Source organism: Setaria viridis, chromosome 2 (genome assembly GCF_005286985.2).
Source record: "Setaria viridis chromosome 2, Setaria_viridis_v4.0, whole genome shotgun sequence".
Classification (NCBI taxonomy): domain Eukaryota; kingdom Viridiplantae; phylum Streptophyta; class Magnoliopsida; order Poales; family Poaceae; genus Setaria; species Setaria viridis.
The window spans coordinates 16,140,257-16,270,721 of NC_048264.2; the positions used below are offsets into that span (position 1 = coordinate 16,140,257).

General features: G+C 45.4%; 8 protein-coding genes, 2 long non-coding RNA genes and 1 other non-coding gene across 20 annotated transcripts; 6 read left to right on the forward strand and 5 right to left on the reverse strand.

Annotated features, from left to right (window-relative positions):
* The first annotated feature begins 1,063 nt into the window (after positions 1-1,063).
* On the forward strand, positions 1,064-2,960 carry LOC117844146 (F-box protein At1g47056). Its single transcript, XM_034724910.2, has one exon. It carries the CDS (start codon positions 1,079-1,081, stop codon positions 2,666-2,668), a length of 1,590 nt encoding a protein of 529 aa, XP_034580801.1. The 5' UTR covers positions 1,064-1,078; the 3' UTR covers positions 2,669-2,960.
* Positions 2,961-10,067: 7,107 nt separating this feature from the next.
* Positions 10,068-13,046, forward strand: LOC140221840 (uncharacterized). The gene is made up of 3 exons (XM_072291814.1): positions 10,068-11,489; positions 12,062-12,455; positions 12,982-13,046. The coding sequence occupies exons 1-3, from the start codon at positions 10,068-10,070 to the stop codon at positions 13,044-13,046; spliced, it is 1,881 nt and encodes a 626-aa protein (XP_072147915.1).
* Positions 13,047-15,255: 2,209 nt separating this feature from the next.
* LOC117842403 (uncharacterized) lies at positions 15,256-17,207 on the forward strand. The gene is made up of 3 exons (XM_034722853.2): positions 15,256-15,457; positions 15,724-15,909; positions 16,589-17,207. Exons 1-3 carry the CDS (start codon positions 15,326-15,328, stop codon positions 16,889-16,891), a joined length of 621 nt encoding a protein of 206 aa, XP_034578744.1. The 5' UTR covers positions 15,256-15,325; the 3' UTR covers positions 16,892-17,207.
* A 1,110-nt stretch (positions 17,208-18,317) lies between these two features.
* On the reverse strand, positions 18,318-18,390 carry TRNAE-CUC (transfer RNA glutamic acid (anticodon CUC)). The gene has a single exon. It is a non-coding gene; the product is annotated as a tRNA-Glu (tRNA).
* Positions 18,391-18,474: 84 nt separating this feature from the next.
* Positions 18,475-25,786, forward strand: LOC117843697 (type I inositol polyphosphate 5-phosphatase 2). 9 transcript variants are annotated; one of them, XM_034724361.2, is made up of 13 exons: positions 18,475-18,601; positions 18,675-19,387; positions 20,962-21,076; positions 21,182-21,298; positions 21,377-21,476; positions 21,620-21,691; positions 22,866-22,953; positions 23,037-23,141; positions 23,325-24,102; positions 24,206-24,390; positions 24,685-24,811; positions 24,922-25,070; positions 25,336-25,786. In XM_034724361.2, exons 4-13 carry the CDS (start codon positions 21,269-21,271, stop codon positions 25,523-25,525), a joined length of 1,824 nt encoding a protein of 607 aa, XP_034580252.1. In that variant the 5' UTR covers positions 18,475-18,601; positions 18,675-19,387; positions 20,962-21,076; positions 21,182-21,268; the 3' UTR covers positions 25,526-25,786. The 9 variants fall into 9 exon arrangements, with proteins under 9 accessions (XP_034580252.1, XP_034580253.1, XP_034580254.1 ...); XM_034724362.2 differs by having other exon boundaries at positions 18,675-19,375; XM_034724363.2 differs by lacking the exons at positions 18,475-18,601; positions 18,675-19,387 and adding an exon at positions 20,252-20,830.
* An 898-nt stretch (positions 25,787-26,684) lies between these two features.
* LOC117843699 (uncharacterized) lies at positions 26,685-35,767 on the reverse strand. The gene is made up of 8 exons (XM_034724373.2): positions 35,469-35,767; positions 34,615-35,041; positions 34,392-34,524; positions 34,190-34,275; positions 34,012-34,090; positions 33,818-33,927; positions 33,471-33,535; positions 26,685-26,976 (listed from the first exon to the last, which is right to left on the reverse strand). The coding sequence occupies exons 2-8, from the start codon at positions 34,711-34,713 to the stop codon at positions 26,883-26,885; spliced, it is 666 nt and encodes a 221-aa protein (XP_034580264.1). The 5' UTR covers positions 34,714-35,041; positions 35,469-35,767; the 3' UTR covers positions 26,685-26,882.
* A 16,948-nt stretch (positions 35,768-52,715) lies between these two features.
* LOC117845524 (cysteine-rich receptor-like protein kinase 44) lies at positions 52,716-56,911 on the forward strand. Its single transcript, XM_034726584.2, has 7 exons — positions 52,716-53,229; positions 53,369-53,472; positions 53,576-53,837; positions 54,010-54,247; positions 54,364-54,514; positions 54,628-54,837; positions 55,950-56,911. The coding sequence occupies exons 1-7, from the start codon at positions 53,100-53,102 to the stop codon at positions 56,517-56,519; spliced, it is 1,665 nt and encodes a 554-aa protein (XP_034582475.1). The 5' UTR covers positions 52,716-53,099; the 3' UTR covers positions 56,520-56,911.
* LOC117845525 (uncharacterized) lies at positions 54,478-58,221 on the reverse strand. The gene is made up of 2 exons (XR_004638081.2): positions 57,676-58,221; positions 54,478-57,498 (listed from the first exon to the last, which is right to left on the reverse strand). It is a non-coding gene; the product is annotated as an uncharacterized lncRNA (long non-coding RNA).
* Positions 58,222-66,664: 8,443 nt separating this feature from the next.
* LOC117843176 (wall-associated receptor kinase 17) lies at positions 66,665-74,950 on the forward strand. Of its 2 annotated transcripts, none has more exons than XM_034723737.2 (5): positions 66,665-67,777; positions 69,883-70,038; positions 72,357-72,380; positions 72,693-72,869; positions 73,254-74,950. In XM_034723737.2, exons 1-5 carry the CDS (start codon positions 66,790-66,792, stop codon positions 74,483-74,485), a joined length of 2,577 nt encoding a protein of 858 aa, XP_034579628.1. In that variant the 5' UTR covers positions 66,665-66,789; the 3' UTR covers positions 74,486-74,950. The 2 variants fall into 2 exon arrangements, with proteins under 2 accessions (XP_034579628.1, XP_034579629.1); XM_034723738.2 differs by having other exon boundaries at positions 72,693-72,815.
* Positions 74,951-76,354: 1,404 nt separating this feature from the next.
* Positions 76,355-78,181, reverse strand: LOC140221987 (uncharacterized). Its single transcript, XR_011897486.1, has 2 exons — positions 77,661-78,181; positions 76,355-76,737 (listed from the first exon to the last, which is right to left on the reverse strand). It is a non-coding gene; the product is annotated as an uncharacterized lncRNA (long non-coding RNA).
* Positions 78,182-82,210: 4,029 nt separating this feature from the next.
* Positions 82,211-84,427, reverse strand: LOC117845573 (large ribosomal subunit protein uL2m). The gene is made up of 2 exons (XM_034726639.2): positions 84,267-84,427; positions 82,211-83,777 (listed from the first exon to the last, which is right to left on the reverse strand). Exon 2 carries the CDS (start codon positions 83,700-83,702, stop codon positions 82,371-82,373), a length of 1,332 nt encoding a protein of 443 aa, XP_034582530.1. The 5' UTR covers positions 83,703-83,777; positions 84,267-84,427; the 3' UTR covers positions 82,211-82,370.
* Between the last annotated feature and the right edge of the window lie 46,038 nt (positions 84,428-130,465).

A 130,465-nucleotide genomic window follows, 5' to 3' on the forward strand; every position in this document is an offset into this window, starting at 1 on the left:
CGCACACATGACCTTAGGTATGAGCTTAGGAAGTAGGTGGCTCTGCTAGCAGAAGAAGATATAAGAAATACAGGGTCTGAATGGCTACTTACTATATTGGATAGGTATGATGACGTTTCTGGTTCGAATTTTCTTTTGATAATATGGAGATGTTGGAATGTCAGGAACAGGGTATTGCAAGTCGGGGAGCAGATTTCTATCGCCGGCTCAATGCTCTTTTTGACACGCTACATAGAGGCACTGTTCCAGATCCAACATCAGCAAGTGGGAGGCGATACTCGCGAGAAGAAGAAGCTGGACCGAGGAAGGAATGCCCATCCTGTCGTGGGGAAACCGGCCGATGATGGACGATGGGTACCGCCGTCGGGAGAGACGTTGAAGATAAATGTTGATGGAGCCTTCATCAAGAAAATAGAAGGGGCGGTTGTGGGAGTTATTATGAGAACTAATTTGGACTAACCACTCTTGGTTTCCTAGCGCCTTCTAAGATATTGAAGAGACGCAGAGCAGGCGGAGGCACAAGCTTGCCTGGAGGGAATCAGGATGGCCGGCCAAATCCAGAGGCGATCTTGGAGTCTGACTGTTCAGGAGTGGTGGAGAAGCTTTAAAGCTGGAGGCATAGATAGGTCGTTGGTGGCGCCTATAATATGTGACACTCTCTAGGATGCTGAGGTTCTACGTAGTGTGAGGTTCGTCAAGATCAGTAGAGAACGGAATAAAGTTGTGCATGAGTTAGCTCATCTAGTATTCGCAAGAGGGAGTGCAGGGTGTCCTTTTCGAATGCCCCGAGTTGTATTGAGCCTTTTGTGTGTACCGATTCCTGTTCTCTTTCTCGAAAAAAATAATATTATAATTATAATATAACAATAGTAATAATAATTCGGTCATAAACAATATTAATAATAAAGAAGAGGAAAAGGAAAATGGCGTGCGCGCAGGCCGCGGGCGGCAGCACAGCATTTAATCGGGTTGAATCCCTTGTTGGCGTCCGCGGCATCCTGAATTCCTCCCCCCTCCGCCCCACCCAACCACTCCCCATTCCCCTCCCCCTTCCTCGGCAGATCCGCCGCCGCCCCCCATGGGCCAGTGCCCCTCCGCCCCGCGCCGCCGCAAGCCCCCGCCCCCGCCGCCGTCCCCGTCTCTAGCCCTCCCCTCGCCGCCGCCGCCGCAGCTCCTCGCCTCCATCGCCGAGGCCGCCGGGGAGGACCGCACCGCCGACCTCCCCGAGGATCTCCTCGCCCTCATCTTCGGCCTCCTCGGCTCCCGCGAACGCAAGCGCTGCTCCCTCGTCTGCCGCCGCTGGCTCGCCGCCGAGGCCGCCTCCCGCCTCCGCCTCGCGCTCGACGCCAGGGCGCCGCTCCTCGCCGACTCCGCGCTGCCCCGCCTCCTCGCGCGCTTCCCGGCCGTCTCCAAGCTCGCGCTCAAGTGCGACCGCCGCGCCGAGAGCGTCGGCGACCCGGCCCTCGCGCTCGTCGCCGACCGCCTCGGCCCGGGCCTGCGGCGCCTCAAGCTCCGCTCCCTGCGCGCGGTCACAGACGATGGGGTCGCCGCGCTCGCCGCCGCGGCCGCCAACCTCCGCAAGCTCTCCGTCGGCTCCTGCGCCTTCGGGGCCAAGGGAATCGAGGCTGTTCTCCGCTGCTGCCTACAGCTCGAGGAGCTCTCCATCAAGCGCCTCCGTGGCCTCGCTGACTCGGAGCCTATTGCCGTCTCCGGTCCACGCCTCCAGTCCTTGTCGCTCAAGGATCTCTACAATGGCCAGTGCTTCTCCTGTTTAATCACCCAGTCGCCCAACCTCAAAACCCTCAAGATTATCCGATGCTCCGGCGACTGGGACCTCGTGCTCCAGGACGTCCCAAAGGATTCCATCCTATCCGAGCTCCACCTCGAGAAGCTGCAGGTCAGCGACCGTGGTGTAGCCGCCTTGTATGGGCTTGAGGTCCTCTACCTTGCAAAGGCACCTGAGGTCACGGATGTTGGGTTAGCCGCGCTTGCTGCCAAGTCACCACGTCTCCGCAAGCTGCATGTTGATGGATGGAAGGCGAACAGGATTGGTGACCGTGGACTCGCTGCCGTGGCACAGAAATGCACCAGCTTGCAGGAATTGGTCCTTATTGGTGTGAATTTGACATATTCCAGTCTTGAATTGATTGCTGCCAACTGTCCCACCCTGGAGCGGCTTGCGCTGTGCGGTTCCGACACATTTGGAGATGCGGAGATATCATGTGTTGCGGCTAAATGTGCTGCCTTGCGTAAGCTGTGCATCAAGGCATGTCCTGTGTCTGATGTGGGGATGGATAAGCTTGCCGAAGGCTGCCCACGCCTCGTCAAGGTTAAGGTGAAGAAATGCCGCCGGGTGACATCTGAGTGTGCTGAGCGTCTCCGGGCTAGCAGGAATGGGGCACTTGCTGTCAATTTTGACACTCCAGGCGGTGCTGGTGAGTTGCAGGATGCTCGGAGCATTGACGAGAGTGGCGTTCTGGACAATGCTGGGAGTGATGTGCCACCAGAGGATTTGGATGATCGGATAGGACCGGACATCTCAAGTGGGAGCAGTGGCAGGCCTTCAAGATGGAAAGCACGGATGGGTGCTTTGATGCCAAGGAGCTTGTCTGTTTCGATATTCCGAAGGCAATCGCATGGAGCCAGCTATACAAGTCATGAGTCATGAAATTGGATGCCATGGTTGCTCCTTTAGCCCTTCAATTCTTTTATGTTTGTATGTTAAATTAATTGGTGATGTTATTTGTTGTATTTCTGTTTCGTTCTGGATGGTACCATGCTGTTCTTTCTGATAAAGAATTTAGTTTAAATTGGTAGCTTTGAAGTTGGAGGATACTTATTATTTGATTTTCGTCCTAGTAGCAGGGGTTCATGCAATTGCATGCTGTAATCTTCTTAGAAAAAATTGTTTGAACTGAAAAATATGATGTGGAAACAAGGCCACCAGTCGGCATTTCAAAGTTCTGATTTTGTTTGGAAATGGTTGAAAATGTTGATGTGCCTTCGATATCAACCGCACTACGTAGCAAAGAAGCTCCAAACAGGAAATTTGTGGGTAAGATATTTTTGTGTTGCTGTTTTTTTTTGTTTGTGTTAAAAAGTCGGATGGATGCCTCTTTTCAATCGATTCATAAACTTATTACGGAAACACCTAGCCTGGATAAAGTCAAATTGTCTTGCCCTTTCATTCTTTGTGCAAGTACAAGTATTGGAGGCTTGTTGCTTCAATGGAGAGGATGTGGTGCATTGGCTCTTTGTTTGTGATGTTATCAGGGCACAATGGGAGCTAATTTGTCATCTTTAATCCACAAAAGAGGATTGTCTTATGTTCATGTGATCATGACATATGATATTGATCTTGATTATGGGACGTCTATTTTTAGTATAATTAGAACAGGGCCATAGTATCGCAGTAAGATACAAACATGGGAAACAAGAGTAAACGTAGAAATTCAATCTGCAGATACTGAAGTGTGCATCCCCGTGTATGCATTTTTACAGATTTGGTTGCATTCTCCTGTTCCTATTTCAGGGAGTATTCTGATGTGGAATATCAACAGTATCTGTTGCATATTATAAATTTATCAGATGCTGTCTTCAATTCATTGTCTTGACAGGTGGATTCAACTGTTAGGTTTTAATCGTCTATTCGTTCTGTTGCATGCTACTTTGTTGGTTGTGAACAACTTTCAGCAGATCTTCTTTCTATCTGAAATCCTAACATGGTCTGGTGTTGGCTGGGATCTGAATTGAACCATTAATCACTGATGCTAGTTTTCTGTCACTCTGTCATACGGTATTTTATAACATTTATTAGGTTAGCCTTAACTAAGGGAAGGGGTGTTTGGTTCCTTGAGTTAAAGTTTAGTCCGTGTCACATCGAATCTTCGGAGACTAATTAGGAGGACTAAATATGAGTTAATTATAAAACTAATTACATATATGGAGGCTAATTCGCGAGACGAATCTATTAAGCCTAATTAATCCATCATTAGTATATGGTTACTGTAGCAGCACATTGTCAAATCATGGACCAATTAGGCTTAATAGATTCGTCTCGCGAATTAGCCTCCATTGCACACATCCGTGCAATGGATTTTGTAAATAGTCTATGTTTAATACTTCTAATTAGTATCTAAACATTCGATGGGATAGGAACAGGGGTGGGAACCAAACGGGCCTTAAGATGACCTGCAAAATATCAAGGTGGTGTTACAGTCTGTCTGTTTAACATTACTGTCAGACTAATTTGTTTTCCCAATTGTTCCTGAGGTTTGATTGCTTTTCCCCCCCTAGATACCGTGTTCTCGTCACTTTGTAAATGTTTCTATGTAGGACTATTCTGCTCCACTGACTCGTTGACACGGACCTGAATGGTTTTCCGAAGCTGCTCCCATTTCATTTGTGCTTGTGCTCCTTTTGGTCATGACGTCTTACACACGGTGTTGGAACGAAAGGACCTTCACAATCTTGCATGTAGAATGTTCAATGAGGTGGAGCACAGACACCAGTTTTCCGTTCTTTGAAAGTTTGGCCATTTCCCAGGCCACTTACCGGTGGTTGACTTTGAAGCTGACCAGTAGGAGACACCAGTTCCCTACTGGTTCAACTAAGATTCTTCCTTCTGGAAGATGCAAGGCTGTTGGTCAAGGAATTTGGTGAGTACTGGTGGTGCTTGATTACTTGCAAGTTGTGGACATGGTGGTTTTGAGAATGTGGTTAAGGCTGTTGCTGCAGTACTACGTCTTTGTGCCTGCCACTGCTTCCAGTTTAACAATGTGTCACTATAGGCTTGCAGTCCCAATAATTATCAGGGTGGCGCTGAGTCCCTCTGTTTAGCATCCCTGAGAAATTTGATACTTTTGCTTTTGCTTCTGTTCTTTCTTGAAGTCAGATGTGTGATACTGTGTGAATCGTATCGTTTGAACGAAACCTTCATTTTTTTGGTTGAAGCTGGGCATGCGTGATGTGTCCAAAAGAGAGTCCTTTCCGCGTTCAAGTTTTCTCGTCAGAGCTATAAACTTCAATTGACTCCCTCTTGTGCGAGTAGGCATTATGCATGAGGTAGTGCCGGCCATGATGAAGCAAATAATTACACATGGCTGCTGGGCGATGGGCGTGGTCAGACACACATTGTTGATGGAATCGCATGCTGGCAGCCTGTTGTGGCTGACCTCGTAAACCAAAATAATGTACGACGGGCAAAGAAGCGTATAAATAAGACCTTGTACAGTATACAAAATCTTTCTAGGACATATTAAGCACCTGCTCTACATGGTTTGAAAAACTTACTGTTAGCTTCTCCGCAGTCATCGCACTATGTATCTTACTAATGGATTTACATATCCAACATCCATATACAATTTTAAGTCTTGTTTATTAGATGCATAGTATTTTTCTAGTTTCGGTTATATGGACGTAACAAAACTTTATTTTGAAAGCATGGTACCGCTAATGTTGTACTCTGTTTCTTTCTATTGGGTGTATCGAGATTCGAAAACTCAAACTTTGCAATTACTAAAATTACGTACTCCAACTTTAACGCATCAAAATTATGTCCGTATATTTGCATTTCATAAGTATTTTTAGATAAAGAAAGTTTTATTTCATAACTATTTTAATGGAGCGTTAATTTTGCATAAGTATTTTAATGCGATGTTGATTTTTGTAGTTACTGATAATATATTGTAAGAAAAATACATGGTTATAACATACTTATAAGGGCCTTTTCAATTTTTCATATCATAGTACACCCTATAAAAGGGAATAAACAGCAGTTTTTATACAAGAACTCCATGTGACTCTCTTTACTCACATGAAAGGTGCCATGGCGTTGCTAGCAGTATTATTTGGATAAGCTACGGATAGTGATAGTAGAAATTGCATGGTTTCTTCGATGCTTGCATCTAAATTTTATCATCAGATACACAGCCGTGGGTCATTTTCTTAGTAGGCAGATGGTCGTTGGTCAATACATGGCTAAGCAGCCCTAAAATTGTAGAGATGGCATGCAGGGCATGTGATCTAATGTTGCCGTCATGAATAGTATCACATCCTTAGCCCACTAGTAATCTGGTCCGTCAAAAAGGTGCAAGTGGAGGAGCAGCCTTGGTGACCTGACGTGAGACCTGAGTGGCTCAATTAACCGCATCAAAAGGAGGAGGAAGCATGATTAGGGTGTTGATGAAAACAACCCTTGGTCATAACTTTTGGATCATGCGCTGCTTTCATTTCTGTTTGGCCATATGAGCTTTCTTCTGTCCCCATCATACAATATCCGTGCTATTTTCATAAGCTAGCAACACACCAAATGAGTGTTCATTCAACTTCATTTGGTGGTCTGAAGATGAAGTGGAGAATTTTACTGCACTTACCAAGTTATCCTAAGCTAAAACAGTCAAGAATAATCGAGACTTCAAAAGTAGTATAATTATTTGACATGCTCGCACCACGACCATCCCTCGCGCCCTGATTGTTTATGTGAGCAAGAAGCTAGTTTCAGCATGTGCCTGCTTATATCTGAAGAAGGCATTAGAGACAGAAAGACAGAATGCCGGCAGTGCCATGTTGTGAAGTTGTTCTGGTGTAGCGGCAGTTGTGGCAATCCCTTCCTTGCTCGGCTCAGCACGACAGCTGTTAGACAGACATCAGAAACAATGTTTCCTTGCTCCAAACAAAATGTATCTTCAATTGTTTCCTGAAATTTCGTTCCAATGAGACAAAATAAAGGTGCTCTGTTCTGTTACAGACAGACAGGGATGTGGATGCATGCTCTTCCAATTCTTGCCTCTCTTTTGCTCAGTATTTTATTGAACTAATGGCCAGCAAATTTATTTCAACCTTTTTGTCAGTTACATACAGCAGTCTGATGTAAAATAGTGCTACTACTACTTACTGCTGTCTTTAATTTGATTACTGGATCATTAGCTGCAGAGCTCTATCTAATGTGCGGCCAGGCCATCATCAGCAACACTGCACTCTTCTTCCTCTGTTACATTGCCAAGGTCCACCTAGCTTGTATTGGATTCAATGGGAGCCTTTTTTCCTGGTCAACAACAACAAAGCAAGCGTAAGATGGTGATTTTCTGTGTGATTTTAAGATAAAAGAGTTTTGCATCTGCGTCATTTGAATTTTCAGGGGGCGCGTTTCAGTCACCGCACGTCATGGAAAACAATGGTGATGCTGGACATGAGGTAGGCTTGCATCTTGAGACTGCTGATTATTCTAGTTTGGAGGATGAGAATTCATAATCAAATCCAAACTCTGCATCAAAGGAAACTCTGGATTTGAACTATGTGTTCTGGCTTTCAAAACTCTTTGGCTCGATTACAGGATAAATAAATTTGAAAGAGAAATGTTGACTTTTAGTTTACTTCTGGATCACAGAATCGGCATTCTAGATGAGGATACTCAGTCTGAGAAGACATGATGCTGGATAAGTCTTGCTACTGGTCCTTGTGGGGTTGCTGGTTGCTGTACTCTTGCTGCTGGTCCTTGGTAGTTAAGGATAGTGGGTACTGCTGGTCCTTGGCAGTTAAGGATAGTGGGGTTGCAGCTGCTGGTTGTTGACTGGAGGACAGTGGGGCTGCAGCATATGCTTGCTGCAGCACTACTTTTGTTGACTACTTTTAGGGTAGGATAGTTCTAGGCATCTTAGACTAGCATATGCCTTGATGCTTGGCTGGTTGGCTGCTTGGCTTGATGTTATGGTATTGTGGAAAGAAAACTTAGAAAATTACCCCAACTCTTCGTAGTGCCATCCTCTTGATGAGAGTTACAGTTCAGATCCTAACAACTGGTATCAGACCCGTAACATCTCCTGTTCACATCCCTCCCTAGCCACCCTTCGTCCCCAGCCGGTAGCAGAAACATCGGCTGTCCATGCTCACTCCTCTCCCTCTACGCAGACAAGCGGCAGCTCGTCGGAAGCAGCCTCTTCCCCACGCAGCCCCTCGGTGGCGCGCTATGTCCGCAGGACAGTCTCAGCACTCGGTCGCCTCGAGCGAGCGGTGTCGGCAGGAGGCCGAGCTCGCTACGGCAGAGGAGCATACCCGAGTGGCAGCAGAGACCGCTGCGGCGGCGGCAAGGGTGTCGAGGCTGGCGGCGGCGGAGCTGGCTGCAGTGTGGGCGAAAGCGGAAGCGGCGGCGGCGGCAGCGGAGCTCGAGACTCTACGTGGCGGTAGCATCAGCAGCGCTACCTCTGCCGATGGCGGTACCGACATAGAGCTCGTGCTAGCAAGCGAGGCGGCATAGGAACGGGCGGCGCAATAGGCAGCCGTGCACTCCCGTGGGCGCGGCGGCGGCAGCCCAGACAGGCGTGCACGCGCCGACGGCGCTCCCAGCAGGGGCGCGCGTGACGACCGTGTTCCTGGCGGACATGGGGACCGCGACTCCCAGGGCGACCCGCACATCGACCTCGCACTGGAGGTCCAACGATTGTGGGAGAGGGCTGCCCAACTGGAGGCGGAGATGGAGTTCGATCGGCGGCACGGCGGCCGGGTCGACGGAGAGCGTGGCCCTTACAGGCAGCGTGGCTCTCCCTTCCCGGACCGCCATCATGGTCGCCACAGGGCCCATGCTGTTGTCAGGGAAGTTGGCCCCGGTGGTGGGTGGCCTACCCTCACCAAGACCAACTACGTTGAGTGGGCCGCGGTGTGAGGCTCCAGGTGCAACACATGTGGGAGGCAGTCCGGTACGGTGACGTCGACTACGATGAGGATCGACGGGCGCTGGACGCCCTCATCGCTACAGTCCCGCCCGAGATGCAGTTCTCGCTTTCCTAGAAGCGGACTGCCAAGGAGGCTTGGGACGCCATCTCTGCGGCACGCATCGGCAGCGACCGCGCCCGCAAGTCCTCACTGCAGGCACTTCGCAAGGAGTGGGAGAACCTGGCCTTCAAGCCGGGTGAGGACGTTGATGACTTTGCTCTCCATCTCAACACTCTGTTGCAGAAGATGGTGCAGTACGGCGACGACACCTACGGTGAGGAGAGAGCTGTCGAGAAGCTCCTCCGCGCGTACCCGTGAAGTACAAGCAGATCGCTCGCTCGATCGAGTCCCTGCTGGACCTCTCCAGGATGTCGATTGAGGAGGCGATACGTCGCCTCAAGGTCGTCGACAGCGACGAGTCACAGCCTCCCTCAGGGCCTGTCATCATTGGCGGGAAGCTCCATTTCACTCAGGAGCAGCGGGAGGCCCGCAAGGGTGATTAGAAGAAGGGGGAGCCTTCTTCCTCGACAGGCGGCCGCAGGCGCGGCAAGCCACACAAGGTGCCCAAGGCACGACGAGGCGCCGAGGGCGGCGCGGGAGGAGGTGCCCAGAGTGGTGCTAGCAGCGCACGAGGAGGCGCCCAGGGTGGTGCCGCCGGCGAGCACAGGCCGCCACGAGATGACACGTGCCGCAACTGTGGCAGGCTTGGCCATTGGGCCAAGGACTGTCAACAGCCAAGACGCGGCCAGGCTCACATTGCACTAGCGGAGGAGGAGGAGTCGGCTCTGCTCCTGGCACATGCAAGCATCGAGCTAACTCCAGCGGCATCGGCCGCAGCGGTTCTCTTCCACCTTGACAAGCCGAGGGCACACGCCTTCCTCGGCGATGGCTCCAGCAACGATAAGACTGAGGGGTGGTGCCTCGACACTAGCGCTACCCAGCACATGACCTTTCGGCGGGAGTTCTTCACCAAGCTTGACTCTAGCGTCCGAGGCACCATCAAGTTTGGGGATGCCTTCGGCGTAGAGATCAAGGGCGTCGGCTCTGTCATCTTCACCACCGAGAGCACAGGCTACTCACCGGAGTGTACTACATCCCCGCGCTGAGGAACTCTATCATCAGTTTGGAACAGCTGGAAGAGAACGGTTCGTGCGTGGTGATCGACGAAAGAGTCATGAGGATTTAGGACCGCCGTCGTCGCCTTCTTGCCAAGGTAACCCGAGGCGCAACGACTCTACATCCTTAATGTGCAGGTGGCACAACCCTTCTGCCTCGCTGCTCGTCGGGACGACAAGGCGTGGTAGTGGCACGAGCGCTTCGGGCACCTTCACTTCGAGGCCCTAAAGCGGCTCAAGGAGATGGTGCGAGGCCTACCATGTCTCGATCACGTGGAGCAGTTCTGCGATGTTTGTGTGTTGACAAAGCAGAGGCGGCTCCCCTTTCCCCAGCAGGCGAGCTTCCGAGCCAAGGAGCGGCTCGAGCTCGTGCACGGGGACTTGTGTGGCCTGATGACACCGGCCATACCCGGAGGACGACGCTACTTCTTGCTGCTCGTCGACGACCTCTCCCGCTACATGTGGGTGATGGTCCTCGGCAGCAAGGGGGAGGCTGCGGACGCCATCAGGCGCACGCAGGCTGCTGTGGAGGCGGAGTGCGGCCGCAAGCTGCGCGTGCTGCGCACCGACAATGGTGGCGAATTCACGACGGCTGAGTTCGCGTCGTACTGCGCTGTTGAGGGCATTCAACGCCACTACTCCGCGCCTTACAGCTCGCGGCAGAACGACATCGTCGAGCGGCGCAACCAGATGGTTGTGGGGATGACTCGGGCCCTCCTCAAGCAGAGGGGGATGCCGGCTATTCTCTGGGGAGAGGCAGTGGTGGCGGCTGTCTATATCCTCAACCGCTCGCCTACCAAGGCGCTTGACGACAAGACGCCATACGAGGCTTGGCATGGGCGCAAGCTGGCGGTATCCCACCTGCGGGTCTTCGGCTGCCTCGCGTTTGCCAAGGAGCTTGGCCACATCGGCAAGCTTGACAACAGGAGTACTCCAGGAGTGTTCATCGGCTACACGGAGGGTTTGAACGCCTACCGCATTCTCGACCCAGAGACGCAGTGTGTGCGCACAGCGCGCGATGTTGTGTTCGACGAAGGGCGAGGATGGGTGTGGGACAAGGCGGTGGATGACGGTTCGACTCCGACGTACGACGACTTCACTATCGAGTACGTCCACTTCGAGGGAGCTGGGGGAGTAGGCAGCTCTTCTTCGCCGAGCGTGCCTACCCCAGTCCCCGAACCTCCACCGACTCCGACGCCTGCTACTCCGACAGCGCCACGCTCTCCAGCCGTGACTTCGGCTGCGACGAGATTCTCGCCGACACCACCACAGCCGGCGACGCCACGTACTCCAGCACCGACGGCCACCCCTCCGGGCACGTCTACTCCGACACCAGCTCTTATCGAGCACAGCCCGGTGGAGTTCGCTACTCCGCTCTCTCACGATGAGGAGCACATCGACGCGTACCACGACGGTGAGCAGTTGCGGTACCATACGATGGAAGACCTCCCCGGCAACCAGCCAGTGCTGGGACTGGTGCCTCACGACCTGGAGGCACAGTTGCACCTTGCGTGCGACGACGGCGAGCCTCGGTCATTCGTGGAGGCCGAGAGACACGAGGCATGGCGCGTCACGATGCAGTCGGAGATGGACGCGGTTGAGAAGAACCGCACCTGGGAGCTTGCTGACCTCCCTCGTGGTCACCGCGTGATCACCCTTAAGTGGGTGTTCAAGCTGAAGAGGGATGAAGCCGGTGCCATCATCAAGCACAAGGCTCGCTTGGTGGCACGCGGGTTCGTGCAGCAAGAGGGGATCGACTTCGACGATGCTTTCGCCCTCGTGGCACGGCTGGAGTCCGTGTGACTCCTCCTTGCGCTGGCCGCCCAGGAAGGCTGGCGCGTTCATCACATGGACATCAAGTTGGCGTTTCTTAACGGCGATTTGAAGGAGGAGGTCTACGTGCACCAGCCGCCGGGTTTTGCGATCCCGGCAAGGAGGGCAAGGTGTTGCGCTTGCGCAAGGCTCTCTATGGCCTGCGGCAGGCACCGAGGGGGTGGAATGCCAAGTTGGATTCCACGCTCAAAGGGATGGGCTTCGAGCAAAGCCCGCACGAGGCGGCCATCTACCGGCGGGGCAATGGAGAAATTGCCCTGCTGGTGGGTGTCTACGTCGACGACTTGGTGATCACCGGCACCAAGGATGTGGAGGTGGCGGCGTTCAAGGAAGAAATGAAGGCCACCTTCCAGATGAGTGACCTGGGGCCTCTCTCCTTCTACCTGGGGATCGAGGTGCACTAGGATAACTCCGGGATCACGCTTCGACAGACCGCCTACGCCAAGCGCGTCGTGGAGCTAGCCGGGCTCACCGACTGCAACCTAGCTCTCACTCCGATGGAGGAGAGGTTGAAGCTGAGCCGAGACAGCACGACGGAGGAGGTAGACGCTACGCAGCACCGGCGTCTTGTGGGGAGCCTTCGCTACCTTGCCCACACACGACCGGACTTGGCATTCTCCGTCGGCTACGTCAGTCGGTTCATGCAGCGACCGACGATGGAGCACCAGCAGACCGTGATGAGGATCGTCCGCTACGTTGCGAGGACCCTCGATCATGGTCTCTTCTACCCGAGGTGTCCCAGGGTGGCACACTTCATCGGGTACAGCGACAACGACCACACCGGCGACATCGACACCAGCAAGAGCACGAGCGGGATTCTCTTCTTCCTCAGCAAGTGCCTCGTTAGCTGGCAGTCGGTCAAGCAGCAGGTGGTGGCGCTGTCCAGCTGCGAGGCCGAGTACATAGCGGCCTCCACTGCTTTGACTCAGGCGCTTTGGCTTGCCCGACTGCTCGGTGATCTCCTTAGCAGAGACACTAGAGCGGTGGAGCTCAGGGTGGACAGCAAGTCCGCTCTGGCCCTGGCAAAGAACCCCATTTTCCATGAGCGGAGCAAGCACATCCGGGTGAGGTACCACTTCATCCGAGGCTGCTTGGAGGAAGGAAGTATCAAGGCGAGCTACATCAACACCAAGGATCAGCTTGCGGACCTACTCACCAAGCCCCTTGGGAGGATCAAGTTCCTTGAGCTATGTTCCAGGACCGGGATGGTCCAACGCTCCCCCAAGACGACGCACAAGGCTTAGGGGGAGAATGCTGGATAAGTCTTGCTGCTGGTCCTTGTGGGGTTGCTGGTTGCTGTACTCTTGCTGCTGGTCCTTGGCAGTTAAGGACAGTGGGTACTGCTGGTCCTTGGCAGTTAAGGACAGTGGGGTTGCAGCTGCTGTTTGACAGTGGGGTTGCAGCTGCTGATTTGTTGACGGGAGGACAGTGGGGCTGCAGCATATGCTTGCTGCAGTACCACTTTTGTTGACTACTTTTAGGGTAGGACAGTCCTAGGTATCTTAGACTAGCATATGCCTTGATGCTTGGCTGGTTGGCTGCTTGGCCAGCTATAAATATGTATCCCCAACCCTTGGTTGGATATGGTATTGTGGAAAGAAAACACAGAAAATTACCTCAACTCTTCCTAGTGCCATCCTCTCGATGAGAGTTACAGTTCAGATCCTAATTGCATTATATCTTCGTAAAAATAGGAGCTTTGCATGTGTGAACGAAGAATAAGGTTTGATGGAATATCGGTTACCATAAACTCATCGACATCCTAGTTTCTTATTTTCAAATAAAGCAAGCAGCATATTGTTAAGTAAATATGGCTGGAACCTAAGCATCAGATTATATGCAGCATAGAAACTTCAGGTGTGCATTAGTGCGATTCTGAACCTATGTTTTCTCTTATGACCTGGAGTATGTGTTTTACTTACAATTTTCCCATCCTTATTTGCCTCTTCAAATTTTTTGATCCCAGTCTTCTTTGCTTGTAACGACTTGAACATAGTCGTCTTCGTCATCAGTGTGCTGCAGTCCGGGTAGAGAGACAGACAGCAGAGGCAAGCAGCAAAAATCAATTGTGTATTTGAAAACATACAAAATATGCTGTTATATCTTTGTATATATAATTTTTTTTGCTAATCTGTATATAAAAAATTTAATTGTCGCCGTACTAACAAAGATGGTTTTATGCGCAAACATGGTGGGAAAATTTGGGAATATCCCATGTTTCGCTGAAAAAAAATTGCAGATAGTATTCGTCTGTTGGTACTCACTGTGAAAACAAACACCGTTGAACTCGGTTTTAGGTGCCTTCTTGATATATAAAGAGGTAAAACGTGAAAACTTTGCTGAAGTGTTTAATTGACAATTATGATTTTACAATTCTACAGATGAATTTTCAGATTAGCTTTGGGACAAAGCTTTGCAATTTGTTCATACGATGTTGAAGTCATCGTGGGTCTTAGAGGTAGCGACACTTATGGAACCAAATGATCTATAACAACCACAAATGTAGCTTAAAAGTTTAGAGTCATGTGGTAACTATTATGTGGGAGCAATGCTATATATCCTAAATAGTTCCATGTCCTCGATGAATGAGGCATCACTGTTGTAGTTCTTAAACTCCTTAGCTATATCTTATAGAGTCATGTGGTTCTACAATTGTACTACTATCTTTAAGCCACATATCAATAAATTTCATCTATAAAATAAAGTCATAATTATCAAGTAAACACTTGAGTAAAAAGATTTGCGCATTTCAACCTCCTTTTATGTCAAAATGCACCCAAAGCCGAGTTTAGCAATCTTGTTTAAGGGATTAAACCCAATGAACGAATATGATGCACAAATTTTATCACGGAACATGAGATATTTCCAAAATTGTCCGACTCGATACTACACAGAAAATATTATTTTTCGTACAACAACAGTTAATTTTATAAGATACAAAGAAATAACAACATAGTATAGAATATAAAAAAGAGAACCACATCATAACAAAGTAAAAATAAAAAGCTAAACTCCGCTCCGCCCCATTGTTCTTCCTCCTTAAATAGCTTGTCTCCCCTTTAATCCTTTGTATGTGGGTGTCCTTTACTACTTTGCAGTTGGTAGCACCATCAGCTTCCATCTAAAATCGAATCTCCGTGAAATTCCCGGTTCAATTTCTACTGCAATATTTATTATTTTTAAGCAATTGATGAAAAAATATGTGAAATAATCTGTAAAACTTTATTCTTAGTAAGGTAATGTTAGAAAAGTTTACACATAATATTAGCACTAGCATTTAGCGTGTTTTTTTATTGGCGTTTAGCGTGTGGGAGGGCAATCTCAGGGGGTGTTTGGATCCATGGACTAATTTTTAGTTCGGGTCCGTTTGGATACTGACTAGAAGGACTAAACGTGAACTAATTATAAAATTAATTACATAAACCACGGCTAATTCGCGAGACGAATCTATTAAATCTAATTAATTTATGATTAGCACATATTTAATGTAACAACACATGATTAAATCATAACTAATTGGATTTAATAGATTCATCTCACGAATTAGCCTCGTTTATACAGTTAAGTTTTGTAACCACCGGAACCCGGGAGCCCGAGTCGGAGTCGCGTGCCATTCCGACCCAGAACCCCAACCAGCCGACAGCCGTGCCGTAAACCCCACCAAGGCGATGCCGGCGCCGCGGGGGCGGGGCCGGGGCCGGGGCCGGGGCGACCGCCGGATCGACGCGGCCATCGACCACTTCGCCGCCATGGGCTACGCCGCGCGCGACATCCGCGACGCCATCGCTGATCTTCTCAAGGTGACTGTGACTCTCAATAATTTTATTTTCTTTCATGCGGCAGCATTGGGCTGCGTGTCGTCGTAGGGTTTAGGTTCTTGATTTCTCCGCAGGTCGATTGGGGATTCAAAATTCCTTTTCCTTTTGTTCCCGTGTGGATGGATTACAAGGCGTTCCCTTGTGTTTGCGGGATTTGCGCTTCGATTTGGTGTGAATCAATGGATGCGCTAGCTGATCGATCAATCTCATCAATTCTTTGCTTTGCTGTGGGCGTGGGGAATTGTTAGGTATACGGCGGCCCTTCCGCGTGGCCCTTGCTGGAGGAAGGCTCCTACCAAGTCGTCCAAGACAAGCTCTTTGAGAAGGAGGACGAGGAGAAGCAGAAGCAGGAGCAGGAGCAGGAGCAGGAGCAGGACCAGACCCTGCTGCTGGAGGGCCAGCAAGTGGAGGAGGAGGAGGAGGAGCCTCCTCAGGTGCCGTGATTCCTCATTTTTTTATTGCCACTGTCTGTCTCACATTCTCACTTTGTCATCAGAGCATTGCCAACATGGACTTATTATCATTCATTCTTTAAAAATCACCTGGCCTCCTTATTTAAAGACCTGAACCCGTTCCTGGTTTGCCAACATGTGTACTCAATGACCTATCATCCACGGTCTCTCAGATTTACCTCACTGCTCCAATGCCATCAGTTTCCACTGTGAATTATATGCTTACCATGTTTGACAACATGGATTATGTTTTGGTAAAAATGGGAATGGTCGGGAATGATATCATAATGCAGGATTTATCCCGACTGTTTTCACCCCCTACATCAGACCAGATATAAGTTGGGACTTAAGTAAGACAACATATTTATGTTATCGAGAATACACAGGACAGCAGCATATATTAAAAAGAATTCTGAATACAGGAAGGGGAAAGAGGCTATACTGTAGCTCGCATGGCCAAACAAAATGGACATCTAAGTCTTAAAAAAATCAATAGCTTGAAGAATCCAGCAACTAAAAAAAGGCACAATCTGATGGTGTGCTCCAAACAAAGACCAGTCATTGTATATGATTATGGTTTCTGTCTCCATCTATTTGATTATGCACATGAAAGTGGTGAAATTGCTTAAATGTGGCCCTGATATGCTCTGTACTTTTGTAGCACCAAGAACCAGCAGTAGACGAGGCACCACCAGAAAACAACAAGTTAATCTTACTACATGATGAGGTACCAGTTGAGACTGAGTCTGCAGACGAAGTGGAAGATCCTATGTTCATTGAACCATCCCCCCTTGAAGCCATAGTGCCACTTACTGCGGCTGTAGGGATTGGTTGCAAAAGGAAACCATGCTATGGATGGCTTACTGAGTCTGATGATGAGGAACAGCCCACCATTCAACATCATGAGGTGCATATTCCAACTTCAGGAGGAGGCTTGCTTTGTAAAAGAAATCAAGTCCAGTAGATGGTATGTGCATCCTATTAACTGGTCATGTGGCTCTGATCTCCCTTACTATGTTATCATTGAGTAGTGACTAAAACCAAATTGCTATGAATAATCAATAGCTCCAGTTCTATTGTCATCGTGTATCCGTTGGAAGATGCTTACTATGGCTTATGATTTCCTTCGGTATGAGCACAGATGTTGTTACGTCCGAATAGTGAATGAAAGGCTTGTGTGGTCATGGCTACATTCAATCATGTATAACACTGCTGTAAGAATGTTCTTTAGTTTTCCTTGAACCAAACACAATTACAATGGAAAAGAAATATAGATATTACATATTCCTCTGTCACCATAAACAAGGTACTAAGCCCATAAATCTCATATGTTTGCGTGCATTATCAAAACTTCCTTGTAATTCAAGAAGTAACGAAGCTACAAGCCTACAAGATAGCACTGTTCTTCTGACAAGCAAATTTGCCAGTATATTCCCCAGAGGCTGGAAGATGGTGGTGCTATGGTGAGGATAAGTAGTGAGATGGAAGCATTGGATAGAGACAATTCCTCTCTGATTGGTTGGGTTCCAATTCTTGCCAAGCCAAAATCAAGGCATGCCAAAATCAAGGCTTGCCAAAATCAGGGCATGCCAAAGTTAGGGCAAGAAATTTAGGTATTCATTTGGTTTGGTGCTAAAATATGACAAACAATACATTTTCCCTTTGTGAGCTTCATGAAATTTCTAGTGACTTGTCATGATTTTTACTATAAATATTGGTATGCCAAATTTGTAGTAGTGAACCAATTGATAGCCAAATTTTCTTGGCATGCCCTGATTTTTGCTTGGCAAGAATTGGAACCCAACTAAGCAAGCTCAGTAGCGGCAGTTCAGAGTGGAGATTGCGATGATTCTTTTTCTTTCATTCTATGCTATACTTGTGCAGGACACATTCATAATGTTGCATTCTGAGTTTTATCATAAAATTGCATTTGCCTTTTCTAATAGCTGATTCTAGTTTCTGATTTTTTGACAGCGGCAGATTTCAACCTGACAAAGCCAGTGATGTGCTGCCTGAAGAAGTGACTTACTGAAGCCTTGCACCTGAGCTTAGTATAGTCTAGTAGTAGTAGTAGTATATCGATATAGAAGAGAGGTAACTGTGATAAGCGCTACCTTCAATTGGGAGACTAACGGAGCTTCGCCGATTGAATAAGCACCAACTTAGATTGTAGTATCATGATTTTAGAAGCAAGAGGTGATGTTTAAACTAGGTGGTGGAATGCTCGTGTTTTTGAACACTTCCATGATCAGAGAACGAATGCAGTGCTGGTAGTGTGGTCTCCCTGGATGCTTCAAATGCTGGTTTCCAGTTTTTGTCAGGCTAAACGTGTTTTTCCCCCCTTTCAAGAGTAAAGTGGAAAAAAAGAAGAAATTTGCAAAAAAAAAAAATTCCGTTGCCGGGACTCGAACCCGGGTCTCTCGGGTGAGAGCCGAGTATCCTAACCAGCTAGACTACAACGGATGGTGCAATCAGCCTGTTTTGTTGGTGATTTGTAAGCAAGTTCTAGTCATTCACCACAGCACATTCCATCACGCATTTGCCAAACGGCGAGCGAGTTGTATCAAATATTTCAAATTGCACAGGGTTCCGATCAGCCGCTGCGAGTTCCCAAGAATACAGCAAATGCACAAGATTTCTTCTTCCCAGGAATTCGCCAGGAGGGTGATGAAAGGTATACCTCCAAGAGTCTAATGCATTTTCTTTCTTTCTTTCAGCAGATTCACAGATTTCTTCTTCATGTGAAGGCTGTAAACATTCCCGTTGCTCAGTGCCCTGCACGAGACAAATCCCAAGCCCCACCTCCACTACCGCCTCCGTCCCCCTCGCCGCCGACGGCGCCAGCCCACTCCATTATTCTCCTACTCGCTTCGGAGTTCGGAGGCCTCTCCCTCCCGGCGCCGCCTCCTGTTCCCTCGAGGCCTCGACAGCTTGGCGCTTGCGTCTTCTGGGCGCTGCGGGGTAACCTCTCGCGCCCGCCGCACGCCAGGTGTTCGACCTCAGCCCAGCGAGCAAATACCCTCTCCCGCCGGCAGGGACACGATGCTCGCGCTCTCGTCTCCGCCAAGATGGTCCTGTACGCAATGCCTCTCGATTGGTATCCGCAATGGCAGTATGGCACATCCCAGCACGGAGGCCGAGCAGAGCACGACCACGCAGCTGAAGGAGGCACTGGCCCGTCCGCCTCTCATCGGGACCGTCCGGGTGGAAGGCCACATGCTCAATGAGGTTGGCAAGGCCTCTTTGAGCCTCACAACGCACGATCCTGCCAACCAAGGAGTTAATCAGTCAAACCATCGAGTTTGCACCTCACAGCACAGCGACAAGCTGGCAGTGTTCTTTTCTTGGGATTGCTGATTAACACGAGGAGAGGGGCTACTGTTATCCACCAAACAGGGCAGAACTCGACAATCTGCAAGGATTTCCACTCTCTCATGAATTGCCCAAGGTAGTACCCGAGGTATATTCTACTGTTCGAATTTTCTCATGAACTGGTTGATTTTCCACTTATGAACTTGACGGCTCATTCTTCAAGTATACTAAACTAGCTAGGTGTGTAGTTGTTAAGAGCATCACGAATATGCTCGGCAGCATACACAAAACTGATGAACCTAGAAAAGCTAACAAAATGACACTCTTGTTATTGTACAAAAATGTTCTCTTAACTGCAGGCTCGAGAAATGTATCTTGTGCATATAGTGGGTTACCTTTTCCAAAGGATGATGCTGGATAAAGTCTTGTTGCTAGTCCTTGTGGTCCTTGTGGGGCTGCAGCTGGTCCTTGTGGTCTTTGTGGGGCTGCAGTCCTTGTGGGGCTGTAGTTGCTTTGTTGACTGGAGGACGGTGGGGCTGCAGCATATGCTTGCTGCAGCACCACCTTTGTTGACTACTTTTAGGGTAGGACAGTCCTAGGCATCTTAGACTAAATAGAACAGCATCAAAAAAGGCATCTTAGACTAGCATATGCCTTGATGCTTGGCTGGTTGGTTGCTTGGCCAGCTATAAATATGTATCCCCGACCCTTGGTTGGATATGGTATTGTGGAAAGAAAACCCAGAAAATTGCCCCAACTCTTCCTAGTGCCATCCTCTCGATGAGAGTTACAGTTCAGATCCTAACAAAGGATTCTTCGTCATCCATACAGGATTAAGTGATATTGTAGATAACATAATCCCCCTTGTTTTGTCTTTTCACCTTTATCTTACAGAGCAAACCAACCAATTATTCCTTTTATACTGATAAACTCACTAGCCCTGATGTCCCTGGATCTTGATTTTCCGTACTTTTGTCTACTCTGGGTGCCATGTTCTTGTTAGGAGTGAATGGTTGATTGTGCTTGTGTTTGACCTTGTGGCAAACAGTAGGTGCTAAGTCGCAGTCAGCAATCTGGAAGCCTTTTTTCTTAAAGAAAAATATTCGAGGCCAACTTGTCACTCCTGATGTGTCCTGTGTCCATCAAATACTAGATAACATTAGATCCTACCACTAGTCGATGGTATTCAAGTTCCCTTCCAAAAGCCTAGCTTCCTATATGCTCCATCGCCTTCTTTTCCACTCTGACATCAATATTTCACTCTGATATAGCTCTTCCTTAACTCCTTATCTCTCAGCCGTCCCACTCTGTTTCACTTTCAGAACTATTCTTGCTGTCCTAGCCTCCTAGGTGGTTATTTGAGGTTCTCTTATTCTTTGATTCAGAACCAGGAGCCTAGTGTCTTTCTATTTGCTATAGTAAAGCGAACAGGCCCAAGGACCACAGATGGTGCCCATGTTCACCAAGGCTTTGCTTCTACGTAATTTTTCCTGAAGCAGTGAACGTACTGATGAGTAATGGTCCGTCCATATGTGGACCTGTCCATCTCTTTCAAACAGTATGCCGGTGCTGTGCTGGTCCCAGTCCTTAGGTAATGTCTTGTTTGGACCATATGCACTTGGTAAAAGTTCATGCAGGACAAACTCTGGATCTTGTCCACCAATTGTGATCAAATGTTCGCATCTACTCTTTTCTTGATTTTCTTCTTCTGGAAAACGACAGGTTCTTATATTGATGTCTACTTCACATATTCTCCATGACCAAATGGACAGCCGTGGAAGTATTCAATATGGATCTTACTGCTGCAAAAGTTATTCTGCAATTTGTTGGACAAGAGGTAATAGTGAACTCGCTAGAAACTTAATACCGACTTCCACCTTGACTAGTTGCATCTTTCCTGTATGTACTTATCTTTCATCCATTGGTGCTTCGCTCCTAGTAGCTGGCTGGAACATATAAGCCTTCCTTTTTTTGAAGTCGAGGGAGATTTGGGGCTTTGTTCTTAGCGTTTGTTCTAGCATTGCAGATCATGAGAGGCCAAAGAGGAAAACAATCAGAGGTAATTTGTAGATTGGACTACTTTTTCTCTTTACTATTCTTGATAACGCTGAGTTATCTGACCTGGTGTAAATTATAGTCATTTTGGCCTTCAATTGTGATGAAAAAATGGCTAAACATCAGGCCAAAATTAAATGATTTCAGTGAAGACGAGTTTGATACAGGGAGCGAAGATAATGGTATGGCAAACTGCATGAGTATTCTCTTGAAATTTCTTTGCTTGCATTCTCAGTTCCTTTTCCTTTGGAATTAGAATTTGCATATTTTTTCTCAGATTCTTGATACCTTCATTTGGAATAAGATTTTTCATATCTTTACTCAGATGGTAGTGACTTTGGAGATGATAGCTTCTTCGAGATACATGGCAACAAATACTTGATTAGCAAATCATCTGGTACTGCAAAATTATATCCATAATGACCCGTAATGATGTCTATATCTTCATGCCCATTTAAGCTTGACATAACTACATTACTATGGCATGTATTAGTTGCATTCATTATAATTAGTTGACAACTAGTGCTTGTGGAGCTACAGTTTCCTTCTTGTTTGTTATATACCTTTTTAGGGTAAACCGTTCTTATCGTTCCTAGTGGTGGCAGAACAATGGTTCTCTAGCAACTTGGATTTGCCAAATAATATCCTAACTTCAACCTGCAAAGCTCATATTATGCTAACACCAGTGGCACTTTATAAATAGAGTTTAGAAACAAGAATGAAATCGTTCTGTGTTTTCATAATATCTTGTTTAGAAATCTGGTTAGTGTTGATTTGAATAGTTATATCTGACCTTTTAAGACTCAAACGTTGGCTTAAGCCCACCTTGATCACACGTTGCTCCAAAACCTGAACAGTTATATATGATTTTAATATGCTGTCAGCACTTTTAGCAAGAAATCTGTGAGTACACTTTTTCATGGCCAATGTATACAACAACAAAAACAAAGCCTTATTAGTTGAACTGCTAGGAAGAAGGAAAAAAAGAGAACTTGTTGGCAGCTCATGTTGGGTTTCATGAGCCAATCTAAAAAAAACTCGGCCGGTGGGGGAAAGACCGCCCCCACGGTATTTTACTCAACCGGAGCCCGGCCGAGAAAAGTCATGAAAGCTGGCCCCCTCATACATGGGGATGCCGCCCCCTATGGTTCGGGCCATGACCTGTGCTTTGAGGCCCAACCCACACGACCAGCCCACCACAGGTCAGTTCACCCATGCTGACCAAGAGAACCATCAAGTGACTTTTTTTTACCCAGCCTGAAATTCACTCCCACAGGGATTCGAACCCTGGACCTGGGGTGCTACTAAGGTCATTGCAACCACTAGGATACATGCCCCTTTGCTTCATGAGCCAATCTAGACACCATTTTTCAGTGATCAAATTTTAAGAAAGCCTCAATTGCAAATATCCCAAACACATAATCCTGAAGGGTCAGGATACAGTTGATATTCATGATTTTAAGTACAATGCAAATTCATGTCATGTCTATTGTTGTTCAAATCTTTTCCGGTGTTGAAATTTGCTTGACATTTTTGTGTGCTATATTTTAAGTTGTTCACTCTCTTGCTAGGAGAAAAGGCAATTCCTCCTGTACGAAGGCTTCAGAGAAGAAAATCAGAGAGTTTACGTGTTAACTACATCAGTAACAAAGATGTGAGGTTTGGCTATGATTTCATCTGTATTATTTGATGTGTTATGTATCAAGCATCTGGTGCCTTTAGATAATAGTAGTTGCCACCAGGGTGATGACAGGAACATGGAATGTTGCTGGAATAGCGCCTAGTGATGACCTTGATCTTGATCAGTGGCTTTGTACCCAGGAGCCAGCAGATTTGTATGTTTTAGGGTATGTACCTTTGCAAAATATGAAAAATGTATCATTTGATTTGGATAAACATAAGATGATATTCAATGCTGTCTTGTTTTTGTATGGCATAATGTGTGGTCCTTTTGCCCATTGACCATGACACTAAACAAGGTTAGTTACTGTTTAGGATATACTATTTAAAATGCTTCACTTGTGTTTCAGTTTCCAGGAAGTGGTCCCATTAAGTGCTGGTAATGTCTTGGGAGCAGAGGACAGTAGACCAGTACGGAAATGGGAGGCTCTTATCCGCCAAACACTTAACAGGTCTCAGCAACCCAAGACAATCTGCAAAAGCTACAGTGCTCCCCTGTCACCATTACTAAGACCTGTTGCTTCAGGCGATGGACATGAATATATGAAATCCAAACTTGAAGATGAAGCGTTAGGAAGTTTAACTCAGTTTAGAGATTGGCAAACTAGTACAACTGAGCTTCGCTGCAACTGGTTGTATGGCACCAGCTCATTGGACTGGCCAGAATATCCGCTTGATACTCCATCAAAGGTTTTGGTACCAGGTACAGGGTTGAGGCGAGTGACGAGCTTAGGACTATTTAGCACCAACTTTATGGAACACCCTCAAGGTCTTGAGCTACAGAGTGTAGATTTGCAAGTTGGGATCAGAAGGCAGTATCATAGCTCGGGAAACCTTAGCATGCTATGGTCTGAACAGCAGGAGAAGCTTGATTTATTAAATTCGCTTGATTGCATATCTGATTTGACATCAGAAGAAGACTCACCTTCTGTTGGTACTGACGAGGGATGTGCTACTCTTGGGAAAAGAGAATCTTCAAAGCATCGTACAAACTATGTGCGCATTGTTAGTAAACAAATGGTTGGTATATATGTTTCTGTATGGGTTTCTCGAAAACTGAGGCGACATGTTAACAACTTGGAGGTATCACCAGTTGGGGTTGGACTCCTGGGCTACATGGGCAACAAGGTCATCCTTAGTCCTACAGGATGTGCATTTCTATCATCTGTCGATGTGCAGAGTCAAATGAAGATGCTGATTTTAGTTCGTCATCTTGTTTTTCCTTGTGCAGGGATCGATTTCCATCAGCATGTCTCTTTTCCAGACTCGATTGTGCTTTGTCTGCTCCCATCTCGCATCTGGTCATAAATCAGGGGATCAACAGAAAAGGAATGCTGATGTATATGAAATTTTACAAAGAACAAGGTTTTCTTCCTTGTGTGCTGCTGGTCGGCCACAAAAGATTCCTTCACATGAGTATGTATAGGCCACTTTGGCCCCATGATGTTGTGTTCCTTGAAAATTAGTTACTCCTAAGGTCAGAAATATGCCTTTAGCAAACTGAATAACTCAGAGAAGCTATTAAGTTCCTTAAAATTATATTGCACATAAAATTGAAATATAAAGGTTTATTGTTGGCATAGGTATAACTTTCAGTGACTTTCATTTCGCAGACTCTCTTTTGACAATATAGAATACATTTCGATAGTTGCATCTAGCATGATTTTGTTAGATGAATGTTTTGATTTTGAGGGGTTAATCAGATTTCAGAATTTCATTTTGGAGCAGTCGAATTTTCTGGTTTGGGGATCTTAACTATCGCATTGACCTGCTGGATGCTGAAGTACGACATCTGGTGGCTATGAAGAGGTGGGATGATCTCTTGAAGTCTGATCAGGTTTGAAGATAACCTTTTACATTTTCAAGATTGGATAATACTATATCTATTACACAAACAGGGTAGTTTTTGCTAATTCTGAAAATTAATTAACAGCCATTATATTTCAGCTAACAAAGGAGCTAATAAGTGGGAGTACTTTTGTTGGTTGGAAGGAAGGTTTGATTAACTTTCCACCAACTTACAAGTATGAAAGAAATTCAAGCAGATATGTTGGTGAGATTCATAATGAAGTGGAGAAAAGAAGAACTCCAGCATGGTTACGTCTCTTTCTGATCATACTATATTTTTATTTGCAAGTGCCCATGTTTTAGAATTTTAAATAGACCAGCCATGCATATGTCGTTCAAGCATGCATACCATGACCGCATCCTTCAAGTATCCTTAATAGATCAGAGTCTATTTTGCTGTGTTTCTGAGCTTGAGATTTGTTCTGTCACAATTATAGCTACTATCTATTCCAGTAATTGGATGAACCACGTTTTGAAGGTGCTCAACTGTTCAGTGTATTGCAAATGAATCAGGTGCGATCGCATACTGTGGCTGGGGAAGGGTACCAAGCAGCTCTCGTATTGGAGCTCGGATTTGAGCTTTTCAGATCATCGGCCAGTCAGCGCCATCTTCTTGGTTGAAGTCGAGGTGTTCAATCAGCAAAAACTTGAAAGGGTCTTGAACTTCAATCCTGGATCGTTTCAAAGGGGTAACATAACATGATGGCGGATTCCTGGACTTTTTTTCAGTCAGTGGCACTGAGCTGAGCATTGAACTCTTCAGCAGTTATTCTGTTGGATTTAGTCTTGGATTTAGTTTTCTAGGAACACCTAGATGTTGGGGTAAAGATTTTGGTATATGTTGGGAGCATGAGTCGTATGTAACTGAAGTACTGCCCACTAGATTGCACATGGGAATATTTCAGACTGAAATGAATTTAGAGTGAAATGCATTGTAGGTCTCTAAACTATTCCTACATTCTCATTTGGGTCCATGAACTCTCGAAGTGACATCTGGATCCATGTTTATTCCAAGTGTGAATCTAGGTTCATGATTGGAACTCGAGTGAATTTAGAATGAACTAGTTGAAAAGTTAAAGGACCTACATGATCATTTTAGAATGCGGAATTGTTTAGGGACCTGCAATGCATTTCACTCATGAATTTAAGTGAAGAGAAAATCATTTTGCCATATCTATGCGCTCCTGTATCACAATCGAACTAGCTTGAACTATCAGTGCATTATTCACTTCTTTTCGCCATCCTATATCTGATTTTATGCATCGTTTTAAGTTGCTCAGGAAATGTCCATGCTCATGTTTGTCCTGTCTAGTCTTGAGCTCCCACGCTTCGAAAGTAACGAGCTTGAAAGGGCAAGAACCTCTGTACCAGACATAAATTTGTTGAATTAACGTATTGCCACTATGTAGAATGTACTTGCGAGTATTCCTCGTTGGTTGTGAGTGAATTGAAAAAAATTGCTTTCATATAATTCGGTCAAAGTAGCTCAAACTATTAGTGGATTATTCCATCCTTTCCGCTGTCCTATAAATATACTCCCTCCATCCCAAATTACTATTTATTTTGACTTTTCTAAATACGTAACTTTTACTATGTATCTAGATATAATATATACCTAGGTACATATCAAATGCCATGTGCCAAAACAAATAGTAATTTGAGATGGAGGGAATGTGATTTTGCGCAAAGGTCTGAGTAGGTCATGTTTGTAGTGATCTTAAGCTCTGTAAGGCAATAACCTCTGTACCGGTGTCAACTTAAATAAAACTCTCATACATATAAGTAAAGTATGTAAGGGTTTATAAGAGCAGGGCTGCCAGTCTTACGACGACTCAGCTCTTTTGGGTTGGCAAATTCAGACATCTCCAAAGTGTGCTAGTAATTTCCCTTCGTCAACATGCAACGCTCATTCACTTTACAGGTAAGAAACACATTGGGCCTTAGAAGGGCACTATCTTGATCCAGAAAATGTTTTCTTCCAGGCATTAACAAAGACAATGCCCACTATGCTTCTGTACAAAGTTCAGCATACCATGGTTGCTATTCACCCATATAAGGGCTCAAAATTGACCTGCTCGGATATCTCTATCTATGCGATCTGCATTAAGTGTTCCTGGTAGCTCCCTGAAGTCTTCATTGAATATAGAGTATGCACTGCATGGAAGGTAGAACAAATGGAAATTTGAGACTCAGAAAAGTATAACCTGCAACCACCCAACATTCTCTTCATAAACATAATTTTCATCAGCTATTACAACTAAATTTAACACTATAAGAACTTTGCATCTTAATGGCCCTCTTCTTTTTTTTATTCAGGTGCAAGCACTGGCATTGGCAAAAAAATGATTCCCTGCGTCTTAGTAGAGAAACATCATTATGGCTGATCAGCATGACAAGCCCAGAGAAAGTAGAACTGAACAGAATAAACATATAACTAGCACTAACGAAAAAAATGATTAACACTGACAAAAAAGAAAAGTAAATCTCTAGTGTGACAATAAAGAAACATCGATTTGGTTTACCATCGTGACAAGCCAGGGCATACCAGAAGTGAGTTACAGCTATTCTAGCAAAAATACACCCATAGTTTGATAGATCACAGTACGACTGCCTTGGCACCAGCTTTTGGCCAAAAGAAAAAAAAAGTCTGATACCCATAGTCTGATGCAGGCCAAACAGTTTTTTAGCTACTATTACTATTAGAAAACTTTGCCTTTTCACATAGAAAATATATCTTTTTGTTGGAGTATGTGTGTATTATGGCCCAATAAGGCCCATGTATGACTACTATATAGCTACCCTTCTAGGGTTAGCCCAATAGACAAGGAATTACATCTCTATCATGGTATTAGACTAGGTTTTCTCCTCACCTCCCTCTCCCAGCCGCCAGTGCCAGGGCGCCGCCGCCGGCAGCCGTGGGCGCCATGGCCGGCGGCCCTCTTCCCCCTCCTCCCTCCTACTTCCATGCCTTCCCATCCCTTCCTTCCACATGGGCCCAGGTCGCCTCGGGAAGGCCTCCCGCGGGCGCGGCCGCCGCTTCCACGGCGCTGGCCGCCGCCGCCGGGATCCTTGGCGCGGGCGCGGATCCAGCCCCCGACGATGACGCGGGCCACGATGGGGCTCTGGACGCCGCTGCGGTCCTACGCGCGGGCGCGGGATGCGACCCTGACGGCGCCGCTGCAGCCGCCGTTGCGGCCCTCCGCGCAGGCGTAGGCGGGCGCGCGGGCGTCGATCCAGCCGGCGTGGATCCAGCCGCGGCCGCGGCTCTCCGCCAGGGCGCGGGCGGCCCTGCGGGTGCGGATCCCGCCGCTGCTGGCTTCGTACCACACCTTCCCTTCCCCGCCCCGCCTCCTCTGCCACCTCCTCACCAACACGCAGCAGGCCCTCCCGATTCAGCCCTCGTTGCGGCCCTCGTCGCCGCCCGGGCTGCTGCCGCAGAGGACCAGGCACGCCTGCGCGCAGCGGCCCTGACCTGGGAGCACGAGCGTGATGCGGCCGACGTCTTGGCCCGTCAGATCGCTGAGGCGGAGCAGCTCCTCGTCCACCCGGTGTACCACGACAGCACTGCCACCTCCTCCGGCTCCGGGGCTCCCCGTCCGCCTGTGGTTGTCTGGACCGACCCGGCCGATCCACTCGTTGCGCAGCTACATTACCAGGCCGGGGGCGTTCAGAACATCAAGAGCTTGGTCCCAGTCGTCCTCGACCCTGAGTCGCCCTCCTACGCCCGCTGGCGGGACATGGTGCTGCTCATTCTCCGCCGCTACGCCCTCGACGACCATGTCCTCACCGACACCTTCCCTGCGGCTCGGACAGCTGCGTGGCTTCGCCTCGACAGCATCGTCCTGTCGTGGATCCTGGGAACCATCTCCCTCGACCTCCACGACCTCGTCCGCGGCACCCCCGACACCACCGCTCACCAGGCCAGTTCCTGGGCAACGCCGAAGCCCGGGCCCTTCGTCTCGACGCGAGCTTCCGCACCTTCGTCCAGGGCGACCTCTCCGTTGGCGAGTTCTGCCGGAAGATGAAGACCATGGCGGACTCCCTCGGTGACCTTGGCTGGGCCGTGGAGGACCGGATCTTGGTTCTCAACGTTCTTCGCGGCCTCAACGAGCGCTACGCCCACCTCCGCACCTGGATCACCCGGCAGCGGCCCTTCCCCACTTTCCTGCAGGTCCGTGATGACCTTGTCATGGAGGAGCTTACTCAAGGCATCCAGCCTGGGTCCCTTCCCGCGCCGGGCTCCTCGTCTTCCTCGACCGCTCTTGCCGTGACTCCTACGCCACGTCCTTCCGCTTCGCCACCGTCGTCCCTTCTTGGTCCTCCTCCTCCTGGGCCGAGCGGGAGTGGGGGGGGCCGTGGCGGCCGCCGTCGCCGCGGCGGGGGGCGTGGTGCGGGCACTGGTCGTGGGGGCACACCGGCATCTCCACGGGGTTCTTCCTGGCCATCCTTGGCCAACCCATGGTCAGGGCGCATCTCCATGTGGCCCTTCCAGGCCACCGGCGGCGAGCCTCGTCCACCGGCCGCCATGCTCGCTGGCGCTGTACCGGTTGCTCCGTTTTCATCGCCGTGGGCTCCACCTCCCGGGGCCTCGCCTGGGCCTGTCGGGTGGGACCCGACAGCCTTGGCCCGCTCTTTCGGCACCATGACCCTGACTCCTCCAGTCGGCCAGGACTGGATCGCCGACTTGGGTGCCACTTTCTATACTACACCCAACCCTGGTATACTCTCTTCTGTTCACCCTCCTTCTTCCTCCCACCCTTCGTCCATCATGGTCGCAAATGGCTCTTGTCTTCCTATCACTTCCGTGGGTACCGCTCACACTCACGGTTCTTTTCGGATTCCTGATGTTCTTGTTGCTCCCTCCATGGTTCACAACCTTCTTTCTATTCGCCGTTTTACAGCTGACAATTCTTGTTCTGTTGAATTTGACTCCTCTGGTCTTGCTGTGAAGGATTTGGCTACCTGGCGACCTCTTCTCCGATGTGACAGCACCGGGCCCCTTTACTCCCTTCGGTTTCCTGCGTCCACTCCTTCCGCTTCGCCCTCCGCTTCTTCAGCTGCTTTTGCCGCCACCACTTCTTCCACTACATGGCACCGGCGTCTTGGGCATCCTGGCCGTGATGCCCTGACACAGCTTAGTCGTAGTTCCGACATACCATGTACTCGGGCTCACGATGAGCACCTGTGTCAGGCGTGCCAACTGGGTCGTCATGTTCGCCTTCCGTTTCCTACCTCCTCTTCACATGCGACCCATATTTTTGATCTTGTACATTGCGACCTAGGGACATCGCCTGTTTTGAGCATTTCTGGCTATAAGTATTATCTTGTTGTGGTTGATGATTTCTCTCATTATTCTTGGACTTTTCCCTTGCGTGCCAAGTCTGATGCTTTCCCCACGCTTGCCTACTTCTTCGCCTGGGTGTCCACTCAGTTCGGCCTCACCATCAAGGCCGTCCAATGTGACAACGGCCGCGAGTTCGATAACACCACCTCCCGTGCCTTCTTCCTCTCTCACGGTGTGCAACTACGCATGTCATGTCCCTATACCTCCTCCCAGAACGGTAAGGCTGAACGCATGATTCGTACCACGAACGACACCATGCGCTCTCTTCTGTTCCAGTCTTCTCTCCCTGCCCACTTCTGGGCTGAGAGTCTTCACACCTCCACCTATCTCCTTAATCGCCTACCTACCGTTGCCTGCCCCGCTCCCACTCCACACCACGCTCTTTTCGGTACCTCCCCCCGCTACGATCACCTTCGTGTCTTCGGGTGTGCGTGTTATCCTAACACCACTGCCACCGCTCCTCATAAGCTGGCTCCCCGTTCGACTCAGTGCGTCTTCCTCGGGTACTCCCCGGATCACAAGGGGTACCGTTGCTTTGACCTCTCCTCTCGGCGGGTCCTCATCTCTCGCCACGTGGTGTTTGACGAGTCCGTCTTCCCTTTCTCCACCACCTCCCCACCCCCTTCCACCTCCGACCCTGATCTCTCCTCCCTGTTTCCCACTGACCCGGTGGACCAGCCACCGTTGACGTTGTGTCCTGCAGGTACTGCTCCACCGTGGTTTTCGCCGGGCTCGACGTCCACCGGTGCTGCCCCTGACCCTGTGCCCAGCGAGGGTCCGACGGCGCCAGACTCTGGTGCTGCCCCTACCCCTCCGCCCTGCGCGGGGCCGGAGGCACCGCCCTCAGCAACTGCTGCGCGGTTCGCGCAGCCAGTGCGCGTCTACCAGCGCCGCGCGCGGCCGGCTCCACTACACCTGGAGCCGGCCACGCCACCGCCGTCGCCGCCTCGGTCACCGCCTATGGACTCTTCTCCGCCGACGACGCCTACACCACCACCTCCGCCGGCCCCGACTGCCCGTGTCGCGCCGTCGGTGTACCACCCGCCTCTCCTACACCGGCACTCGCGTCATGTTCACCCTATGGTGACGCGACACGCGGCTGGTACCCTGCAGCCCCAGGCTCTTACAGCGATGCCCGGCGAGCCGCAGGTCTCTCCTGTACCCTCCTCCGTCCGCGGCGCCCTGTCGGACCCTCACTGGCGCCGCGCGATGGAAGAGGAGTACGCGGCGCTCCTCGCCAACCAGACTTGGGATCTGGTGCCCCGTCCGCCTGGCTCCAACGTCGTCACCGGCAAGTGGCTCTGGACACACAAGCGGCGAGCTGATGGTACCCTCGATCGGTACAAGGCCCGCTGGGTTCTCCGGGGTTTCACTCAGCGCCCTGGTGTCGACTACGACGAGACGTTCAGTCCGGTGGTCAAGCCAGCTACCGTCCGGACTGTTCTCTCACTGGCTCTCTCCCGCTCCTGGCCCGTGCATCAGCTCGACGTCAAGACACCTTCCTGCACGGTACTCTGACTGAGACAGTTTACTGCAGCCAGCCAGCGGGTTTCGTTGATTCTTCTCGGCCTGATATGGTCTGCCGGCTCAACAAGTCACTCTATGGCCTCAAGCAAGCCCCTCGAGCTTGGTATTCGCGGTTTGCTGCCTACCTACTGACGCTGGGTTTTGTGGAGGCCAAGTCCGATACTTCTCTGTTTATCTATCACCATGGTGTTGAGACTGCTTATCTGCTGCTCTATGTTGATGACATTGTCCTCACTGCCTCGAGTCCATCCCTCCTACGGCGGATCATCACCTCACTTCAGCAGGAGTTCGCTATGAAGGATCTGGGTGTGCTCCATCACTTTCTCGGGGTCACCGTTGAGCCTCGTCAGGCCGGCCTCTTTCTTCACCAGCGGCAGTACACTCTTGATATCCTGGAGCGAGCTGGGATGACTGACTGCAAGCCCTGCTCCACTCCAGTTGACACTCAGGCCAAGTTGTCAGAGGCCGACGGCACTCCTGTGACAGATGCTACTGCGTACCGGAGTCTGGCTGGGGCCCTTCAGTACCTCACCTTCACCAGGCCGGATATCACTTATGCGGTTCAGCAGATTTGCCTACACATGCATGATCCCAGGGAGCCCCATCTCACTGCTCTCAAGCGCCTACTCCGTTACCTCCGGGGCACTGTGGACTACGGCCTCCTCCTTCACAGGTCTCCCTCCACTGAGCTCGTTGTCTACACCGACGCTGACTGGGCCGGGTGTCCGGACACTCAGCGCTCCACCTCCGGCTACGCCGTCTTTCTGGGCGGCAACCTGGTGTCCTGGTCGTCCAAGCGTCAGCCGGTGGTCTCCCGCTCCAGTGCCGAGGCGGAGTACCGCGTTGTCGCTAACGGCGTGGCAGAGGCATCGTGGCTTTGACAGCTCCTTGCCGAGCTCCACACTCCTCTCTCCCGGAGCACTCTTGTCTACTGCGACAACGTCAGTGCGGTGTACCTCTCCACCAACCCTGTTCAGCACCAGCGGACCAAACATGTGGAGATCGACCTTCACTTCGTCCGGGATCGGGTCGCCATCGGCAATGTTCGGGTCCTCCACGTCCCGACCACCTCTCAGTTTGCCGACATCTTCACCAAGGGCCTCCCGTCATCTGCCTTCACCGAGTTTCGCTCCAGCCTCAACATCACCAGTGACTAGTTGCGTCTGTGGGGGGGCTCGTGTGTGTGTCCTTCTTCTTTTCATGTCTAGTCTGCAACTCCGCTGCGTCGGTAGTTCAGACTGCGGGGGAGTGTTGGAGTATGTGTGTATTATGGCCCAATAAGGCCCATGTATGACTACTATATAGCTACCCTTCTAGGGTTAGCCCAATAGACAAGGAATTACATCTCTATCACTTTTTCTCCAAGGAGTGGAGCAGATCAGGATCCTCTGCAGTTCTATCAATAGAGAGTGAATAGTGATGTGCATTAGGAGGTCTTCTCAACCATCAGATCAGATTTAGATGGTGTAGATCCACTGCCACACAAGCTGAAGCGCTGCCTCAACAAACAACATTCCATGCTAAACTACTACAGCAGGCTGTAGCACAAGGAACAAATCACTGTGCATCTGTACATTATTGCAGAGGGTCTGTCTGGAGGGGAAAAAGTATGCAATGCATCATAACACATCATACCTAGTTGCCAAACAGTTGAGTAGAATAAGCTATTTCATGGTACAGTACACAATATTGGTGAGGTTTATTCTTTCCAAATGGAAGCCAAATTTTCACTGTCAACAACTCAGAAATAACAGATTTAAGGTACCAGAAAACATACCTAACATCACCTTGTTGTCGTCTTCCAAGATTAAGAAGTATGATCAAGAAACCGGTACCAAGTATCTGGGTAGACAGCAAACAGTAGCATTTGTCCATGAATTGAAACGTATCAACAGATTCAACAATTTGGTCATTGCAAACCCTTACTACAGAGATTTTAGCATCAAGGTTAATCACAGTATCAGTATCCCCTGGCTGGAGCTAGAGACTGATATTTTCAATTCTTCGGTAACTGATTCTAAATGTGTTTTGAATGCTTAGATGCACCTCATTGTCAGGATGAGCATAATATATACCACTGATAATTATCGGTTAGAGACACTAAATACTGAATGAGTCACTTACATATAGAGGTCCAAGGTTATAGTGTTGAGCTATAGGTGCAAATAGGAACCACATTGCAATAATAATCCATGCCTTCATACTGAGCGAAAACAGCCCCATCAAAATGATATCTGAAGAAGCAGAATGCGCGTTAAATTCATCATGCTACCATTTCATTTCACCAGACAATAGAGGTTCACCATGATTGTACATACCAGGTAATCTCAATTTGTCTCGTAGGAACATGAAGATTTTCCTCTTCCACAAGGTTGTCGTTTGTGGTATTTTGAACTTCTATACAAATGGCCAGATGGGTGATTGTTATGAGGGGCACCAAAACATCATAAAAACTACAAGCCTCTCAGAAATACTGTGAGAACAGAATACGCTTACCAGTTCTTCCTCTTCCTCCTCATCATCGTCATTGTCAAGGAGATGCTTAGCAGGCGGCTTAGGGGCCACGGCTACTATTAGTGTATCTACAGAAATCACGAAGACTAAAATTCAGAAGAGACAAGTAGGAACTCAATTTGCATCATCAATCTCGCAAATGTTGACCAGGAGGGGGATAGGGATTCAGGTTTAGGTTACCCACCCCCATCGCGGAAGTTGACATGGGCGTCGTCTTGGTGCGGGAGCGGCCTCCCCCGCAGGACCAGGCGGAGGCGGCCCTCTTCTGTGGCTTCGAGACGGCGGTCGCGCGCGACGCGGCGGCGAAGCTCGGAGACCTAGAAGGAGACAAGACAAACATCAGGGAGGGAGGCAGACTAACCTAGGGGAGACGAGGGAGGGTTTGGGGGGTTGGAGGTGTTACCGACCGAGAGAAGAGGAGGGAGGCGGATGGTGGTGGGGCGGGACGGACCGACGGCGCGCAGCGTCACCTCCACTGTCTCCGGCTCGTCGCCGGCGGCAGCCATCGCCGGGCTCTCGTCACTCGTCAGGAAGAGAGAGGACTGCGACTCTGCGAGATTCGTTTTCTTTTTTTTGAGGGGGGACTCTCCGAGATTCGTGGTCGATTCTTGTGCGGCTCTGGGCCTTGGACCATTGGACAACTAGTCTCGGTCGCACACGGCAAGGCCACGACTGATTAGGCCCATCCCATTTGGCAGGTCTGGAACTGATAACAGGCCCAGCCCAGAGCACAATTGAATGGTCGGCCGGTTCGGCAATTGCATTTTTTTTTGAACAAATAACTGCAGAATCGCAGCACTGCAGTCTGAATTCCCTAGATAATCTGACTACAAACTGAATTGATTAGAAGCATTAATATGGTCCATAATAGATTTCCCTTCAGACGATCCATTGCAATATAAAAGAAGAGAGGCTGCAACATCAAAATTAACTTTTTGCAACATAAAAAACAATAGCTTACTAGCATCAATCCTATAGATCTTAAGAAAAAAATTCCTTCCGCAACAAATGTGGATGTTTCCCTATTTTTAGTAAAAAAAATGGCAACTCTACAAATTAGCTAATGAAACATCAAAAAACACCTTATGCAACATACAGTCTGTTGCAATGTCAATAAAAAGTCTAGCATTCCAAATCGATTTTTGCAACGTACAATAACCTCAACATCTCAAACTATCCATTGCAATATTGAACTTTCTAGCTTGTTAAAGTGCTCGCTAGGTGTGAAGCGCAGCAACCCTGAGGGCCAACTTGAGCTCACCTATGGCTTGCACTTCAATTCGTCGATGGAGTTGTCGGTAGGCACAACCGCACGAGCTCCCGCTGCTCCGCTTCGCCATGGCGTCGAGCAGCATGATCTCGTTGAGGGAAGCACCCACCGCACGCTGGCTCAACCTCCACAGGCTGCTTGCTGTGGCCCCGCGATGCGCCGCCGCGCAACCTTTGTATGACACCACATTTGGTATTTGCCAAGTCCACCAAACTGCCCATTGAAAAAGAATGGAGCAAAAGAGAGAATGGTTGGGGAAGAAGGAGGGAAGAGATAAGGTTCTCTGGTGGTCCCGTTCACATGGGAAAAGGAGGGGTCCCGTTCACATGGGAAAAGGAGGGGGTGTTAGAGCGCGCGTGAGCGTGCGGTGCGTCCAATTTTTATTGACCGTGTCGGAGACATATGCAATAGCATTATCGTTAACAAAAATTAGAACTAACCTTATTTTGTTTTGAGTTAGAAAGAACCAACCAAATACTCATTTGGGTAGGGTCTCCCCTGCCGGTTCCTTAAAAAAAAACTAAATACTCATTTTTTTACTTCCAAAGCATGTATTTGGGGAATCCAACCAATTTCATGAGGGATGGGCCAACGCCGCGCAGCGTCACCATTCACCTCCACAATCTCCTGCTACCGGCGGTAGCCACGGCCAGTCTCTTGCAGCCTACCCCTCTCTGTGAAGAGGGCTTGATACTTTGTGCGGCTCCGGGCCTTGGACCGTTGGATAACTGGCCTGGTCGCACAGCAAAGACTACGGGTAGTCAGCGGTCAGCCAGGTGACCTACCAGTGGTCTTTCCGAGATAAGTTGACTAAAAAAATCTGAAACAAACTTACAAACAAATATAATTAATTATTAATATTTCTATAGTTTATGTCATCCAACCTGAAAGGACCAACAACATACTCTTATGTCTTTAGAGTGAAAGTTAAGAACAACTCAGGTAGGGATCTGCTTAGGCTCAGCAAACCCTCTACTTGATCCCCGAAAATGTGTGTGTGGGGGGGAGGGTGGGGGTAGGGGGGTTCACGATAAGAAGGTGCCGCACAGGGTTCACAAAATAAAATGAGGAAAAAAAAGAAAATAAGGAAGATTATAGGACTAATTCTATCCATAAAGATATGGCTTGTTGGAGTAGCACCTTTGCTCCTAGGATAACTAGAGAACCGATCGAAGACATAGCTGAATTTGTTTGAAGATTGAGTCAATTCCCTTAGTGCCACAAAAATTTACATGAGTTCCTTTACTGTTATAGATTTTCTCAAAATTCCTTCAGTGCTATTAAAATTTAGATTTATCCCCTCAGTATCATTTCGTAAGGAAGATTATAGGACTAATCTTTATGCAAGATATGGCTCGTTGGAGTAGCACCTTTGCTCCTAGGATAACTAGAGAACCGATCAAAGACATAGCTGAATTTGCTTGAAGATTGAGTCAATTTCCTCGGTGCCACAAAAATTTACATGAGTTCCTTTACTGTTATAGATTTTCACAAAATTCCTTCAGCAGTACCATTCCGTGTAGTTGAAAAAAATCATTTTATCCCTCATGAATAAGGAGCCAACCTGTTTCTTTCCTTGTGTAAACTTGTCCTCCGTGGATTTAGCATTCTATCGGCCTGGGTTCACGAGAGGTTATTGAGCAGGACACGGGCGAATACGATTCTGTAACCGAGCCGCATCGGGAGCTGCACATACGTTTGCGGCACAAAGCATATACATATCGCTGCACATGACGCGCAGCCTGTTGTATTCGCAACTTGCTTCAAGCTCACAATTTTTCAACTTTCTGGTAGCAGCACCAGGTACCATTCTTGCGTTCTTCTTCCACTCGATCCGCATCTACGCAGAATGTTCCTTATTGGAGCTGTTCCAACCCACGTATATTTCCAACTAAACATGGGTTCAACTGGGTTCAACTAGGTTCAACCCATCCTAACCCACTTCAACCCTCTATCCAAACACATGCTAAGGCGAAGACAATGCAAGAAGCTGTGAGGTGAGCGAGTGTCATGGCGCAAATCCTCACACTCCTCCTGTACCACCAACACCACATCCACCGTAGCCTGCGGCGACGGTGGCGGTGCCAACTCGGGCGCAGCCTTCGTCAGCCTTGCTGTTAAAGTGCGCAGTGGATTCCGACCCAACTCGATATACCCACAAGCCGGCACCCCACTAGCTCCAAGTCCACCGGAGCCCACAACAATAAGATCTCGGGCCTAACTCAACCCAAAAGACTAGCCTGATGGGTGAGGGTTGCTCCTACCTATATGTTGTGCTCCCCCACCATCAATTTTCAATGTGGGACTAAACCTAACACTTTGCCACGGTAAAATGGTACTTTCAACTACACTTAACACTAATGGATAGAACCGGAATGGTAATCTAAATTTCAGTGGCACTGCAGGAATTTTAAGAAAATCTATGGCAGTGAAGGAACTCACGTAAATTTCTGTGGCACCGAGGGATCCTTTCCATCCATATGGACAACCTCATCATTCTTTTCTGAACCTGTCCTTGACCTTTGAAGTTCATGGTCTCATCTATTGCGCGGCAGAGCCGGTTGCCGGTCCATGGCGCCGTGAGGAACTTCCATCCATCCCGGCATTAGGCTTCTCTCCCACGCCCTTAGTCTTTACTCGCGAATCCCTGTGTTGCTTACGCAGGTTCGTAGGAAGTCGCGATTCAGCAGCAATTCCAACGATTCCATGAGCCATATCGCGATCCTGTAGCGATACTACTGAAAAATGATCCATGTTGCGACTCGGATCGCTTAGCCCAGATGGGGTCGTAGGATCGTCCGATCCTACGATCCGGATCGCGATCCTAACAACCATGTACTTACTACTCTGTGCTCCTTAATCTTCAATTAAGAAGCTCCAAGATCACTCCTAGTGCAATGCTTGCTCTTGACATCCAAATATTGCTATGAACTTCACTGAGTGCTAAGAGTGCTAAAATGTTTGAACACATCAAGTATTTATAGGCGAAGGAAAAGAACTAGCCGTTTGCGCTCACTTGCTGTAGAAAAATCGAAATCATCGACTGATTTCGTGATGCCAGGGTGCCATCACTGATCAGTCTGTGATGCTTTTCTCTTGATCCTCAACGGTCACGACAAAAAACTCGACTTAAACGTTGATCTAGAAGCACTATTCATTGGATCACATCACCGATCTATCCGGTGAACGCTGCAGCCTACCACTGTTGACACCAACACTAACGATGTATTATGTCGGCAATCACCGATTAAGTCGATGATATTCTATAAGTCTTAAAACTCATTCAATTAAAAAATCTTTAATTTTTGACTTTTCTTCTTCACTTCTTTAGGCTTCATCTGATCTACCTAGTGCCAAATTTCACAAGTATGCACCGTGCATGTACTCTAAATCTCATCTAGATCAAGCTACTAATCATTGCCCCATTATTAGTACGACCAAAGAGAAAATAAAGATCTAAACTATTCCAAGTGTCTCTCAACACCAAAAAAAATTCGGAACTAGCTCATCCATAGTCTTCGCGCATATCGTTTGACCCAATACAATGAAATCCAATGATGGGGAAAAATAATATCATGAAACCAATCATTGTACTAACTTTTTAATTATCGTTGCAAAATACATGTTCGTTAATTGTCAAAACCAAATTAGAGGCCATATGCTCTTTTATGGGAACTCGGCACTAAAGTGGAAGAAAAGGGCAAAATGTGCAAGAGGATAATGCTCAATCATGGCAATAACTACAAGACATAAAGCAATGCTTTACAATAAATAAAACTAGCTTTTGTACCATTATGCTTAAGGTTAGTCTCAGTGTACATTTTCAATGCACTGTCACTAAAACTGTCATGCCAGCTTTATAATGAAATAAAATTATCTCTCTCAGTGCACAATTTCATACCACTGTTTTATAGACAAGTTGTAGTTTTTAATTCTTGCATGGTGTTGTGATCAAATATACCATGCTACGTAGCCTTTTGTAATTTTATAAAATTTTGGTAGCATAAACATGATTACATTGGAAAATAAGCATGGGTTATATGTGGCAATCTATCATATTTGAAAATTCACATAGGTAAGTAAATAAAGTCACGAAAATGTATCAATTAACTTCATGAAAATGTATCAATTAATTTCAATATTTGTACGGAACTGATTACATCTCAAACTTTAAATATTTGGACGATGCCCAAACTTGTTCCAAATATGCTCCATCAAGTCCTTCTTAAGTTGTAAATCATTTTGTGGAAACAAATGAACTATCATTCTAATGTGAACAATTAACATATATAGTTTTGTTTAAATGCGGGAGCGGGAGAAGGGTTGAGAGCAGGCGACATAAAAAAGCACAATGGATCTATGATGAAACGATATGCTCCTCGGTACGGGCTACATGAGGTTTCATGGGACTTAGTAACTATGCCTAGGTGTCATAGGCATGCAACTCCCCTTTCCTCTCTCCTCATAATTAGCTTGCCAAGTTAGCAAAACTGCTGTTATGATATAGAATTTAATATTCATGAAACCTCCATGACACCCTAATATTAGCCTAAGAAATTCCACGATTAAGTAGCCCCCAAGTAATATTGAAAATATTTTGGCCAAGGGAGAAGACCATCTCCTTTAATTAAATATGGGAATATACCATAGGGAAGAAAAACCAATGGCTCATCCACACTACACACATGCTACTGCAATTCATACAAGTAACAGAGCAGCAACATAGTTGGGAGCAAAAAAAATATATGTATGGTGATCAATATTTTAAATAATAGACTATAACATTTGGCAGAGAGCTAAGCTCAGCCGCTATATACTGTGGTATCTGACACTGACGGCGATATGTGGGTAGGAGCTGAAAAAGGTGCGCATACATGATGATTATCCGATCCATATATGTCTTATCAACTTATCGCTTATACATATACATATACATATACATATACATATACATATACATATACATATACATATACATATACATATACATATACATATACATATACATATACATATACATATACATATACATATACATATACATATACATATACATATACATATACTACTCTATCTATCCAAAAATAAATGTTATTTTAGTGTTGAAAATTTATCTAAAAAATAATGCATTTATAGGTTTTAAACAAGCTTAAGTGGACATTAACTTTATCACCCTGACAAGTCACAAATTTATTAGCAAGCCTCCCTCTGATTTAGGGTATTTATGTAATCGTGTGCAACAATTAAATGGCTCAGCTCGGCTATCAAATCCAAATCAAATTGATTAGGAGCATATATGATATTTTGGAATTTTCAAAAAGAGCATTTATTTGGGAGGGAGGAAGTACCTGCTAAAATACATTTAATCTTTTTTTAAAAAAAGTTGCCATGAGCACTGGGCCATCATTTAAGAGGAGGAAGGCGAGGTCGAATTGGGGGGTGAGGTTTGCTCGTACACCTAGGAAGCGAGTAAACCCTACTTAATTTGCAAAGATATCGTTCGCTTAAAGGGGGTGTTTGGTAGGCATGTGCTAAATTTTAGCACCTGTCACATCGGATGTTTGGACACTAATTAGAAGTATTAAACATAGCCTAATTACAAAACTAATTGCACAACCCCTAGGCTAAATCGCGAGACGAATCTATTAAGCCTAATTAGTCCATGATTGACAATGTGGTGCTACAGTAACCATTCGCTAATGATGGATTAATTAGGCTTAATAGATTCGTCTCGCGATTTAGCCTAGGGGTTGTGCAATTAGTTTTATAATTAGGCTATGTTTAATACTTCTAATTAGTGTCCAAACATCCGATGTGACAGGTGCTAAAATTTAGCACCTGCTATCCAAACACCCCCTAAGAGGTTTTAGTATTTGGTTTAATACGCTCTTATTATTCTTTTATAAGAGAAATTTTATTAATCTTAGACAGTTACATCAAGATATCAAGATGATACTAATGCACAAGGATCATTCCAGACCTCTGAATAGTTAGGATGCATACAACCTAAAAAAATAAACGAAAAAGAAAAAAGACATGACATCTTATACCATGTTGCAACAAGTTACAACCTACAGCTTGATTTTCAGTTCCACGCACCATCATTGGAGCATCTGGACCACGAGAAGGACTGTCTAAAAGCAACACCTCCAAAAAGGAAATGACATGTGTACCATCGTTGCTATAGTCCAATCATTCAAGATCAGACCATCAGTTTTCACCTTAAAGAGTAATTTCTCGAACTCTAAATAATGCGTTCAACAAGGCCATTGCCTGGGAGATTCTTAGGTGCTACCTTTCTTTTCTTTCCGAGCCAATACTAATATACTACCATATCACACAGTCTTGCCCAACTTGATCCCACGAGCTTTCGTAGTCCCACGATAATCTTATCATGCGCAAACCAAACCAAGGAAAGCAATGCCACCAGTAGAAGCCAAGGTGATCTGACTCCTGTCTACGGAACTGTACACCTCTTATTACTTGACTCAAAATTTGAGTCTTGAGAAATTTGACACCAACATGTAAAGTCTTTTGTGCCACGTGTTTCTTCTCATTTTCCTCCGTTTTCTTTCCTTTTTCTTTTCTAGCTCACGTACACGTACAAATTTACCCCCTCGTTTCTGTTCTTCCTCTTCCTACCCGTCAGCTCCAGGAGACCAGGACGGCGGCTCGCCAGCAGTGTGGGTAACGGGCTGCGTCGAGGCACCTGTTCCAGTGTTCCCCTAGCTCGTCTTCCTCCCACGCGCCACGTAGTACTGGCTCCGCCATGTGCTGCTCTGCCTCGGCTGCCCGGAACGCGCAACATTGAGGCGAAAACAAGGGGGCCAATCACAACGGCACGAGCGGACATGCGGGCTGCGGCGACGCAGCTGTGCGATGCAGGAGCGAGCCACATGCGAGGCAAGCAAAGCGATGGTGTGTGGACCTCCTGATTTCTCATGAAAAATTGATACCAGAGACGTGAAATTAGATGGACTAGTCGTTAACCCGTGCATTCGCACGGGCTAGAAAATGTATCCATGTTTTTATCTATATTATTACTATTGTTTACTAAAATAGGATATTACTTAAACTCAACCTACCACATATTTGCAAACAAACATACCCCTTTGCAGGTTATATATATTTCACACATTTTAGTTCTCCATTCGAATTTATTTATGAACAGTTTACACATCTATGCTTATGTGATTGGCCGTGTAGTTTATTCTTTTTTTATTTGTTGTACTTATACATAGTAGCAGTGAAGCTCATTGATGTGTTGTTCTATTAGGACGGTCTCGATGGAGTTTCACAAAGAGTTTTATGGGCATTAAATTTTATGTCACATCAGCAATTTTGCTGACTTGGCAACATCATTTATGAGGAGAGTTTCATCAGATGTGAGAGGAGTTTCATCCTCATAACACTCCGCTGGCACATTTACCTAGTTCTCAGTCTTGGTAATTGTACAATGAAACTGTGCACTGAGACTGGCCTTATCCATGCACGCATACCAACTAATGGACTTGCCTTTTGCTTCATAAATGGAGTTTAAATTCTTTATCCATACCTTTTATTAGCTTATTATCAAATATAAATTGGTATTGAATTAGAGTTCTTTTTTCTTTACAGACAAATTATTTAGGAATGCTCACATATTTTTCTTTATCGTCCTGCTTTTCTTCCAATCTCCAAAACAATATAATTTTTCTATGAATGACGTAGTAATTTGAACTGGCTTCTTCCAATCTCCAAAACAATATAATTTTTCTATGAATGACGTAGTAATTTGTAGCCAGTTCAGTAGTTTGGCTAATGATGTAATTTCCAGCTTTTTAGCTCCAAGGACTGCTTAGTGTTAGAAGGCCCTTTAGAGGAACCTCATATATACATGTATAATATAAGTATCTTCTTTTGGTTGCATCAGCCAAAACTCTTCATGAGAGGAACCATCACACATTGGGAGGAAATGATATCTTGGTTCCATGTCAAATCCTAGTCCCTAAAGTCTTGTTGCATTTTTTATAAATAAATAGGCAAGGAAACAATAAAAAATTAAATGCGGACCAATCATCGATATGCAGCATTATGGATCTAACAGACTGAGTGATTGATGTTGAGAGAGAAGGATTAATACGAAGCTAATTTTGGCTACCTGATTCATCACACCTATCCTAGATGATATGAGGCTTAGTTACCGCAACATGGATGAAGTTGGCAATGCAGGCTTGACAGAACTGAGACAGATGGACTTGTGACTGAGGTCTTCACAGAGATAACTTATTTCTCACATTTTTCCTTAAAGAGATTTTTTTCCAGCGGCTGTGGTAAAACTCTTCACCAGGCCGGCCGTGGCAACATTGGTGACCAGTTCTGTAACTCTTGGCACACAGCTAATGCAGAAGAGGATTGACAGGTGGAAAAAACGGCATTACTCCCGGTTGGTAGGTCTCAAAGATATCGAAAATACATTCAGAATTAAATTTTCGAAATGAATGGAGGTTCTTTAGTCCTGGATCATTCAACCGGGACTAAAGACCCCCTTTAGTCCTGGTTGGTAAAACCAACCGGGACTAAAGGAGCGGCCACGCCAGGCGCCAACACGGGCCCCTTTAGTTCTGGTTGGTTTTACCAACTAGGATCGGGACTAAAGGGGGTACGTGGATGCGCCAGCATGCGCGCCTGCATGGTGCATGCACGTACCCCTTTTGTACTTAAAGACTTTTTTAAAATTCTTTTCCATATTAATATTGTATGCAGGAATATACACACACACACACAATTCTTAGTATATTATACAAATCAAACTATTATTTATACAATTACTATATATACAATAATTTGTCCACTTCATTCCTAGGATCGTCCCATCGTGGTGTTGCTCGGTGCGGCTATTGAATGTCCGTCGTAAGAAAATTCTCCTGCTGGATGTATCACCTCGTCCACTAGCAATCGCACGAGACCTTCACATATTGCCAAAATCCCCTCCTTCTCCAAGAGTCTTTCTTGAATATTCCAAATCTGTAATTTGGAAATATGTGAATGTTACACGAACAATTAAATATAAGGAGGTAGAAAACAATTAATTATTAATAGAACATACGACGACGGCCCGTTGCCATGCACAAAACTGTGCATGTGCTCACAGACATAGTATCCACATAGATTATTGCCTTGTTCATGTCTCAAGCAATTTAGTGGAAAAAACAAGTTATGAAATATTTGTGTTTTAGAATATAGAAAATGTGCAAACTTCATACGTACCGGGAAGTATATTCTGGATGTAAGTTTTTCTTTGAAGTTACCACTGTGATGCTTAAGGAATCGTTTCCATACGTTGCGGATTAAAATAATGAATGATACAGTGTTAGGTGATAATTTAGGAAACCAACTTTTGTATAGAGATAAAGGTCCAGAATTGTTACGAGTTTAGCATGTCTTGAATGTCTTGATACTCCTTCGGTGGTTTCCTCAACAAATCGAACACAACGACGTGGCTTCTATCAATCATAATTATTAGGAGGATCCAGTGGAAACTGCATACATAAATATTCATATTAGAGCTAACTAAACAAAAATAGACGGTAACCACACTTACTTACTTGTGCTTGTATGGTAGTAGTATATATTCCTTGTAATTTTGTTTGTCCAAGAAATTGTATACCACCTCCAATATTTTCTTTGGCTGATCCCGTATCTACTTTTGGTTAACGAGCATTGGATCCATGAAACCAACAATGAAGTACGATTCTATGTGGCACCTCTGAATTAGCATCCTACAAAAAATGGAAGACGAAGTTAGTAGGACGACGCACACACAATAGGGCCATCTTCTGCAAACTCATCTTCATCACCCTCGCCCATTGTAGTATCTGCAAAAACTTGGCCTGCAGCCCAGTCCGGAATGTTATTATCATCCTCCTTTTCTTCATCGTCTTCCATTACAACCCTTCTTTCGCCGTGCTTGGTCCAAACCAAATAGTTAGGCATGAAATCATATCTAAACAGGAAGAGTAGTGCTTCTTCTTACTGCATTTGAAGCATGGACAACATATGAACCCGTTCTCTGGTTTGTTGGCATTGGCCACTTCGAGAAAATAATGCAAGCCATCAACAAACTCCTTGTTCTGTTTGTCCACGTTACACATCCATTGCCGGTCCATCTACATCATATTACATGAGAAATGGACATAGATCTTCGCATTAGATAATAAACTTGATCAATATTGGGTGGGGGAAAAAATAGAGTTAATGTAATTATAATATTTAGGTCTTACAAAAAATATTAGATAAATAAATTTATTACGTGAGAAATGGACATAGATCTTCGTATTAGGTAAGATCAATATTCATAACCCCACCAACCCCCCAACTCCCCCTGCTCCACACGTCCGGCGCGGGTGGGCTAGGGTATCGTCGTTAGACCAGTACGACAATTTATTTCTCTTAATTTTATTGCAATGACTAAATATTAAAAACACATTTACTCTTTTTTTTCTCATATCTAATATTGATAAAGTTCTTTTAACTAATACGAATCATATATAACAAGCAAGCTATCCATCAAATTCTAGCTTAATAAAGATACATATAAAGATTACACTCATAACAAGACAATAAAGAGACAATAAAGATACATATACACTAAAGATTACAGACGCTCCATAGTGGACTTCACGTAGTCAATTATCCTAAAATAATGGTACAACATAGCAGAATGTTCGCCCTCCAAGCCATCTCTGCACTTAACTCAATTTTCTCCGAAGTCTATCGAGAGTCACCTCCACATATCCAGTACCATAAAATAATGGCACAACAGAAGATCTTCGAGTCCACATACTCAGGCTGAATATCATAAAGGAATCTTGAAATGATTGTCCAAACGACTTTTGGAGCAAGTGCCACATTCTCATAATAGAAGTGTGATGGCACACACACAATAGCCCGTCCAGGCAAAAGATCTGTTCCCTGAGCATGGCCCTGGTGGCAAGCCAAAACCAACCAAAATCGCTAGGCCAAGGTTAGTGAACAGATCTTTGCTTGAAGAGGATATTGGGCCAGCATACTTCTATTACGAGAATTAGGCTCTAAAAGGTGTTTGGAATACTTTTTCAACATTCTTATATGATATTCAGCCCGAGTTTGTGGACTCGAAGCTCTTCTATTCTACCATTATTTTCTAGTACTGGAGGAGCGGAGGTGACTCTCCATAAACTTTGGAGAAGATTGAGTTATGTGTAGAGAATAGCGTAACCACATTTATGCCATGTGCAGACACTGTTAACTGGGATTGGAGGAACGGAGGTGGTACATCCATTGCCTGTCCATCTACATCGTATTACGTGGAAAATGAACATAGGGCTTTGTATAGGATTATTGTTTATAATATTTAGTTCTTGCATTAAATATGAGATGAATAAATTGTTGGGCAAAGAAATACAATTATTGTTAAATTACAGTGACATGAAAAATTGATGACCAAATTCTATTTTCTTGCACCTACAATTTATTTACATTAATTTTATTGCAATGAATAAATATTAAAAATACATTTACTCTATTTATTCTCATACCTAATATCGATCAAGTTCTTTTAACTAATACGAATCATATATAACAAGCAAGTTATCCATCAAATTCTAGCTCAAAAACATGTATAAATAAAAATCCTCTCTATTCTCCCTCATTCTTAAAAACTTATTTTTCTCCCTCTCTAAAGCATAAAACAAAGCATAATAGGAGGATGAAATAGCTAACCTTCACAACACTTTGAATGTGTGAAATCCCCATGGAAATGAGGAAAAAAATTTGGGCATCATCTCCCCTAAGGTTGCTTGCTCGCCATGGAGAGGAGGCCAAGTGTCTCTGGTGGAGTGGAGTGGCTCGAGCCGGGGCAGGAAGAAGAGCTCTCGGTCTGGTAATTTTACAGGGGAGGAGATTTTATCCCGGTTGGAAATTCCAACCGGGATAAAATACCATCCCTTTTGTCCTGGTTGGTGGTTTTGTCCTAGTTGGAAATTCCAATGGGGGATAAAAGACCCCCCTTTTCTCCCTGTTGGAATTGTCAATCGGGACTAATCCTTTTGTTCCGGTTAGAATTACCAACTGGGACAAGGGGGGCCTTTTGTCTCTGTTGGACTGTCCAACCGGGACAAAAAGGTGCGGCCGTCGGTGCGATAGTTCTAGCCGTTACAACCGGGGACTAAAGGGGGGCGTTAGTCCCGGTTGGTATTTACAACCGGGACTAAAGCTCCCCCCGGTGGCCTTCGGTGGCACTTTTTTGACCCGGACTAAAGCCACTTTAGTCATGGGTCCAATGTTAACCGGGACTAAAGGGGTTGGATGGAAGGTTAGTTCTCTACCAGTGAGGGACGTTTTCATCTAGCTTTTCCCACCATGTGCTAATCGCCATGTCCTTAATGCATGAGAGGCCATTGTCATGAGTTACACAAAATCCATAGCCTCTGTTGCCTTTGAGAAACAGCTGACAAAGTCATGCAAATGACAATTACCTTGACAAAGCTAGATTTTGCTGCTCGTTGCCAAATTCATCATGCCCCTAGCCTGATCTACCTCTCTCGGGGTCAGATCCAGTGCCTAGTGGCTGGGAGGCGGTGCTAGGGCGATTCAGCGGCCATGCCGCTAGTTCCCACCCCCATCCTCTCCTATCCGGGTTGCGGCATCTCGTGGCGGCAGCCTTCACCCCCGGGTTGGTACCGTCTAGATCCATCTTACCTGGATCTAGCGCCCTCCGGCTTTGGGGACCAGTCCGACGAACCTGTTCCCGGAGATGATGGTCGGTGACTATCGTCACAAATGTTGTGCTTGCAACGGAGGTGCTCAGGAACTCATCATGCGGTGAGTGTGGTATAGGACGCAATTCATTGACGTTGGGTCTCAGGTGCTTCAACCTCGTGTGGTTGGTGATGGTGCGGTATGGGATGTGTCTCTTCGACCCCTGCAGCTGTGTTGTGGTGGGCTAGGGTGCACTGGCGAAAGCCACGACGATGATGCCTATAGGTGTCATTTCCTTCTTGGAGGCACCACCTATGTGTCCCAAATCCACCCTATCACTAAGTCTCGAGGTGAAAACTTTGTCCCGGTGGGCAGCAGTGGTGGCGACTATCGTCATTTCCTCGGTGGAGGCATCGTTTTGTAGGCTTTTTGAGTGGTATTGCACTTCATGTCAGTACTGTGGTTACCCAACTCGGATTCTTCAATAGCTATTGGTATCTTACTTATCCCCACTCTGGAAGTGTGGATGGTTTTGCTGCGGTCTTGGTTTGGTGGTCAGAGCGTCAATCAGCACATGGAGTTGTTTCTCTTCCCCGTTGTTGGATTTGGCTCATACTTTGGTTTTGCTTTCACCTAATGTGGAGAAGTTACAAAACATGCCGCTAAGGAAGATTTTTACTGGTGTAACCTGTTGAAGATTTTGAGTTTCACCCTTTTCTTTATTTTTTGTTACGTTTCTTTGCTAGATCAGATTTTATGATATCTTGGCTACATGTTTAGTTGGAAACATATGCCTCTCGGTATTGTTTGTGGTCTGATGCATTCTCGAAAGAGGATGCCTGAAGCTGGAATTTTATCTTTCAAAAAAAGTTTTCTACCTGGGATAGCGTCTCTGCCTCCACCATGAAGCTACATGTGTTGATGCCTCAACTAGATCGAAGCCTGTCCATTGGCGAGTTTGAACCTCGGTATGGACGGATTTACTTTGCGATAGCACTGAACAGCCAACTGCAATCTTTCCTAATCCTTCCTTGATGTTCATGCTAGACATGACGTTATTTGGGGCTCCTCGTTCACACAATACAAGTCGCAAAACGGATGGAGATGGAGTGGTGATAGAACAGCACCTAGCTGTTTCAGGTACGACGGGCACGACAGTGGCTTTGCAGCGGTGGCGACTTTAGTTATTTCATCGGGATCAAAAGAACCATCTAAGAGATCTTTCTTTTGTTAGGTAAGAATATCTACTTTAGATTATTACCTTACATACATGGAGATATGGAGTCCTAATACTGCTTGATATGTAGTCTCTCCGTCTTGAAATACAAGGCATCTGAGGGTTCAAAATTTGTTTCTAAATACAAGGTGTCCTAGGAGTTGTTGGCAAGTACTCAATCAACTTAATTAAAAATTTATCACATATTTCCCTTATTAACTGGAAAACTTGCCTTGTATTACCATTATCTAAGGGTACACGAGACATTTGCTCACCTCCTTAATCAGTCTAAAAAATCTTAGGATGCCTTGTATTTTAGGATGGAGGGACTACTACATGATCTGGTGTACGATTCACAAGCATGCAAGCGTGTGTTGATTGCCTTTTTTTTTTATTTAGTTGCCCACGATGGATTACTCAAGAGGGGCTCTTGCCGTATATGGACATATTGGCAGTATATATTTTTCTTTTTCACCGATTAACGTAGGATTTTCCAAAGAGTCTATAGATAGATGAGCTTGCATATTTCTGGTGCCAAACGAATGGGGTCGCTAATCATACTCGGACCTTCAAATTTCATTCGAAGGAAGGCTCCGCCCCTGCCGCACCGCGCGCCGAGCTAGATCTTCGCCTCGCCCACGGTGACAGGCCACGGCACGGGCCACGCGTCCTTTTTCAGTGCTTGTGCGTCTGCGCCGTGTGAGCGCGCATCGGTCAGGTACCGTCGCAAGGCCGGGAGCCGCTCCGTCGTCTTGCTCCTCACCGCCCGGCAAGCCGCTGGCAAGCTCCGTTCATGAGAGCTGCAAAAGAATAAACAATCAAAAGAGGAAAAAAGCGAAGAAACATTTAAAATAAAGCATTCGCATATGTTGCTGTCAAAATTTGAAAGATTAACGAATTGGATGCCAAACAGCAAAAGGCGTGAGAAAGGCGAGGGATGTCTCCGTCCGCTCAGCCTCACCGAATCGCTTATCCTCGCTCCGAGTATAGATGTCTATGCAACTTGCGACCCGCCTAGCTGGCACGAAAACTTTTTTAGCCCGGCACGAAGAGCTCAGTGCCCGTGCTGGCCCGGACCGGTACTGCGTGCCGGGCGTGGGCCACTACTCGGCACGAGCCCAACCCGATTTGAAGAGCTGGCCTGTTAAGAGCCCGTTATCCTCCGCCCCCTAATAAAACTAAGAGGGTGTTTGGATATCCCTACTAAACTTTAGCACCCATCACATTAGATGTTTGATACTAATTAGGAGTATTAAACATAGCCTAAATACAAAACTAATTGCACAGATGGAGTCTAATCGCGAGACGAATCTATTAAGCCTAATCTTTACCTATTATTAAAGCAAGTAACGCCTCTGCCCGGATTTTCGTACGTCGTGGTCATTTTGCAAAATAAACCCTGATGTTTTGTGTAATCAACCCGCAGTCCATTATTATGAATAGTCTGGGTGTCGGATTGAAAAAGGAGGAAAGAGAGGGGGTTTAAAGGGAAAGTTCTTCTCTAAATTACGCCGCCCAACGGCACGCACGCTCCCTCAAGTCTCTCCGCCCGTCGCCTCCGTCCACGCGCGAGCCGCTTCCTCCACCGCCCCTCCTCTCGCTAGACACCGAATCGGAGCTTCGGATCCGTCGATTTGAAGCGGCAGTACTCGTGCGGAGGAGCATCGACGGTTGAGCTGGATCTGTACATGGGAGTCCCGCAGGGGCCAGTGGCCTCTCCCGTGACGATTCGACCGGCGGAGGTCGAAATCGAGCCGGTGGCCGGTGTGCTGGACCGCAGCGAGGCTCTCGAGCCGCCGATTTGGGGGTGGCGTAGCTCATCTTGGCTGGATTCGGCCGGGCATGGGGGCTGCGCAAGATCCGGCGAGGAAGGTCCGAGCGTGGGGCGACAGGGCTTGAGCGGCGGCATGGCGCAGGGAGTGCAGGGGCGCAGCTCCCCCAGCTCGCAGCGGCGGCGTGGATCTGCCGGTGCTGGAGTTCTAGGCGGCCGCAGCACCGGCGAGGGACCCGACGGGCGGTGGCGGCAGAGCTCTGGGCGGCCGCGGCACCGGCGGGGGAGCACGACAGGCTGTGGTGGCAGATCTCCAGGTGGAGCTCGAGGGCGGTGGAGTTTCGGGGGGGAGCTCGAGGGCCGGCGAATCGAGGTCCGGGCGGAGCTAGAGGGGTGGCGGCGGAGCTCGGGGAGCGGGGGCAAGCGAGCTTGAGCGGCTGCTGTAATCACAGATGGATTTGATGCTTGGATTGTCCTGCAGCGGATTGAAGAGAAAGAAGAAATTGGAGAGATGGGCTGAGAGATGAGTAGGTAGGTGCTCGACTGCTCGTGCTTGCTGATTAGAAAAGATAGGAGCTGCTACTGGCTTGCTCTCACCAAGATTCAATCAAGAATAACTGCAGCTGCTGTTCTTGGATCGAATTTGATAGTACATTTTATCTAAAAGACTGAAACGCAGACAGCAGCGAGCTGAGAAGAGAGAGATGCGAATTGAATTAGTGGTGCACGAGAGAATTGACTAATTGACTATCACAGAGAAACTCCAATTAGACTTGACCTCTCTAGAATTATAACTAATGACTTATTGGGTTTTGCCGAGTTGGTATCTAAGTTCATCCAACTCTCTGATGTGTTTTAGACTATCTGCTTGCGAGACAATGAAATCTACAATTGAGGAATCAAGCTTACAGAATTGAGCAAGAGCTGTTAGGTTTACGTCGGACATGACTGCTCTATCTTATTGTTGAGTTAGAGGGCTTTCTTAGCTGAGATCAGCTCCTGTACGTAAGTCTGTTATTTTGGAGCGTAACATATATTGCATTTTAACTTAGAACTTCTCTGAAAATACGAAGAGTGGGTTAACTCTTAGTTTAGTTTATCATTGTCACTTTTTATGGATTTGATTACTATTTTGTTTCTTCCATTGCATTTTCAGGTGAATTTTCATTGCTATTAATGAAGAAGGAACATTATGCATTTGATTACATATATTTTGCAAGGATGAGATCCATTGCAGTGCATGGGAAGGATCAGAACATATATATGGTGATTGCAATGCCATATTGCGAAGTTGGCTTCATTGCATATGGGTTAAAGGATTTTTTTTTCCGTTGCAACGCACGGGCATATTGCTAGTTAATCTATAATTTGACAATATGGTACTACCGTAACTATTTGCTAATAATGGATTAATTAATTTTAATAAATTCATCTCGTGAATTAGACTTCAACTCTGCAATAGTTTTATAATTAATTTATATTTAATCTTTCTGATCAGAGTGCCCGTTCGTATCCAAACACCCAGCCGTTTCTTCCCTCCCCGCCGCCGCCTGCCTCTCCGCTGCCTGCCTCTCTCTCGGCTCGGAGCAGAGCTCCTCCCCTCCGCCGCCGCCACCGCTCCACCTCTCCTCCCCTCCGCCGCCGGCGCCGCTACCCCCTCCTCTCCTCCACCGCCGGCTCCGCTCCGCTCCCCTCCCACTCCCACCCCACCGATCCGCCGCCTCCCTCTACCGCCGGCGCCGCTACCCCCTCCTCTCCTCCACCGCCGGCTACGCTCCCCTCCCACTCCCACCCAACCGAGCCGCCGCCTCCCTCCCTCGCGGAGGCGAGCTGCCGAGCCGAGCAAAAACGCGTTAACACTGATCTGAGGCCCTCCACCCACGGACCATTTCTGGCCGCGCGATCCGTGGCGGTGATGGGGCGACGGCCGCGGCGAAGAGAGCCGCCGGCGAGCAACCACACGCACGGACCAACTGAGGCTGTACGTGAAGAAAGGGTGACCGAGGGGGTGAGACCCGCCGGAAAGAAACTTCGCTGCGAGCGTAGTAAGTACCATGCATCTGGCCCAGGATAATTTACGGTTTCGGGGATCTAGATAAAAAAGAAACAAAAATGAGTTTCGGATTTTGGGCAAATTTATGTTTTGTTAAAGTTATTTGTCTGATGAGAGACTACTTTGTGAAGGTGGTTTTGGTAAGGCATTTAAGCTAGAAGTTTTGAGAGAGTCCACAGACGGTTTCTCTGACGAGAGACTACTTGGTGAAGGTGGTTTTGGGAGGGTCTATAAGGTAAGATTAAATCATATATTTTTCATCCACTCAAATATATGTAATCAAATGTTATCCAGAAACTTATATTCGTATCAACCTGAGAGTTTAAATACTTAAACAGGCACGGCTACAGAATGGGGATATGATTGCTGTGAAGAAGTTTACATCGACAATTCTAGGAATTAACGATACACAATTTGAGAATGAAGCCAGTCATCTTATGAGGCTTAAACACCCAAATATAGTGCAACTTGTAGGCTATTGTTCTCACACAGAGATGGTACCGGTAGTGCACGAGGGGTCATACGTTTTAGCTGAGAAGCGAGAACGGTTGATTTGCTTGGAGTACCTGCCTCATGGAAGCCTTCATGGGCATCTTTCAGGTATGACAATCCAATATGAGTGTATCTGTTCATTTTTCTTTCTTTGAAGTTTGAACCTTGAATTATGTTTGTGTGGTTAGAGTGTATTTACTATTCATGTTAATATTGTCTAGAGAACTACTATATTTTATTTATATAGTATCATTTGTCGGATATCTTATTACAAATGCAGATGAATCTTCTGGGCTTGATTGGGACACACGCTACAAAATTATTGAGGGTATTTGCTATGGTTTGCATTATCTTCATGAGAAGTGGCAAGCTGGGACCCCTATTATTCACATGGATCTTAAACCGAAGAACATATTGCTCGATGACAATATGGTGCCAAAAATTGCAGACTTTGGTTTGTCGAGGCTCTTTGGTGTCGAGCAAACTCAAGCTTGCACTACAAGTCAGTTTGGAACAATGTAAGTTAAATGCCTCTCAGATTCTTTCATTTGTCTTCACCAGAATACCTTTTTTCTTGAATGTCCTCTCATTGCTTCAAAGTTCACACACTAATGGAATCATGTTTGTGATACAGCGGTTACATGGCGCCAGAATACCGTGACAAAGGTTTAATCACAAAAAAGTTAGACATATTCAGTTTGGGTGTGATAATCATAGAGATAATGACAGGGCGAAGGGACTACCCAGATGAGATTGAAACATCATCCCAGGAATTTATTGAGCTCGTAAGAAAATTATGTTTGTACTTTCAAGGCGGAGCCATTTTTTAAAGAGATGCTGTTACATTTTTCAGTTGCATGGTTGTACTAATATTCTAGATTTGTGCCTGATTTCGCAGGTGCTTAAGAATTGGAGAAATAGACTAGAAAAGGCACAGAGATATACATCAGGCATTTCCCCCTTTCCTTCTTCCCACAGAGAAATTGATTACCTACAAATAAGAAGATGCATTCAGATTGGTCTAGCTTGCGTGAAACATGATCTGGCGAAAAGGCCAACAGCACTCAAAATTATGAACATGCTTCATGGATTGGAAGGTCCAGAAGAGGTAAGCTCACCAGCGAATTGGTGTTATCACTTAATTGCACTGCAGTAGTAATGGAATGAAACAAATACATTGCTATGCAGATGAGGGGAATTTCATCTCGAGGTTTGTAAGATTTAGTTCAGATTTTAACAGAGTCCTAGGAATTTGATTCCAATTCCTCCCTTCCAAACAACCCTTTCAGATAAGAAAAAAACTATAGGGTATATCAAGACTTCATCTTTAAATACTGCAAAAACAAGAAAACTATAGGGTGCGAATTTGTTTTCCCGTATAGCAAAAGCAAAATCAAGAGTTTCATATCTGAAACTTTTGTTTTGGCAATAGACTATTCTGAAACTTCAGGTCATCTCCTTATTTGCCAATGTCGTGCAAAATATTGATGTGATTTGCTAGAGGCACTTGCTAGACTTCTTTTCATTTTCCCTAAGCCTTGACTTAGAGTTGTAACTTAAATAGTGAAGGCAGATAGGACAAACACAAGGGCATTATGGATATTTTGAAAGAAAATATGGAAAAGAGAAATGGTGTTTACAACTATTATGAAAGATAAGCATAAGGTTTGCAAAATGATGGCACATGTGGGAGGAGAAGGTTCATTTTACCACTTGCACGTACTTTCCTTTCTTATGCTTCTAACAAAAAAAAATAGATTTACACATAATTAAAAGGGCAACATAGTAATTTCTCACTATTTTTGGTACTTGGTCCCACCAAATTGGTACTTCTCTTTTGGTACTTCCTTTGTTTCCACCGTTTGATTTCGCCGGATGGACAGCTCTCATTTTTTTCAAGCACTCTAAAATTTCTCTTCCAAAATATATTACCATAGAAATTGTTCTTATCCATCGTTACTCGTCTTATGATAAAGTAATACTTCCCTTTTTTTAAAAAAATAGACGATTATTTCCTCAAGGTTGTAAACAAGTACCGTACAACTATTGATCTTACTTGTAAGTTTTTTTAAAAAAATCCTACGAAATTATGTTAATGAATTGTAGAAGGCTAAGAATCTTGACAACTGGAGGAGATGAGATGCTTAAATGAAATCAAAGTATGATATTGATAACAAGTGTTTATGGTGCCTTACTGACCAGGATTATATTAATGAACAGGAGGTAAGAGCTGCTTCAACTAGAAGAATTGATCCAACTAAGCGGCATCGAGATTGTCTGCTTGAGGTCGATGACAGTGAACCTAGAAGTTTAATGTTGGACGATATGAAGTCTAAAGTAGCAAAGTTGACAGAAAAAGGTGGACTTCTGAATGCAGAAGCAATTGAGAAGCTAGTACATCTTCTGCAACTTGATCAAACTGAGGAAAAGATGGATGTTTCTGATCGGGTTAAACTTGCTGATGTTATTGCTGCTACAGAAAATCCTGTTTGGCTAGACAGACTTGTTCAATCAAGGGGCCTTTTGGTGTTAAATAGTTGGGTAGACGAGGCTCACCAAAAAGAAGCTGATAAGCCTATGCAGGAACTTCTCCTTGCCCTGCTTCGTGCCCTAGCTATATTGCCTATCAATCTCAGTGCATTGCAAAGCTGTAGTATTGGGAAATCTGTCAATCATCTGCGCAGCCATAGAAATTTGGAGATTCAGAAGAAGGCTAAGAGTCTTGTTGAGGATTGGAAGAGACGTGTGGATACTGAAATGAAGTCAAGTGACGTGTGGATACGGAAATGAAGTCAAGAGACGTGTGGATACTGAAATGAAGTCAAATTTGTGAAAGCTTTATTGCCATGCCTATCCAGGACATTTAAAAAAGATTTGATTAAATTTCAAAAGCAGGAAACTGATGAGGTGGCTCAGGTGAGCACCATTCCAAAAATTGGGTGCCCAATGTTTCTTCATCAAAAGTGTATGACTGAGGAAACTGAAGCATGATGCTATTATTAATAAGGCCACTCTGGAGAATCCACCGGCTAGAGAAATTGGGCATTTAGCAATTATATTTTCGTTGAGATCTTTATCCTGTGTGTAATGGCTAATATGTGTCTAAGTCGCTTCATGACTTGTTTGATTGCTGAATAAGTGAAGATGACAATACTGACATTACATGGCATCATTCTCGTTAATTCTTGGTACCAGTAATTACATGCAATTGTGCAGATTGACAATAAAAAAGCCCGTTAGATTACCTCCCTCCGTATTAGCAACATAAGTGAAATGGCAAAAACATCCAAGGATATGCCGCTAAAGAATGTAAAAGATGAAATCGGACCAGGTCGAAGGCTAATACAAAAGACAAAGCTCCAGCAGCAACCAATCAGGTTGAGGCCTGGGAAAGGGGAATACAGCTCAAGCAAAAGGAGGAGAGGTGTAGAGCTCTTCGGCAGTAAATCGCTGTTAAGAAGAGGTTGTTAGCCTAGGCGGTATCCCATGAAGAAGAGGAGCCTTCAAAGTCACTCACCGAGGCTCAAATGTGACAGTCTATACAAAGCATGCAACATCAGCTGAACGAGTTGCAGCACAACGGGCAGGCGTAGGAGCCACAACCACTCCCCCTCGTCAGCATAGGATGGAGCCAAGGGGGCACGATAGGCACATTGGAGGGCCAATAACACCGTTGTCGTTTGAATTGGAAGAAGTATCATGGATCCCACCAAAGTTCAACGCCATGACTCTACCACGATATGATGGGAAGTCCGCCCTGAAGAAGTTCCTGATGAAGTACGGGGCGATTCAGCAACCAAGGCCAAGGCCTTCATTATGGCTCTCAAAGGGCCTACGCAGTATTGGTACACGAACATTCCAAGGGGGCAGATATCTTATTGGCTCCAGCTATACAATAGGCTGTTATCCAGCTTCAAAGGGCTTCAGATATGATGGAAGAACTCACCTCGACTGACTTCGTCCACACATGCATCCAAGGATAGAAGGGAACTCTACAAGAGTACATGCACGATGTTGTCCGGATAAGGGCAAGGGCTCCGAGTGTGTCTGAAGAAGACAGCGTCATCCATACCACATTGCCACTATATGAGGCTTGAAGGTGGGACCCTACTAGGATCTCTTGGATAGGCAGCAGCCCGATACGGTTCGAGAGTTATTTGAGGTTATGCAAGAATACTACAGATCAGACCGGTGACAAGGCACATAATCGATGCCCTTGTTGCTTAAAAAAGCAGAAGTAAGACCAAAATCAATGGAGTCAGTCAAAGCCATGGCAAGCTGAGGGCAAGAGGTACGCCGCTCAACCAGTCAATAATGTATCTGCGGGCTCAGGCGAGGGAGCTAACCAAAACTTCAACTATGGCCGAGGAGGCTGTCGAAGCAATAGAGGACGATGGGGGTCGAAGAGGAGGATGGTTCATGCAAATATCCAGAGGGTCAAGTGAGCCAGTTCATACAAATAAGATAGGATTACTACTGAGCGTCGAGAAGAACTTCAGGTTGCCTTGGTCTCGCATACCAATGTCATTCACCACAATGGATGTAAGGATGCAACATTATCCACATAATGATCCCCTCGTAATCAGAGCGAACATTGAAAAAAATTCCACGTACTTCTTTGAAACAATATGGGAAGAATCCTCGTTGACAATGGTAGCTCCACGGATATCTTGACATGGAAATGTTTTACAGATATGAAGTTCACATCGAAAGATTTGCAGAAGGCTGATCACCCGTTATATGGCTTCGGCAATAAGAGAATAGATGCCCTCAGAAAGATCAATGTCATTGTGACATTCGGAGGGCCCATGATCAGAACATATATATCTCATTACCTTCCATGCCATTGATTTTGCATAACCGTACAATGCCATGATTGGAAGAAACACAGTTAACAAGTTTGCAGCTGCTATTCACCAAGGGTACCTGTGCATGAAGATCCCCATAACTGCAGGAGTGCTGGTGTTGACGCTCATTATTGACACACTTTTACCCCTGTTTATCTTCAGTAATGACATGAATTTAATACCTAAACTATTGATCACACCTAATAAACCGATCATTTTCACATGTACAAAATATTTTAAAGAATGTTCTGTTTTTGCAGGAAATTGAACTTAAAAGCATATTTTTTGATAAAGCACGGAACGAGCATCGAACCAGACGAAGATGAAGGCCAACGGGCCCAGGAAAGGCTTAGGCCGATTGGCCTAGAGGAGACCAGGCCGATCGGCCTAGGGTCTTCTGACGCCCCCTAACACTCATCTTTGGCAAGTAATCCTCCAAGATGACTTAAGGGCTAAGTTATTAAATATATGGCAAGAACCATTTCGTGATCAAAGAGAAATCAAAGAAGATCAAGTGGAGATTTGGAAAGTTATTGAAGATCAATCTCATCCTAAAACTACGGACATGCCAGGCTCACATGCAAGTGAAAATAAGATTCCTAAGCATCTAAGAAGACTTGGAGATGAACCAGGACATGGGGGGGGGGGGGGGGGGGGCAAAAGGAAGGCCCAGGTCGACCGGCTTGGACCCTCCCAAGCCGATCGGCCTGGGGGTTTCCTTCGCCCCCTCGCCTTCCAATTTTTGCCACGCGCTCTCTAGACTATAAATACCCCAAAAAACCACCGAGCAGCATAGAAGCAACAGAGAAGTAGAAGGAGCTTGAGGGACATCTCTCCAGAGAGCTGCGGGCTGTGCAATTGTCGGGGGTTAGCATAGGCAAACCTCTGCTGGCGTGATCACCCTGCGAGGAAGATCACACTTGAGTTCTGGAGCTAGGAGTCATCAAGATCAAGGTAGGATCCCGGTGGTGATCTTGTGATGTACAATCATTCATGGTAAAGTAGTAGATGTGTTCATGTTCTTAGCAATCGAAGTATCTCCTTTGATGGTTTTATGCTTTATTGGGTTTGCTTGCTTTTCAATCTATGAATCGATGAAAAATTGCTTAGGATGTTCGTGTGGTCATGTTGACCAGATTTGCATGCCTGATCTACCGATGAGTATGACACGTTCTCTTGATCGTGCCCTTAACCTGCTTGCGCTAATAGAGGTGATCTTGACAAGATCTTTCTTGTGTAAGGTGGGGGGTTTCAGGATCCGGACTGGAGGTATAGATTTAAAGATGTTTTTTACTAGAATCATATCTATGTTGCTTTGCTATCCATGCTTAGAATTACAACATATGCATAGTCTAGGTTGCTCTTGATTGGTTACCTTTGCTCTATCTATTATCTGTCTGTACATCCTTAGTAGATTGGATTTGAATCACCATCAACACTAAGTCCATACTAACAATGCTAGTTAAAATAGATCTTGTGCTATAAGTTCCACGGGTTGATAAACCTTAGGGGAATACTCTGAGGGAAGAGCTACAACTAATCCATGCGCTTGCGATTCACAACTTGGCTTGCTAACAGCCGTCAACAAGCTTTTCTGGCATCGTTGTCAGGAAACTAATAGTTAAGTTCTAAGTTTAACTATGCATCCATAATATGACTTTTTGTTCATGATTTGTTCAGTCTTTTCATTTTAATCTTTTTTTGTTTTTGTTCAATCTCAATCAAAAGTTCAATCTAGTTCTTGGATATATGTGTTTGGCTTTCACTAACGCTAATAGAAGATGGACGGCTATTGACGCTCACTATTGACACACTTTTACCACTGTTTATCTTCAATAATGATATGAATTTAATACCTAAACTATTGATTACACCTAATAAACCAACCATTTTCACATATGCAACATATTTTGGAGGATGTTCTATTTTCAGGGAATTGGAGCTAAAAGTATATTTTTGAATAAAACACTAAACGAGCATCAAACTAGACAAAGACAGAGGCCAACGAGCCTAGGAAGGGCCTAGGTTGATTGGCCCAGAGGAGCTCAGGTCGATCGGCCTAGGGTCTTCTGGAGCCTTCTAACGCCCATCTTTGGCAAGCAATCCTCCGAGATGACTACTTGCTATCTGGCTTCTGAACCTGGATGGGTGCGGACATGGTCTTTGCTGCATGCTGCATATCACTGGCTACTATACTCAGCTGTCTTGTGGGCTGTGGCCGATTCGATCATCAAGAACAAGACTGAACATGCCTAAACAAACTACTCGTTATATCTTTCCTAGCTCTGTATCTTACATGGCCTTGCTTAAACCTGGAACCTTTCCATAGCAGCTAGTAGCAGATTGTTCTTGGTGTGTTGAGTGAAGCTTTGTTCCTTTGAAATGTCAACACGGTACTTGCAAAGCTGATGTGCATTACCTGGAGTCGTCGTCTTACCTGCCGGGCTACTAAAATTATATTTCTAGCCATTGCTTGGCTGCTGCACTATCTTCTGCTGCCTGCTGCTCTATCTTCTATTTGGCTGCTGCTCTAGCCATTGCTTATTGGCTGCTGGCTGCCGCTGGCTCAAATTTTGGTTGCTTGGCTGCTGCTTTCCCCTCCTCTCTTCTAAGTTCTCAGGTGTCTCCATTCTTACTAAATATGTTGAAAGAGATGATGATTAAGGGGCACATCTGCACATATGTCATCCTCAGAACTTTTCCCTTTATTTTCTATTTTCTGTCCTTGCAGCACCTGCATGCTTGTGTTTATGTTGGCTACTGGTCTCCAGCCTTCAAAACTACAGTTGATTCTATTAAACTCTAAATTATGGACACTTACATAAATATACATGGCTTAAGTATCATTAGACATTTGTATCTGTATCTTTATATATCTTGCTTTTGCATATATTTTTTTTGGCAGCAGCAATCATATCACTAACTTGTCCTCTCCTCTATGTTTGGCAGCTGCAGCTGCTTATTTGTTTTGGCAAGGAGCTGCTGCTCTATTTTTTTTGGCAGCAGCAACTGCTCTATTTGTTTTGGCAAGCAGCTGCTGCTCTATTTTTTTTGGTAGTAGCAGTTGCTCTATTTTTTGACAAGCAGCAACTATTTTTTTCTGCCTCCTCTCCTCTCCTCTCCTCTTTTGCCTATGATGAAATTGTCTATCTCCATATATTATCTGGAATGAGTTGATGATCAAGTTCTTGTGAGGAACTGGGCATCATTACCTTACCTTCATGCAATTCTTTGTTATGATGCCTTGATGCTCCAAGATCATGATCAAATGATGATTGACATATTTCTGAGGCCTCTTACTCATACTCTTACTTCTACTACTACTACTTCTACTACTCCTACTCCTACTACTCCTTGTACTACTACTACTTCTAGTACTACTACTACTACTACTACTACTACTTCTGGTACTACTACTTCCACTACTACTACTATTAATGAATACCTATATGATTTCGAAGATATTTTTACGTCCCTAAACTCTATGACATTGACGCCTCTGCTCCACAACCTGAAGCCACGAACTCGGGTGGTGAGACGAAGAGGAGACGGGGGGGGGGGGGGGGGGGGGGGACAGAAAAGGGAATCTTTATCCAGACAAGGACAAGTTCTATGACATAAGAGTGGTCCAAAAGCTAGGGAAGCCATTTGAGCCGAAACATCTCTGAGCATGGTGGCGTAATGCAATCGGGGTGCTAGTAAGAGATGAGTTGAACCCATCAGTCCCAAGCTGGAAAGACGTATCCAATGAGACAAAGGCCTTCCTATGGAAAAAGTTGTTGACCAATTTTAGATTCTCGGAGGGAACCCATAAAATGGTACAATGTCATGCTCTTAAGCAACTTGGAGAGGCATTTTGACGCTGGAAGTCTAAACTCAACATCAACTATGTCCAAAAGGGATTAACTCCCTTCAATGAGTATGGCAAGATTACTCCTGGACAATGGGAGGAGTTTGTTAGATAGAAGACTTTAGAGGAAGCATTGGCCCTCAGTGCCCGTAACACTGAGCTGGCGAAGAAGAATGTGCACCACCATTATCTAGGTCCTGGTGGCTACTATGGCAAGGAGGACTAGTTTAGGAAGATGGAGGAAGAGGTCGCCTCAACCAGGACATACAACTTGCAGGGGGTATCGAAGCGCACAAGGAATTGAATCCTTTTGAGGAATAAAGAAGCATCCAAGGCGCTTAAGTTTACTAAGTTGGAGACAGAACAGGCAGTATCGAAGATTTTGAAATATGCTGATGACCCATAGAAGGGCTTATTCAAGCCTTCCAGAGAGAGGGACGAGCTTACCCTTGCCTTAGGAAACCCTGAGCACATAGGCCGCGTTAGGGGCCCAGGGAAAAGAGTGATCTGGAAGGAGGCATGGGAAGAGGACAGTGACATGTACAAGAAACATGACAGAGACCGAGAGGCTATCTTGAGCTCCAAGTGAAGACTCTAGTTGCGAAGGCGCTGGCGGAGCAAGGACTATCTACGGAGCCATGTACAGTAGCGGCGCCGGCACAACTAGCATTAGTGGCCAGCCCTCTGGATATTCCCAGCAGCCAAGGTTCCACTGCAGCCACAACCCCCGTCGATCGCATACGGGAACCAACTTGTTGCACCTTGGTCGTACTCATGGGCAGGCAATCAAATATGATTGAAGTGGCAATGGGTGAGGCACATCCTCCTAGCGGCTTGTATCATACTCGACCAATCCCGCCGGACTACACCAGGGTCGAGGTGTAGACCGTGAAGCCCGAATACAGCCAGTGGAGGATAGACTACCCAACTCCTGAGGGACTATCATTACTTGGAGAAGTAGTGAACCAGTTCGTCCTCTGGCACAAGCGGGACATCATATTGACTACTCGCACGCCGTCTATGCAGACATCGTTACTTTTGGAGGGAGTTTATGAGGAGAGGGAGATCCAGACACCGCCTTATGACCACCACATGCCTGAGATGCCACAGTCTTCGCCGCCTCCTTTGCCAACTCCACTACTAGTGGAGCCGACACATGAACAACAAGAGTCCTTATGACAGCAAGAAGTGCATGTAGAAGAAGTTCATGCACAAAAAGGTGCCTGTAAGGAGGCAGAAATTCAACAAAAGCATCCAATCAAGCTAAGGCCTTACGTGCTAATGACAGATGTCTCGGGGGTGGCCAAGTGGTATGGCCATGATATGTTCAAGTCAGAGAACCAAGCCGCAAGATCTGAGAAGGCCATCACCAGCAAACGGCAACCAGTCAAATACAAGGTTATCAAGTATGTAAATATTGAATGCATCAAATGGTCAAAGGATTGCCCCAAAAATTATGAAAGAGGCAAGTGTTTCCTACCAAACCGGGCAATCCAGTACCTACCACTTGGAATGAGAAGGTTCCATGATTGATACTTGCGTGCTCTCTCGACGGACATAAATCTCATAGAAGCAAGGTACCCCAACCTGACATTTGGAGGCCCAACATGAAATATTGCCTTTGACTTTGATGATGTCCAGACAATCTTTCACCTAGGTTGCTTGGAAACCAATCTGATTCGCGTGTGGTGCCTGTAAGTCCGTGTCCTCTTGATTTAATATGATTGTAATGCTTGGATTTTGTTATAACTAACCCACGCTGTGATTTGTAGAATGCAAGTGCACCTTTCAAATCAAATTCCAAACCAGCGATCGGGGTACATAGACCCTCAATTATTAGCAAAGACATTGTTTGATTACCCTAGCAAGTGGGAATTGAATTGCAAAGAGCTAGCCGGTGCAGAGACCATTGCGGCGAAAGAGGAAATCCGATGAGAAGCAATAAAGAAGGAGTCCTATAAGGTTGCGGCGTACATTCCAAGATCTTTCTCTAGAATGCAAGACAAAATCATTATATATCTACCCTATAACTTTGAGTAAGTTCAACTATATCCTTTAATCTTTAAGAATACATATTATTTTGTTTGATGCAAAAGAGCTTATCTGTTTGTATGATTAAATTCATGCAGCAACCACTGGATTTGTGTAGCCGTCGATCTGAAGCCAGGCATGGCGTGGGTCATGGATCCACTAGATAAGGACGAAGCTACATACAAAGACTTCATAAGCATTCTCAAGACGTATACATATCAACCATCTTCATCAGCTTATATATTTGTATACATAATTGAAACGTTGACTTTTGGATACTAACTTACTTTGATTTGTTAAATTCATTCGAGCAGGGGTACAGGTACTACGTCAACAAACTCAAAGGGGTGCATCATCCAGATAGGAAGGGTGAGCTGTATGTCAAAACAAATTGGCCGGTAAGTGTAACTTAGTTTAGTACTTCCATTATGTTGCTGTCATATGCATTACTTAACATTTTTATATGCGAAATACACAGTGCCACAAGTAGAAGTCCGGAAGCGTACACTGTGGATATTATGTATGCACTTACATGAGTGTCACGGGTGCCTACAGGAGACACCCCTGTAAGGCACCGGTGACACTCATGTAAGGTAAGTTATAACTACTTTACTCGCCGTATAATAACTTGGTAGAAAATGCACACATATGTTATGAAATACTAAACCTAAAATTGTCCTTTTATAGTGGCCTGAAGAGAAAGGAATTAGAAAGACACCCCTCAGCGATGATAACCTCCTAGAGTTTGTTGGGGACCTTTGCAACTTCATAATGGACACGATTATACACATCAGAGGCCCGTACCATGACCCAACGTCCTCGTTAGGTCTTCAACCTGAGTGTTAGGCTCTTCGTGAGTGGGAAGGACTAAGCTTAGGTCGTTGATAACAATGTGTATGTAATGTGACATTAGTTTTGTGTACGTAATGTTGATCAAACTTGTGGATGGTACAATATTGATAAATGTGATATATTAGCGAATAATGTGTTATATGCATTATGTTGATTATGTATCGGTGCAATTGTGTGGTGTTTGGTGCATCTGAATATATATTATGTTTTGGTCACATTTCAAATTCAATTTTTTTTGTCGGGAAAATGAATTGTAGGAGCGGCTGTAAGCTCAAGCTGCCCCTGCAAACAAATTTCTAGGGACGGCTGGAGTTAAAAGCTGCTCCTACAAATATTATTTGTAGAGGCGTCTGACGGCTGAGATTACCAGCTGCCCCTCCTTCTTAGTGTACCCATGGTGAATCTTCTTGGGCTCAGGAGGGGTTCTAGAGCCTTGATGGCCGTAGGAGGGGGCTTGAGCCCCCTCCACTAGATTCGCCCCTGGCTGCTACCACCCACTAAGATGTGATCCATTGAACACCTAAGCTCAATGAGTGCCCACCTACCGCCCCACCACTAGATCCACCTACTACCACCCACTTTGAAGACATGATCCATGGAACACCTAATATCAATAAGTTTAAATGAATCACGGATCGGGAAGTAATCTCTAGCCACAGGCCTGCCATAACCACTGATATCAGGGCACTCCATAGTTGCTAGTTGTCTAGTTCCTATTACTCTCCATGATAATAACTCGCCTGCCGCGCTGTATTTTTCTTTGATTCTTTCGATGATGCCCGTAGCCCATGTATGTGTACAAATATATATTAGTTTCGATGATGTCCGTAGCCCATGTATATGCATATACATAGTAGTTTCGACGTTGGTGGTGGCGTTGGTGGTGGCGCCTGCGCCTTGAGTAACTAATAAGTTTAGCTTTTATATATTGAGGCATAGTATCATTTGCGATTAATTTTAATGCTTAGAGATTGTATTATTATATTATCTGTGACCAAACCAATTTAGACATTGCAACCACAAAGAGATTTCCTTTCCTACATAAAAGCATACATTATTAACAAATATTGAAGCGATCCTATGTGTTTTTATTCATGATAAGCCTTCTCTAATATTTTTTATCACTATTTGTATTTTTTCTATCTTTTTTTACAGAGAAGGTTTCCCTGCTTTATTGATGGTAAAGCATACAACATAGTTCAGCTCAAGCCTAAAGGCGCGCCCGCCAGAAAAACTACGCCTAACGGCTAACAAAGTTCTCAAGAATTAATAATGCCCATTACCTCCTGGTGCTGCTAAGTGCTAAATCGTGAGCATCGTTTTCCAGCGAAAAGGCTGAAAGGAATCCACGAAAATCACACAAGAATACACGTCCATAGTTCAGACTGATCACAGACTCACATGAAGTATCCCCTAGCAGTTCCCTACGTACCCTTTCGCTCGCCGGCCGGGCGCCACTGAAAAGCAGCCGGCGGCCGGCATGCCGCGTGGAAGAAACCGCCGATCAGCCGCTGCAGCTGCCGCTGATGCGGTTGCACGACCACTCGCCCTGGCGCTCGCTCTCGTCTCTACCCTGCCTCGCGCCGCGCACTCGAAGGATTTGCTGTTGCCATCACGTCCGGCGCCTGCTCCGAGGACAACAACGTGCGACAACGTCCCGGAGCCCTTCGGCAGAAGAAACGAGTCTCGACACGGCTTCGAGGTGATATGCGGGCCAAAGAGGGAGGCCATGCTGTCCATCGGCGAGGACGAATACAGAATCGATTTCGTGTCCGTGCGGGGCAGCTACGTGGTCATCTTCGCGGAGCCCATGGCGCAGGTGTGCTACGACGGCAAGGGCAAGCCGACGCCGGACACTGGAACCGGCGGGCCAAAGAGCTTGGACGGGACGACGTTCACTTGGAGCTTGGAAGGGACGCCCTTCACTTTCTCCAAGAGTAACAAGCTGGTCAACTTCGGCTGCAACCGCACGCTCATGGCTAACTTCTTCAACCGGCCCGGTGATCTCAGCCCGCTACCGCAACACCCCAGCTGCACCACCACGTGCACCACCCCCAACATCAGCGGCTCTTGCCTTGGGGAAGCCTGCTGCGAGGCCCCCATGGACCAGGTGCACGGCGCCAAGGCGTTGAGCCTGTCTTTCGAAAGGACCACGGCGAACGGCACCGGCGACGGCGAGGAGGACGGAACCTGCCGCGCCGCCTTCTTCCTGGACAAAGACGAGGCCGTCTTCACTTTCGGTGGCGAGCAGGTACGGCCGCTAAAAAAGGCCTTGTTGCCGCAAGGTGAGCGCAGGATGATTTTGGATTGGGCGATTGGGAGCACCACCTGCGACCAAGCTCAGAGCTACACCTTCGAGCCACTGTGCAAGTACGGCACCTGCGTCGACGCGCCCAGCGGATCGGGCTATCTCTGCAAATGCCCTGACGGGTACGACGGGAATGCGTACGTCAGTGACGGATGCCAAGGTAAATTAAGGTTTCTTCTTCATTCGTCCAAAACGGTCGCAACTCGCAAGGAGTTTCTCATGTTTCTCAAAAGTAGGAAAAATAGAAAACAGTTCGCATTATTTTATCTATATCTTCTTTATTCCGTCCCTCCCTCTGCTTCCTCTGTCCGTCCTTAGACCTTTTTTGAACGCAGGATTGACAAAACCCATAAATTTAAAAATATAAGAAGATAGGAATACACGTGAAAAACTAAATAATTTTATTAGAATGGATATTTGGCTGAGCTTAGGAAATGCATAGAAAACAAAACTATGTGTAAATTTAATCAGAGCGTTAACACGAGACGCCATCGCCGGAGCAGGGAAGTGTTCTTATTCTTGTCCACTGTTTAATGACAACTCAGCCAGCGATTTGCCTTGATCCTCCGCACAAGTCAAAAAACCAATGAATTTTCGCTGGATTTGTTTTTCTTTCGTTTTTCCTATGAAAGTTGAATAATACGAAAAATTTATATGTTTTTCTTTCCATCGTTTCTTGCGAACCAAAGGCATCTATAGTGCTCATTCCATAGGATAGCTGATACCTACATTTTCCTTTGGAAATCCTATGAACCAAAGGGAACCTTACTCTTTTTGTCTCTTATTTTGTCGTTCCTCACTTTCATCCTTTTTACTTTTAATTTGGAGCTAAAAAACTTCGTTCCTTCCTACTTTTAGTTTAGAGATGCAAAATCTTCGTTGACGTTGTACCACTCATGTCGTGGCATAGTTCCTGACTCGTTTGCGTAATGAAATGTTTGTGTGTGGCACGTCTTCCATCTTTTTTAAACTCACAACAGGTGCACATAATAACCACATATTTAAGTTGAGCCAGTCTCCTATCAATTTTTCATACATGATTAATCCTTTACTGCATTAACATTTATTATGGACCTTGGAGTTTATTTAATTTAAGGTTGAGTCAAGTCTAGCTAAATCCAACAAAAATTTGCTAGATCATTATCATTGACAGGAGCACCGTGAAACAAATTGTACACCAGATTACAACACACAGACATATTTGCTAGTAGTAGAATAGAAGGGGTCTATTATGTAGAACACCTTAATGAAGGCTGAAAATAAACAAGCCTTAAAATAAAAGAGAAAGTAACAAAGCCTAAGAAATCTTGTGTTCGAATTGCTAGCAAGAGAACTGTTCGGCAGAGCTCCTAGAGCAACTTCTAGGCTAAATTCAGAAGGAGCTCTATCGTACAGTTTTTGCTAAGAACTAAGTGATTCCATACTGATTTTATAAAGTGATTCTCTAAAATGAACTAGTGAGCTGGAAGATAAAAAATGTAGGCTGATTCACTCCATGCACAAAGTTACTATATACATAATTTATCTGAGAAAATCATAGAGCAACACTTTTAGTCAGATAATTAGCTTCTCTATACGAGGAGCTCTATCAAACAGACCCTCTCTATCAAAAGACCCTAACAAGCTACTGGCTTGTTTACATATTATATTAGCATCTACAGCAATTAAGTCAATAATACTTACCAGCTGTCTAATAGAGTAAAAGCTCACGGCTACCTGACTAACTATTAGTTGGGATATTTAATTGATCTACCGACTAACAGGTGTTGAAATGCTAGAATTATATAGAATGTCTATCAAATATGTTCCTCACAGTCCAACTACGATTTCATGTGGAAGCACACACAATTTTTTTTTTCAAAACACGGTACAGACACAGACATTCATACACATGCGTACTCACCTCTACGAATGCACGTATACACACCCTATCCGTATAAGTATCTCTGAAAGATTGAAACTGGACCGGTAGATTTCGAGATAAGATGATAATAAGCTACTTGTGAGGAACTAAGCGATTTTATTGAGAAGGAAGAAATCACTTCAATTCAAGCTGAAGAGAATTCAAAACAGATGATTGGGATGCTTGTTCACGCCTCTCCTACACTAACCAATTAGTTTGAGCCCTGAATGGTGTTTGGTATTACTCTTTCAGGCTGGTTCATAGCAGAGTTTTCATTTGTAACATACAATTTTATTGTCTGTTATGGATACAAATATTTCACCTTGCTTTCTGACACGAAGTGTGTTGTTCTGTTTGTCAAGATATCAACGAATGCCGGAATTACAATAGTAACAATTGCACCTATCTGAACCTCTGCAACAATACTTTGGGAGGCTATACTTGTTCTTGCCCCGAGAACAATATTGGTGACGGTTACAGGACAGGAACAGGCTGCAACACCACTCTTGTGACACCTGGTAATAATGTCCTACGTTTCGAACTTCTTTTGTCAATTTAGCATACTAATCTCTCAACCCATACTATTGAACAAGTTAGAATATTATAGGAGATATAATCATTAGAAGTTTGTGTTTAAACCTTTGCTCTCTTTTTTGTTTATTTTCTAATACAATATCTATATAAAGGGCCTCTATCTGACCGTGATAAAATTATCAAGTACTTTGTATTTTTTTCATCCATATCTATATGTTCTCTTTTTCTACATGACACCTCCATGCATGTATTTCGATATACATTTAGTTAAAGTTTTAGCTTAGAATAGCTCTTACCGCAACTCAAGTCTCATGAGTCATGATGTCATTGATTTTCAAATTTTAATCACATTAGTTAGTATAATTAGTATCATCAAATTAATCAATAAGTATTTTCCTTACGGTACCTTTTATGAAAACTCTACTTCAATACTTTGTTAAAAATAAGAATTTTAGACCTTAGATTGCGCTCTTAGTTACCATGACAGCAAAAAAGGTCATTTAAGCTTGCACTGAGGTGATCAAAATCGTTGATATAACTTCAAAGAAAATGTAGGAGGGGCCAATGGTACTAACCTTAAGAGAATATTAATATTAATGTCTAATAATTACTGTTTACTCAAAAGGCATATAAAAAACTAAGGAAGGACATAGACACTTTTTGTCCGCACTAACCTCCTCTACTGTTCAAGATATTAATTTGTATATCAAAGAATTATATGTGCAATAGTATTTTCTATAAAAATATAGTGCTTACAATATAGAAACACATATATTATAATGTTTAAGTTAAAATGTATGCACATCATGTACGATTACTTTAAATTGTTTTTTATATATTAATAGTAACAAAAGTATGTGATTTAGAAACATATATAAGGGTATTTTATGGTTATTTAGACATTTTCCACATTAGAAGATGCTATGTTAGGGTTTTTAGAAAACTGAATGGGTTGAATGCCTACTATTATTAGTGGTAATTAAAGTCTACTGGATCAATTGTTAGATCTTCCTTATTTTTTGAGAATTTTTAGGACTCGTTGTTTTCTAGCATGTCTCTTGAGAGACTCTGTTGAAGGCCTTCAATTAGTAATAGTAGAATAATAATTTTAGAATATTGTTTTTCTAGTACGTCTTATGAGAATTAATGTAGAGACCCTGTTGGAGGCCTTCAATCAGTAATAGTAATAGTAGAATAGTAATTTTAGAATATTGTTTTCTGAACGGAATATTTCAACATAACCTTCTCCATTGTATCGTAAGAGCAACTCCAAGAGACTGCTAATCTTACCCCCAATACCTTTTTTAGGAAAAAAGAGAGAAAAAATGAACTCCAACAATCCACCTAAACCTTCCCCAATTTTTTAGCGACGCTAAAAAACAGCCTGCCACCGTGTATATTTTAGCGTCGGCATTCCTCCCCCAATCCTGATTCCCGCACGCCCGCGCGTCCCTTCCGATGGGCCCAATATGATGACGTGGCCTGTGTTTGAAATATTGGGGGCTATTTATTAGCGATCTGCTGTGGACTGATATGTTTTTGGGGGAAATTTTTTTTAGGAGAATCCCCAATACATAGTTTTGGGAAAGAATTTTTTAGGATACTCTTGGAGTTGCTCTAAGGACTCTTAGTTTTAGAGTTGTCCATATATATAAGGATTTTGGACGAATCTCCAAGCATTAATTTAATTCAACAAATATGCAATATATTTTCTTTAGGTGGTGACTTGCCATTTAAAACCAGGGGTTACTGAACAATGGGGCTATAACTATTCAACTAATGCAAAAAAAAAAAACCGTAGTCCACTTCTGATGGGCACATCCGTGCATGCGCCTAATCTATCTATTTTTAACGCCTTAAAAACTCTAGAAGTTCTTATATCTGTGGACAAAGGAATAGTGATTTTAGCTACCTATGCTTATTGTAGCCAATTGTATATTGTAACATACTTTCTGAATACAATTTAGCATATGTAGAAATCTTTAATCCCTATTGTTATTATATTTTCAAAGAAAAAAATGAAACATAAACCCTCAGAACCGTAACATAATTTCTGAATGCAACATGCCGAAAAAAATTTCTGGGTTATTTAAAGAAACTAGATTAGCTTCTAAATCATTCTACAACTGACTGATTCATTTTGTCTTTCGAGGTTACTCCCAGTCACTTGCATTCAACAATTGTCTCTCATGGAAGAAATACCTGAATCCTGAACTAATGTAGATATATGCCTATATATTTGTTGATTACATTTAGAGGTACTGATGAAAGATCTAACAATGAACGTTATTTTGTGCTGCAGATTCTCCTACGCAACAACCGCAAGGTACAGGCACCATATAACTTGTTCGTTGCTACGAGTGTACGAATCCATTAGTTCATCATGACTTTATCATCCTTTGGGATTTGTTTGGTTGCACTCCAATTTACTCTAATCCACATGTATTAGGATGTATTGGAGTAGAAAATTAACAGTTTTAATTTTCATTCCAATTCATCCTAATTCATATATGTGGATTGAAGTGGATTTGACTGCAGCCAGACAAGGCCTTACCGGGTCTTTAGTGCGATGCCATTTTCTATTTGTGGAAAAATCTCTTTAAAGAGATGTCGTTGATGATCCTTGGCTATTTATCAGGTATCAGCGTGTGTGATCACCCGGAAAAGAACCCTTGTACATACATTAAGTACTGCATTGATTCGGAAGGAGTTGTTTCGTGCGCCTGCCCTGAAGGGATGAGTGGTGATGGCCGGAAAAACGGTAGTGGCTGCTGTTTTAGCTGTCAAAAGCACTTTTCTCTAGAAACAGTTTTGGGTAACTTCATCAGACCTCAATACATATCATATGCATACCACATTACGTCAATGCATATTAATCAACAAACTCCTCAAAAAAGGCCCCATCATATATAAGCTAGCATTATGGTTTATGAAAAGTAAAGTAGATTAAACACGGCATTCACTTTTTGTTAAAAAATGATTAAACATGCCATTGGTACTGATAAGTGATAAAGAGAGAAATACAGTTTACATAAGTCCTAAAAATTACCTCAATGTAGCTACATGGGGCCAGTCAGGACACAAGTAATCTTGATCAAATGCACAATCTGTAGCAAAATAATCAATTCAACAGTCATCACTCATCAGTCATTCAGTCCTATTTGTAGTGGTCTCAGTAGTGTTACCCCCACATCTGCAGGTGTAGGTCTTGCACTTATGGTTACAGTGACCACCGCTGCATCGTGCTACTGCTGGGCGATAAAGAAAAGAGAGCTAGGAAGAAAGAGAGCAGAATTGTTCAGGAAGAATGGTGGCTTACTATTGCAGCAGAGATTTTCAACAATCACATCTCAAGGCGAGGACCAATATTCGGCAAAGATATTTAGTGCAGAAGAGCTCAAGGCTGCTACTGACAACTACAGCGAGAGTCGAATCCTTGGCCGAGGTGGACACGGCACAGTGTACAAGGGCATTCTTCCAGATCAAACTATAGTCGCCATAAAGAAGTCCAAGGTGTTTGATGAGAGCCAAGTGGAGCAATTTGTCAATGAGATTGCCATCTTGTCGCAGATTGATCACCCAAATGTTGTCAAGCTTTTGGGATGCTGTCTAGAGACACAGGTACCATTGTTGGTTTATGAGTTCATACCTAATGGAACACTCTTCCAGCACATCCACAACAGAAATGCAACTCGCCCTCTAACATGGGAAGACTGCTTAAGGATAGCAGCAGAAACTGCAGAGGCACTTGCCTATCTGCACTCCACGTCTTCTATTCCAATCATACACAGAGACATCAAATCAAGTAACATTCTGCTGGATGAGAACTTCGTGGCTAAAATAGCAGACTTTGGTGCATCAAGATCAGTACCATTTGACCAAACTCATATAACTACTCTTATTCAGGGGACTATTGGGTACCTTGATCCCGAATATTTCCAAAGCAGCCAGCTCACTGAGAAGAGTGACGTTTACAGTTTCGGAGTCGTTCTTGCAGAACTGTTGACCAGGCAAAAACCTATTTCTGCAGCAAGGCCGGAAGAATCATGTAACTTGGCTATGCATCTGGTGGTTCTATTTAATGAAGGGCGCCTACTTCAGGAGATAGAGCCGCACATTTTGGCCGAAGCAGGTGAAGACCAATGTTATGCCGTCGCAGAGCTTTCAGTAAGGTGCTTAAACGTGAAGGGAGAAGAACGGCCTGCCATGATGGCTGTGGCTTCAGTTTTACATGGGCTAATTAGGTCATTCACCATAGACCAGACTGCTAGAAGGAAAGATGAATCGGTACAGAAAAATAGTGAACAAGAAGAGAAACATCTACGTGAGTCCAGACCAATTCCCAGTTTGCAGTCATCAGAAGTGAGCACACAACGCAGCATGGATGATGAAATGTTATCTTCTTCTCATATGCCAAGATGGTCTTCCTGACAATTTACAACTGACTATGAATTATGATTAAATATCGTAAAAATGTTCAAAGTAATCTTTGTTTAGGCCACCACTAAGAACTAACTGCTAACAAGTCTTTGCAGTCCAAATTTTGGATTAGATGATTTTTTTTAAATGGTAGTTCCAGTGCTCATGTCCTTAGAATTTGGTGTAAGTCATGATTTCCAAACATCTTGCCTGACCAGTGACCACCACACCATGTATTCATGAAAGACAAATCACACCCAAGAAATACTAATCAGTATCAATATAATCCAATTGTCATTGTCATATTTCCACATGCAGTTCATTGGAGTTAGGCGTGAAGCTTTCCCACAGAAGAGAGAACAGGGTAATTGAGGCTTATGGACTGATTCATGTCGACCTGAGTCTCTAATTACCTCGTGTTTACGATGTCATCCAACAGTGAAGGCAGGTTGGTCTATGTATCTGCAGAGAATAGGAAAACACCTCACACCCTTAGAGGTATTTGACCTTTTTTATATATAGCGGCTTGATGTACAAGAATACAACACGCGTACAAGAATATGGCTATATATATCTAATATTTGCTTATAGCTGCAGCGGTAGGCTTCCAGATATAAAGACTGGACCTAAAATCAGTAGGACAAGCTTTTGGTCATGTTTTTTTCTCGAATACGCAGTAGAGCTGTATATCTTTATATTATAGGGAAAAGGAAAATGGTCCATGTAATCACACCCGGGGGGGGGGGGGGGGGGGGTTGTTTACAGCAAAGATTAAAAAACTAAGCTACCATAGATTTCCAGTCGCCTTAGCCGAAGAGTGTATAGCTTGGAAGCCCCAACGAGTGTCCAGAGATGAGCATCTAACTTCAGGTTTCTAAAGTGTAGTAGGGACACTTGGAGAGTCTCCCTCAAATGCACATGTATTCCACTGCTTCCAGAGCATCCAAGCACCCAAGATGATGAGGGATATTAACCCCTTTTCTTTGATCTTTGCTAACTCTTTTGCTAGCTCTCCGCCACCAAGTAGCGAAACTATGTTTCAGTAATGCACCAGCTGATGCAAGTGCAATGAACAACCTATGCCAAAACTGTCTTGCAAAGACACAAGTCGCTAGGATGTGCTGGACTGTTTCCTCTTCTTGATCACAAAGTAGGCATTTGTCTGGATGAGACAGACCACGTTTTGCAAGCTAATAAGCAGTCCAACATTTACCATTCATGGCAAACCAGAGGAACATTTTACATTTCGAAGGTGCCCATGATTTCCAAAGCCGACGCCACGGATCAAATGTGATGGAACCATGGAAGAAAGCTTTGTATGCCGACTTAGAGGAGGAGGAGCCTGAGGCCTCATGCTTCTAGACATGTCGGTCATTATCCGTGGTTAAGGCAAAGGTGTCGAGAATATCCCATAACTGAAGGAATTCCATCGGTCCATTGAGTGACAAGCCGCCCCAAATGTCCTTCAGCCATGCATGGTTGTCAAGTGCCTGCCCCACCGTGCGGGATTTCAAAAATCTTGCCGGCACAGCTTCAGCAACATCAGAGGCGATATCGACTAAGGGGGTGTTTGATATCCCATACTAAACTTTAGCACCTATCACATCCGATATTTGGATGCTAATTAGAAGTATTAAATATAGACTAATTACAAAACTAATTGCACAGATGGAGTCTAATTCGTGAGATGAATCTATTAAGCCTAATTAGTCCATGATTTGACAACGTAGTGCTACAGTAACCATTTGCTAATGATAGATTAATTAGGCTTAATAGATTCGTCTCGCGAATTAGCATAGGGGTTCTGCAATTAGTTTTATAATTAGCTCATGTTTAGTCCTTCTAATTAGCATCCGAACATCCGATGTGACACTGCTAAAGTTTAGCACCTAGTATCCAAATACCCCATAAAGAGCCGGCATGAAGCCATCGGTCAATCCAAAATGAGAAGACATGATGTGTAAGACATGAACCTGTCCCAAAACCACCTTCTCTCGAATAAAGTGGATGCCAATCACAATATACTTCGTGCGATGATAAGGAACAGGGTTATCTTTCGTAAAAACAGCACTAACATTGTCATAGTAGACGACGGTTGCAGAAGCAATGGGAGATGAAGCTCCTGAAGTGCTAGTGCAACCAGCAACGCTTGGCGGAGTGGCAATGGCACGGGGGATGGTGTGATACACAGCCAAATCGTGGCTTGCCCTTCACCCTTGCTTAGTATAACCTCCTTTCTTGCAATCTTCACTTTTCAAGCCATCCTAAGCCACACAATGATTTGAACCGACAATAAGCATACATTTGAAACCATTTCATTTGCATTGTTGTCTTCTGCTTAAATATTTTTTCTCATATAAATACTAGTATATTGCTCGTGCTAACGCTACGGTATCATCTAAAATCACAAACCAACCAACCAAAATATAATATAAGTTCTGATAATTGATCATGAATAAAATTGAACGACACAAAAAAAAAGTCTAGATTTACTTAGAGAGACATTGCAATCTATTTAGGGTGCGTTTGGTTTGAGGGATGAAGTGGGACGGGACGGGACGATCCCACTTCGTCCCGTGTTTGGTTTGGAGACAGGTGGGATGGGGACATCCCTATGAGGGAATATACCCTCCAGATGCGGGATGTCCCCATCCCACCAAAACAAGCGGACGGGGGCATCCCACTTCGCCCCCGTCACGCGCCGTCCATCCGCACCGGCAGAGGGGGTGAGATTGGGCGGCGGTCAACTACTGGCGGAGGGGCAGAGCTTGGGCGGGGGGAGGGGGGGAGCCGCCGGCGGAGGGGCCGGCGCGGGTGAGCTCCACCGCGGCCGGCAGGCGCGAGATCCGCCGCGGCCGGCCCGGGCGAGCTCCCCCATGGCCCTTGAGATCCGGCGGGCGGCGGCTCGAGGCCGGCGGGGCCCGATTCACGGGCGGCGCGCCCGGGGCAAGCTCCCCCAGCGGCGCAATGGCGAGCCCAAGAACGGTGCCACGAGCGGAACCGGGGTGGAGGAAGAAGATGGCGGTTAGTATGATAGGTGGGCCCCACGAACAGTGTCTAACAGAAGGAGAAAACGGTGCTCGTCCCGTCTACAGCAATTTCTCCAACCAAACAAAAAATTAAGACGGACCTATCCCATTCAACCAAATATGAAATTAGTGAACAAATCAAGGATTCATAGACTCACCTGCACGGCTGCTCCAAATGGTACAGCCTCATCAATGTTGACAGCAAGTTTTTTTCCTTCTGTCACCTGAAGAGCAATGTCTCAGCGTTCTTTTTCCGACGGCTGCGGAGGCTTGGGCCACCGTGCCAGTCTACCCGCGCTGGACCCCCCACGCCGTGACCCAATGGCCGAGCCGCCTGTGCCACCCGCACAGGGTCCCCACGCCGCGCCGATAGCGCCACTACGCCGCGGCCGTCAGGGCGGCCCGCGCCGCCGGTCAGTGCCCGACCGCGCCGCCGCGGCGTGGCCCCTGCACCACCCGCACCGGATCCCCACACCACGCACCGCCTGCGCCACCGTGCCGGGCTCCCACGCCGCCGGCCGCCGGCCGGGCCGTCTGCGCCACCACGCCGCGCCCGTCAGGGCGGCCCGCGCCGTCGCGGCGTGGCCCCTGCGCCGCTCCATCGAGGCTACCCCCGCGCCGGCCCCATCGACGCCGCTTGCCGTTGGCAGGGGCTCCGACTGAGCTGCCGCCGCCTCAGTTGCTCGCAGGGATGACATTTCTTTTTTCGAAAGAGAAGAAAATGGGGCGCGCGGGCGCGAGGATGGGAATTGAACCCTTGGCCTGAGCGTTGCGCGGTGCGGGGACAGCTGTGCCAGGTCGAGGGATGATAGAAAGACCATGGCCCTTGGATTGAGGGGATTGCTAATGATGGATTAATTAGTCTTAGGTCCCGTTTGGATCCCTTCATTTTAAAGGTATTGAAATCTATTTAATGGAGTAGGCTAATTTATCTTGGAATGTGAGATTTTACAACTTTCTAAAGTTTAGATATAAGCCTATGTTAAATTCATAGGGTGGGAGATGGAAATTGATTCTATAGATTATAATTATTAGAATGGAATTCAATTCTTATAGCACGCTCTTCGACTCGTTTCCGTGTAGCAGAAATGCAGCACATAACTATCTCTCTCATATGGCCAATAATAATATGCAAATATATTCCACATATAATTATATTAGCTTAATTAATTTGTGTCTAAATTATAATTATTAGAATGGAATTCAATTCCAAGGATCCAAACAGGCCTTTAATAGATTCGTCTCGCGAATTAGACTCCATCTGTGCAATTAGTTTTGTAATTAGCTCATATTTAGTCCTCCTAATTAACATCCGCATCCGATGTGACCCTACTCGAGTTTAGCACCTCGTATCAAACACCCTTAAGTTGAAATCTCTGAAGCAGGATTGTGAGTCTTTGATTTTAATGCTGTTGTATTACTGGGTACAAACTGTGTGTTGCCCTTTAATGGATATAAAATCTCATATCATCATTCTTGATATAGAAGGCTTTCCATACGAGACCCGTCCATATGCAATCACTCATGCCTCATTTGCAATTTGCTAAATATGCTTGCTTCTTCTTCATTTGAGCAATACCCTGAGTTTGATATGATCATTTTCAATGAAACCTATTTATGGACTCATCTAACTCATTAGTCCTTTAATTGTTTTGTCATTCAACCAACAAAGCCCATTTGGTTGCAGCCAACCCTCAATGCAGCGTGATGCTGAAACCGATCTTTATAGGCCGGTGTAGAGCCCGTCCTTCGCTGGATAAACTCTCGAACTTCTCCCGGGAAGACCCATCACGGAGGAGCACAAGGAGGTTGCCCTAAGACTAGCAAGGACACCTAGAACGCCGTTGAATCCGGATGGGAGATACAACGAGCAGCAGAGTAGGAAGGAAAAAAAAAGGTAAGGGTAGATTGTTTTGATCAATTGGATGTTGGATGTCTCTATCGGCCATGATCCTCTTGTATATATAGAGGGGGTGGTCTTATCCTAGTAGGAAACAGATTCGAATTGCAATCTCCAAATTTCCTATGTCTGAAACATACCAAAAACCGACTTAAGGAAAAATCATGTCGGTTTCCAATAAAGAAGCCGACATAACCGTCTTACAGGTTGACTAGTATTGACCCTATGAGGCGCGGGTCGCCATAACTTAGTCAATGACAAAAAGAAATCGGCTCAATTTAGCACTAGCAATCGGCCACATGAAGGAGACTTTGTTTGGGCTGTGCGTACTCGTGACAGGATTCCTGCCGGAATGTATAACAAACTAAGGGGGTGTTTGGATACAAGTACTAAACTTTAGGAGGGTCACATCGGATGTTCGGACGCTAATTAGGAGGATTAAACATGAACTAATTATAAAACTAACTGCAGAACCCCTATACTAATTCGTGAGACGAATCTATTAAGCCTAATTAATCCATCATTAGCAAATGGTTATTGTAGCACCACATTGTCAAATCATGGACTAATTAGGCTTAATAGATTTATCTCGCGAATTATACTCCATTTGTGCAATTAGTTTTGTAACTAGATTATGTTTAATACTTCTAATTAGTATCTAAACATTCGATGTGACATGTCCTAAAGTTTAGGATGCCGGATCCAGACCCTAAATCACAAGAAGATTGGTCCATGTGAAGTTTTAAAGAAAATCAATGGCAATGCTTATAGCTCAAGCTGCCAAGTCATCTTCGCACATCTGATATTTTCAATGTTAAACATCTGACACCATATCATGCCAGTACGTCAGACCAAGACAAATCGAACTCGCGGACGAGTTCTTCTCTGGTCCCGGGAGAATGATGCAGCAGGGGCTTATGTTGAAGTATTGGCATGGGTGTTGAGCTTTCCAAATATTAAATCAGTTTATTATTTGTTACAACCGGAGATAATAGGATATGAATTGGCTGAGAAGAATAAGTGATGGACAAGCACACATTGTAGTTTCCTAGTATGGTTTGTTTCCTTTTAGCGTCACGTGAAGTCTTGTTGGTGTCAGTTTCTATTTTGTTTATATACCTCAATTCGGAGAGGCTAATTCGCGAGACCAATCCATTAAGCCTAATTAGTCTATGATTTGATCAGGTGGTGCTACAGTAAATATGTGCTAATCAAGGATTAATTAGGCTTAATACATTTGTCTCGCGAATTAGTCACGGCTTATGCAATTAGTTTTATAATTAGTTCATGTTTAGTGCTTCTAATTGGTATCAAATATCCAATGTGACCCGAACTAACAATTAATCCATAGATCCAAGCACCTTTTAGAGTCCAAGTACTTGGTAGTCTGTTCAGGAAATACAGTCATGGTTCGTTTGTAAGGGGCAAGTTGAGTACAATATTATTTACGTATAATTCTCAGAGCTAGTTGAATCTCGTATGTTGATTCTTCTGGTCTTTGTTCGGTTCTAGTTGTTGGTTTCTGACGATTCTCGCTGCTGCGTATAAACCCGCAGCATCATGAAGGCTTGCTATTAGCCTTAAGAAAAGCAAGAGCAGTAGGTGCCTGAAGGGTGGTCATTCTCGTAGATTCGGAACTAGTTCCAAACCACGTCAACAAAAAATACAGGGCAAAGGATCCAGATATGGCAAAATATCTGGCAGCTGCACGAAGCATGAAGAAATATTTCCTGGGATTCACAGCCAAGAGTTTTCCGAGGGGTTTCAACAAGGAGGCCGATGTCTGTGGCATAAGCAGCAGCAGGGAAAGAGCCGTTGCCTCCGGACGTGTTCTACTTTCTTTGTCCTTCCTGTAATGACTAATATGTGTCCAGTCGTCCGATGGTTTATTTGTTTGATAATAAGTGTAGATGACAATATTTTCATTACATGCCATTATTCTTGCTAATTCTTTGGTACCAGTAATTACATGCAAACGTGGAGATTGACGATAAAGAAAGTCGATTAGATTCAGTCCCTCCATGTTAGGAACGCACTAGTGAAATGGCACAACGCAGCATCTGAGGATGATGGCTAAAGAAATCAAAAGTTGAAATCGAGCCGACCCGACCAATCATCAGAGGACATGAGCTGCCCAATCATTCAGCACTATCCTACTTAAGGTTGAAGCCATAATCCAAGATGGGGACTGGACAAGCGACAAGGCGAGACGACAGCCGACAACAAAAGGGGCGACGGCGGCGCGGGCTTACCGCTTACGGACGTGCTCAAGTGTAACTCACGGTCGGAGGACCTTGCGACGTCAACCACCGCAACGGCAGATGTCCGCTTTCTGTTTTGTTCGCCTTCGGTACAAAGCTTATCTCGATTGGCATGGCTCCTGTTTACTTTGTTTACTTTAATTTGTCCATCCATCCGGTGAAGGACCCAGCTGAGCGCTAACCCTTGTTTGAGGTGCTGACACTTCTCTTCACCCCGTTCACTCTTGTTCCGTCTCTGGTCGTTATGAATAGAGAAAAACGAGAGAGAGAGCTACTTTGCCTACTAACTTAGGCTCAGCAACAGATTCAAGTATTATTTTTTAACCGAATACCTCTTCAGTCCAGCGCCTACCATCTTACAGTTCATCACACGGCTCTTCGGCCTCCCAAAAACAAAACATGAAAGTTGTTAACAGATAGGAAACACCTAGCAGAAATATACCCACAGCCTGTTTCCGAACAAGCCTTGGCCAAAAATACTAGAACATTTCTTCTCAGGCAGAACAGTTCTGAGGAAGAGCTAATTTCTGCAAAAAGGCAATCATAATAATAGTAACAAACATTGGAATAAAAGCATTACTTCTTACATCACAACCAAGTTGATGTATCACAATTCCCTCTACCACCACCATCTGTTCTTTATTTTCTCAACCATAAGGAAGAGAACAAAAAAAAGGACTGTTCCATATGAGCTTTGTTCCAGCACACTAAGCTTTACGGCTGGCGACACTTGGTGATCGGTATCCTGCCTTAGTGGGCTTTCCCCAAGGAGAAACTGAAGGTCTACCTCCCTTGGTACGCCCCTCACCTCCACCATGGGGATGATCCACAGGATTCATAGCAACACCACGGACAACAGGGCGTCTGCCTAACCACCGGCTGTTACCTGCTTTTCTTAGCTTGCGCGTACCATGGCTTGGGTTGGAGACTATACCAATTGTAGCACGGCATTTTGAATCCACAATCTTCTCAGCACCTGAAGGAAGACGCAGAACACACTGGGCACCTGGCTCCTGGACAACTTTAGCAAATGTACCAGCTGCTCGAACCATCTTCCCACCCTGACCAGGACGGCACTCAATATCGTGCACCCATGTTCCAATTCGTGCATTGGCTAATGGTATGCAATTTCCAACCTTTGAGTTGAGGTCAATTATATCAAACTGATTAGCTGATGATGAAGAGGCTGAACTCTTAGAAGGCTTCGAGGAATCATAGTTCATCACTGTACTACCTGGCACACAATGGTGGCTGGCCAATATATAAGATACTGGTACACAATCAACCTTTGCCTTTGGCCCTTTACTCGTGCTAATAGACTTGGCTGCCAAGGTACTGAAGCGGTTAGCTTGTGCCTGTGGCGAAGGTTTCTTCTTCAGATCATTCTGCCAAGAGAGAGCAGCTTGACGCTTCATTCTCTGTGCCCAAAGCACATCATCTGTTGCCCATTTTTGAATTCCAGAAAGAGAAAATGTTTGTTTTCCTTCTTCATTTCCTCTGACTTGAGCAAAGAAAGTGGGCTTGGCACCAGCTAAAGCTATCCTGGGTAAGCTCATTGATGCGCCAGTGTTAACAGATGGAACATCTCCATTACCTAGAGAAGAGTACAGTGCAGAGGAAGCTGAAGAGTACAGTGCAGAAGAAGCTTCCTTTTCTTTATGCACTCTACCAGACAATGGTGCAAGGGAAAACCGACCGGAGATATCGGCTGTGGTAGATTCTAGGATCTGAGACTCAGTACTGGGCTCTTGTGGAATCTTGGGGCGGCGGAAATGTACCCCTTGGACCCATCGCACCAGAGCAATGCTGGAGGAACGATTAGGGTCATACTCGATCCGCTCCACAATGCCCAGGGAAGAGGTGCTCCGCTTCACATCAACTTTCCTCTGCAACCTCTTGGCCCCTCCGCCACGGTGGAAAGAGGTGATGCGCCCAGATGAGTTCCTCCCTGCCGTCTTGGACGAGCTCAGAGTTAAACGCTTCAGCGCTCCCACCTTTGCCCGATCTCTCACGAGCGAGAGAGCAGACTGACGTGCCATCTTGTTGACAGGGATGGAGATGGTATAGCAGGGAGGAGTGGAGACTCTCCAAAGTATGAAATGGCGCTCTAGGCTCTGCAACATCCAAAAATCGAAAATCAAAGACTAATTACAGACATGTCTAGGTAAAGCATTATATCCCCACATCAATACAGATCTCATCTGGCATGACTACAACAATTCAGCAGAATGTATTTTACAAAATCCATACTGCTTGCCCACAGATTTCCCAAAATCTTGATACGCGGATACATTTTAGTATTTTTTTTTAAATGATGCATCTGCAGAAAGTGAGAACTTCAACTCTAGTGTAACTAGAAACTTTTTCAGTTGGACAATACTTGCATTTCCATCTAGTATTGCCTCCACCCCGTTCAGGTCTCTCTAAAATGATGACATGATCCCACATCACTACTAGAATTTGTAGCTGCCATCTACCGGACTGGAAAACTCAAGCAAAGGAACACTACATCACGAAGAGGAAGAAAGAGATCCTAGCAAAATTGGCTACGGGAGAAGGGACAGGAAGGAAACGAGACTAAACAGGAGAGGGAAGAAACTCACCGCCGGTCGCCGTGACTCGCCACCGGTTCCTGCCCCGAATTACCGCCGGCAGGTGGTGGAGGCCGTCAGTCGCCGTCCGTGCGGGCTGGCGTGTTGCGGCGGCGGCGACGGTGCGGTGTGCGCGTTGGGGTGGGGCGGAGGCTAGGGCAACTGGGGCAGGGCACGTGTGCGATGTAGTGGGCCGGGCCGTATCTGAAACAGGCCGAACATATCGAGTTGTTTTTCTTTTTTTTCTCTCCTGTTTTATGTAACATATATAAAGGCCATATGATTTTCAATGCATCCCATCCCGTACAAGTGAATGAAGGCCGTCTGTGAATTTCCCAGGCAATTGTCAACCATCCCACGTTCCACGAAAATGTTCAATGTAGCAAAGGTGCACACGGAAATATCTTGGTTCTTTTACACATATATGTTATTTTTTTACCAGGATGCTAAGCTACTCTCCATAATTGACAGGTTTAAATGACAGGTTTTTTTTTACACATACCTGACAGGTTTATATATTTACTGAATAAGCATCCCAATTGTTAAACTACAACTGACTAAATAGTATTTGACAGGTTTAAATGACTAATGAACCATAACAGCTATATAAGGTATCCTATCAGAAAAAATAAGTAGCTAAGCTTGTCCACCTTTCTGTTAATGCTGGTGCAACTATTCGAGTTGAATCTATCACACTGTCCCTGCCGAGATGCATGCTCGACAACACCCAGCACACCATCATCGTCGATGCTTATAACCAAATAAAGAACCAACTCTCGTTTGCTTGTCCCGATCAACATTCAAGATGTTTGAGTGTATAATAGCTATTCCCCAACTTGCCTGATTGTAAATGTTTAACGGTGCAACAACAAATTGACGCCACAATTAAGCTCCGGTCGTTTGATCAATTAGAAACGAAGTAATCTTTGAGTTTAAGTAACCGTTTCTTTCGTTTCCTGACTTTGGAACCGATTGACGTGCACGGAATGCTCGCATGCAGCAGATTCATCACAATCTGTTTGCATGTATATGCACAGGCCGGCTAGCTAGGGGCACAACAATCAATGCTAGCCACTCTCGTTAAAGTTTAGCAGCTAAAATTTACTAAACTTTAGTTGCTAAACTTTAGCAAAAGCTATTTGGATACTCTTGCTAAAAAGGCATTTAATGAGCTGTAAAAAGACATATCTACCCTTATTAAAGGTGCGCAGGAGGGGGAGACAAGCAATAAATGAGGGGTATAGTTTGTCCAGCTCACCTTTTAGCAAGTTTTAGCAACCAAAAACTTGCTAAAGTGCTAAACTTTAGCAAGTTTTAGCAAGGGTGTTTGGCAGTTTAGCCGCTAAAAGTTGCTAAACTTTAGTTATGACCAAACACTCCCTAGATGTGCACTTGATACAATTAGGACCCGTTCAAAAAAAAACTAGCAATTAGGACAATTAGAGCCTTACAATCTAGCTAGTTTTTTCAAACAGGTTGTTAGAACCAGTGGTCAAAAATTAAGTAGCAAGTGCGTGATTTTTTTTTTATCATATTGCAAATTTATACATGGGACGACATCTAGCTGCATCGTTTAAATTTAAGTACCTGGGAGCTAGCAATGTTTAGTTGACGCGTAATTATCTTAGATAGCATCTGTCTAGTTTAACCTGCCTGCAGCTATAGTTAGGTGCCGTCATGCAGTGGCTGATGGAAACGGCTCTGCCAATGCATGCATGCAATTCCAACGGTTTAGTTGGGCCATCAGTCAGTCCATCACAGCTAGCTATAGGCCTTGTTTAGTTCCCAATTTGGAAATGGCAAAATTGGCATTTTGTCATAAATGCGCAACTGTAGTGTTTCGTTTGTATTTGTGAATTATTGTCCAAATATTGACTAATTAGGCTCAAAAGATTCATCTCGTAAAGTACAACAAAACTGTGCAATTAGTTTTTGATTTCGTCTACATTTAGTACTCCATGCATGTACCACAAATTTGATGTGATGAGGAATCTTTTTTTTGCATAGTGTCAAAGTTGGGAGTTTGGAGCCAACTAAACATGGCCATAGATCGACAACGAATTCAACTAGCCGTTATACGCTTGCTCTGATGCAGGCATGCAGCAACGCGCTGGACTCATCTCATGTCCAGTTGTCGACTGCTTGTCTGTACGTCTGAAACGTCACTTTCACTCTTGGCTTCGTTAGCGTAAATTGGAAAGATTTGTTTCTTAGTACGTACATGAGGTCGATCATAGCTTGGTAGTAGAAGGAAAAATAATTTGATGAAAAAAAGGTTTCATATTCACCTCGTATCTTTTTTTTTCTAGGATGGTAAAATAGCCTAATGCAAGTTTAGTGTATAGGTATTATGAGGAAAGAAGAAACACTGAGCAAAATGACCGTGGGCTTTTAATGTGTGGTGCCATGTCCATTCCTGGCCCATGTTTTGTGCTAGGACGTGTGGTGTGTCCACCCACCGCTCCATCGTCAGTCAAAGCTTTTGCTGTTTCTTGCCGTAGCATCCAGTGCAGTGCAGTCAGCACGCAACGTTTATCCCAGAAAGTGCCTGTCAGTGAGAGAAGATAGGTGCTCTGCCACTATCTGACTACCTCTCATGCTTTATTTGCTTGCAAGCCACTTGTCATTTTTTAGCTCTTCTACTGAAAAAGTCTCCTTCTAAGCTATAACCAAGAAACTCAGTGGAAAACCTGAGCTGTTGTTAAATTATTACAGTGGACGTTTAGGACAAGAAGCTTGTTTTCCTTTTCTTTTCCTTATTTGGACGTCACGCGATTTTGCTGGATCAACGACACAGAAAGACCTTACATTGTGTTATCAAACTCAGCATGTGGGGCGGATCGAAAATCATTCATGCCTCGAGAGCAATATGGCATGATAGGAGCTTTGTGCACCACGACAGTTGGATTATAAAATTAATTAAATCATCCATCTGTACGGTTTTTTATTGGCTATTCTCAGAAACTATATTTAACGACTATATTCTCTCATTACGAATACAGGTGCGCTATGACATTACGAATACGTTACGGGATAAATGGGCCGAGGGCTTTAGTCTTTTTCAACCACCCGTGGGGAACTTTTTATCCTGGTTGGAAATACTAACCGGGATAAAAAGAGGTCTTTAATCCCAGTTGATGTTTCCAACCGAGATAAAAAGGATCGAGGGCTTCAGTTCTGGGTGGTAACATGAACCAGGATTAAAGGGGGTCTTTAGTCCCGGCTCCCCCAGGACTTTTTTTTTTCCACTAGCCTTTACAACCGGGATTAAAGGGGCTCTTTAGTCCCGGTTGATGAGCCCCCTATCAGTGGTCAAGGTTTAATCTCGGTTGGTGAACCTTTACTTACGGGTTAATTTTTAACCGGGAAAAAAGGATGGATGGAAGGTGAGTTTTTTACTGGTGAATTTTATGATCTTCTCCTAGCCCTTTTCGATCCTTCGATAAAACAGAGTAAGCGGGGACAGGCTGGGCACATGAGGACACGGTTCCATGTGCATCTAGCTTGTAGTCGGACTCGAGTAGGTCCACACATCCAACGTACGTACAACTACAACTAGCTAGTGGAAGCAGTTTACGTATATACTGAGTACGTTTCTTTGGACGGCCGTACGTACTGGACGGTATCCCTCCGTTGTTTTGTGCATAGACGTACACGCTCGATGTCTTTAAGCCGGTAGTATTTTCTTTTTTAGTTGGCACGCACGGGCCGGTAAAAGGTGTGAAACACATTTGACGAGAGACTGAAGATAGATCAAGGCTAGTTTTGCAGTAGTCCTTATTCCCAGCTACAGTGTAGACAGGCCAAAAGGGTGAGTTCAAGACGACGGCAGTTTTCGGCAGCGATTCTGCCGATCCTCTTCCTCTCCGACGGGCAGTTCGGCGTCGGAAAAGGAGGAGGACTGATGAATTATCGTGTGGATGTATATAGGTTAGGTAGGAGTCTATCTAGGATTTGCTCGCCGTTGGAGGTCGGCAGTAGAGCTAGGGTTCGCTGGAGGAACGATGTCATCGATTTTGTTCGCCTGCATGCGGACGGAAGGGGTGACGTTCGTTCCTTTGCGGCTTGTGTTCCTCCCGACGATCGTCGGTGACAGCGGCTCGACGGGGTGGATTTTGCTCCTCCGGGATGGATCTGGTAAGATCCTCTTCTTGATTGTCCGGTGAGGTCGATTTGGATCCATCCGAGTGCTAGCGGATAGGACTCTTCTTCTGGGGTGCCCTCTTCGGAGGAGTTGTTGGTGTTCCTCTATATGTGCTTGTGCTGCACTCTGGATCTTCTTGATGGTTCACATCCACGGTGGAAGGAGGTTATGGGTCAAAATCAACGGGATCGACAGCTGATGGCCTTCAACCGAGGATCTCATGCAATTTATCCATGTTTGGAGTCCATCCTTTGATTTGCATAGGTGAGTTTGGAGGCTTGAAGTTCCTGAAGAGGAAGATGAACCGTAGAGTGCTTGTTGTAATTTGCGTTTTACACAGGGACTTTACTGTAAAACTGAGATGTTCTGTTCTACCAGTGCTGCTTCGATATAAGTTGCATCTCGTTCTCGGAAAAAAAAAAGCCTAGTTTTGCAGTACCTACGTACCAGCGTCGTCCGTGCATCTTCAGTAAATCTGTAAATAAACTGCATCATGTAGCTAGTAATAATAAAAGCCTAGCCACGCATGCATGTGTTTAGTGTTCACCGATCAGTTGAAGTCCGCCTCGGATTCCATTCCATTCCCGTGGTCAATTCTGTTGCTGCCATTGCTACTGAATGGTGGGGTACTGAGATGCACGTACGCGCGCTGCTCTGCTCCTGTCGACGGCCTCTGGCTCATCTTTTTCCCATATGTACTTACCGGTGTGATTAATCAGCTAGCTAGTCGAAGCTTTTCTGCAATAATTAATGATGGGCAGCGGCAGCGGGCCTGCCCGGCCGAAAAAGGTCACTCTGGCTGGGGGCCGTCTGCAAGAGCAAGCCACGTGACCGACCTCTGCGCTGCTGCTGCTGCTGCACCGTTGGCTCTGTGCTAAAGCTCCATGGATTATGTAGCACAGGAGCATCCGAGTATGTATTTCACGTGTACTATGTTAATTATACGCAGAAACCATGGAGATGTTCACTAAAATAGCAGCACAATAATGTTCACGTGTACTCTTGCTCAAAAAAAAATATGTTCACGTGTACCATGCTAGGACTTGATTTTTGAGTTTCGCGTGATGATCATAGATGAATACAGTACCTGCTTGTATTCAAAATACTTTAAGAAGCTTTTTTTATGGATTTGTTTTAAATATTTCAGGGATTCAATTTGTCTCAAATGCTCCCAAACAAAACCTATATGAATTGAATAATCACACCAGTCCTGAAATAAATTAAATGCCCTTCTAACATCAATCCAGAGAGGTTACTTTTGATCACGAAACGCGAGATGCTCTGCAACTGACTTTTCCTGACATGGTCCCTAAAACGTAATAATCTTATTTACTAATTTGTACAATGATGAAGTATTTACTAATACCGTGCTGCTTTGCGTTCCTCAACGCACATCCTACCTCCGTTCTTATGTATGTATACCTATACGAGCATCTATGACTGTACTCTTCACCGTATCAAACGCATGGAAACATGCATGCATGCCGCCGGTGTTGGAATAAAACTCGCTCACTCGTGCGCTAATTAGTAAGCATTATGATATTATTTCCGCCCCAACTAAAATGCATCAACTGTTATTAACCTCAGGAGATGTACATTTCAACATGCATATATCGAGCAACAAATATATAAATATGTAATGCCCAGATTCACAAGCACAAGATCGCGTGGTGACAGACAGGACTTGTACGCAGGGGGCAACTCCAAGGAATAATCACATGCACGCAGGTCGCAAAGCAGCTTGCTAGCCAGTAGGAGGATGCTTCGATTCTTTGCTTGGGCCTTTGGGCCTTGTTGCTTGCAAGCATGCATGGCGTTACGTGGCCACATGCATGTGCCTAGATTCCTTGTAGAGTAGCTAGCCGCTAGACCATCAGACATGCATGCATCCATGGATTGCATGCATGTGCTGCCATGGATCTAGCGTCCTGCTGTTAGCGCTTTCCGATTCGTAGTGAGTCATTGACACCAACCGATGAATGAGCTTGCATTGGATGCATTCATGATTGATGGTTGTGCTGACTGGGTAGTGGGCACTGAGGCAGTGACAAGCACACAGCCACACAGGGGTCCAAGAACAAACCTAGGTTGTTCCCTTCAGTAGATAGTATGGGCCGGTCCACAAAGCAAAGTTGAGAGATTCGCCTTGGCTGTGTTTCCGATCATCATAGATGGAACAAGGAATAATTGATTTGCAGCTGGGAACCTTTCTTTTGTAACCCACCTATACTATTTCTTAGAAGAAACGATGCAATTTTTCGTTCGTTTTGAATATCTTATTCAGCTCTGACAAAAAGATGTTTACTTATTTTGGGAAAATAAAATGTTTTTTTTGGGCAAGTCCAGCTTTCTGTGAAAACTGAAAATGTAGCAAATTTTCAACTCAGTAGGCGTTATGCATGCATGATATTAATTACTTTACTATACATTCCTTCCTTCTCTAACACATTACTACGCATGCATATTTGACTATTATTAATTGTTGCGTGCAGTGAAATTGATCTTGTAAAGAGATTTGTTTCTTGCAGCTGATGGGACGAAAACAAGGTGACGCCTTGCATGTGCAACGTGCACTCCAAGCGATATTTATTTGACTTGACCGAGCATATATATATTTGCTCCATCAATTGCATGATGCCGCGTTGTTTTGAACAATCCTATGATCTGGTGACAAGTCACTAATCAAATCTAGCTACTTGATCTAGGGCTTTTGTCATCGTGCCACGCAATGAATTTTTTCTTCTCACTTCGGTGGTCGACAACGATGCAGCGTAGGTTTTATCCTTCAATATAAATGCTTGAAAATAAATCTTTTGATACAACGGCGGCTCCAGCACCGGAGAAGACACCGGTTTCTGGTGACGACGGAAAATAATTTCTCAAAACTAGAGAAGGCTATGATAGCCGCACCTGAAAATGCTTATCCAGATGCGGTCTGCCTCGCCCGTGAAAATCGTCATTTCCTCTACCGCTTGCGTACAGGTGTGGTTGCCCGAACCGTACGTATCTAGAAGCTCGTTTTAGCCAGCTGGATAAATGTTTTTTTAGTAGTAGGAGCGGAACCTTCAATGCCTGATGATTTAAATGGTAGATTATAAAAATGGAAATTGGCCACCGCTTGGAAAATCTGAAAAAAAAAACCATAGGCATGAAAATTAGCATCGTCCTTACCTTTTGATAAAGCAAGGAAGGATGAGATCATCAGTTCATTCACAGAAGAATGATATGGACACAATGAATCACCCTTCCAATCTGAACTGTAAATCTCATTATATAGTACATGCATGAAGCATGTGTCACCTCTTTAATTTGTTTCTAGACTGCCCATATCACCACCCAACAAGTTTTTCCTTCTATCTTGTTTTCCTAGGATGTTATATATAGGATTTGTAACCCACTATGATCAGCTCAACAGTTTATTTTGTGTTACCTGCCTAGTTGTATCAATCTCGCAAGTTACTGTACGTGTGATCATTCTACAGTTCTTTTTATTTCTGGAGAAGTGGAGAGAAGTACGTAGCTAGAAACAGTTGTTTTTTTCCTAAGGAAAAAAAATGTAAAGAGGTATATACGTAGTACTTCCTGCATTTCAAATTGTAGATTATTTCAATTTAATTTTTCTAGATTTATATTATTATATATCTAAACATTCGAGTGCATGTCACCTTGAATACTGCATCGGCCGTGCGAGTAACCCGGTCCACGGTGCTGTGTACGGATCGCTGCCTTTGCTTCTCCGGCTGTCCCGGCGAAGGTAGTAAAGAAGATGCTGGGCATCGCCACGTACGGCAACAGCGATGATGAGGGAAGGAGACTTCTCCGGCTGGCTCTTCCGTGCATGCTGCGTCCATGTACGCGTAGTCGCATTCAATAATTATTCCAGTTTGCCTTGCCCGCAATCAGATCTGAATATCTGATCATGGAGCGTGCATGTACAAGTTGATTGTGTAACAACGCTGGTTTTGTACTTAACAGCCAAACTGATTGCGTTCACCTGTCCGAACAGTACCGCGGTACAACAGTCGACAGGCGTGCTTAAGACCAATTCTAATAGCGTGCAATGGAAAAGTCAGAAGTACGCAGGGAATTGATTTATACAGGTTTGCCCCCGTCACCTATGGCAAAGGCTGTGCATCTTTTTTCTTATGATTGTACTATGTCGCAATGCATAGGGTGTGCGTGATCTCCTCCGGACTATCCGTGCTTCCTATTCCTCAATTCACACGGTGATCACTGGTGGAAAAGTGAGCATTAGTCCCGGTTGGAGAGAGTCATATCACTCGAATATCCAACCGGGACTAATATTTCGGGACTAAAGGTCCCCCTCTTTAGTCCCAGGTCACTCACCGGGACTAAAGGGGCCGCCATGCAGGCGCATGCACGTGGCCCCTTTAGTTCCGGTTGGTATTACCCTTTTTCATTTTACCTTGAATTCTTTTCCATATTAATGCTAATTGTTGCTTCACTTATATATATACCTATACGTATACATCCTTAGCGTGCACTACTTACACGTATACGCTCATATTGTATGCATATCGTATCACTGGTAGAAAACTCGCCTTTAGTCCTGGTTGGTAGGGGCCAAATCTTCCGAAAATCCATCCGGGATAAACTAATCGAGACGAAATGGAGGGTCTTCAGTCCCGGGTCGCTCAACCGGGACTAAAGACACCCTTTAGTCCCGGTTGGTATTACCAACCGGGACTAAAAATTTTCAAAAAAATAAAAAAAGGCACCGAGCGGCCTCTGCTCGCCTCGGCTCCCGCGCCGCCTACCGCCGCCGGCCTCCGCCCGCACCTCGCATCCGCCGGCGCCACCGCACCATGCATCTGCCACCGCCGCCGCCGCCACCACATTCCGCCGCTGCCGCCCGCATCCCGCACCTCGCCACCGCATCCCGCACCTCGTATCTGCCACCGCATCCAACAGCCACCGCTGCCCGCGCGCCACCGCATCCCGCTGCCCCGCCGCCGCCGCTACCATGCTGTCGCCTGCTGCTCGCCTCGCTCCGCCCTCGCTCCGCCCTGCGTCGCCGCCACCCCCATTGCCGCCGCCCTCCACTTGGCTCCCCCACGCGCCGCCGCCCGCCCTTGTCCCGCTGCCGCTCCTCACTGCCAGTTGTGGCAGAACCACCCAAATTAACCCAGCTAAAGTGTGCTAAACCTCGCCTCAATGCAAACATACACTTTAATCCGATCAAGATGGCAGTATGTCGAGTTTCACCCGATACAACCATGTATTTCCGATCGAAACCAGCATACAACACTCGTACGAAGATGAGCCCATAGATTACAACAATCCAAACGAACATTTGAGAGGTCCCAATTAAATATTACAAACCGAGTTTCAAATACATAAAGTAGCTCAAAGTTCAAATCATAAAGAGTGTTCAGAGTTCGAAGCAACAGAAAAAGAAAACGATGGTTCTAACGACAATACATAATACCATGGTGAAGCCTGCCATGATATCACTCACCACGATCCTCGCCGACCGAGGATGGGTCCCACTCAATCGTCCAACCCGGAGGGAGCTGAGACGGCCAAGTCACACTGGCAATCATATCCTCAACATCAACATTACCTGAAAATATAGCCACAAGTAAGGCTGAGTATACTAATACTCCGCAAGACTTACCCGTCAGGTGATATCTAATCCATCGACTCCTAGACATGCAAGGCTTTTTGGCTGAGGGGTTTGTTTTTGCCAAAAGCTTCTAAAGTGGATCCTTACATTCAAGTTTTAGCATCAAGTTCTAGTTGATTAACCATTCTAGGTAAGCACCTATTCTAAGCAAGCATGGCAGAACAAGCAAATTAATCAAGCATCCATATTAATCATCATCATTTGTTCCTCTTCTTACTCAGTGTAGAAAGGCGGTCAAGTAGTCCCAAACTGTGAGAAGCAGACGATTCGAATTGTATTTCTTAACCTTGCAAGGTGGACCTAAACACACGACATATGCGTACCACGCCGGGTTTACATACATCAACTGTCCCCATCGATCCCTGGCACATGTCCAGGTCCCACTTCCCTTGGATACAAGACCCCACCGGTCCCGGAACGACACCGTACCGAGGCTGCATTTGTACCCACATGATGCATCAGGGGAACCCGATTCCAGAGAGAGCGCGGAGTATGTCCACACCCCGGTTCAATCAGGTACTGGGCTTCCCTATCCCATACTCGGTATGTGTTTAGTACGTTCAAACACTTGACCACAACTCTAACACATTTCGATCAGAACATATTACCAAGCCCCGCCCGTCAACTTATGATTCCAACATAAGCAAACAGGCAACTCCTATAGCTCGCAAGTGACAGGAAATCACTCGACTTTTACCGTATCCCTATTTAGCATAGCAACTAAATGACTTAACATGCTAGTATTCAAAACAGGGTACTAGGGAGCATGCAACTAAGGTTTCAATACAACTCCTATGAACTTAATGTACAAATATAAATAATATAAGTATTGCATAATTTGGAAACCAGGGTTATGCTCTGAGGCTTGCCTTCTTGTCCTATGTTAGCTTGGGGCTCTTCTGAAGCTTGGCTCGGGTCTTGAGTGGTCTCGATCAGGTTGAACGCAGCAGCAGAGTGTTCCTCTTCAGCTTCCGGAACCAACTCGTATGTACTGTCGGTGGAGTTAGCTTCTACACGAGACGCATATGCATAAGATTTTATTTATAACTGTTCATGATGTAGATTGCATTTTCTAAGCATTGTCAAAGCATAGGGTGCATTTTCGACCATATTCACCTAGACAAGTTTGTAACAAAACTCTTCTTCGCAAAATAAGGTTGGTTGTGAAGAAAACATGGGTTTTACTTTGATGTTGATTGTGTACACATGTAAGATTCTTAGAAACTTAGTATTCAAAACAGTTTGAACATCATGGATTCCGTTAACACAAGTTGTAGATCTGTAACATACATGTTAAAAGGAAGCTAACAAAATTGGTTTCACACTTTTTTAGAGCATCCCATGATTTATCAAGCATTTAATGGCTTTTATACAAAATAAAATCTAGTGCTAGATATAGGACAGTGACATGCTCAAGATAGTGACATCATCAGGAACCGAACGAAACAAGTTTCATAGTTTTCTCATCCTTCTGCATTTTCTTAGACATTTCCCCAGTTTCAGTTATTTAAATCAATTTAAAACCAAAAAAGGAAAATACTGTAACGACCGACCCCTAAGCCTTCCAGTTAATCTTGATCGCAGCCCTTAACCTTAGTCAGCTGTCTTGCTTGACCACACCTAAGTGCTCAGTTTTCCGCCGGTCCCGACCCCTGAGATCCGATCCCTTCCCGCTTCGCTCCTCTCCCGACCCCGGCGAGCTCAGCCCACCGTCGGATTCTGCTGATTTTCCTCACCCGTCCGATCTATCCACAGGTGGACCCGTGAGATCTTTTCCAGATCCCCCGCGACAGTCGCACTCGAGTTGCATGGCCGCCTCAGAGCCTTCCTGCCGCGTGGCTCGTCTTCTCCGACGCCTGCCGCTCCGTTTTGTCTCTGGCCAGCGACCGAGTGGGTTCCCGCGCCCCCTTTCCCCAATAGCAGCGGAAGCCCTCTGCACCCCTTTCTACAGAGCCTCGCCGCCCGCGCCCATCATCACGCCACCAGATCCCGGCCCCAGAGCCCGATGTCGCCCGTCTTTTCCGTCCCTTCGTCCACAGTTGCGCCGCCCGGTCGCCGCTACACGACGATTCCTCCACCGCCAACCCCGACCGCGGCCGCGACAGTTCCTTTCCCCGCTCTGTTAGACGCCGCCCGACAATTTGTTGTCTCGCGCTCTCCCCCGCGCCCGCGTCCGCCTGTCTCCTCACCCGAGCGCCCTCGATTCTAGCGCCGTTAAGCCGGTCACTTCGATCAAATCTTCCGCACGACGACGCCTGCTTTCCGCCAAATCTCAACCGCCAGTCTACCCGCCCCTACGCCGCCCTGACGGCAGAACGCAATGATCACTGGCGTCACCCCCGGAGTTCTGCGCCACCGCCCTCTCCGCTCAATCGCCGCCACGGCAGAGCACTCCATTGCCTCTCCCCGGCCTTCGCGCCACTCCCCTTCTCTCTCTTCGCGCCGTTTCCTTTCCTCTGCTCCAGCAGCTAAAAAAAAAGGAATGCCCCCGTCGCCGGAGTTTCCTCCGCTCTTGTTGCCTTCAGCCTTCTCTAGCTTCCAGCGCCACCCACCCAGCTCTTGAGGAGTTCTTCTCTCAGTTCTCTCTCAGTTTTCTCCAAGTCACCCAGCAGCTTGCTCCTCCGTGCTGCGTAAAAGCTCTCTTGTGATCCGCAAGAAGCAGCGCCGCCGCCGGAGCATTGCCAGTCTTAGCCCTTGCTTGAAGCTTTAGCCCATCCGCCCAAGTTCGCTTCGTTCCGACCCCAAGCCTTCCTTTCAGGAAGAAGGTGAGTTGCCGACCCCAGTCCGCCTCGCCCGACCCCTCATATCCGCCCGACCCCGGTTCCGTCTCGCCCGACCCTGTCTGTTCCGCCGACCCTTATCCGCCTCGCCCGAGGGCTTGGCTGTGATCTTTTTCTTCAACTCGAGGGTGTATGTGTAAAACTTGGGAACCCTTCAACGCTTGCGTCTAAGGACCCCCAGTTATCACATCCTCTAGTTCAAGGGTCAGACCACTAGTTCCTTTCCTACCCTTACCTCTTGATCATCATCAGCTCTTGAACCACCATAACCTCCTGCTCCTTGTCGCGAGTTTCTGGGCTCAGGCGAGCCAGTGTTGCTGTTGAAATAACCGTCTATGCTAACCCTTGCATTGCATTCGTGTAGAGCTGCACCTCGCCGACGGCTTCTACGAGCTTCACCCGACGCCAGAAGAAGAAGCTGTAGCCGAGCTCCTGTCCTCCGAAGCTGAAGCCACCCCCGAAGTCGAGCAGTTCCCGTCCTCCTTGCTTGAAGGCAAGCCCCGGTTGCATGAGAATCCTACGTGTTTTTGCCAGACTTGCGCATGCCTTCTGTAACGTGCTTGTGCATTTACGTATAGGAGTTGTGTGAAACCCTAGATGCATGACTAGTTATCCCAGTGATCTGAGCACTAGCTGTTGGACCGAGTAGCCGCATTGCTTAACTAGGAGACGGTAAAAGTCGAGTGATTTCCTGTCACTCGCGAGTTGTAGGAGTTGCATGTTTACTCTCCTGTTATAACTATAAGGACGATGGACGGGGCAGGGTTTTGGTAACTTTTTGGTGGTCGGATGGTTGCCCCGTCTGTCTATGAAATTTTGCTAAGGCCCGACAGTGGTGGTGTTCGTGATCAAGTGTTTGAAAGTACTAGCCTCATACTTAGTATGGGATGAGGAAGCCTAGTACCGGATTGAACCTAGACGTGAGCGGTCGCCCCATTGTTCTTGGAATGGAGTTTCCCCTGCTGGTTGTCGCACGTGGTGGCAAGCGTGGTCACAGGACGGCAGAGGCCGGGTCTGTGGAACCTTGCACCAAAGGAAATGGGCCCGACACGGGTTAGGGGATTGATGGGGAAGGCCGACACAGGAAGCGACCTCCGGGTGCGCGGATGTCGTGAGGCTAGGTTCACCATGCATGGTTAAAGAACTCGAATCGATTCGTCTGCCTCTCACAGTTTGAGATTGCTTGATCGCTATGTCACCCTGAGTAAATGAGGAATCTGATGATGGAGGTGTTTGTTGTTATATCTACACATCTTGCTTGGTTCTATGAATGTTTAGAATAGGTGGCACAACCTAGACTGGTAAATGAACCTAAAACCGGAGCTAAAACTTGAAAATAGGGTTATTTAGTGCTTTTGGCAAACAAACCCCTCAGCCAAACAACTTGCATGTCTAGAAGGAGGAGTAGCCCTTACTCCTATCGGTTAAGTCTTGTTGAGCTTAGTAGCTCAGCCTTGTTGTGGCTCCTGTTTTTTAGGTGTAGTTGCTGCTTCCGACCCCTCTCCGGTTGGTGCTTGGCCGCCCCGGCTCCCGCCAGGCTGGACGGTCGAGTGGGACCCCTCCTCGGACGGCGAGGAGAGGACTCAGTGATGTTCTGGCTGGCCTCGCCCGGACATCCGATCCCGACGAAGTCTTCCGCTAGTGTTTCTCCGATGTTTTTCTTGAAATCTTGTAAAACTCTGATGTTGGATTTTTATGGCCGAACCAATTGGGTAAAAAAAAAATTTGTTCAACTCAGTGGACTTGTTGTATTCTCTGTAACCGCTCACCTCAGGGTGGGTTTGCTAAACTCGATCCTGTTTAAGTGGTTAAATCGGATGAAATCCGACGGCACTTCGTATTAACTCGGTTTAGGCAGGAGTGTCGCATGTTAGGCGGCTTAACCCTGCTTAATCAAGCTAATCCGAGGTGGTTCCGCCACAGCTGATATCAGAGCCTTGTTTAGAATTTCAGAGAACCCAACAAGCCCTAAACACTTCTTTGAAAAGGATAAAAGTTGCAAGAAACTTTTGAAAAATCTCGTACGATCGTTAAGGATGACTTAGTGCGAGAGGCCCTAGGGGATTTTGGGGTTGTTTTAGGTGACTAATAAGTATTTGGTTATTTTGCTAACCCTTCCAGCATTGCACCACGTCTATCATACGTGTGCCGAGTTCCGCATCGCGAGTATGCGAGGGTTGATAGGGAGCTCCATTCGAAGGACCCTATCTTCGCGGTTGTTTTCGCCCACGTCTATTACACGTGCGCAGGTTCCGTATGTGCTCCATATGAAGGTTGGTACGGTTCGATTCCAACGAACCTATCAGCACGGTTGTTTCGCCACGTTTGTCATACGTGCGCCGATTCCGCATCACGAGTATGCGAAGGGTTATATGGTTCCATTCCAAGGGGACCTATTTCCACGGTTGAGTGCTGTCCATGCAGCCTTAAACGCATGGGTGTCGTTCCTATAGTGAGCGGTAATGTTTGGGAACGCTTTCGTGGGTGCTGGCACGAAAGGTTCGTGTGTGGTGTTTTCTGCAGGTTGCTAACCGCGTTTGTTAAGAGATGTTGCTAAAACCGACTAGTTATTATAGGGAGAGACGTATTGTTGCCTTGTCACCGGCACTGACCGCGTAAGACCCGAGTTTCGGGCAGTTGTTTTTGGTTAAGAGTAAGGTAGGCCGTGCATGCGTCATATCAAAAAGGTTGTACGGTTCCCTTTCTCAACAGCAACCCTGTTCGAAAGAGTTCTTGTGGATCTAAGGATTCCTAGTTTCTCTTAGCTGCTCTCGGTTAAACCCGTATGCTTCTCTATCCGACCCTTGATCCTTGGAGTTTATCTCACGTGGTTTCCGGCTTTCCTGGTTCCAGATGGCTGTTCCCGGACATGTCGTTTTTGGAGCGGACGGTACCTTCCAGTCAACGTGCCTACATTTCGAGGGGTTTCCCGCGATTCTGTGGGATACGCTGAAGTGGTTTGGGTATCAGTCCCCGCCCTTGTATGCCGGGCGGTTATATATGGAACAGGGCATTCAGACGTGCCAAGTGCAAGCGTTGGTACCACCTCCCCTTGCCCGGCCCGACTGGCCCTCTCTGGGCATAATCGCCTATGGTCTCGCTCCGGAAGATACATGGGAGACCGCCGCCCTTCAGTTGCTCATCCAGTTCTGTCAGCTGCATCCTGTGGAGATCACGCTAGACCCGATCGGCCTCTTCCCCGTCAGGAACCGGCTGGACCCGGCATGGCTTGACCGCGTCGGGAACATCGAGGTGTTAGCCACCACCTGCGCCATGGTCACCATATCCACCAACATCCGGTGTGTGGCCGCTCTCTACCGGTTGATAGAGCTTCAGGGGCGAGCCATGACCCTTTTCGCCCGGACGGCTGCAGATACCCACGGTTACCTCCAGGCAGCGAGAAGAGACATGGTAGGCCAAACCTACCAGCTGATCCAACGTGGTATCCAGATCCACGATATGCAAGATCGGATCTCCGAGCTAGAAGGAGAAGTCGCCGACCTCATGGACGGCATGATAGAGCTCTCGGAGGAAAAGATGGAGGTGGAAATGGAGTTGGCAGTCGCCAATGCCCACCTGGAGGAGCACCAAGCCGAGCTCGAGGATATGCATGCCCTCAACATGCAGCTTGAAGCTCAGGAGGACCCTGAGGAAGATGAGGGAGCGTCCAGCATGGACATAGAGGAAGATGGCGCCCCTTCTCCAACTCACAGTGTCCATTGGTAGATCAAGGGTTCTCAGGGAACCATCTTTTTGTTGTACTCCTCGGCAGCCTATATTTTGGAAAAGTTGTAATAGGTTAGCCTCGAGTTGAGTACTCCCTGTGTTGAAACACCGTTGTATATAAAGTAACCCCGGTGCATAGCCTTCTCATCTTTGTATGGTGTGAATGCTAGGTTGAGTAAGTTGCGCCGTGACCATATGCTGTGTTCTGAGGATCTGTTCTTGGGCCGACCCTAGCTTGCGAAACCGAGTGCGCCGACCCTTGAGGCAGTCTCCGCCTCGTCCGACCCTTTTTAAGTACGGACCGTGTCCGACCCCTTGGGATGAGTGGATCAGATCGAAGGAGTCTGTAGTCTGTATGTGGCATGTGTTGCCTGAAGTGGAGTACCAAGTCAAGTAGAGGTTATCTGTGCTAAGAATGAGAAAAGTGTGTTTTCCCTATGAGGACGTGTGTTACACCATTGGCAAGAGTCGCATTAAAGGATTTAAGCTATACGTTCCATTTGTTGGAGTACACCTAAGATTATGCAATTAATGGGGCGTTAACTCTTGCAGATGGCGCACCGCACTAGGTCTAGTTCTGGACCCAGTGGTAGTGATCAGCGACAGGATCTTCCCCCGCCCCCGCCCCCATCGCCATTGGAGGCAATCCTAGCACCTCAAACTGAGCTGCTAAGGCATCTGGTACAAGGACAACAACAACAGCCACAGGGTGGAAGAGCTCAGCAGCAGCCGCATATCGTGCGGTATGAGGACTTTCTGGGGACGCAGCCCCCGCTGTTCCAAAAGACACAAGAACCGCTCGATGCTGACGCATGGGTTCGTACAATCGAATCCAAGTTCGAGCTCCTCACCGCTCCATGCCCCGATCACAACAAGGCGCGGTTTGCAGCTCAGCAGCTGCGTGGCTCCGCACGGCTTTGGTGGGACCACTACCATGCCATGCTGCCGGCTGGCCACGTGGTCAGTTGGAACGAGTTCAAGACGGCGTTCAAGGTGCATCACATTCCCGAAGGTCTCCTGGAGCGCAAGCTCAACGAGTTTCTAGCCCTCACCCAAGGAACTCGGGATGTGCTGCATTACGCCCAAGCTTTCAATGACCTATGCCGTTATGCTGGCTATCATGCGGACACAGACGAGAAGAAGCAGGATAGATTCCGCCGAGGACTGAGCCTGGAGCTCAGGGAAAGGCTGAACCCCATCAGGGTGGACACCTACAACGAGTTGGTCAACCTGGCCATCTCTCAGGAGGACTGCATGCAAGCTCTCAAGGCCGACCAGAAGAGGAAAGCCTCTGTGGCATTTCCGAGTCCACCGACCCGAAGGTTCCGGATGGTTCCTCCACAAGCCCCTGGCCGACCCCAGCAGTCAGGGAAGTGGATCGCCTGACCCCCGCCGGCGACAATGCCTCGTTTTCCAGGCTTCCAACCGCAAGTGCCCCGGCCGACCCTGCCAATGCCACCTCGCCCGGCAGCCAGTAATCGTTGTTTTACCTGCGGCAATGAAGGACATTTTGCAAAAGACTGCCCCAGGAATTAGAATCAGCAGCAAGGTCAGAACCCCATGGCAGCCAGAGGAAGAAGGCCCAAGGTGCACGTCCGACAAGGCCGACTCAACTACACCAGCTTGACCGAGCTCCCCGAAGGTGCGTCAGTAATGACGGGTACTTTCCTTGTTTTAAATCAAGCTGTTGTTGTGTTGTTTGATTCGGGAGCCTCTCATAGCTTTATCGGGAGTAAGGCAAGGGAAAGATGTGGGCTAAGTGTCGGTCACACTAAGGAACCATATGTGATCACCACTCCTGGAGGAAGGATAACGTCGGATCAGGTCGTTATTCTTGTACCTCTCCAGCTAGGCCCCACCCTCTTCAAGGAAAATCTTATCATCCTTGACCTAGAAGGCATAGATGTCATCCTTGGTATGGATTGGATGGCCCGACATCATGTTGTTCTAGATACATCAGCCCGATCTCTATACATCAGCTCACCCTCCCATGGTAGCTCTACCGTATCCTTGACCCATCCTGAGTCTTCGCTTCCTTGTGCCTGCCCTCTCTTGGGAGCCCGTCTAGAAGACCTCCCTGTTATCTGTGAGTACCCTGATGTGTTTCCAGAAGATTTGCCGGGTATGCCACCTGATAGAGAAGTAGAGTTTTCCATAGAGTTGATTCCTGGCACAGCCCCGATATCTAAGAGACCCTATCGGATGCCACCCGCTGAGTTAGCCGTGTTGAAGGCCCAGTTGCAGGATCTGTTGGAAAAGGGCTTCATTCGACCCAGTACATCATCTTGGGGTTGCCCCGCCCTGTTTGTGAAGAAGAAAGATGGCAGTCTACGCATGTGTGTGGATTACCGACCCCTCAATGCTGTGACAGTCAAGAACAAGTACCCGCTGCCACGCATTGATGTCTTGTTCGATCAGTTAGCAGGAGCAAAAGTGTTCTCCAAGATCGATCTACGTTCTGGTTATCACCAAATAAAGATTCGACCCTGCGACATACCCAAGACAACTTTCTCCACCAGATATGGACTGTACGAGTACCTAGTCATGTCCTTTGGACTCACCAATGCACCCGCCTATTTCATGTACCTTATGAACTCGGTGTTTATGCCCGAGCTGGACAAGTTTGTGGTGGTGTTCATTGATGATATCCTAGTGTACTCGAAGCATGAGAAAGAGCATGCCGACCATCTTCATATAGTTCTCCAACGGCTGAGAAATCACCAGCTCTATGCCAAGTTCTCCAAGTGTGAGTTTTGGTTAGATAGTGTCAAGTTTCTGGGACACACTATCTCCAAGGATGGTATTGCTGTGGATCCCAGCAAGGTGCAAGAAGTCATGGACTGGAAGTCTCCTACCTCAGTACACCAGATCAGGAGTTTCCTTGGATTGGCAGGTTACTATCGGCGTTTCATATCGGATTTCTCCAAGATAGCTAAGCCGATGACCGAGTTGCTGAAGAAAGAGGTCAAATTTGTGTGGGACACCAAGTGTGAAGAGGCTTTCAAGACCCTGAAGTACTTGCTGACCACCGCCCCCGTGTTGGCTCAACCCGACCCCTCTAGGCCGTATGACGTATACTGTGACGCCTCTGGCACTAGACTCGGATGTGTTCTTATGCAAGACAGCCGAGTCATTGCCTATGCCTCACGTGCGTTACGACCTCATGAGCTAAGCTACCCGACACATGACCTTGAGTTGGCAGCAGTGATACATGCCTTGAAGATATGGAGGCACTACCTAATGGGAGCTCACTGCAACATATACACCGACCACAAGAGCCTCAAGTACATCTTCACTCAAGCTGACCTCAACATGCGTCAAAGAAGATGGCTGGAGTTGATAAAGGATTATGAATTGGAAGTGCACTATCATCCTGGCAAGGCCAATATGGTAGCCGATGCCCTCAGCCGCAAACCCCATTGCAACTGCTTGTTGTCAACAGCCTTCACCAAGACTCTGTGTCACGAGATGGGAAAACTAAATCTGGAGATTATTCCTCATGGAACCCTGGGTCACCTCATCCTTGACTCAGTTTTGGAGGACCAAATCCGGTCAGCACAAGTTAAGGATAAAGAAATAAAACGGATCATTAGTAAGATCTCAGTAAAGGATGAGGGGTATAAGCATTTCCGTCAGGACAAGACGGGAAGTGTGCGTTATGGAAACCGGCTAGTAGTGCCCGCTGACCCCGAGTTAAGGAAGCAAATCCTAGATGAAGCTCATCTCTCCAAGTTCTCGATCCATCCTGGCAGCAATAAGATGTACCATGATCTCCGTCAAACCTTTTGGTGGAGTGGAATGAAACCAGAGATAGCTCGTTATGTTTCAGAATGTGACACCTGTCAACATGTCCAGGCCAGTCATTTGAAGGTAGCAGGAACCTTGCAGCCGCTACCTATTCCCTCTTGGAAGTGGGAAGACATCAGCATGGACTTCATAGTTGGATTACCCCTTACAAAACAACAGTATGATTCCATCTGGGTTATAGTGGACCGACTGACCAAGACAGCACATTTCCTTCCTGTTCGTACCACCTACACCGTCAGGCAATATGCAGAGTTGTACCTCGACCGCATAGTTTCCCTACATGGTGTACCCAAGACCATCGTCTCTGATCGAGGAGTTCAGTTCGTAGCACGTTTTTGGGAGCAACTGCAAGCATCTATGGGCACCAAGCTCATCCGAAGCTCAACGTATCATCCTCAAACCGATGGCCAAACCGAGAGAGTCAACCAGATCCTTGAAGACATGTTAAGAGCTTGTGTTATCCACTATGATAAGAATTGGGACAAGTGTCTACCCTTAGCAGAATTCTCCTACAATAACAGCTACCAAGCCAGTTTGAAGATGGCACCGTTTGAAGCCCTGTATGGCCGAAGATGCAGGACACCCCTGAACTGGTCCCAACCAGGAGAAAGACAGGTCTATGGCCCCGACTTAGTGGCAGAAGCCGAAGAACAAGTGAAGGTAATTCAAGCAAATCTCAAGGCTGCCCAATCGCGACAGAAGAGTTACTCCGACTAGCGGAGAAGACCCCTGCAGTTCGACCTTGGTGATCATGTGTACCTCCGAGTATCCCCGACCAAAGGAGTGCAACGGTTTGGAATAAAAGGCAAGTTAGCTCCCCGCTATGTTGGCCCTTATGAGATTGTGGAGATATGTGGACCCGTTGCTTACCGAATCCAACTCCCAGAGCAGCTGTCGGCAATACATGATGTTTTCCATGTGTCTCAACTGAAGAAATGTGTCCGAGTTCCAACAGAGATCTTAGAGCAAGAACAGCTTCAAGTAGAGCCCGACCTGACCTACGCCGAGTACCCAGATCGAGTTCTTGACAAAAAGGAAAGGCACACCCGACGCCAAGTGGTAAAGATGTACAAGATCCTCTGGAGAAACCACACCGAGGATGAAGCCACATGGGAAACGGACGAATATCTGAACAAGCGCTTCCCGGGTTTTCTATCCTCTTAAGAAGGTAAGGACAGCACACCCCCTTGATCTCTGAATCTCGGGACGAGATTCTTTTTAAGAGGGGTAGGCTGTAACGACCGACCCCTAAGCCTTCCAGTTAATCTTGATCGCAGCCCTTAACCTTAGTCAGCTGTCTTGCTTGACCGCACCTAAGTGCTCAGTTTTCCGCCGGTCCCGACCCCTGAGATCCGATCCCTTCCCGCTTCGCTCCTCTCTCGACCCCGGCGAGCTCAGCCCACCGTCGGATTCTGCTGATTTTCCTCACCCGTCCGATCTATCCACAGGTGGACCCGTGAGATCTTTTCCAGATCCCCCGCGACAGCCGCACTCGAGTTGCATGGCCGCCTCAGAGCCTTCCTGCCGCGTGGCTCGTCTTCTCCGACGCCTGCCGCTCCGTTTTGTCTCTGCCAAGCGACCGAGTGGGTTCCCGCGCCCCCTTTCCCCAATAGCAGCGGAAGCCCTCTGCACCCCTTTCTGCAGAGCCTCGCCGCCCGCGCCCATCATCACGCCACCAGATCCCGGCCCTAGAGCCCGATGTCGCCCGTCTTTTCCGTCCCTTCGTCCACAGTTGCGCCGTCCGGTCGCCGCTACACGACGATTCCTCCACCGCCAACCCTGACCGCGGCCGCGACAGTTCCTTTCCCCGCTCTGTTAGACGCCGCCCGACAATCTGTTGTCTCGCGCTCTCCCCCGCGCCCGCGTCCGCCTGTCTCCTCACCCGAGCGCCCTCGATTCTAGCGCCGTTAAGCCGGTCACTTCGATCAAATCTTCCGCACGACGACGCCTGCTTTCCGCCAAATCTCAACCGCCAGTCTACCCGCCCCTACGCCGCCCTGACGGCAGAACGCAATGATCACTGGCGTCACCCCCGGAGTTCTGCGCTACCGCCCTCTCCGCTCAATCGCCGCCACGGCAGAGCACTCCATTGCCTCTCCCCGGCCTTCGCGCCACTCCCCTTCTCTCTCTTCGCGCCGTTTCCTTTCCTCTGCTCCAGCAGCTAAAAAAAAAGGAATGCCCCCGTCGCCGGAGTTTCCTCCGCTCTTGTTGCCTTCAGCCTTCTCTAGCTCCCAGCGCCACCCACCCAGCTCTTGAGGAGTTCTTCTCTCAGTTCTCTCTCAGTTTTCTCCAAGTCACCCAGCAGCTTCCTCCTCCGTGCTGCGTAAAAGCTCTCTTGTGATCCGCAAGAAGCAGCGCCGCCGCCGGAGCATTGCCAGTCTTAGCCCTTGCTTGAAGCTTTAGCCCATCCGCCCAAGTTCGCTTCGTTCCGACCCCAAGCCTTCCTTTCAGGAAGAAGGTGAGTTGCCGACCCCAGTCCGCCTCGCCCGACCCCTCATATCCGCCCGACCCCGGTTCCGTCTCGCCCGACCCTGTCTGTTCCGCCGACCCTTATCCGCCTCGCCCGAGGGCTTGGCTGTGATCTTTTTCTTCAACTCGAGGGTGTATGTGTAAAACTTGGGAACCCTTCAACGCTTGCGTCTAAGGACCCCCAGTTATCACATCCTCTAGTTCAAGGGTCAGACCACTAGTTCCTTTCCTACCCTTACCTCTTGATCATCATCAGCTCTTGAACCACCATAACCTCCTGCTCCTTGTCGCGAGTTTCTGGGCTCAGGCGAGCCAGTGTTGCTGTTGAAATAACCGTCTATGCTAACCCTTGCATTGCATTCGTGTAGAGCTGCACCTCGCCGACGGCTTCTACGAGCTTCACCCGACGCCAGAAGAAGAAGCTGTAGCCGAGCTCCTGTCCTCCGAAGCTGAAGCCACCCCCGAAGTCGAGCAGTTCCCGTCCTCCTTGCTTGAAGGCAAGCCCCGGTTGCATGAGAATCCTACGTGTTTTTGCCAGACTTGCGCATGCCTTCTGTAACGTGCTTGTGCATTTACGTATAGGAGTTGTGTGAAACCCTAGATGCATGACTAGTTATCCCAGTGATCTGAGCACTAGCTGTTGGACCGAGTAGCCGCATTGCTTAACTAGGAGACGGTAAAAGTCGAGTGATTTCCTGTCACTCGCGAGTTGTAGGAGTTGCATGTTTACTCTCCTGTTATAACTATAAGGACGATGGACGGGGCAGGGTTTTGGTAACTTTTTGGTGGTCGGATGGTTGCCCCGTCTGTCTATGAAATCTTGCTAAGGCCCGACAGTGGTGGTGTTCGTGATCAAGTGTTTGAAAGTACTAGCCTCATACTTAGTATGGGATGAGGAAGCCTAGTACCGGATTGAACCTAGACGTGAGCGGTCGCCCCATTGTTCTTGGAATGGAGTTTCCCCTGCTGGTTGTCGCACGTGGTGGCAAGCGTGGTCACAGGACGGCAGAGGCCGGGTCTGTGGAACCTTGCACCAAAGGAAATGGGCCCGACACGGGTTAGGGGATTGATGGGGAAGGCCGACACAGGAAGCGACCTCCGGGTGCGCGGATGTCGTGAGGCTAGGTTCACCATGCATGGTTAAAGAACTCGAATCGATTCGTCTGCCTCTCACAGTTTGAGATTGCTTGATCGCTATGTCACCCTGAGTAAATGAGGAATCTGATGATGGAGGTGTTTGTTGTTATATCTACACATCTTGCTTCGTTCTATGAATGTTTAGAATAGGTGGCACAACCTAGACTGGTAAATGAACCTAAAACCGGAGCTAAAACTTGAAAATAGGGTTATTTAGTGCTTTTGGCAAACAAACCCCTCAGCCAAACAGCTTGCATGTCTAGAAGGAGGAGTAGCCCTTACTCCTATCGGTTAAGTCTTGTTGAGCTTAGTAGCTCAGCCTTGTTGTGGCTCCTGTTTTTCAGGTGTAGTTGCTGCTTCCGACCCCTCTCCGGTTGGTGCTTGGTCGCCCCGGCTCCCGCCAGGCTGGACGGTCGAGTGGGACCCCTCCTCGGACGGCGAGGAGAGGACTCAGTGATGTTCTGGCTGGCCTCGCCCGGACATCCGACCCCGACGAAGTCTTCCGCTAGTGTTTCTCCGATGTTTTTCTTGAAATCTTGTAAAACTCTGATGTTGGATTTTTATGGCCGAACCAATTGGGTAAAAAAAAAATTTGTTCAACTCAGTGGACTTGTTGTATTCTCTGTAACCGCTCACCTCAGGGTGGGTTTGCTAAACTCGATCCTGTTTAATTGGTTAAATCGGATGAAATCCGACGGCACTTCGTATTAACTCGGTTTAGGCAGGAGTGTCGCATGTTAGGCGGATTAACCCTGCTTAATCAAGCTAATCCGAGGTGGTTCCGCCACAAATACGCGTTACGACCAGGCCCTTAAATCTTTTGAAGCTTCACAACAAGACCCTTGCATGTTACGCCTAAGACCCTGGAAACAAAATGGGGTTTGCAATGTGACCCTTTGGGGGCCGGCCAGCAGCGCAATCCGGCGAACTCTGGCGAGGTGGGTGCGGGCTAAGGGCAGGGGAGTGATGAGCGGCTCACCAGTGGTTGTCGGGCTGTGGGGGTCGAGGGCGGAGGAGATCCGGTGGTGGTGCTTCGTGAGGCAGTGGCGGCACGGCTGCGGGAGCTTCGTCTCCAGTGAAGGTGACGGTGGAGGAGGCCAGGGGAGGGCTCGGGAAGGTGCTGCGAGGTGTGGGTGGTTCACTGGAGAGCTTAGGCGGCTTCGATGGGGCTCGGGAGAGTGAGCTCGATGATGGGGTGTCAAAGGCGCTCGGCGGAGGGGGTGAAGTGTGGGAGGGTGGCGCCGGCGAGCCGGGCTTGGCCCTTTTATAGTGGCAAGATTGCGTGGGCGAGCTGGCGATCATTAGGATGAGCTTGCGGTGTGGTTGGCCAAGCGGACGGCGGCCGGGCAGAGGCGGCAGACGGAGGCAGTGTGCGAGTGGCCGCCAGTGGCGTGCGAAGCTTGCACGCATGGCCCGTGCCCCAGGGTTGGCCAGGCAAGATAAGGCGTGCGGAGGGAAGGATTGCACGGCGCGCTGAGTGGGGGAAGGCCATGCTCGTGTGGTCTTGTCATCAGTGGCGGTTGACCGACGGCGCTGCGCTAGCCGGGCGGTGCGATGTGGCGCCAGTGCACACGCCATGCTCTATCACTATGATCAGGCGCACTTGGGCTCACGTGTGGCGTGCGTAGGCAACGCGTTTTAGGTGAATTTTCTCCAAAATTTTAAACCAAACTTTGAAAAGTTCAAATATAGAAGTTGGAGTTTGAACTATAGACTATAACTTGTACAAAATTTCACAGGTGAAAATCATACTAGATTTGGAGATAAACTCGGTTGAAATTTGGTAGAACACCGGGCAAAGTTGGTTTGAATTTGACTTTAAATTAACCAAACTTTGACCTAGTTTTTGAATGCCTTCCACTCAAAATCAGAGAAAGTGAAAATTATGAAAGCTGTTTAGTTTGAAAAGTTCTACAAATTTTATATTGGTAAAAAGTTGAGTTCTGATATAAAATTCTATTTTTAATTCCTACCCAAATAAGTGCCATTTTAGTGGTGTTTTCAACACTTAGAAGAATTTGAAAGTTTTTTTTAGAAATTTGACACTTGGCAACTTTGATTTGTTTCTAATTTCCTTTTTAATTTCTCTTATTTTGTTCTTTTAACACTAGGGATGTCACGCCAGTGAGGGGCGAGCAGAGGGAGAAGGGGAGGGGCAGCAGGGAGAGGGGGCGGCCACCCGCACTGGAGGGAGAGGAGGAGGAGGAGGGAAGGGGAGGAGGAAGGAGAGGAGGAGGGGAGGAGCTAGCTCTTGTGTGCTTGGAGGACTTGTGCACATGAGAGAAGGAAGGGAGTGATAGAGAGAGAAAAGATAAGGCCGGTGGAGGGGGGGTGCGGAACGAGGAAGGGGGGTATTTTGTCCCGGTTGGAGTTTCCAACCGCGATAAAAGACCTCCCCTTTTGTCCCGATTGATAATTTTGTCATGGTTAGAAGCTCCAACCGGGACAAAAGCCTCACCCTTTTGTCCCGGTTGGTGTTTCCAACTGGGACAAAAGGGGGACGCCACCGGTGTGAAAATTCCAATAGTTACAACCAGGACTAAAGGGGGGCATTAGTCCTGGTTGGTATTTACAACCGGGACTAAAGCTCCCCCCCAATCTAGCCTACTGTGGCACGCCCCCTTTAGTCACGGGGCAACTTTAAATGGGGAAAAAAGGAGGCGCATGGAAGGTGAGTTCTCTACCCGTGTATATATACTTCATGATACTATATATACAATTCTTAGTATATTATATACATCAAACTAGTATTAATACAAGTACTATATATACAATAATTTATCCTCGTAATTCTTAGGATCCTCCCGTCGTGGTGTTGCTCGGTTCGGTTATTGAATGTCCATCATAATAAAATTCTCCTTTGGGATTTATCACCTCGTCCACAAGAAATCCTAGGAGTGCTTCTTGGATTGCCAAAAACCTTTCCTTCTCCAAGAGTTCTTCGCAAATCTGTCACCTCTGTAATTTAAAAATATGTGAATGTTACACCAACAATTAAATGAAATGAGCTAGAAAATGATTAATAATTAATAGGTTTATTTTACGTACAGTTATATCATCCGATAGCACCTTGTCCCTCATGAAATGGTGTATGTGCTCACAAATGTAGTATCCACATAAATTATTCCCTTGTTCCTCTCTCAAGCACTTTAGTGGAAAAAATAAGTTATGAAATATTCATGTTATAGAATATACAAAATGTGCAAACTTCATACATACCAGAAAAGTTGTACTAAATGTAAGTTTTTCTCTGAAATCACCACGGTGATACTTACAGAATCGTTTCCATGCGTTGCGAATTAAAATAATAAATATGATACAGTGTTAGGTGAAAATTTAGGAAACAAAGTTTTGCATAGAATAAAGTGCATGTTAGGTGCATGTTTTGAATGTCTTGGAAGGCGGTGGTCTTGAATGACTTGGAAGTCAAACAACTCCCTTACATGTGCTTGCGTTGCCTCCTCCAATTCCTCAGGAGTCATATCGCCTGCTAGCTTCTTAATAGGTTCAGAGTTCTTTATTTTCTTCCTTGGTTCTTTCACCTTTGGCTGCCTTGGCTGGGAAGGCGGTGGTCGCTACTTCTTGAGATGTGCTGCACTTGGTTCCTTGCTCTCACTAGACATTAGTCTCAGCACTACAGACGGTGATCGAGGAGGGGTGTTTTGGTCATCGTCACTCCTGCCTGCAGGATTCGATGGTGCTGGAGACGGTGATTAAGCATGATGCAATGATCCCGATGGTGATGACGGACCTGGAGGTGGATGTGTTGGACAAGATGGTCTTGAGTTCTGAGGAGATGGTGACTGCTGGGGATCTTTGGGAAGAAATGATGCCTCCTAGCTGGGGATGATGATGTAACGTTTGCACCATAGAATGATACTGTGAAGTACATCTCCTAGTGTCCTTTCCCCATCACCTTCTGGGAGGTTGAGCTCTAGGCCTTCATATCTACTATCACAAATCTGCTCCACCTCAGTAGAGTAGCCAGGTGGAATCGCCATGCCATGGCTTGTCTGCCCTGGCAGGATTGGTAAAGCACTTCCATATGCAACCTGTACATATAGGAGAAATAAAGAAGTCATTAAACTACTGAGGTGTGGATCAATTGACATAATTGTATAAATTATATATATGTATACCTTAATAGTGAGGTTGCCAAATGATCTGTACAGCTCACATGATGTGCGCTGAGTGATGTCATCCACAGGGTACCGTTGGTTGTCCTGCACAACCATGGGTAAGCTTGGAATGTTTTCATCAGGGACCCCTGTGGTAGCATAACTGCTTCGTCGTTGAGAAGGGCTGATGACGACATTGGGATCCGGCAGTGCTCCAGATTGGGCCATCTCAGTAACTGCCAGAGCCACTCGCTGATTAATTTCTTTCTACATTCTTACATCTTGTTCATGCATTTTAGCTTCTAACATGTTGTTCCTTCTCTTCCTGCTTATGTACGTATCGATGTCCCTACAGAAAGTATACTTCCACGGAACCACCCCGAAACATCGGCAACGTCCTGGGTGTTCGGGATTCCTAAGCGCCAAAGTCAGCTCATCGTTCTCTTTATCAGGCTTGAACTTTCCCTCTTTAGAATCTTCAATGTTTTTGATAAGCCTGAGGGCCTTCTCACATATTGTTTCATTAAAAACAAGTGTCCCATCCTCAGGGTTAAGGGTGCCTCCGTGAGCATAATACCAATTCTTCGATCGATCGGGCCAATCAATAGTCGCTGTATGATACCTCAATCGAGTAGGTCTTGTTCCATCTTTCTCCATCTGTGAATTGCACTCCTGTAACCACCTTGCCCTAGACGATGATGGTACTCCTTCTTCTTGGCATTGCCTAAGTTGACACGAACCTTGTTTGCACTATCTTCACTCCTCTTGTATTCCAGAATTGAGTTCCAACAATCTCTTAACTTTGGCCAGTCATTAAAATCTAGAGTTCAAATCTTCTTAATATAGTTGGTATCCAGATTCTTCTTGAAGGTCTGAAATTGGGTTGCCATCTTCTTGAGCATCCAGTCTTTCATAACTTTTTCATTGACATTGTCAGGAAGTGTGAAGTGTTTCTTGACATCTGCCCAATACATATGTTTCTATGTCTGCGGGAGCACGTATGGATCATCTTTTTTACTGGACTTCCATTCTTGAATGCTGATCGGCACGTTGTCCCTTACAATAGCCCTGCATTTACTCATGAACTTTCTAGCGACTTTTTCGGGAGCAATTAGCTGGCCCTCTTCTGTCACTTCGATGATCTGAAGCCTTCCCTCCATTATTTTTGTACGACCTCGCTGCTTTTTTCACTTCATCGATTTAGAGGGCTAAAAGTTCAATATTCGTTAATTAGTACATAGTAGTAATCAATATGAAGTTATAGATGGGGTAAAACAATGAAAGTGATATATAACTCACCGGAACCTTCCATCATGGTAATGTCTTTTTCTGCATTGTTATCAACACCGTGCTCGGGCTCATCATTGCCATCACCGGATATGTTGTGGAACATGTCCGCCTAGCTACCCTCATCCTTGGTGTAGGTTCTTGGAACATTTTAGCCACTACTACCAGCAACAATCTACTCCATTATATACCTTTTATTCTCTTTGTCTCCCATCTGAACTAATAATGACATTAGTTATACACACATGTAGTCATAGATACATTAAATTACAGATTGTATTAAGTAGTACAATTAATGTATAAACATGAAATCATAGAACAATCATGAAATAAAAGAAACTTGTGAAATATACACATGAAACCATACATTAAATTAAACACATGAATTGAAATATACAATAAGTTATATACAATAAATTTTCTAGAATTGAAATATACACATGAAACAATACATTAAGTTATATACACATGAATTGAAATATACAATCTACAAAATATACACATGATTGAAATATACACATTTAAACAAATTTTCTAGGAAGTTCTATTCTCATAAATTATACTAATTTTCAAAGTATATACTGATTTATACAATTTTTTGAATTATTTAAACTAATTTGTACAATTTTGATAACTATATTGTCAAAAAAATATCATTAAATTATATATACAACACCTCTACCAAATTTCTACTAATTTCTACTAATGTATACTAAATCATACTAATTTTCCAAGCTTTTCTACAAATTTTCTACAAATTTTTACTAATTTTCTAAGCATTTATGCTAAATTATACTAATATATACTAAATTATACTACTGCATACTAAATTATACTAATGTATACTAAATTTCTACATATTTATAGTAAATTATAATAATTTATACTAAATTATACTAATTGTCTAAGTATTATACTAATTTAGACTAAATTCTACATATTTTCTAAGTATTATACTCATTTATACTAATTTACTAATTTATACTAAATTATACTAATTTCTACTATTTATACTAATGTATACTAAATTATACTAATTTTCTAAGCATTTCTAATAAATTATACTAATTTCCTAAGCATTTCTAATAAATTATACTAGATTATACTAATTTCCTAATCAAATAACCCGGCTTGCGTTAGTGTTGTACCTCTTCAACAAGAGGGTCGGGGCGCGGAGGGATGGTGGCGGACGGTGCGTGGGCGGCTGCGGCGGGCTGGGGCACCGGGCCATGACGCGGTGGGGGCTGGTGTTGCGGCGGTGTGACACGCTGGTGAGGGTGCCGAGGGGCTTCGAGGTGCTGCGGGGATGGCGTTGGGGTATCGATGGGGACGCTGTGGAGGAGATGCTGGCCGACGGCGCGACGACCAGAGGGATGACGATGACGTGCGGTGAGGTGGCAGCGGGACCAGCCGGCCGAGCGGGGGCAGTGACGTGGCCGGGGAGGAGGACAGACAGGTGTGGGGAGGGCTGGCAGTGGAGTGCCATGCCAGCGCTTAACGGTGGTGGAATGCTAGGAGAACGGGTGGCGTGACGACGATGGCGCGGAAGAGACGAGGTGGCGGATTGGGGTGTATCTGGCGGAGGAAGAAGAAGGGGGCAACACGATATTTATACCACGGGTCTTTAGTCTCGGGTGATGTTTACAATCGGGACTAAATGACTTTTAGTCCCGGTTGGTATTAGCACCCGGGACTAAAGCATGGGTCTTTAGACCTGGGTCGTTTTACCACCCGGGACTAAAGGGGTTCCACGTGCGGGAGATGAAATTGGACCCCTTTAGTCCCGGGTGGTATTATAAACTGGGACTAAAGGGTATTCTCCCTTTTTACTTCCCAGGCTATACCGACATTCGATTAAATTGATTTTTTTTCATATGTTCTAAATTGATTTTGTATTTCTATTATCCAAGAAACATTGTAATATTCAATATTTTGAACATGCAACAATATATTAAATTATCAAATAATTATTTTTACATTTTATTCATAAAAAACTCTTATAATAAATAATTTGATCATGAAAAAATGTATTGAATTGTTTTAAATCTTATAATAATTTTGAACTTGTTCTTGATGAAAGTTCCCTTTGCGTTTCGTGCACAACCACATAATAATTTGATCGAATAATAATGTGATTAGACAAAAACTTACATAAAGGATGATCATATCTAGTGCATTACATAAATGAGTTTTGCACATCACTAAAATATAATAGAAAGGTTGTGATATATGACTATAGAGTATTACATAAAGGTTGACCATATATAGTGCATTACAATGTAACATTAAAAAACTTCTGCTTGATGAAAGTTCCTCGGTCATAATTGCGGCGTAAGTATGGAGTCTCTTCTTAGGCTAGCATGAAGCTTGGGTCAACTTCAACAGCGAATGGAGGCATGGCATCAAACTGATCATCACCATCTGGCCGGTATGTTTTGTCCTTTACTTCCACGATTTCTCTTTTACCTGAAAGAACTATGTGGCACTTTGGCTCCCATGATTTTTCTTTATCTTCTGAATTTTTCTTGGGTTTGCTAGACATGTCCTTCACATAGAAAACCTGATGCACATCATTGGCAAGGACGAATGGTTCATCATTGTATCTAGTCTTGGTCAGGTCCACTATTATCATTCCATACTGATCTTTCATTATGCCACATCTAGTCAGCTTCACCCATTGGCAACGAAACAGAGGATTGTTCAGCGGTCCGTATTCGAGTTTCCAGATCTCCTCTATGAAACCATAATATGAGTCCTTGCTCTCGTTGTTGTCTATGGCATCGATACGGATACCACTATTTTGGTTTGTTGTTTTTCTTGTCTTGGGCTCTTGTGTGAAATGTATAACCATTTATCTCATAACCTTGAAATTTCACGATTGTGATAGGAGGTCCCCTAGCTAACCAAGCGAGTTGTTTGTGAATCGCGGAGTTACCCATAAGGTGTTGACACAACCAAGAGGAAAAGTATCCATGTGATGACGTATAATCCAGGCATCGGATTTCATCGGGTATTGGGAAATAGAATATGCTTGTATTCCTCGATATAAGGAGCTACAAAGGATGATTGTTGTAGAACCGTGAAGTGTGCTTTATGGAACAAATCACTATCATTGCTCAAACTGCATGACCTTCCAAGGGTGCCCTTTCCCCATAGCCTACCCTCATGGCGTGATACTGGAACCCTAATCGAATTAATTGAGTTACTAAAATCAACACAAAACTGAATGACCTCATCTGTTCCATATCCCTTGGCGATGCTTCCTTCTGGACGGGCACAATTAAGAACATAGTTTTTTTAGGACTGACATGAACCTCTTGAAAGGCCACATATTGCGCAGGAATACTAGACCAAGAATAGTAATCTCTTTGACTAGGTGAACCAAGAGGTGCATCATAATCTCTTTGACCGAATGGATCGAATCCATCAGTACTTAAACAAAACCTTACGTTCCTTACATCCTTTCTAAAGTCCTGTAATGCACTATCAATTGATCTCCATTGGGTCCCATTAGTGGGGTGTCTTAGCATGTTATTTTGCTTACCTTCTTCTTTGTGCCATCGCATCAACTTAGCATTCACCTTGTTTCTGAACAAACGCTTCAAACATGATATTATAGGGAAATATCACATCACCTTCGTGGGAACTCTCTTTTTGGGAGGCTGCCCCTCAACATCTCCAGGATCATCTCACCTGATCTTATACCGCATCGCTCCGCACACAGGACAAGCATCCAATTTTTCGTATTCATCACCATGATAGAGGATACAATCATTTAGGGCATACGTATATCTTCTGAACCTCTAATCCCAGAGGGCAAACAGCCTGTTTAGCTTCATGTGTTGTGGACGGCAATTCATTATTCTCGGGAAGCATGTTCTTTACAATTTTCAATATCCCCTGAAATACCTTATCGGACACACCATTTTTTGCTTTCCATTGCAGCATTTCCAGTGCGGTACCCAACTTTTTATGCCTCTGCTTGCAATCTAGGTACAACAATTTTTGTGATCATCTATCATCGCTGCAACTTTTCTAATTCCTTCTTGATTTCGTGGTCTTTCTGTGCATCCCATAGCACCTGATCAAGATCATCAGTAGGGCCACCTTCCGCAAACTCTTCTTCATCAACCTCGCCCATTGTAGTATCTGCAAAAGCTTGGCCTGCAGCCCAGTCCTGAATCTTGTTATCATCCTCCTCTTCTTCACTGTTTTCCATTATAACTCCTCTTTCGCCGTGCTTGATCCAAACTAAATAGATAGGCATGAAACTGTATCTAAACAAGTGGCTGTGATGATTTCCCTTGGAAAAGTAGTCCTTCTTGTTACTGCATTGGAAGCATGCACAACATATGAATCCCTTCTCTGCCTTGTTGGCTTTGACCACTTCAAGAAAATAATGCAAGCCATCAATGAACTTCTTGGTCCGTGTGTCCGCGTTGTACATTCATTGCCGATCCATCAGCATCGTATTACGTGAAAAATGAACATAGGTCTTTGTATTAGATAAATAACTTGATCAATATTGATAATTTACACCAATCAACCTTCATAAAGATCAAAATAATTCACAAGAAAATTACACCAATCAACCTTCATATCATTCACTAGGTCGACAAAAAGAAAAATGCTAAAATTTTGGAACAAGACAATAAAGATATATATACACTAAAGATTATAGACACTCCATAGTGGACTTCACGTAGTTAATAATCCTAAAATAATGATACAACATAGTAAAATGTTCGCCCTCCAAGCTATCTCTACACATGACTCAATCTTCTCCGAAGTCTATGGAGAGTCACCTCCACTCCTCTAGTACCAGAAATAATGGTAGAATAGAAGATCTTTGAGTCCACATACTCTGGCTGGATATTATAAAGGAATCTTAAAATAATTGTTCAAAGAAAGTGTCACATTTTCATAATATAAGTATGGTGGGACAATAGCCTATCCAGGAAAAAGACACGTTCACTGAGCATGGCCCATTTTGGTAAGCCAAAACCAACTAAAAACCGATGGGTCAAAGTTAGTGAACAAATTTCTGCCTGAACAGGCTATTCGGCCCCATACTTCTACTATGAAAATGTGGCTCCAAAAGATGTTTGGAAAACTATTTCAAGATTCTTTTATGATATTCAGCTAGAGTTTGTGGACTCAAAATTCTTCTGTTCTACCATTATTTTAGGATTCTTGACTCTGTGAAGTCCGCTATGAAGCGTCGGTAGTCTTTAGTACATCTTTGTTGTCCTGTTCTACAATTCTAGCATTAAGTTGACCAGTGTAATTTTCATATCAATCTAATTTAACATACAAACTATCCAAAAAATATTGTAGCAATGACCAAATTCTATTTCTTACACTTACAATTTATTTACCTATATTTTATCACAATGACTAAATATTAAAAACACATTTACTCTATTTTTCCCATACCTAATATTGATCAAGATATTTATCTAATACGAATCATATATAACAAGCAAGTATCCATCAAATTCTAGCTAAAAAACATATATAAATAAAAAATCCTCTCCATTCTCCCTTATTCTAAAAAACTCATTTTTCTCTATCTCTAAATCATAAAACAAAGCATAATAATAATAACTGAAGAAAAGATGAAGTTGTTAACCTTTACAACAGTTTGGATGAGTGAAATCCCCAACAAATTGAAGAAAAAAGATCGGGCAGCACCTCCCTAAGCTAGCCATTTCAACCCAGACTAAATGGACAACCAACACCTCCCTAAGCTAACCGTTACAACTGGGACTAAACGCCCCACCAAATTCTCTCATCCTAACTCGCCGTTACAACCGGGACTAAAGGAGGCTCTTTAATCCCGGTTGATACCAACCAAGTTGAAAGCTCCCGTCGGATGTGGCTGTCGGTGGTGGCCGTTTGACCCAGAACTAAAGCTCCTTTGATCTCGGGTCTAAAAATAACCGAGGCATATGTCTCTGGATGGAATTTGTTTTTCTACTAGTCTATTAGTGTGATAAATTGTACTCCCTCCATTTCAAATTCTATGTTATTTTCGATATTTTAGATTCATAGATATTATTATGCATCTAAATATAGTGTATGTCTAAGTGCATAATAATATTTATAAACAAAAAAAAGTCAAAATGACCTATAATTTGGAGTGGAGGGAGTATTGGATATTTATCGGTGCTGGGCTTATGTCTATTATCCGGAGTCACATCTAGAGTCTAAGTAACTTTTTGTCAAACTTGAGAGAATATTCTTTTCTTCTCTCGTATACCTAGTGGCTTATTATATATACTAGTCGTTAACTTGTGCATTCGCACGGGCAAGAAAATACATCCATGTTTTTATCTATATTACTATTGTTTACTAAAATAGGATATTACTTAAACTCAACCTACGACATATTTGCCAACAAACATACCCCTTTGCGGATTATATATGTTTCACAAATTTTAGTTCTCCATTCGAATTTATTTAGGAACAGTTTCCACATCTATCCTTATGTGATTCGCTGTGTAGTTTATTATTATTTTTATTTGTTGTACTTATACATAGTAACAATGAAGCTCATTAATGTGTTGTGTTCTATTATCCATGCACGCAGACCAACTAATGGACTTGCCTTTTGCTTCATAAGTGGAGTCTAAATTCTTTATCCATGCCTTTTATTAGCTTATTATCAAATATAAATTGGCATTCAATTAGAGTTCTTTTTTCTTTACAGACAAATTATTTAGGAACGCTCATTATAATTTCTTTTGTCATCCTGCTTTTCTTCCAATCTACAAAACAATATAATTTTTCTACGAATGACGTAGTAATTTGTAGCCAGTTCCAGTAGTTTGGTTAATGATGTAATTTCTAGCCTTTTAGCTCCAAGAGCTGCTTAGTTTTAGAAGGCCCTTTAGAGTGACCTCATATATACATGTATAAGATAAGTATCTTTTTTTTTGTTTGCATGAGTCAAAACTCTTCATGAGAGGAACCATCACACATTGGGGGAAAAATGATATGTTTGTTCCATGTCAAATCCTAGTCCCTAAAGTCTAGTTGCATTTTTCATCAATAAATAGGTAAGGAAACCACAAAAAATTAAATGCGGACTAATCATCGATGTGCAGCATTATGGATCTAACAAACTGAGTGATTGATGCAGAGAGAGGGGGATTAATGTGAAGCTAATTTTGGCTACCTGATTCATCACACCTATCCTAGATGATATCAGGCTTAGTTGTTGCAACATGGATGAAGTTGGCAATGCAAGCTTGACAGAACTGAGACAGATGGACTTGTGATTGAGGTCTTCACAGACATAATTTATTTTCACATTTTTCCTTAAAGAGATTTTTTTCCAGCGGCTGTGGTAAAACTCTTCACCAGTTCTGTAACTCTTGGCACACAGCTAATGCAGAAGAGATTGATAGGGGCGTTTGCTTCCAGCTTTTCCCACCATCATGTGCTAATCTCCATGTCCTTAATGCATCAGAGGCCATTGTCATGAGTTACACAAAATCCATTGCCTCTACTGCCTTTGAGAAACAGCTGACAAAGTCATGCGGATGAAAATTACCTTGACAAAGCTAGATTTTGCAGTGCCAAATTCATCATGCTCCTAGTCTGATCTCCCTCTCCTGGGGTCAGATGCAGCGTCTAGTGGCTAGGACGCTGCGCCAGGGCAATTTAGCGGCCATGCCGCTGGTTCCCAACCCTATCCTCTCCTATCGGGGCTGCGGCATCTCGCGGCGGCGGCCTTCGCCCCCAGGCTGGTAGTTTTCGGATCCATCTTACCTATATTCGGCGCCCTCCAACTTTGGGGACCGGTCCGACGAACCTGTTCCCGGAGAGGATGGTTGGTGACTATGGTCACAAATGTCATGCTTGCAACGGAGGTGCTCAGGAACTCGTCATGCGGCGAGTGTGGTATGGGACACAGTTCGTCAATGTTGGGTCTCAGGTTCTTCAACCTCGTGTGGTTGGTGATGGTATGGTATGTGACGTGTCTTGTCAACCATTGGGGCTGTGGTGTGGTGGGCTAGGGTGCACTGGCGAAAGCCATGGCGATGATGCCTGTGGGCGTCATTTTCATTCTTGGAGGCGGCACCTATGTGTCCCGAATCCACCCCATCACTATGTCTCCAGGTGAAAACTTTGTCCCGGTGGGCAGCGGCGGTGGGGACTATCATAATTTCCTTAGTGGAGGTGTCATTTTGGAGGCTTTTTGATTGGTGATGCACTTCATGTGGGTACTGTGGTTACCCAACTCGGATTCTTCAATAGCTATCGGTATCTTACTTATCCCCGCTATGGAAGTGTGGATGGTTTTGTTGTGGTCTTGATTTGGTGGTCCGAGCGTCAATCTGCACATGGAGTTATTTTGGATTTGGCTCATGCTTTGGTTCTGCTCACCTGATGTGGAGAACTCCTTTTGGAAGCGACTTTACGAAACATGCTGCTAAGAGAGATTACTGGAGTACCTTTTTCTTTATTTTTTGTTACGTTTCTTTGCTATATCAGATCTTCTGATGTCTTGGCTATGTGTTTAGTTGGAACATGTGCCTCTCTATATTATTTGTAGTCTGATGCCTTCTCGAAACAGCATGTCTGAAGCTAGAATTTTATCTTGCAATAAAAGTTTTCTACCTGGGACAACGCCTCTGCCTCCACATGAAGCTACATGCATGTGTGGATGCCTCAACTGGATCGGAGCCTGTCCATTGGTGAGTTTGAACCTTAGTATGGATGGATTTACTTCGCAACAGCACTGAACGGCCAACTGCAATCTTTCCTAATCCTTCTTTGATGTTAAAGTGCCCTTCCATGATCACGCTAAACATGACGTTATTTTGGGCTCCTCGTTCACACAATACAACTCGCAAAACGGATGGAGATGGAGTATTGATGGAACAGCACCTCGCTGTTTCAGGTACAACGGGCACGGCAGTGGCTCTACAGTGGTGGTGACTTTAGCTATGTCATCGGTACCAGAAGAACCATCTAAGATATTCTTTTGTTAGGTGAGAATATCTACTTTAGATTATCGCCTTACATACATGGATATATGGAGTCCTAATACAGCTTGGTACGTACTACATAATTTGGTGTATGATTCACAAGCATGCAAGCGTGTTGTTGATTGCCTTTTTTTATTTAGTTGCCCACGTTGGACTCCTCAAGAGGGCCTCTTGCCTATGACATATTGGTAGTTTTCATATGGACCGTTAAAAGAAATCTGGGTGGTTATATATTTTTCTTTTTCACCGATTAACATGGGATTTTCCTGAGAGTCTGTGATTAGTATGATAGGTATAGATAGATAGATGGATGGATGAATTTCATTAAGCACCTAAATACCTTTAATTTGTGTATATCTTTGTATTGTAAGATTAGCTATGGATCAACAGTTATAGCCATGACATTGACGGCGATGGTTGTACACATGGAGGCGTCGTTGGCTTGCATCCTTTGCTCACCACCAACGACTCCACCCATGCCAAGCTCATTGGCTTGATTTTCCTTTTCATTTGCTATTTTCCAGGCTTTTTTTGTGCTCTCGAAATTCATACACCTGTTCTCTGACCGGTTGCAATATTGCCCTATCACTACCGGTTTGCACTGTCAATTCTAGATCCAAAAGTGATACCAGCTTGGAGCCAGCAGACAAGTGTATTCTCTAGTGGGAAAAAAGAAAACCAATGGCAGCCCCTAACGTATATTCTAGGATTAAACATTTTATAAGTAATGACTAGCAGAAATGCCCATGTTGCTCTCACGTTATTATTCGCTTGTTCCTAATATGTTAGCTTTGTTTCACAATATGTTGATGCGTTGTCCCTAGCAGTCCTCTTTTTACAAGTATAGTAGTAGAAGATATTTGTGGGTGGTTTGATGCCATCTGTTTATTACGTGGAACCTACACATGGAAATAAAAAAATTCACCGCTTAACCTCTGCTCTATCCATTCATTCGATTTCCCCCCCTACTCATTGTCATCCAGGCAGTCGCTGCTTCGTCCATCGGCGCCACCCCCATCTTGCCCCATCCTCACCGTCGCCCAGACGTTGCGCATCTTGCTGTCCTCCCCATCACCCAGGCAAGCACTCATCCTCCCCGTGCCTAGCTTCATTCCCGCTTCGAGGGCTAGGCCACAGTGCCTCTGGCCACCATGAGCAGGAGTACGTCCTCCTCTTCTTTTCATTTCCATCCACCTCTCTTCTATAATCCACTCCAAATCGTTCCAATCAAGGGCAAAATCGAGCCCCCAATTACTAGATGTGGAGGCCTTAGTTCTGGATCTAAAGTGGATGGACATCATTGAGAGGGGGGTGTGAGGTCCCGGCCTCCTCCCCTATTTGCGTTGTCTGTCGACTGTCGTAGCGCCCGCCCCTGGCGCCATGCCCTCACTGGCACATGGCTCTACTTGATTGACTGCAAGGAGGCACTCGGCTCCTTGTTTCCTTTCCCTTCCCTCCTCTCTCCTTCACCCCTTAGGTCTAGGTGGCGGGTAGGACGTGCAGCTCAAGAAAGCAGCTGCCCACCAGGGCGAGCGACAGTAGTGTGTGGTGAGCGCGGGGAGGGTTGTCCACGTGAGTGATGGAGCAGTGGCACGCGTCCTGCGCCGCCGCCGGCAGGCACGCTGTGTGGGTGGGACAAAAGAACAGGAGCAAAGGCTTGACCCGAAATTAATATTCACTGCAATTTTGAGTCCGCCTCTACCTTATCTACCCACCCGGCTCTCTCCTCGGCCCCTCCAACCTTATCCACCCACCCGCCAGCGCCTTCTCCTCCCCTTTCTCCCATCCACCCGCCGACCCCTTCTCCCCTCTCACCACGTTCTCCTCCACCCGCTGCACCGGCCCTTCTTCTCTGGGGCACGAGGGCGCGGCGGCGAGAGCTTCGAGGGGCGCAGCGGTCAGTTATCCACCCACCCAGCTCTCTCCTCGACCCCTCCAACCTTATCCACCCACTCGCCGACCCCTTCTCCTCCCCTCTCTCCCATCCACCCGCCGGCCCTTTCTACCATCTCTCCACTTTCTCCTCCACCCAACGACTGTTCTCCTCCCTCTCTCCACTTTCTCCTCTACTCGCTGCGCCAGCCCTTCTCCTCTGGGGTGCGAGGGCGCGGTGGCGGGAGCTCGGGGGGGGGGGGGGGGCGACGGCGAGGGCTCGGCGGTGGGAGCTTCGGGAGGCGCGGCGGGAGCAATGGCTGGACCTCGGGTTAATTGCAGTAAAGTTTGGGGATCTTTTTGTAAAATCTTCAAGAACTATTCCAAGGATTGCGGGTTGATTACAAAAAAATTGAGGGAGTTTTTTGCAAAACAACTATAACAGTTGGAAGAAACAACCGCACGAAAATGCGCAAGAGCTCTATTTGCCTCTTCCATTCTATGAGTCGCTTCCTTTTTGCGTATGGTAGAGATAGAGATAGGGATATAGTAATCCTTGAAATACTAGAAAATGTTTCAAAATATTTAGTGATAGGAAAAGAATAATTATAAGAGATTAATTTAACAAGTTAAACTATTCTAAATTTAACAAATTTATAGATAATATTAACATCTACCATATATAAAGTACACTGTAATTTATATTTTATAATAGATTTAATTATGCTCATTTGATATTGTAAATATTATCTTTTTTCTATAAACTAATTGATCAAAGTTATAATATTTTGACATAGGAGTTACCGAGTTAGGACAAGAAAATACTATCACACTTATAATTCATCCAAAAATAATCCCTACATTTTAAGACGGAGGGATCGGACATCGGAGTATGAATCTGGAACCTAGCTAGTGGGCAGAGTCATACTACCACGTCTCCATCACTTTACTATCCTGGTGCCACGAATTATACCGTCCACAGGTGCTTTATTTCGATGGTATTGTTTATTTGGAGGTAGGTTATAAAGTGGAGCAATTGCAGGTGGGTGAGCCGCATGATATGCATGTGTGGTGATGTGGGCGTATGCATGATGCTTGCAATAGGGAAAAAAAAACACTAACGAGGGATCAATGTGCCTCGAGAAAAGCGAAAAAGACAACAAAACTAAAAGACCCCGATCGATCGACTAGTAGCTTTCGGGAAAGGAGGCGATCGTCGTCCCTGCTCGAAGCTTTGTGGCCATACTGTGCTCACATGTCTACCGACCAAGTCGTCTGCTGACACCCATGGACGACCTTTCATCTCGTCTCCACCAAACGGGTCGGCACTGTTTTAGCCTTAGGTACGTGGCGAGCTGCTCTAATCCGTCCTTCCTAACATTTAGGTAAGCTGCGTTGAGCTTTGGCTGCTTTGTCGGCAGAACTGTGTCATTACTATTCAGAAAAAGACGTCTGAATTTTCCCCTGTAGTATACATTCTATTATTCTTAGTACTATTCAATATTTAATGGGTCTGTTTTTCAATGCTTTTTTCAGTATGTTTTTTTAGACACTCACAACTATGAATACACGCACGCAAACTTATCCCATAAGCACATTCGAAGATTGACGAAGTTGCCACCAACGCCTTGTTGTGGACCGCACACGTTTGGAGCAGGAGGGGGTTTACTTTAGGAATTTTGTAGGGTTTAATTCAAATTTATGTTGAATCCTGATATATGGATTTAAATCCCACTACAAGAGGGTTACTTTCCCCAACAGTTTCTTCTCATAAGTAGTCGGCGGTTTTAGTATATTTGGTTAGCTAATCACAAAACTATGTGCAATGAAGTTTGCGAAGGATTATGTTGTTGGTAATTTGCAAAAAAATGTAAGTAAGAAAAGCTAGTAACATACTAAAAAATATTGGCAATTGGAAAATGAAATACTAATGGATACTGTCATTGTAGGCCACTTGGAAAAAGCTATAAGGGGAAGATGGAAATCCTTGCAGTGTCCAGCGCTCTCTATCAGAAAGGTCTTAAAACTTAGCTCAATTTGGCGAATCTAATATATATTTGTATCCTACTAATGTTCCGACTAGCTATGGAGTACATAATATGTATAACACTCGAGTTTTTGCATATGCATTTGTTCTGTTTTTCAGTCCATGATCGACAATGGTTTTAAAAAGAATTGAGCTCCAGCCACATGCATGATGTTTAGGACAAGCTAATTAGTTCAAAATGAACAAACTAATTTGTTTATTCTAAACATCATATATTTGCTATACGGCAGGGGTTCGTTTTTCTAAATGATTTATAATTTCATTTTTCTAGTGTCCAATGTGAAGATTTGATATGCATCGTTCATTGTCACACGTACTGAGCATAGTTAAATTGTCTGCCCAACAAATGTTCTTGAAGTCCAGCCACAGTCTTGGAACCTTCTAATGTGTATCCTCTGATTGTTTTTTGGCGAGACAAAAGGAGGATAGAATATTTCATTTGTGGCCCTAGCTTGCAATTGTTTTCAGCAGGAATGTCTTCTACACCGCTCTTAAATAAACGTGACTATATATGCTACTATATGCAAAATAAAAAAAAGGCGAAGACGGTCTTTCAAAAAAGAAGAACTCCTGTGATGGCTCGGAGCCAGTTAGGGCAATGGAAAAAATATTGTTTTCCTAGATTCATTGAGAATATCCCTCGCGGAGAGGTGTTTGTCTCCCAAATAATTATAGTCAATTGCACCCTTGAAAAACAAAAGTTCAATCCCTTACCGATTAACATTTTGTTAAAACAGCCATTTAGTACAGAATGAATATATACGTACTAGATGACAGAATGCAAATTCATTCTCAGTCGCAATTGGAAATGAAATATTGTATGCAGAAATATTAGTGCATTGTTCAAGTTGGGGCACATCTCAAGGAGCATATACATTTCAATGTGGCAAGAAACCCAGCATACTATTTTTTTTTCTAAATAGAAAATTTTATTACATCCAAATGATAAAAGAATTTCAAAAGAAGAAAACACGAGACATCGACACACTAATGGCGTTCACTTCATAGACAAGACTGCCATCCATGTGCCCGAGTAAAGACTTATTTGGCCACCCATTTCAAACATCGAAATGCTGGATAATTTATGTAACCAGCATAATGTACAATGGTTGTTATCAAATTTCATTGTACATTATCGGCGCTTTTGGTGGTTTGCCAGATTAGGCTACTTTCTCATCGGATCGCCTGGTCAAGTGAAAAATAATTTCCTTTTTGGCTGCGAAAGACAGAACTGCATCGGGAATGCATGGTCTGCGACACCATCGAAACAAGTGGTTAGGCTTTTTTTTTTTTTGGATGGTCCGTCGTCTGATCATCATGTGGGCGTTGCTAACCAAACGAGCTGTATGTGTCTCACCAATACGTGACAACTGACCACTCTTGTGCGGGCACCACCAAGAGGCCAATTCAGGTCCATGTTACTGCAATGTCCAGTTTGGGCACCATGTTTCTGTTGATCGTCTTTGTATATATTGTTCAATTCTTCACATATTCAACTCATCAACTGAAAAGGAGAAAGGAAAAAACACCTAGCTAGTACAACATAATCAACGGGCAACGGCACTTAGTACAGATATTGTTTGGTATCTATCAGGTGGCTGGTTGCATACTTGCATACATATGAAAGATCTTTGGAGAAGAGCATCATCACCAAGTCTAATGAAACGCAACATCTACGAGAGGCAAATACGCAGATGGCCTGCTGGCAAAAAAATTCCTAAGGCATATCCATGAAGCATATAAAGATCTGCACTTCAGGGAAGAGAACAATATATAGTATTCTTTAGTTTCCGAACCACCGGCTTCATGTGTTCGCAATCAAGAAAACTTCACATTGAAAGTTCAAAATATATCATGTTATGAGAAATCAAATAAATGATGAAAAAAGAATGTGTCGACTTTGGTTTGTCATCCTACCTATTTTTTTCCTTTAATTTGACTTCTTTTTTTACATTATTAGCGCCAATGTAGGTTAATTTAATTCTGAGGAAGAGCCTCAATGTATGTAGTTGAACATGGAAGCTTTCATTTGGCTTAAGCAGCTACCTCTACAAACCCATGAAAATGGGAAAGGAATTATTCCAATAGAACCATGGAACCAAAGCTCCGAGAAATTAAACATTCTAGTGGGTTAACGCCTTAATCAAAGATATTAGCTGGTGAGAACGGCATACATACATAAAGAAATGTATGGCTGTAGCCTAGTAGGCATCTCGATAGTGATATTCTTAACATCGAAAATGTTATTGAAACTAAAACAAAATTCTGCAATCCCTCTTCCATCCAACATTGAGCGATATTTCAGTGCAATCCAAAAAAGATGTAAAATTTGCAAGACCATCCCACTTTTATATCCATGCCTTCTTTTCTAACTGCTGCTGCATATTTTTGCGTGAAAGGAAATCGATCTGGTCATGATTTGTTCCTTGCAGCAGACAAAAGTCACTGATGAAGATGAGACGAAAACTAATAAGGGACGCCTTGGACATGTATCACAAGGGACAATTATTTGACTTGACAGAATGTATATGCAACCATTTAGAGTCATGCATTAATCAAAGCTAGTCCGAATGCGTTTTTAGCATCATCAGGCTACAAAATGATTGAGAGTATAGTCGGCAGCTTCACCAGACCTGCAAGAAATGTTTTCAGATTCAACGATACAGAATTGTCCTATAACGAAAAAAACTAATATATATTCATAACCAAGTGGGATTGTGATTCAAGGAAAGCGAAAAAAAGGCAGGAAAATTTAAAGACTGGCATGATCCATGGATCGGTTCCTTTGAGCAAAAGCTAGGGAGGATCAGCTGCCAGCTTCAAAGCTTTGTGGCCACGTTGTGCTCACATGTCTGCCGACCAAACTCTTCTGACACCCCCGGATCGTTCCTCCCGTCCAATTGCGTCTACCTACTGACACAGATGGAACAGTGGGCGCTTGTGTCTTAAGAAATGCATCACCAGGACATGTGACCATTATTAGAAACAGCAACATATAAAATTTATCAGCAAATAAAATAATTCCCATGCCAATCTCATCATAAGGTATTATCAGTCTAATCTAATCCCTGAATATCTAAGCAGTCTGGATGCGCGCTCCATGCAACTTTAATTAACCTGGCCACGCCAGGTAGCATATCCTAGATTTTTCTTGTTTCACCTCAAAATTACTGCTTAGCAAAATTACCAAAAAATAACCTCTATTTAATTAACTCTATATATGATGGCCAGGATGAACTTGGGCTTCGCAGGCCTTGACGAAATAGGTCTGAATCCAAATGAATGTCGTTTAACCATCTTCCATGTACAAAATGTACAGTGTTCTACATTTTAAGCTCCTTTTTTCATCTTTCTTGTATATGTTACGTTGCCCCCTTACTTATCACACTAATAATAAGTTCTTTTACCCCGTACTCATGCGCTATAACTCACTCGAATTAATTCAATTGCTAAACTATGGACCGTGTGGAATGGGTAGCATGACCATTCTCAACGCTCACTTAATTCTTATATGTGTAACGGACATATATTTCTATTAGGAGTAGTCCAACATTAGGTACTACAGAATGAAAACGAGAGAGAGCATGATATTTTGAAGAAATTATGCTGACCAAACATGCTTTATGAGGCTACAATTTTATCAGCGGCCACTGTCACAGATCTGTGCAGTGGACCATGAAAAAGGACCAGCGAGGACCATGGAAGTTTATTTTTGTATAGCAGACAGTGCATGCGATGAAAAATGATTTTATATTGTGCATTATTTATTTCATTGGCCAGCCCAACAAAATCCAGATCAAAAAAATGGTCTTATCACAAAATTGGGACCTTCTAAATTGTGTCCTTTGACTGTTTTTCATGAAAAGAAAGGAGAAACTATTTCACTCGTGCCCTACCTTTCACTAGTTTAAGTTTAAGAACAATGTGTTATACACCACTCTTAAATAAATCCTGGTTATGCAACTCAACTCAGAGTGGAGGAAAGACATGACGGGAGAGAGGTTCGCGTGCTCCCGGACGATGTGCATCGTCGGATGCACATCGGACGGTGCATCTCGGGGCTGTGGAGATGCACTTTTACATTTTAGCCCTCATACTTTATCGGAATATAACCCGCAGTCCAACTTAAGCCTCCCAAGATGCACCGTCCGATGTGCATCCGATGATGCACATCGTCC

Bases quoted from the DNA above. Each gene is read 5' to 3' on its own strand.
- LOC117844146 (XM_034724910.2), top strand. From the start codon at position 1,079: ATGGGCCAGTGCCCCTCCGCCCCGCGCCGCCGCAAGCCCCCGCCCCCG.
- LOC140221840 (XM_072291814.1), top strand. From the start codon at position 10,068: ATGGTGCGAGGCCTACCATGTCTCGATCACGTGGAGCAGTTCTGCGAT. The intron at 11,490-12,061 runs GTGTTCAAGCTG...GAGGTGCACTAG, and splicing joins GCGTGATCACCCTTAAGTGG to GATAACTCCGGGATCACGCT. The intron at 12,456-12,981 runs GCAAGAGCACGA...GGTCCTTGGCAG, and splicing joins CACCGGCGACATCGACACCA to TTAAGGACAGTGGGTACTGC.
- LOC117842403 (XM_034722853.2), top strand. From the start codon at position 15,326: ATGCCGGCGCCGCGGGGGCGGGGCCGGGGCCGGGGCCGGGGCGACCGC. The intron at 15,458-15,723 runs GTGACTGTGACT...GGGAATTGTTAG, and splicing joins CCATCGCTGATCTTCTCAAG to GTATACGGCGGCCCTTCCGC. The intron at 15,910-16,588 runs GTGCCGTGATTC...GTACTTTTGTAG, and splicing joins AGGAGGAGGAGCCTCCTCAG to CACCAAGAACCAGCAGTAGA.
- LOC117843697 (XM_034724361.2), top strand. From the start codon at position 21,269: ATGAGAGGCCAAAGAGGAAAACAATCAGAG. The intron at 21,692-22,865 runs GTACTGCAAAAT...CTCTCTTGCTAG, and splicing joins CTTGATTAGCAAATCATCTG to GAGAAAAGGCAATTCCTCCT. The intron at 22,954-23,036 runs GTTTGGCTATGA...AGTTGCCACCAG, and splicing joins ATCAGTAACAAAGATGTGAG to GGTGATGACAGGAACATGGA.
- LOC117843699 (XM_034724373.2), bottom strand. From the start codon at position 34,713: ATGGCTGCCGCCGGCGACGAGCCGGAGACAGTGGAGGTGACGCTGCGC. The intron at 34,276-34,391 runs GTGGGTAACCTA...TGATTTCTGTAG, and splicing joins TGTCAACTTCCGCGATGGGG to ATACACTAATAGTAGCCGTG. The intron at 33,536-33,817 runs GTAAGTGACTCA...CTGTCTACCCAG, and splicing joins ATAACCTTGGACCTCTATAT to ATACTTGGTACCGGTTTCTT.
- LOC117845524 (XM_034726584.2), top strand. From the start codon at position 53,100: ATGGGGCGACGGCCGCGGCGAAGAGAGCCGCCGGCGAGCAACCACACG. The intron at 53,838-54,009 runs GTATGACAATCC...TTACAAATGCAG, and splicing joins CCTTCATGGGCATCTTTCAG to ATGAATCTTCTGGGCTTGAT. The intron at 54,515-54,627 runs GTAAGAAAATTA...CTGATTTCGCAG, and splicing joins CCCAGGAATTTATTGAGCTC to GTGCTTAAGAATTGGAGAAA.
- LOC117843176 (XM_034723737.2), top strand. From the start codon at position 66,790: ATGCCGCGTGGAAGAAACCGCCGATCAGCCGCTGCAGCTGCCGCTGAT. The intron at 70,039-72,356 runs GTAATAATGTCC...TTTGTGCTGCAG, and splicing joins CACCACTCTTGTGACACCTG to ATTCTCCTACGCAACAACCG. The intron at 72,381-72,692 runs GTACAGGCACCA...GCTATTTATCAG, and splicing joins TCCTACGCAACAACCGCAAG to GTATCAGCGTGTGTGATCAC.
- LOC117845573 (XM_034726639.2), bottom strand. From the start codon at position 83,702: ATGGCACGTCAGTCTGCTCTCTCGCTCGTGAGAGATCGGGCAAAGGTG.